General features: G+C 36.7%; 4 protein-coding genes across 10 annotated transcripts; 2 read left to right on the top strand and 2 right to left on the bottom strand.

Annotated features, from left to right (window-relative positions):
• Positions 1 to 24,466: 24,466 nt before the first annotated feature.
• CLEC1A (C-type lectin domain family 1 member A) lies at positions 24,467 to 47,762 on the top strand. The gene is made up of 6 exons (XM_077170014.1): positions 24,467 to 24,632; positions 30,356 to 30,501; positions 33,043 to 33,313; positions 36,701 to 40,248; positions 45,006 to 45,149; positions 47,050 to 47,762. The coding sequence occupies exons 1-3, from the start codon at positions 24,590 to 24,592 to the stop codon at positions 33,157 to 33,159; spliced, it is 306 nt and encodes a 101-aa protein (XP_077026129.1). The 5' UTR covers positions 24,467 to 24,589; the 3' UTR covers positions 33,160 to 33,313; positions 36,701 to 40,248; positions 45,006 to 45,149; positions 47,050 to 47,762.
• On the bottom strand, positions 39,582 to 52,633 carry CLEC9A (C-type lectin domain containing 9A). Its single transcript, XM_077170013.1, has 6 exons — positions 52,453 to 52,633; positions 51,041 to 51,121; positions 44,366 to 44,509; positions 42,371 to 42,522; positions 40,985 to 41,106; positions 39,582 to 40,220 (listed from the first exon to the last, which is right to left on the bottom strand). The coding sequence occupies exons 1-6, from the start codon at positions 52,541 to 52,543 to the stop codon at positions 40,082 to 40,084; spliced, it is 729 nt and encodes a 242-aa protein (XP_077026128.1). The 5' UTR covers positions 52,544 to 52,633; the 3' UTR covers positions 39,582 to 40,081.
• A 3,756-nt stretch (positions 52,634 to 56,389) lies between these two features.
• Positions 56,390 to 63,471, bottom strand: CLEC1B (C-type lectin domain family 1 member B). Of its 2 annotated transcripts, none has more exons than XM_077170005.1 (6): positions 62,634 to 62,751; positions 62,361 to 62,459; positions 61,231 to 61,347; positions 60,921 to 61,072; positions 58,293 to 58,399; positions 56,390 to 56,620 (listed from the first exon to the last, which is right to left on the bottom strand). In XM_077170005.1, exons 2-6 carry the CDS (start codon positions 62,428 to 62,430, stop codon positions 56,476 to 56,478), a joined length of 591 nt encoding a protein of 196 aa, XP_077026120.1. In that variant the 5' UTR covers positions 62,431 to 62,459; positions 62,634 to 62,751; the 3' UTR covers positions 56,390 to 56,475. The 2 variants fall into 2 exon arrangements, with proteins under 2 accessions (XP_077026120.1, XP_077026119.1); XM_077170004.1 differs by lacking the exon at positions 62,634 to 62,751 and adding an exon at positions 63,156 to 63,471 and having other exon boundaries at positions 56,391 to 56,620.
• A 14,146-nt stretch (positions 63,472 to 77,617) lies between these two features.
• CLEC12B (C-type lectin domain family 12 member B) lies at positions 77,618 to 88,512 on the top strand. 6 transcript variants are annotated; one of them, XM_077170001.1, is made up of 7 exons: positions 77,629 to 79,159; positions 80,840 to 80,938; positions 82,227 to 82,445; positions 82,941 to 83,095; positions 83,302 to 83,417; positions 85,855 to 85,941; positions 87,772 to 88,512. In XM_077170001.1, exons 1-6 carry the CDS (start codon positions 79,069 to 79,071, stop codon positions 85,916 to 85,918), a joined length of 744 nt encoding a protein of 247 aa, XP_077026116.1. In that variant the 5' UTR covers positions 77,629 to 79,068; the 3' UTR covers positions 85,919 to 85,941; positions 87,772 to 88,512. The 6 variants fall into 6 exon arrangements, with proteins under 6 accessions (XP_077026117.1, XP_077026116.1, XP_077026114.1 ...); XM_077169999.1 differs by having other exon boundaries at positions 85,768 to 85,941; XM_077170000.1 differs by having other exon boundaries at positions 77,630 to 79,159; positions 85,855 to 88,512.
• Positions 88,513 to 103,088: the final 14,576 nt, after the last annotated feature.

Below are 103,088 nucleotides of genomic sequence, written 5' to 3'. Positions count from 1 at the left end.
TTCATAGTAGTTACTGTAAAAATGTATTACTGGAATGTAATTATGTTTCTTCACGTGATGATTGTCTCACTCTCACCTTTTAAAAACATTTCTCACTGAAGCTATTATTTCCATTGGGGTTTCCATATTTTGGGGAAGCATCCACAGCCCTCACATGTTGGCATATGACTATAAATTGTGTAAAGTTCATTAAAGATGGTTATCAAAGAAAGTTTGATCTACAAATTCTATGTGCCTGTGTGTAATAATCACTATCACAAATTTCCCTTTCCCCAAACATGCTGGGGAGAAGGTAGCTATTGTGGACAATTCTGTGTGAAAATAAATTTGGGATCTTAAACATTTAAAACAATCTAAAAAAAGAAGATAAAGATTTTTGTGAAGTTAACTGTTGTTTTTTATTATATAATTTTTTTTATATGTATAGTTTTTTTTTTTTTTTTTGGCATGGGCAGGCTCCGGGAATTGAACTTGGGTCTCCAGCATGGCAGGTAAGAAGTCTGCCACAGAGCCACTGTTGCACAACTTAAATATTTTTACTGAAAAAATTTAACATACAAATATACAAACATTCTTAACATACAAACATTCCATACATGGTGTACAGTCAGTGGCTCACAATATCATCACATGGTTGTATCTTCATCACCATAGTCATTTTTTTTGAACATTTGCATCTCTCCAGCAAAAGAAATAAAAAAGTAAAAAGAAAAAACTCATACATGCCATACCTTTTACCCCTCCCTCTTATTGACCACTTGTATTTCCATCTACCCAATTTATTTTAACTTTTGTTTCCTCTATTATTTATTTATTTTTAATCCATATTTGTTTACTCATCTGTCCACACCTTAGATAAAAGGAGCATCAGACACAAGGTTTTCAGAATCACACAGTCACATTGTAAAAGTTATATCATTACACAATCATCTTCAGGAAACAAGGCTACTGGGACACTGCTCTAAGGTTTCAGATACTTCCCTCTACCCAATCCAAAACACCATAAACTAAAAAGGGGATATCTATATAATATATAAGAATGATCTCCAGGATAACCTCTCAACTCTGTTTTAAATTTCTTAGCCACTGAAACTTTATTTTGTCTAATTTCTCTCTTCCCCTTTTTGGTTGAGAGGGTTTTCTCAATCCCTTGATGTCAGCTCCTGGCTCATCCTGGGACTTCTGACCCACATTGCCAGGGAGATTTACACCCTTGGGAGTCATGTCCTATGTAGAGGGGGAGGGCAGTGAGTTCACTTACCGCATCAGCTTACAGAGAAGCCATATCTGAGCAAAAAAAGAGATTTCATGTGTCTGTGTGTGTGTGTGTGGGGGGACTCATGCATAACTTTAAGTAAGCTTAGCTTATCCTTTGCAGGGATAAGTTTCATAGAGGTGAACCCCAATATTGAGGACTCAGCCTATTGATTTGGTTGTCCCCACTGCTTGTAAGAATATCAGAAATTCTCCAAATGGGAAAGTTGAATATTTCTCCATTGCCCCAAGGAGACTTTGCAAATAGTTCTTTATTCATGGTCCAAATCACTCTGGGATTTATCGGGGCATCACACTAGCCTGGACAAACCAACAAAACCTCACACCCTTCAAGATTCCATGTACTTATGGTGTTCAACTAAACTGACCATACAAATTAAATTAGGAAATGTGCTACCAAATTTATAAATATTGCCCCAAATAAACATCTGTCCCTTTAGTCTCACACAGAAGGTGAAGTTTTAAAATATGGATGATATTATCCTTTACCCAGGCTTTTGATATACCTTAGTCCTATCCAAATCAACTTCATTAATATCTCTACTTGATATCTGATCACTTTTTCAACTTTTGAAACAGCTCCTGTATGGAGTACTGCTGACTTTCATGGCTTGAGAGCGCTAACTTTGAGTCTCAGGTGTTATATAAATATCCACAGTTTCTGGGAAATACCACGTTCTATACAAACAGCTTTATTTGAGAATTTCGAATTAACAGTTACACCTCCCGAAAATTTGTGACTGCTGTAAGAGCTTACAATCTAAGACACTTTAAAATATGCCCCAACCTGATATCCCATTCTCTTGACTTTAGTTCACCTAATTTTTATATTATAGTTAGTCCATATGATTGTAGCATGATACTATTTGTCATTCTGTTCCTGATATTTCATTCAACATACAGCTCTTAATTCATCTACTTGCATCCCTCACAGCTTCATTCCTTCTTATGGCCACTCAGTAGTCCATTGTATGTATATACCATAGTTCCCCTTTCTATTCCTCCATTGTTGTAACCTTAGGCCACCTCCGATCATTGTAGATCGGGAACATTGTCGCCAGAAACACCAGTGTGCAAAAGTCCATTTGTGTCCCCACACGCAGGTGCTCCAGGCATATACTGAACAAAGGGGTTTCAGGATTATATGGTAAATCCACCCCAGCCTCCTGTGGAACCACTAAAATTCCCTCCAAGGGGTTGCACTCAGTTTTTCCTACCTTCAGTGAATAGATACATCTCTTTCTCCGCATTTTCTCTCGCACTTGTTTCTCTCTGTTCATTTTTAAATAGTTTTATTCATACATCATACAGTCCAGCCTAAGTATATATACATGCTTTTATCACCATACTCTATCTGAAGAAATTTCTTTTTCTTCCACAAATAATCCATACCCTTTTCCCAATTCCCCTACATGTTGGCATTTAGTTTTGACATAATGCTTTTGTTATATTCAGTGGAAGCATATTACCATGTTACTGTTGACTATAGACCCTAGCTTGCATTGATTGTACTTTTCCCATATACCATCTATTTTCAACACCCCATAATACTGACAGTGTGTTTTTCCTTTGTTTTTCCTCATGCAAAAACATTTTAAAATTTGTACATTTAATCACCATCATTGTGCACTCTAGACATTCCTAAATTATACCATCTTGGTCTTTATCTTTCCTTCTTGTTTGATACATGCCCGCAGCTCTTCTCCTTCTATCATACCCATATTCAACTTCATTTAGTGAACTTATATTATTGTGCTATAATCAGGTAGCATTGTGCTGCCATTTCTGAATTATTACAATCAGTCCTGTAGCACAATCTGTATTCCTTCAGCACCAATTACCCAATCTGTACCCTATTTCTATCTCCTGATAACCTGTGTTCTTAACTTCAATTCTTCAAATTCACTCATTAATGTTAGATCATATCAGTGAGACCATACAGCTTTTGTCCTTTTGTTTCTGATTAATTTCACTGAGCATAACGTCCTCAAGATCCATCCATGTTGTTACATGCTTCATGACTTTATTCTGTCTTATAGCTGTGTAATATTCCATCACATGTATATACCACAGCTTGTTTAACCACTCATCTGTTGATGGACATTTGGGCTGTTTCCATCTCTTGGCAATTGTAAATAATACTGCTGTAAACATTGGTGTGCAATGTTTACATTTGTGTCCTTGCCCTCATGTCCTCTGAATAGATACCTAGCAATGGGATTGCTGGATCATGTGGCAATTCTATACTTAGCTTCCTGAAGAACTGCCAAACTGCCTTACACAGCGGTTGTACCATTTTACATTCCTACCAACAATGGGTAAGTGGTGTGCCTCTTTCTGCACATCCTCTCCAGCACTTACTGTATTCTGTTTTTCTTTTTGTTTTTTTTTTTTTGGCATGGGCGGGCACTGGGAATTGAACCCAGGTCTCAGGCATGGCAGGTAAGAACTCTGCCCCTGCACCATCATTGCCCGCCCTCTGTTTTTTTGATAATGGGCATTCTAGTGGATGTGAGATGATATCTCATTGTGGTTTTGATTTGTATTTCCCTGACAGCCAGTGAAATTGAGCATCTTTTCATGTGCCTTTTAGCCATTTGTATTTCCTTTTCTGAAAAGTGTCTGTTCATGTCTTCAACAAAATATTGGGTTGTTTGTCTTTTTACTGTTGAGTTGAAAAATCTCTTTATATATTCTGGATACTAAACCCTTATCTGAAAATTGGTTTCCAAATATTGTCTTCCAATGCATAGGCTACCTTTTTACTTTCTTGAGAGAGTTCTTTGATGCACAAAAGTGTCTAATTTTGAGGCGTTCACTTTAATCCATTTATTTTTTCAATGCTTGTGCTTTGGATGTAAGATCTAGGAAACCACCTTCTATTACAAGGTTTATAGGATATTTCCCTACATTTTCTTCTATAAGTTTCATGGTCTTAGCTCTAATGTTTAGGTCTTTGATCCTTTTGCACAGGTGGCACTGGGAATTGAACCTGGGTCTCTGGCATGGCAGGTGAGAACTCTGCCTGCTGAGCCACTGTAACCCCTTTGATCCATTTTTAAAAATATTTTTATTGTTAAAACTTAACATACAAACATCCTTGACATACAAATATTTCATACATGGTGTACCATCAGTGGCCCACAATTACCATCACATAGCTGTGCATTCATCACCATGATCATCCTTCTGAATGTTTGCATCACTCCAGCAAAAGAATCAAAAAAGAAAACAGAAAAAACTCATACGTATCATTCACCCTTCCCCTCCCTCTCATTGACCTCCAGTATTTCAAACTATTAAATTCACTTTAAGCTTCACTCCCCCTATAATTTGTTTATCTTTTATCCACATTTTTTATTCATCTGTCCACACTCTAGAAAAAAGGAGCATGAGACACAAGGTTTTCACAACCACACAGTCATATTGCAAAAGCTATATCACTATATAATCATTTTCAAGAAACAAGGCTATTGGAACAGAGCTCCATAGTTTCAGGTACTTCCCTCCAGCCACTCCAATACACCATAAACTAAAAAGGAATATCTATATAATACATAAGAATAACCTCCAGGATAACCTCTCAACTCTGAAATCTCTCAGCCACTGAAACTTTATTTTGTCTCATTTCTCTCTTCCCCCTTTTGGTCAAGAAGGTTTTCTCAATCCCTTGATGCCAGGTCCTGGCTCATCTTGGGATTTCTGTCCCACAATTTCTGTCCCACATTGCCAGGGAGATTTACACCCCTGGGAGTCATGTTCCATGTAGTGGAGATGGACAGTGAGTTCACTTGTTATGTTGGCTTAGAGAGAGAGAAAGGCCACACCTGAGCAACAAAAGCAGTTCTCTAGGGGTGAATCTTAGGCCTAATTTTAAGTAGGCTTAGCCTATCCTTTGCTTGGATTAAGTTTCATATGAACAAACCCCAAGATAGAGGGCTTGGTCTATTGATTGGGGTGTCTCCTCTTTGATCCATTTTGGGTTAATTTTTGTATAAGGTGTGAGATATGGAACCTCTTTCAATCTTTTGCATATGGATATCCAGTTCCCTAAGCACCATTTATTGAAGAGGCTGCTCTGTCCCAGGTAAGTTGGCTTGACTGCCTTATCAAAGAGCAATTGTCCATAGATGAGAGGGTTTATATCTGAAAACTTTACTCAATTCTATTGGTCAGTATATCTATCTTTATGCCAGTACCATGCTGTTTTGACCAGTGTAACTTCATAGTAAGCTTTAAAGTCAGGTAGTGTGAGATCTCTCACTTCATTTTTCTTCCTCAAGATATTTTTAGCTATTTGGGGCATACTGCCCCTACAAATAAATTTTGTTATTGGCTTTTCTATATCTGAAAAGTGAGTTTTGGGGATTTTAATTGATATTGCTTTGGATCTATGAATCAATTTGAGTAAAATTAACATTTTAACTATATTTAGTATTCCAATCCATGAACATGGTATACCCCTCCATTTATTTAGGTCTTCCATGATTTTTTTTAGCAATTTCTTACAGTTTTCTGTGTGTACACCTTTTGTTTCCCTAGTTAAACTTATTCCTAAATATTTTATTCTTTTGGTTGCAATTGTAAATAGAACTTTTTTCTTGATTTCCCCCTCAGATTGCTCATTACTAGTGTATAGAAATACTACTGAGTTTTGGGTGTTGATCTTGTACCCTGCCACTTTGCTGTATTCATTTATTAGCTCTAATAGCTTTGCTTTGGATTTTTTTTGGGGGGTGGGGTTTGACATGTAGTATGTACATTTCTACAATTTGAAAGAATTTTGTTGAGGATTTTTGCATCTATATTCATTCGATTGTTCTGTAATTTTCTTTTCTTATAGTATCTTTGAGTCAATGTTGGTTGTTCATGCCTTTCTGGGAAGTTATCCACTTCATCTGTGTTGTCTAGTTTATTAGCAGGTAGTTTCTCATAATATCCTCTTATTATCTCCTTTGTTTCTGTGGGGTCAGTGGTTATGTGTTCTCTTCTATTTCTGATTTTATTTATTTTGCATCCTCTCTCTTTTTCTTTTTGTCAGTCTTGCTAAGGGTCCATTAATTTTGTTGATTTTCTCAAAGAATCAACTTCTGGTTTTGTTGATTTTCTTGATTATTTTCATGTTCTCAATTTCATTTATTTCTACTCTAATCTTTGTTTCCTTTTATTTGCTTTGGGGTTAGGTTGCTGTTCTTTCTCTAGTTTTTCCAAGTGAACACTTAATTCCTAAATTTTTGCTTTTTTTTTTTTTTGACATAGATATTTAAGGCAACACATTGTTCCCTTAGCACTGCCCTTGTTATAGCCCATAAGTTTTGTATGCTGTGTTTTCATTTTTATTTGCCTAGAGATATTTACTGATTTCTCTTATAATTTCTCCCTTGACTCCCTGGTCGTTTAAGAGTGTGTTGTTCAGCCTCCATATATTTGTGAATTTTCTGGCCCTCTGCCTGCTATTGATTTCCAACTTCATTCCTTCATGATCCAAAAAACTATTTTGTATTACTTTATTCTTTTTAAATTTATTGAGACTTGCTTCATGACCCAGCATGTGGTCTATCTTTGATAATGATCTATGAGCACTTGAGAAAAAGGTGTATCCTGCTGCTGTGGGGTGTAATGTACTATAAGTCTATTAAGACTATTAAGTCTAGTCTGTTTATTGTATTATTAAACTTTTCTGTTTCTTTATTGATCCTCTGGCTAGATGTTTTATCTAATCATGAGAGTGAGGAATTGAAGTCTCCAACTATTATTGTAGAGGTGTCTATTTCTCCCTTCATTGTTTTCAGTGTTTGCCTCATGTATTTTGGAGCACTCTGACTCAGTGCATAAATATTTATGATTGTTATGTCTTTTTTTGTTGAATTGTTCCCTTTATTAATACATAGTGTCCTTCTTTGTCTCTCTTTTTTTTGTGGTTCTACTATTTTTATTTGTTCCACTATTTTTCTAATTGGGGCAAGAGAAGAAGTTTAAGTTTAAGAGATTTGTTTAAGAACATTTATTGACTCCATACTGTCTGAATATAAGATTTTTTTTATTAACTCTTCTGCCAAACCCAACATTAATTTCCATCTACAATTAATATTTTTTAATATAGCAAACAGTAAGTCAATTGAAAAAAAAAGCTGTGGCTTTGAGCAGTGAAAAGTTACACTTTAACATGCTGATTGATTGAAAAACCTAGAACATCACTAGAAAAGGTTAATCATTATTGGCCTTCAGCAAAGAATGGATGCAGCTTTACTGTGACTTCTCCAAAAATGTTTTGCAGCACCATGGGTACATAGTCTCAAAATCAGAGTCATTCCCATAATAGAGATCTTCAATAATAAATTGTTTTTGTGGATTGTTGCTCCCAAGTAGTTCAATTTCAGCTTTGCAGTTTTTAACTTTATTACCTTTTTTATTCAAATCTCTCAGACTGCTTTCATCCATACAAAAAATATAACAAAATGTGCAAAGTCTTCCTTGGTAACCCAGACATACAAATACTCCTGCTCTTTACTGATTATTGTTTGCATGAAATATCTTTCCCTAACCTTTCCCTTTCAAGCTTGGGTCTAAAATGAGTCTCCTATAGACAGCAAATAGATGGGTCTTGTTTTTTAATCCATTCTGTCAGTCTGTGCCTTTTGATTGGGGAGTTTAATCCATTAACATTAAGTATTATTACTGTAAAGGCACTACTTTTTTCTACCATGCTACCCTTTAGATTTTATATGTCATATCTAATTTTTTTTCTCTTTTTACCTTTACTGATAGTCTTCACTTCTACACTCTCCTCCACACCTTTCTTTCCTGCTTTTTCCTATCTACTTGTAGTACTCCCTTTAGCATTTCTTGCAGAGCCACTTTCTTGGTCACAAATTCCCTCAATGATTATCTGAAAATGTTTTAATCTCCTCCTCATTTTTGAAGGACAATTTTGCCAGAATTCTTGGTTGGCAGTTCTCTTTCAGAATCTTAAATATGCTATAAATATGCTGCCTTCATGCCTCCATAGTTTCTGCTGAGAAATACATACATATTCTTATTGGGTTTTCTTGCATATAATGACTTGCTTTTCTCTTGCTGCTTTCAAAATTCTTTTTCCCTTTTACTGATTAGTAAGTGTTTTGGAGAATGTCTATTTGGATCTATTCTGTTTGGGGTACACTACACTTCTTGAATCTGTAATTTTATGTCTTTCAGAAGAGATGGAAAATTTTCAGTGCTAATTTCCTCCATTAGTCTTTCTTCTCCTTTTCCCTTCTGTTCTCCTTCTGGGATAACCACAGCATTATATTCATGCACTTTATGTTGTCATTCAATTCCCTGAGACCCTGCTCATATTTTTCCATTCTGTATTTTCTTTCATGTGTTGCTTTTCAGATGTCCAATCCTCTAGTTACCTGTTCCTTTCTTCTCTTCTTCAAATCTATTCTTGTAGGTTTCCATTGTTTTTTTTTTTAATCTATTCTACTGCGCCTTTCATTCCGATAAGTTTTTGTGATTTATTTTTTCAAACTTTTGATTTATTCTTTTTGTTCACCCAATGCCTTCTTTATATCCTCTCTCAACTTGTTGATTTGATTTTTGTTGAGATTTTCCATGTCTATTTGAACACCCTGAATTAGTTGTTTCAACTCCTGTATCTCATATGAATTGTTGGTTTCTTCCTTTGACAGGGACATACCTTTGATTTTCCTAGTGTGACTTGTTATTTTTTGCTGGCATCTAGGTATTTGATTTCCTTAATTAGTTTATTCTGGAAGTTGTTTTCACTCTTTTACCTGGATGGGTTTGTTCTCTATCTGTTCTTTGACATTTAGTTCAGCATATTCTAGACCTGTAGCGTAGGTTCTGTTTAACTGAACTGAATTTTTCTGTTCTTATTTTTTTCTGTTTTTTACCCTACCTATATGGAGACTTTTATTTTTGAGGGGGCTCTATTCAGATATTATAGACCCCAGTCAGATTTTCCCAGAGTGGACTGGCCTCCTCTCAGGAAGAAAGGCTTGCCTGCATCAATTTTCCCTGAGGATGAGACCCTGCAAGTTGACAGGCTTTCCTAGGAAACCTCTAGACTCTGTATTTTTCCTATTCTGTCTAGTATGTGGTCCTTTTCTGCCTACAGCTTCCCATCAGTATAAAGTGATGTGGTGCTTTTAACTTCAGCAGACTCTCCCTGCTGGGGGTGTAGTTGAGATAGATGTGAGTTTATAGATTGTCATTAATTGCTCCGGTTTTCCAATACCCTGGGCCTGAATTACTTGGAGGGAGGGATTCCACTTGAGCTGGGCCTGACCTTTACCTTGGGGAAGGTACAGCCTTAAGGGAATTAACTCCTTTCACCTGACTAGATACTTTGTCTCTCAGACAAGCTTAATTCTGCCCTTGCCTGGGGCAGTGCTGGAGCCTGAGAAGCCTTGCATTTCTATCTAATGAGCTGTTAAGTAGAAGAAACACAGTGAAAAAAATCCTTTTCTGAGCAGGACCCCCATGTTCCTTGGGTTTGTCAATCAAGAGCTTAAGTTGGCATGTGGCTCTATGTATTTCCAGGCTCTATGTATCCCCCCTTTTTAGGGTCCAGCTTAAGTATTTTGTGCTCTCTGACTCAAAGAGCCTCTGTTCCCCACCCCTAGCCCCCCACTCCATCAGCCTCACATCCTCTCTGCTGGAGCAAAATCTCCTAGTGCTTTTAGCTCTTATTCCAGGTTTATCTGACATGGGAGCCTATTTTCAGCAGTCAGACTTTTATTAATTAATTCCTAAATTGGAGCTTTTGTTGAGCTAAGCCCTTGCTGCTAGTAAAGTCTGTTTCCTTTCCCCTGGGGAATGAGCCTGCCATGCTGGTGGGGGAGGGGCCCTGGCCTCCAGGGTTAGGAGGCTTGCAGTTCTGTGTGGGGTCTCAGCCAGTCTAGCTTGTCCAGACTGGTGTAGGCTGTATGTCTGGTCAGCGAGGTGGCCCCAGCAGTTGTTCTGTGCAGTTCCTGGCTATTACTAGCTGCTCTGGAGGACGAACTAAATTCCACACCCCACTAAGCCACCATCTTGCTCCAAAAGCCTGCTATTGTCTTTTAATATATAAACTCGTGTTGTGACTATCTGAAAAAAATGTGAAAGGGGCAGAGATAATTCAGACTAGGAGTAGGCGTATGCTCAACTGATTTAAGTGGTTAATTAAGATTCAATGTGGGGTTTTGAAGAGCTGTGTATTTTAATTTTGTTTTTAGTTTGATAGATTCCTTTTGGGTCCCCAGAATGGTGTGGATGAGCCCAAGAAATGATATCCAAGGAAAATAATTCTGAATGCTGAATGTATCAATGCTGTACTAATCCAGAGTAGACAGCTCTGGAAACAATAATCTACGGGTTAGAGGTAAAGTTATGAGCATGACAAAGGTGATGGGGTAAAACAAAATTGCTCTAGGTTACCCCAGGCATGCTATACCTGAATTGCTGACATAGGTTGATAACACAGTTTACCTGGAAATGTACATGGAATCAAAGAGGAAACATTCACATTTTCCAAGAGACAGAAGAAAAAGATACAGCTGCTAACTTGAACTGCTTATGTCCAAAGGGTGAATTCAAGATGAGTAATGGCATAATAGAATAAACACTTATCTATTCAAGGACAATCATTTTCTTTAGCCTGGGCTATTACAACAATTTTCATAGTAGTCTCCCAGGCTCTACATTTTTTACTTCCAGAGTCCATTTTCAAACATAGCAGTCAGGAAGAGTCTGTTAAAATTGCAATCAAGTCACTCTCTTTCAAGTTTCCAATTATCTTAGAATATATATAGACACACACATACACACATATTATATATATATATATATTTACAGTTGTCTATAAACCCTACATGTCCATGCCTTCTTCACCTCTTTGAGCTCATCTACCTCTTTCCTCCTTGCTCATTCCACTCAGAACCTGGATTTTCTATTATTTCTCAGCCATACCAGGCATTGCACCTCAAAGCCCTTGTGCTTCCTATTTCCAGTATGTGGAAGCTTTTTACCCCAGTTTCTTGCAAGGTCTACTCTCTTACCTCTTATCCTTTTGCAAGTCTTTGCACAAATGTTACCTTTTTAGTTAGGCCTACTTTGATGACCCCACTTTAAGTTACCAGTCCTCCTTCCCAACATTCCCAATTTCTCTGACCCTGCCCAATTTTTGTCATAGAATTCATTATAGTCTAACATATTCTACTATTTACTTTCTTATTTTCTTATTGCATATCACCTGCCTTCCTCCATAGAATGAGTGCTTTAAAAGATCAGAGTTTTGTCTTTTACTAATATGTCCCCCAATCTGAGAACTAGTTGTCACACAGTAGGTGCTCAAAAGACTTTTTGTTGTTGTTATGGAAAGTCAATGTTCTAGTTTGCTAGTTGCTGGAATGCAATATACCAGAATCAGAATGGCTTTTTAAAAGGGGAATTTAATAAGCTGCTAGTTTACAGTTCTAAGGCTGAGAAAATGTCTGATTAAAACAAGTCTATAGAAATGTCCAGTCAAAGGCATCCAGGGAAAGATACCTTGGTTCAAGGAGGCCAGTGAAGTTCAGGGTTTCTCTCTCATGGAAGGGCACATGGTGAACACAGTCAGGGCTTCTCTCTCATCTGGTAAGGCACATGGCAAACACAGCGTCATCTGCTAGCTTTCTCTCCTGGCTTCCTGTTTCATAAAGTTCCCTGGGAGACATTTTCCTTCTTCATCTCCAAAGGCCGCTGGCTGGTGGACTCTGCTTCTCGTGGCTATGTCGTTCTGCTCTGCTCTCTCTGAATCTCCTGTTCTCCAAAACATTTCCTCTTTTATAGGACTCCAATAAACCAATCAAGACCCACCCAAATGTGTGGAGACATGTCATCATCTAATCCGGTTTAACAACCACTCTTGACTAAATCACATCATCCAGGGAGATGATCTGATTACTGTTTCAAATGTACAGTATTGAATAGGGAGTATTCTACCTTTATGAAATGGGATTTTGATTAAAACATGGCTTTTCTAGGGGCCATACTTCCTTTCAAACCAGCACAGTCAGTATTTAAGGAAAAATAATGTAAATCATAATGTAAGTTTTTTTACAAAAATTATCAAGGATCTAATTGAATAACAGGAGTTTGGTAGATCATTCTAATTGCTAACTACTAGAATCATAATTAGTATCACCTCCAAGAGACAGTTCCTTGGGCCCCAGTAGCGCAACTACTAATATTCTCTTTCTGTTTCACTCTCATATATGCTTCCTTTAGTTTCCCCTTCAAAATTGCTACTGCTCTTTTCTCTTCAATAAAATTCTGTTATCTCAGCCCAATTCAAAAGATGAAACAATTTTTGATTTCTTACTTCTACAAGGCACTATGGAAGAGGAATGTCTCTCTATTTTGATTTTATTCAGAATTTGCTGATGAACAACACAGAGTTTATAACACCAAATTAATCCACAATGTAAACTTCTTGATAGATCCCAGTTGGCCTTGGCTGCCCAACCCGTGTCTTCCATGCTCCTTAAAATTTGGCATACTTGCTTTAACCCAGCTGTCATCACACATCTAGAAAAGTGTTGGCAGAGGAATATAATTCTACTGTAACAATTCAGGAAGGATTTTTGGACATTATCTAAAATAAGCTCCTAATTTCCTTTTCATCTTAGGAAATTTAGACGCAAATAATGAACAGATTCCCCAAAGTCACAAGGCAGTTTGTTAATAATAGCTCTAAAAATTCTGAGTCCTAGTAAAATGTATAATTCCTTGTGATCATGATATACCAAGTATGCTATAAAATTTTAAGTCAAGTCCAGATGATGTCAGAAGAAAGATAGTTGAATTGATAACAGGAAAGAAGTTTAAAGTTAATTCTGTTACTAACTGTGACTTTGTCTCAATCATTTCACTTAGCTGGGCATCAATCTCCCTTTTATTTATTTATTTATTTATTTTAGTTAAAATGAGAGTGGAATTGGTTAGATGCCCTCAAAGAACTCTTTAGTGCTGATATTCTTTAGTGCTGATATTCCATGCATATTATGCTTTACACTATGCCTTTGGAGAAAGGAAGAGGCTAGGTCCCGTAGTCTCTCCTCTTTTCACACAGGCACAAAGAGGGTAAGCTTGACCTCAGTGACACCTGGGTGATACATGTCCCTGTGATGGATTTGCACTCCTCAGAGTCTAGAGAAACCACCTTGCTATTGTTAAGTCTTGGCCTCCTTTACACTGTAGTTAGACAGGAAGTACAAACAGATGAATGAATGCGATCTAGAAGGGCAACCCTCAATAACTGCTCAGGCAGAGACCGCCCAAACAGAAAGCCCTTGTTACTTCCCCTCAGCCTGACCAATTTGGCATTCAGAGTCTGTGCTCACAGGACAGGGGCTGGGCCTCTCTAGGCAGGAATTGTAGTCAGAGGCTTCCCTGCTACTTGCTGGGAGAAAAGAACCTTGGGAATGCCTTTCAGTGCCTTGGGTCCTGGAGAATCTCACAGGAGCCAAGTGGCTAGGGGTAATCTGACCACCTCGCTGCCTTGCCCCCCAGGAGTATGGATGCAGGCCAAGTACAGCTATATGGGAGACATGCTGGAAGAAGATGGGGGCACCACCTGAGCCTGCCTTCTTGAGCCTCTACTCAACCTGGCCGTAAGTGCCCCAGCGTGAGGTACTGTGTCCTTGGGGCCCAAATGCATGCTTGAGGAATGCACGGGAGGATGAGCTACCCCTCCCAGGAATGTACACGCTGGAAGGAAGAGAGAAAACATTTTTATGCTTTACAGTCACTGCCTAACTGTGCTCTCCACAACTTGTGGCATATATTCATATTTAAAATATGAATATGTAGCCACGCAGATGTTTGTGTTTTTTGAGATTTTATTGCTGGTTTAGTGATTTGTATTTGAGGGCATGTTGATTTTTCCATGTAAGAACAGCATGCAAAGATGAGAGTGTTTGTGTGCGCAATTAAAGCAAAGTCCAGCCCCTGCCCACCTTACTTTCGAGGCCAGGCTTGTTTATATTTATCATTTACGTCTGGAAATTTAGATTCCAAACACTACCTGAATACTGGTTTTGAACTCAAAGTTTTAGAGGGAAATTTCCAAATAGACGCAATTAGGCTGATACTTTGCAAAGTATTAAGCACTTTGCTGATCTGTGTGTTAAAGGTACGAGATCTTGGATAAGGTTGGAGAGTAGATGGGGAGGTGGAGCGAGATAGAACATGAACTGCAACATCTGGCAACCTCTTTGTAAGAAGAAGGAATTAAAATAGTTGGAGTGGAGATGTCAAAATATCTTAGAGGCAAACATCTGGAAATAGTTACCTTACCCTTTATGGATATCTTGTTTTTTCTTGTGCTGATACAACTATTTAGGGGAATGTCATTATAGAAATCTCATTATTTTTCGTTAGATAGTGCTGATATAATTTTGGCAATGTGAAGAATTCAGTATAAACATTATGGTGTAGTGCAATTATGACAGAACCATTTTGATTTTTTACTTTAGAATTAATAAAGATGTATCATATATATTCATCTGTTTATTTTCTAGATTTCAAATTTTAATGTAATATTTATTCTCATGTTAAAAAATATCAAACAATTCAGATGATAGGAAGTAAAAATGAAGGACAGCACCCTGAAAACTTTAACCACAAATTTGTCTGTTTAGGTTGGTCCATGTTAGGTTATGCTTGTTGCAAGGGCTGAAGTTATAATACCAAATATATGATTCTGTTTATCAAGAAATTTAAGTCTAATCCATTCTCAACTAAGCAATGTCTGATAGGGTGCTATGATAGAAGTATGTGCCTGATACCACTGAGAGCTTGGTAGCTTCTATCTGGTCATGGTGGAGGTGGTTTAGAAGTTTACAGAGGGAATGTTAAATGAATTGAGTTGATTTTAAAGTGTTCCTTATAATATGACAGCAGTAACTGGAGGGGTTGAAGGTGATGGGGCCACTATAGACAGAAAGATACATGAGAAGCAAGCCAGGGAGGGTTTAAGCTACCTTTGTGCTTTCAAAAAATTATGAATGCTTTGTTATGGCTGATGTGTAGATTGGAGGAGGGAAGGCTTGATAAGAGGTATATCTGAAAAGGTAAGGAGGGTTTTCAATACAATACCAAGGTATTTTGAGTCTATCTGGTAGATAAAATAAGGGCACTGAGAGCTTTTCAACAGGGTCTATCAATCCATTTTGTGCTTTTAGAAGACCATCTTGGCTGCAATGAGGAGGATGAATTGAAGGATTGTGAAACTGGCTGTGCTGACCTAGCTTTTTGCGCTCATTAAGGGATGAGATTAGAAGAACCTGGACTAAGGTAGCATGGTGGATATGAGGAGAAGAAACTGACAAGTAAGATATTGAGGTGGTAGAGTCTAAAGTGTTAGTGATTAGTTACATGTGAGAAGGCAAGGGAAGGGAGACTATAGATGGACTAGTTTCTGTCTAATGTTATGTAGATGGTGCTACATGAACTGAGATAGAAATTATAGGCGGAATAGCAAAAATAATAAATTCAAGTTGAGTTTGAGGTGCCTGAGGGAGGAGAGACTTGCAATAGTGTTGTCCAAAGACGCATGTATGATACTACAGGCTGTGAGCAACAGATATGTAGGAATTATCACCATTTAGATAGTAATTAAAACTCACAAAAATGAGTGAGATCACTGAGAGAGAACGTAAAGTGAAAAGACGAAAGAAGAATTTTTTGTCAGAAGAGTCAGAAGGGAAGAGAAACAATCTTGGGAGACCCCAGAGAGGAATGAGAGCAAAACTCATCTCAGAAGCCAGGAAATAATAATTTTGAGAGTAGTGGAAAAGTCAATAAATTGACTAATGCAATTTAAAAATAATAAATAATATTATTTATAAATAGCAGAGAGTTTAAGTAAGAGGAACACTAAAAATCTGTTTGGTAATAAGGAGGAAAATAGATTATTGGTAATTTTTGATAGCAGTTTGAAACGGGAACAGATGCATAAGTAGTAAAATAAGCAATTTAAGTCATTTTATTAATTATTTATTTATCTTTTGAGGAGCTTGGCTTTAAAGAAAAAAGATTAAGAGTTACTGTTAAGGCATTACAGGGTTGTGGGAGATTTTGATTCAGTTGTAGCTTGGAAAAAAAGTACAGGTGAAGCACTTCACATTAACGATAATGGAGAGAAAATGAATGAACTAATGTGACAAAATTTCCGCCAAGACTAATTGTGATCCTATTAAAAGAACATGAGAAACTACTTGGGTTAAAAAAAAAAATCCTCTTATGAATGATTTTCCCTCATTCATTTCAAGTGCCAATATTTTTAAGTTTTTCTATCTGCACTTTTCCAACTAGAACATAAACTCCTCATTCTAGACTCATGGCATGGCACGTCTATTTGATTCAATAAGTCTTTAGAATCCACCTACTAAGTACCAAGCATATGGTAGACACTAAGGAGACCCTGTTTTTGAGGTGCTTATAGGAGTAGAAGGAGTAATCTAAACCAATGGTAATAATAAAATGCTATTTAGTGCTATTGGAGATGTATAAGGGCACAGAAGCAAATAGGAAATAGTTACTGACTGTGGTTAGTCATGTGGAGGGAACATTTGATCTGGATGTTCAAGGCTAAGTCCAAGTTTCCTAGAGAAATATGGGCCACTGTGTTACCTTTCCAGAACAAGGACCACCTGCGCAGAGATAAAAACCGAGGCAAGCAATAGTATTTTGCACATGTAAAGGATGCAGCATTTTAAGAGGGAAAGTTAAGAAAAAGAGTTGAGGGCGGGCCGTGGTGGCTCAGCGGGCAAGAGTGCTTGCCTGCCATGTCGGAGGACCCCGGTTCAATTCCCGGCCCCAGCCCATGTAAAAAAAAAAAAAAAACAAACAAGCAAAATATAATAAAACAAGAAAATGCTTAAAGATGTTTCCCTTTCTTCCTCCCTTCCTTCCTTCCATCCTTCCTTCCTTCTCTGTCTTTCCTTCCCTTCCTCCCTCTCTCTTAAAAAAAAAAAAAAAAGAAAAAGAGTTGAGGGAAAGAATGAAGTACAATTTTGGATTGACTTTTAGATCTGCATGAGATAATTTGGGGCATCATCAGCTGGGAAGGCTGCTGAAGTGAGAAATGTTAAGTCATCAAGGAAAGGATGTGTGAGAGTGATCTGGCCAGATAAGGCTAAAACATAGGATATGCAGGGCCTTACACAGCACACTAAGAAGCTTTGCCTTAAAGCTGACAGGGCTTAGGAAACTCTTTCCTTAAAAAAAAAATGGAGGTATGATTAAATTTATACTTTTGAAAGTGGAACCTGGTGGTAGCGTAGAGAATGATGTAAGGTGGCTGTCTCTGAGCCGTTTCACACCAAGGAAGTGAACATTGGCAGTGCTAAGGCACTAGGGGCTTTCTATAATTTATTTTGGAGGCTTCCAAAAGAGACTATAATATAGGGGTAAATGTTAGTCTGATATTTTTAAGGAAGATAGTCAAATGATTAGAAATTTTAGCTCTAGAATCAGAGGACTTGGGTAACACTTCTGGCTCTATCGCTTAGCATGTGTATAAACCTAAGCAAATGAATTACTACTTTGCGCTTCAGTTTTCTTATCTAAATAAAGATTAAAAATAGTTCCCTGCTTATATGATTGTGGGGAGATTCAAATGGAATATTACAGCATGCGTAACACCCTCAGTAAGTATTATTAGCAGCGGTTGTTTGTCCGTGTTGAAATATCTAAACCCTCTGGGTTTAGTTACCCACCTAGAAAATGGGAATAACAATCATAACTACCTCATAGTGTGTTTGGAGGATGGATGAGAAAATTCTTATAAGGTATTTAGGCCAATAAATTAAAAAGTTAGCAATTATTATAAATAGTAGTTATTTTTTTCAGAAATAAACCCCCTTGATTAGGATATAAAATTGGGACTCACCTAAATTTTACTTGAAAGCAAAAACATAATTGAATTTCTAATTTCTGCAATTTGGAAACTCAATGATAGTCTAGAAAGAGTTAATAAGTTCTTAGATATATGCCCTTTTGAGATAAGCAGGATAATACCCGATTACATTTAGAGAACATCAAAAGAGCAATTATTTGAACTAGACTTTTATGAGAAAGGAAACCTGCATCTTCAAGCTCACAGACAAGCACCCTCAACCCTTTGAATGCTGAGTGGTCTTTCATGAAGAGATAAATAAGTGCTGCAAGGGAAAATTAAGGCAACAAAGGTAAGGTGCTGAAAAGAAAACATTTAACATTTTAAAAATATCCAAAAGCCAGATATGGACCAGGAATATTTCATGATTGAAAAGTGTTAAAAGTACAGTGATCTACAAGAACACTTAAACTTTTTTTTTTTTTTTTTAATATGCCCCTTGCATCCAGAGCACCCTCTGAATCCTGGTACGTAGGAAAGCATACAGCGTGAGATGTGAAATTCAAAAACAGAAGCATGGTAATCTAATGCTGGCTCTAGCTTGTGACAGGGCGTTGTACAAATTCTTTTTCTCTGTGTCTTTTCCAACTTTTAAGACCTTTCTATTTCAGAGGCATAGTGATAGACTGTATTTGGTAATATTTGTTTCATTCGTTGCAGGCCCTGGGCATGGAAAAAGTACAAATACTCCCTCTCTGATTACTGATGTAGCGTTAACTGCTCAACTATGGTAACTTGCTTTATCTACAAAGTTTCATACAACTGCAAAAGAATTTGAATTCAAAATTTGACCCTGGCAATGCAGTGTATTATAGTATGATTACAGAGAGAGGGTTCAGGAAAAGGATGTTTTCCCTCTCTACATATCTTGTTATTCCGCAAGGATGTTTATGTCATTCCTAGGCCTGCCCACACCTCTTTGTTAAACATGCCTCAGGAGACTACATACGGGTTTTCTTCCACAAAACAAAACCGTGATAAAGCCTAGGCAGGCTGAAGCACCTCCCAAGCTGCTTATTTTGTGAAAAATCTGTCTTCTTCTAGGCTGGGAGTAGTCTCTAGAGAAAGACTTCATTGTGACCTGTGGCACTGGGAATAAAATTTAGGAACATTAGACCTACAATTAGGAAAGAAAAAAACAAACAAAAATACAACTAGAGGGAAAAACAGCATCAAAGAAAAGAAGGGAAACTTTTAACGTCATAGACCTTCTCTCATGGATGCCTGCCTTAGAAGCTACTAGAAATACGATTTTTCTGGGTCTTCAGGTGAAACACGGTAGTGAAGAGGTGATTGTGGGGATAGAGTGAGAGAAAGAGACAGGCTAGTGCCAGGGTAGAAAAATCTCTAAATGTAAAAATTTGTTCAGGGAAAAATGATTCCTTGGAAATGAACTTGAAAACCCTTGATCCTTTGGCATTAGACCTACCACACTTCTTTATTTTCTTATACTAGAGGCAACCTCAGAAAAGATCATATGTTGGTTCCTTTTTACAGATATAATTATTATTGAATAATGTTCTAATGCCTCAAAGTTCAGGCCCTCACTTCACAGTAAGGATTTAAATTCATTCTTTTTGGTTTTGGGGCTGAAAATCAGAAGCTTTCCTCCCCCAGAGATTATGCAAGGGAAAGCAGATTTTTTAGGGATAAATAATTCAGTTGAATTTCATGGTTCTTCTTTTTTGCTTTATTATTATTCAAATTTTGTTGAGGAATATATTAATGATAAAAAAGGGCAGAATCCAGGTTATTATGCATTTGAGATGTATATTAATTCAAATAGGCTTGAAGAGAGATAGACAGGCATTTAACAAAGATATAAATGACGAACAGGTTCATTCACTCATTCATTCATTTAACATTTATTGGGCTCCTATCATAATTTAAATCTAGTTCTAGCTGCTGAGCTACACTAATAACTAAACAAACAATCATCTTTTCCACTAAGAAGCTTACATTCTACTAGGGGAAGACAAATACAAACCAAAAGTAATTAGTAAGACTGACAATGTATTTAATGGCAGTAAGAGCTTGGTTAAATTTGGGGGGCTATAAAGAAGTTAACAAAAATTACTTAGGGTTTTGAAGATGTTTATCCAAAGCTACATTCCATCTCTGATCTTAGGAGCCAAGGGTTAAAACAGAATTTGCTGCAGAATTTGTTGGGAGCAGCTGACATCAGGCTGGTGGCGGCAGTAAACTGTGGAGATTATTATCTGCTTTCTGTAGAACAGTCTGAGAGGAAGAGAATGTTTACCCCAAATGGTTACGTTATGTATGAAGGAAGAGAGCACCGAAAGATAAGCACTCTGTTCCCTCAGGAAATGCATGCATGTCTTGTGTCACCCTGCAGTATATAAGCAGGATCTGGTTAAGAATAAAGTTGTCTGTTGTTTGTTATGGCTGATCTTCAGACCCCCTTATCCCGTCTTTCTTTCTTTCTTATCATTCCCTAATATCCTTCGAGCTCCATACCATAGGAAGCAATATCTGATCTTGTTCTTTTTAGTTCTGTTGACTTGTGATACCCTTAGGGCCAATGCTATAAGAAACAATCCATTTCCAGGAAAATTTAGACCAAACCGTAAAACTAACTGAAGGAAACACACAGGGGAAAGCAAATCACTCTCAGATTTGTTCCTGATAGAGAATCTCACACAGGCCAGTGTATAAAAACCAGTGTGGCTAGGAGATGTATTTGGCTGAGTCTGCCATCTGTGACAAATGTTGCTGAAAAGGCAATAGATTTAAAAAATTAAACTGTAAGGTTTTAGATAACCCTCTGTTTATCTTTAAAACTTATGTAATTTAAGTAACCCAAATCTTTCATAATTCCGTGACTCATTCTTTTATGTATTTGAATACTTATTCAGTCTCATGCGTCAGGCACTATTTTCAGTCCTAGAAATACATTGGTAAATACATTTGGTAAAGTTTGGCAAGGCCACTGCTTTAATGGAATGTACATCTCCCACCAAACACACACACAACAAAAAAGACAAAAGCTAAGAAAACGTCTCACCTAGTAACTTTATTTAAAGGCATATTCATGATAAGGTGATGTACTAGAGATGACTCATAAGACTTTTTCAAGGATATCCCATTAAACGAAAAGCTGAGTAACATAAGCAGCCTGCCAATAATCGATCTAAGAATCAGTTAATGGAGAGGTAGAGGTAGAGCCAATACAAAAATGCTAAGACAGACACAATCCTGTTCGGATCGAAGATAAAGCAGAAGACCATGTAAGTAAGGCCTTTGAGTGAGTAAAATTGGTTCAGAAAGGCATAAAAAAAAACTAGTCAAGGTTGGGATTTAAAGAAAGAGTCCTGTAGGATTTTATTCTCAGTGCAATAAGGACAGTGGACATTTTAAAATTGGAAAGTAGCATAATAAGCTTTCCGTTTTTTAAAATGAGAAATTAATGTTTTTGTGAAAGGGGATTTGGATTTTATTCTAAATACAATGGAAGGCACTGGGAGATGATTATGAAGAGAAAATGAGAGCTATATTTTATAATATGTTAATATATCTTTTCGGTGATTTTTATTTATTTCCTTTGTTAAATTAGAAATCTCAGAGCCCAGTGATCATATTTTGCATTTCAATATTGCCTTCTTCTCCATTTAGAAGTAATATTTGCTCAAAAGCTCTGAAACCACTCCCTACTGAGGAGAGGATCTTGTCAGAGAGTTGGTAAATTTACGTCTCTCAGTCTTTGTGCTGGAATCTGACGTTAGGTTATTGAAGGGGAACTCACAGTTCATCCAGAGAACAGAGTTGGTACATGGTAGTTTCATTTTAATCACAATTCTAGAAGTCTCACTGGGTGAGGGGCCCTCCTGACTCCCAGTGGTGTCTCTGCAAGAACCCCGGGCAAATCTGTGGGGGTGTGGGCAAGGAAAGGATACAGGCCACAGCGTTTTTTATTATTTAACTTCTGCAAAAAGTGGGATAGCTTAAATGCGTCCATGAGAAATTGATGACCATGTTTCTTTGGAGATACATACATCAAATGATTGAAGAAACAAAAGCCTCACAAAAGAAGGATTTCCAACAACAAAACCTCAAAGAGAAATGGTAAAATGATCTTTCCCCATTACTCATGGGCAGTTTGCTTTTTAAAAGAAGCATATATGAAATTTGGGGAGCTTTTCACAAAAGCAACAGCAAATTTATTCTCTCTCTTCTTTGGTAATGTGAAAAATTGTTTCTTGATAAAGGTCAGGGAGTCTCAGGGCCAGTCTCAGGCACTTTGGTGGGAGCCTTTTGTACTCTAATTTCGACAGAAGGCAATTTACATGAAATTTCTGACCTTTTTGAAAAATATCAGTGATTAAAGACTTGGTCTTATTCTCTTTATATTGAATGGGTAAGATATAAACCAAGTATCTTCCCTCTGCACAACCCTTCCAAGCCATCCATACCAAAAGCAAAAGCAGCTGTAAAGTTCATGATAATGCATAAGTTGATTCACTGCAAAGCTGGGTTTGGGGGATATGCAGTAAGGACGGGGCTTGAGAAAGAATCCAGCTGTGATAAGCGACATTCGGCCTTGGATGGAAGGAAAGTCCGCTACCCCTTGCTCACCATTGTCCTGCATAATTTATTCCTGGCCAGAACCAACTCCTCTGACTTGTTTGCTGCTGACTTAAACCCAAGAGGAAGAAAAAGCCAAACGTTAATTTCTCTGTCGTTCCCCGCAGACCACCGGGATCCACCTCCATCACAGCGTCCAGCGGCCCTGGCCCTGCTGACCTCGTGCTCCGGGTGCTGCTGATTGGCGTGGCGGCCCTGGGGCTGGTATGTAAGTCTGCGCCCTGACCTGGGGAGGGAGCCTGGTTCCAAGGTTTGTCTAGGATGAGAGATATTTGCTGTGGATTGTTCTTAATTTAATTCTGGGGCCTGAGGGTAATTCAATGCACCTTATCCTAACGATATCTCTTTAAAGGATTAGTAGTGGATGATGCATTAAATACCGCAGTTCTTTGCCACCTGGAATTATGCATTGTGTTTTGAGATAAGAAGGGTTTTGCTCGTTTAAAATAATGCTGATATTTAAAATCCACAATTTTTAAAAAATGAATTCATGTTTTAGCCTGTTCACATTCCACAAAAGAGCAGAGCAATAGCTGCTTTTGCTTTTGGTATGGATGGCTTGGAAGGGTTGTGCAGAGGGAAGATACTTGATTTATATCTTACCCATTCAATATAAAGGGAATAAGACCAAGTCTTTAATCACTGATATTTTTCAAAAAGGTCAGAAAGTTAAACAAGTATTTGCAGAAATTTGTGAAAATCAAATAAGAAAGAATATGTGTTAAAGTATTTATTTTGTTTTTTTTTAAAATTCAAACTATTAAGGACAAGTTCAAAATTTAAAATGGTTGCAAGTGACTGTGTTTCATCAGATTGAGACCCTACAGAAAATTTTCCTGCTGATGAAGGTGATTCAAGGATAAAAATCACAATGAAAGAGCAGGTTTTAATGTCAAAAATGGATTTTTATAGGTAATTTTAGAGCTTTTGTTGATGATCTTAAATTTTAAAATTAAAAACATACATATACATACATATGCAACTACATTATGTATATGTGGTACATGTATATATTTCCTGTTATTTCTTCCTGACCCCAAATTTTTAAATTAATTTTGATATATCTACTGTTTTGCAACCACATCCTTTTTAAGGATATAAAGAAGCTCTCATGATTCAAGAAGGATTTCTTTACTTAGATTTAGATATCTGAGGTTCAAAACCAAGTGTTGAAATTTTCTAGTCAAGTGATATTAAGAAAGTTACTTGTTCTCACTGAACCCAGTTGCAAACTTGTAATAGAGAAATGACAATAATGGCTAATTAAGGACTCAATGAGACAACATCTGGTACATTGTCAATACTCAATGTAATGATCAATGAATACATGTATTATTTATTTTAGATTGAATAATGGTTTGAGAACATACACAAAAACATTTATTGAGCACTAAATATGGTTGAGGAATTTATTTCTATAGGTAAGAACTGTTGTTACGACTCCACATTTTCAGATGAAGAAACAGATTTAGAGAAATTAATTTGTCTAAGGTCATGCAATTTAATATGTGCTGGAGACCAAATGTGAATATAAGTGTCAGCAGACCTCAGAGTCTGAGATCTTAAACAATGCAGTGTTCCATATTCTCTTTATGTGGAAAGTAGAAATTAAGAAATAGTCTGTCTGCTCTGACGTGGTGACTTGCTTTAGTTTTTCAGTAGTTCCAGCTCTCCAATGCTCAACAAGGCAGCATCTCTCAAAAGGAAGAAAGATTGGGGAATCTCTCCAGACAGCTGCAGTCTTTTCAAGAACAGAACAGGAAGCTTACAGAAACTCTGCAGCACATGGCTGAAAAACTCTGTCGTGAGCTCTACAATAAAACTGGAGGTAAGCAAATCCTGATATTGAACTTCCCTCTGTCTTCAGGATATTGGTCTGTGGAACAATTAGCTGAAATTGCCACAGCTGGAAACCACATATTCTTAAACTAATTACCTGGCAAAATCAATAAAGAATTTTTTGATTCTTACTCTTGTGAAGCTTATGTAGGTAGCAGAGAAGCTTAACCTACCTATAGGTATGCTTAAGAGTTACTTCTGGAGGACCTCTTTTGTTACTCAGATGTGGCCTCACTCTCTTTAAGCCCAACTCTGTTAGCAAATTCATTGCTCTCCCCCACTATGTGGAACTTGATGTCCAGGGGTGAAAGTTCCTCTGATAGCATGGGAGGTGGCTCCCAGGAATGAGTCCAGTCCTGGAACCATGAGATCAACAATTCCATCCTGACGAAATGGGAAAAAAGAAGTGTACCTAAAAAGTATCAGTGGCTGAGAGAGTTCAAATAGAGTCGAGAGGCTACTCAGGAGGTCACTCTTACACAAGCTTCAGTTAGACATTGCTACCTATCATAACTAGCCAAACCCCAACCAAAACCATTCCAACCTATTCTAAAGAACACTTAAGGCAATATATAAGATACTACAAAGGTTCCATGCACTAGGGGAACTTTCCAAAAACCTACAACCAGATGGGTCCCTAGACCAGATAAGTCCTGAAACCTAGAGGGCCCAGCCTCTCCAGAACATCAGCTAGTTCCATTTCGCTTTCCTGTATTATTGACAGCCCTTTCCAACATGAAAAAGTTATGATGGCCATAGCCCAAAAGAGTGGGATGGAAAGATCAAAGGTGATGGTAGAGTTATACAGAGAAGATAGAGTTTAACAAACCGAATTGATTGCTGAATCATTAAATCGATATTTCTTTTAGTCTCCAATATCTTAGAGCAGCCAGGAATAAAAACCTAAAATTGTTGAGTTGTAACCCATACCAAACTCTGAAATCTGTTCTACAACTGATTGTTGTGTTGTGCTTTGAAATTTATTGCTTTTTTGTATATATGTTGTTTTTCACAAAAAAGAAAAAAAAAGTCAATTGTGATGACAAAAAAATTATTTATTCCTTCTAGTCTCCTATATCCTGGGGCAGCTAGAAGGAAAAATCTGAGAGGCTGGATTCCAGACTCTGGAATCTATCTACTTGTTAATAGAGTGTTACTACTTGTTGAAGAGTGTTCTGAAGATAATCATTTTTTTCTTTCCTTGCTTTATATATATGTAATATTGTACAATAAAAAAAGTTAAAAAAAAGGAATTTGGATATCACAATCATTATCAGTTATAGGGATCATGTAGTCAAGATATATCTGTGTTATAAAGCCTGAAGAGATTCTTCAAATCTAGGCATTTAAAACCATAAAAACAATGAAGAAGAACCAAAATAACAGTACAAGTAAATAAAATACAGGATTACTTTTCAATTTACCTTATCACACAGAGATCTAAATATAGTGTACATTTCATGATATGGTTATAGATCCTTCCCAATGGAGAAGTTAAGAAACTCATAACAATCATTCTCAAATTTTGTGAATCGATTGTAACAAATGTGCTGTACTAATGTGTGGTATTAATAATAGGTGGGAACATACGTGAACTCTGTATTTTCTGCAGGATTCTTCTGTAAACCTATAATACCTCTAATAAAAAAAATAGCAATCATATAGGGATCAGGTAAAAAATGCAGTAAACCTGAATCAAATCCCAGTTATTTAAATTCGGTGTGATGGCTGGATGCCAAACATCTGCATTTGAATACAGCCCATCCCGGATGACAATGCCAGTGGAGGGTGGCCCATGCTTTCATAAACATTACTGGAGAAGGCTGGAGCCTCACCTCAGTCCTTATGTCATCAATTTTTGGGTTTTCTGATGATCTTCTCTATTCAAGTCAGCCTACCCCTCTGCTCTCTGTCATGCATAGAGTGGGAAGCTATCCATATTTTCAGGTTTCCACATTTTATTTATCAATTTGGAGCTCTGAGATAGGACCAAGTCTCCTACTCTTTTATGCACTTAGCACTCTCCAGCCTAACCAGACACCCTGGTTTCATGGCTACCCAATAAATGATATCCATAGTCATACTGCCATTTCTCTGAGTGACTGTATTAATTCCCATGTGTCTAATGACTTCACTGGCCACAATTTTCTTTCTTCCTTTTGTTTTCTGACTGCATAGCATACATTTTGTGCTTTTTTGGGTGCAATATCATCACAAAGATGCTCTGGAAACACCATCTAGCTGTGTAAAAACAAATAAAAAATAAAACATAATTGGTTTAGGTATAAAGTCTGTATGCAAATATATTAATGATGTTGCTTGAATCATATAAATTTTAACATATTTTGGGTTAGTTGTCAGCTTTTTTTTGCTGCTTTCCATTTCTTACATTCCACTTACCTACTAATCTGTCTATCCATCCACCCACCATCCACTCAGCAAGTAATTATAGAGTGCCTACTCTGCAGACCATATAAAACACACAAGGATTTCTTCCATCGTGGACTTCGTTTTGAAGTGTGTGTGAAGTAAATAAATGTTTACAAACATAAAATAAGGTGACTGATTTTCCCAGTTTGCTCAAGACTTTCTCAGTTTTAGCACTGAAATCAGATGTTCTGGGAAACTCTAGGTCCCAGGCATACAGTAATGCTTGGACAACCTAAATATTGTACATGAGAAAAAAATTAATACTATAAGAAATAAAGGTAGACAGGGCAAATGTGATCAGGAATTCAGGAGTGGTGGGTTGATATTTAAATAGGGATGTCATGAATCCCTAATTAAAAATATAACATGGAAGCAAAACCTTGAAGAATTAGAAGTGTTAGTCATGTAGATATATGGAGGAAGAACAGGGCAGGTAGAGGAAACAGGACATGCAGGGGTTCTAAAATGTGAGTGGTGTCTGATATTCAAGGAATAACAAAGAGCCGGTGTGCCAAGTGCATGGAAGATTAATGGGAATTTAAGTAGAGATTAGGTAAATCTCTGAGGGACATTTTAAGGGATTGGGTTTCTTTTGAGCAAAATGAGGATTCATTACACCATCTTTAGCAGAGGAAGTATAAGATCTAACATGAGTTTCATAATTCTGTAACTATGTTGAAGACACAGCAGTCAGTGAGGGATTAAAACAGAAAAATCAGTTAAGGGAAGCTGTTGCAGTAATTCAGGAGAAAGATGAGTGCCCCAAACTAGAATAATGACAGTGGAGATGAAATATGCAGTGGAATAAAAAACATAAGCATCAAGTATCCCTCTAGAGTTTTTGAGCAAAGCAACGGAAAACACAGAGATATAGTCAGATTAAATAAGAAAGAATTCTGTGGCTATGAGTGGAAAGATTAGGAACCAGGAATGTTGTTTTTGACATGTTTAATTTGAGATGTAATTGAGATAAAATATAGATACAATTAGGCAGCTGGATATATAGCTCTAGAGTTTAGAAATAAGGTATCAGCCAGAAATATAAACTAATTTATATAAATATAAATATAAAGTGATTTATACTTCTTGTTTCCAAAGCACAGGGGAAAAAGGAGAAACAGAAACAGAAAGAACTGAAGAGAGAAAGAAGGGGAATTATCCGGACATTTTTGGGTGACCTCTTTTCATAGAGTTAGGAAACTGAGGGCCTTCCCTGAAGGTGTCAGCCTTGAAAGTGTGACCCTTCTTGCTTTCTTGATCCTAAACTCCCATCTAAGAATAATATATCCTGAAAAAAAAAACTTTTGCACACTATATCATTTGCATAAGTAGGTGAAGAGAGTTGCTAGAAAGTGGCCTATGTTCAGTTCAGGGATTCAGTAGTAAATTTCTGTAATTATCTGCAGCTACAGAATGAACAAAACATCTTAGGGCGGCCCATGCATAAGATCTTTTATGTCTAAAATATGCATTTTTCTCTTAATTCTCTTTTGCTTCTATAAGATTGTTTTTGTCCATAGGGAAACTAATTTCTTTTGACATTTATTCCATTGTTTCCCAATTGTTTAATAACATTATACCAAAAGTCTCTTTAGTTAGGTAAAAAGGTCTCTCTCTCTCTAGTTCTTTACTGAAATGGTATTTTTATATAAGGCCCTTCCCTCAGACTTTAGTCTCTCTCCTTTCAATCTATTTGTTCTTTTGCTTCCCCTATACACTCACTGAAAATTTCAGTTTCCATCAATCCCTTTATAAATCTGGAACTTTATTTTTACATGAGCATCCAGATAATCACTTGTTCGTTGTGAAAATTACGGGTATTTAAGAAAACATTATAATTGGAAATGAAAGTAAGGTATTCATCAATGTACTGCACTAAGAGTTCAGTGGCAAGGTTCATATCTATCTACTGAAATCATAGCAGACATTACTAAAGAAGAAAGATTCCTCTTCCTGCTCAGTTTAGAAGCAGCACTATAATCCTTTTCAGTAAAGAACTCCAAGCAGGTATTGCCAGTCCATCTAAGTTAACAGCATCAATCAAATCAGAAGCTAGCATTTATTGAATGCTTTATATATGTGTACGTCACCATGCTAATTATACTCTTTATACTTTACCTTATTTATTCCTTACAGCAGTCCTCTTAGGTTTATAAACATTGTTCCCACTCTTGATCAGGAAGTTGCAGGAAGTCTAAAACTTCTTTCATTAGTCCGTAAATCTATCCAGGTTCATTGTTTTACTTGTGGCAGAATTCTGGGGCAAGCTCTGGTGCAATGTCTGAGAGAATTCAAAAGCTAGTGAACCCCATAGCAATGTGGGAGTCTCATGTCATGACAAAGATGAATCTCCTAAATTATTCACTCATTTAAACTTTTTTGGCATTATTAAATATTTCCAATATATCAAAATATAAGCATCAGTATAACACTCATCTGTGCATTGATCACTCAGATTTTAACGCTAGTTTTTTAACACTTCTATTTTTAAAATAAAGAAATCATTATGAATTTCATTACCATTAAAGTTTCCACCCACATAGTCACAAGGGACTCAGTTATAGTTTTCTAACTCTGAAAGGTCTAAGGCCATGTCCCCACAGGGGTGTTAAAACTGTGGTTCTCAGGACTTAATTCCTGCATTTGAAACCACAACATATGTGGTCTATCTCATTCTCAGTCTGCGAATTTATTTCTTTGGCCTTAATGTTCATTTCAGCTTGTGACACAGAGATATTTATCATTATAATTTCAAGCTTTGCTCAGTATTTAATTTTTTTCTAAAATTTTATTTTGTGCTTAGAGTAGGAAAAGGGCCCATACCATGTTGGTCCATATTGTATCTTTTAAAACCCTTTTTACTATTCTATAAGAAGGTTTTACAAAAAAATAAAATATAGAGACTTCACTTGTTCTTAAATGCAGTGCATGGTGAGCACATGAATATATAAAAATCTGTTTGTGGAACGGAATATCCTGTAGGCTAAATTACCTAAGCAAGGGTCAAGTAAATTCCTATCATTCATTATTGGAACTCAAACCCCATGTAAGCAGCTGGCAAATCAGTTTTACCTTCTACTTTTACATTCACCACCAATTACATTTCTTGGCATATAGTAGAAAGTATTTGTAGTTGTCATTGACTGGGCAATTAAATAGTAAAGAGAAAGGGTATCAATTATTTCTTCAGTCATCAAAGTACTATCTAATTTCAAGAAAAACAAAGCTGCAGATTCAGGTAATGAAGAACTTATTAAATGTGGTTTCTTTCTAATAACACAGATGCAGCCTTTTGCCCAGAAAAATGGAAGTGGCATGGGAACAAATGCTATCAATTCTATAAAGAGAGCAAAAGTTGGCAGGGTTGTGAGTATTTCTGCATTGCTGAGAACTCTACCATGCTGAAGATAAATACACTAGAAGTGCTGGTAAGATTCTGAGGCTTTGCCATTATTTGAGGATTCTCATTTATAAGCCTTTAGAAGAGCTAGGTAAGAAGATTCTAAGAATTCAAGGATATTAGTCCTCAGATTCCCCCACTTATTTCAGTTAAGGCCTAAATCTTATTCTCATTATTTTGAATGATCCCCTGAAGCATCTTGAAAGGAATTCTCTTTTCCACAGATACTCTTAAATATATGAGAAATATCTCTTCAAACTCCCCATCAGTCAGGGATCATACAAAAGGTGTCTTAATTTCTTACCTTTTAGTTTGAGTAAGAAGGCACCTATATGGATACCAGGTCAGAAAGAAGAAAACAGTACTTCAGGCTTTTCTATTGTAGAAATGACCAAGTCTTTAAGTGAAAATATTATATTTAATTGAGCTATACCATAAGTTCCAAACATATACCTAGACGTTTAGCCAAGATGGGTCAAGGCAAATACATGAAAGAAACTATAAATTGACAAATATTGAGTAAGTTAATGCATATGTATATATGTGAGAAATATTTATCTTATACTGAATTTTATAACTATTAAAATCATACTGATTATTGCGTTTGTATTTAATTCCTCAAGCAGTACAACAATTACTTATCATTGTATCCCTAAACTTAACAGAGGGCCTGACACAGAATAGGTCATCAATGATAAGTTATTTAATTGAATTTAATGCCTATCTCATTATGCAGACTCTAATCCCTTTTATGTACAGCTTAATTTCTATCCACTGTGATGAATGAACTTCTGCACCGTCTCTCATCTACTAAAATCATCTATTTCCCCCTCTCCTGATGGCTTCATTTAACAATGAAAGGAGGCAATTTCTCTGCCTAAGACAATATGCCCTGTTACAAATCCTCTTAATTTTTCTTATTCTCTTTGTTTCCTCTGCCTCCATCACATGCTGAGGACTCAGCTGTATAAATTAACTTTACTACATACAGAGGTAAGAAATTTGATTGTGAAGGCCATAGGGTTATTTTTACTCATGCACTTCATATCTTTGTATATATTTGAATAATCATTTTCATGCTTTATTTTTATGCTTTTAATTTGAAGAGCCCTTGAATTGGAAACAGTTTCAACTACAGTTCTTTGGACATGCCCATTCTATTACTATTGTTTAGTAAGAATTTCATTTATATTCCCAATTATCTCATTGAGTTAATGTGTCATTCATTATTTGAGGGACTGAGGACACAAAAATGAATACAACTAAATGCATGTCCTTAAACAGCACATAGTATGGTGGAAAGAAAAGATGCACAAATGGTTACTTATAATAACGTTAGATAATTTTATGTTAAAGATTTTAGGTGGTTGAAGTGAGATTACATGGAAGGGAATACTAACAGCTTCAAATCTGCAATATGGGTATTAGAAAAGGAATTATGTATATGACTATACAATACATGTAAATAAATATATATATACACACATACAAATATAGGTAGAGATAGATATATGTATATATATGTACATATATATGAAATATTTTTAGATTTTTCTGAGATATTAATCATCCTCCCCAATTTTTCCTTTTTCTCTTTTCTCAGATAAAGTCACCTCCTTATTCCTACATTTTCCCTGCCATATTCTTCAACTTTCACTCCACATCTCCTTGTAAATCTACCTCCCTCATTTTTAAAATCATTCTTAGGGTTTAATCTTGTGCCTTGAAAATAAGAGATCATCTATAAATATTGGTTTCTGTGATTTTTGGTTTCAGAATATCAGTATATATTCCGTGCTTACTACGACAAAATAAGTACTTTAACTTGGACACATTTCTAACTGACCTCAGCACGGACACATTTTCTTTTAAGTGTATATAAGTGAATTTGACATTGGTGGCAGGGTCCATGCGTTTATTCTCATAGACAAAGAGCTGGCCAGCCCTACACATTTTTGTATAGTTAAGTTTTAACATCTCTAAAGCTAAAGGTTTTCTTGCATGCCTTTCACAGGAGTTTGCCATGCCTGAGAGTTACTCTGAGTTTTTCTACTCTTATTGGACAGGGCTATTCCGCAGTGGTAGTAGCATGACTTGGCTGTGGATAAATGGAGCCCCCTAATCCTCTGACCTGTAAACCTTCAGAACATTTTATGAGAAAATGTTTAGTAGGAGATGTATAAAATATGGTGTTTGTTCTTGGTGTCTTATAAACCAGTGAGGGAGACAGATACACAGAAAATTAGTAAATATCAGGAATGATGCTCTGGCTGTTTTCAGAACTGTGTATTTTTGGACCTGAAGTCAGTAAGAACATAATGAGGGGTCTGGGATTCACCTTGAATGGGAGATATCTCATTAATAGAAGGAGAGGGGAAAGAGAAGAGAGGGAGAAAGGAAGGGAGGGAAGAAGGGGGGTGCTGAAAAGAAATCATTTTGAGATCCTATTTTGCAGTAAAATCCTTCTGGGTATCTATTCTGTAATAATATTACCCTTGGTAGACTCCTTTTTACTTCTGGGTATTTTAAAAAATACTTTGTGATTAAATGAACTGTTCTCCTTTTTAAGATTTGGGATTGTGGTAGACTTCACCAGCCAAAGGACCAGGGACTGTGTGATCATCCTCAATGGGAAGCCTTTCTCAAAGGACTGCAGAGAGCTAAGGCGGTGTATGTGAAAAGGTGACAGCGATGGTGAGCCCGGGATGGTTCCATTAGCACCCTGCAGCCAATACGTGGAGGCAATCAAAGCTACAACTGCCAACAAAAGGGTTGAGCCAAGAGATATTGAGACATTGAGAAGTGGAAAACAAACAGAAAAGTTGATCTCTCTGACTAAGGTTGGTTGCCCTGTTTCCTGTTCAAGATTACCAACTGCCTGAGCCTGGGTTCATGCACGTATTTACCAGTTTTGAAGAAGCTCTTCTTCTGTGCCTCCAAGCAAGCCCCAGAAACCCATAAAGTTGCAATATACCACCATGACAAAGCAAACTTCCTTAATGTCTTCTTCCTCAGCATCTAAATCATCTCCCTGTTTCATATCTTCCTTAATATATGGAGAAATGAGGACTTTCCTGAAGTAAACAAATGTGAAGTAACATCATTTTCCCCAATAGTCAAGTAGTCTATGAGTCTATTAAGTACACAACTAATTCTTTTCATTTTTTTGTTTCAGTCCATACTTTTCCCTTCACATTCACTCTATGCGACGTTCACGGCTTGCTTCCCAGTTGGGATATCTCCCTTTATTAGAATCTTAACATACCTCCTCAAGTTCATTTAAGACTCCAACACTTACCTCCTTTCTCTAGGAAGTTGCCCCAGGAAATAAATATTCTCAATTTAGTTCTATATCAGAACAACTCACCTATGTTCCCTTCAGAGAGATTGAAGACCAGAATAAAAGGCATCTGTTACCTACACCTGTAGTAGTTCGTTTCAAGTTCCTCCTTTCTTCTATTTGATTCATGTTTATGCCTTTCAGGTACTAAATATTTGATAATAATAAATAAATATAATGCAAAGCATGTGTGATTTGAGAATGGTTTGCAATTTGGTAGAAACGTCAGTGTAGACATAGTCTTCAGAATTTGGTAGCAATTAATATTTTGCTTCTTTGCACCTTTCTGAGAGTTTGTGGGGACTCTACAAGAGTTCTGATTTATTTGATTATTTGGGGAAAATAAGAACTTCTCTGACATGAAGATGTGTTGTCTTCAAGAGAATGGTCTTAACACTGTACTTAAATGAGATCTTTTGAGGCAAGCTAATGACCTCAACACATGACTAAGATGAAAAAATTGAGCTGCAAGGGGGAAAATTACTTCCAGTCTCAGGGATTGTGACAGAGAGACTTTGCCATCTGGATAGCCAGCTTCTTGACTAGGCACTTCTTCCTCAGGAAGATGATATGCATGAACATGACAGGTCATTGCAAATGGCACTATCAGAACCACTGTGCTCAGGGATGCATAGATAAATCAATTTTAGGAGTATAGCACTAGAAAGGATCGTCTCTCAGAAGTCTTTATTTTTCAGCAGTGGAAATTGGGGAGCTTAAGATTTATTTTCAGTAAACATCTATCTCATGGTGCAATGACAGCATAAATAGGATAAAGAGAATACGTTTGTGTTCATTTTCATAGACCTGGATCATACATCAATAGCTATCTACAGGTTTCTCCCTTGAGAACTTTCCTTACAATTTTCTATTGGTTACCTTGAAAATTTCTTCAGGTTGAACAAATCTTTTGTTGATTTGTTGTGCAGTGCAAAGAGAACTGCATTTGTTGTCAGTAAATGGGAATTTAAACCTCTCTGATTTACTTACTGGTCAAATCATTTTACCCAACTGAGCTAATTTCATTTAGCATAAAGTGGAAATATTTATAATTTCTTCAAAGTGTTTCCATTAGTGGAAATGAGATAAATGTAGAATCATTTTCATAGTTTATAATGCAAAATGAGATATAAGAAATATTAAGACAGTGATTCATTTTCAAATGTAGGGGAGCACAAACATACATAAGCCACCTTCTTTAGAGACCTGTGCTCATGAGCAAATTGTATAGTGGCACCTGTATTGGGGAACTATAATATTACAAGATATTTTCTAAGATGAGTGAAGCTATTCAATGAATGTGGTTAATATAATAGGCATGTGACAAGAAATGAGGCTTAAACCTTTTATAAGAAATTGTTACTTAAGCCTCGCTGCATGCAGAAAGAAAATATGATTAATATGGGAAAGTCAAATGGCTTGGGGACTATGTTGTAAAATAAGAATTTAGCACTCATTTAAGTTTGGCCTCTGGCATGCTATGTAATAGCAGGCTAATTCAGGGGTGGATGACAAGTATCCCTTCAAATGTCAACTGCTTGGAAGAATTCAGCTGCCTGGAGAGTAAGCGCTGAATAGCATTCTCTCTTCAGATCTAGGGAAGGTCTTTAAATGGTGAAGAAGGAAAAAGTAGCATTTATTTGACACATTTGTCATTCTTGAGTTATTTCCCCCCATCTTTGCCTTCCATTTCCTCATCTGTATAACCACAATATCGATCACAATATAAGCAAATATTTCAAAGGAACATAAAAGGAGTATCATCCCACAAATATTTCATTGTTGTTGTTATAAGAGTACTAAATAATCATAAAATGAACTTAGAAATTCAATTTACTGAGAGCAATTCTCAGTTGAGACTCAGGGCAGCACCACATGAGTTAGTGTGATAGGATGAGAAATTTTTCTCTTCTAGGCTTATATGTTTAGCAGGTAATTCTGAAGAAATAACAGTCCTCCAGTCGAGGAGCTTGGCCTTTCTTGGTACAGCTGAGTTCCCCAGGGGACACAACGAGCTATTTCTTTTCCTGAGGATATTGAACCAACTCTCAGGATTTATCATCAGGAAACAGATCTTGAACCCTGTAATAGCAGGAAGTGTGAGAAGGGTGTTTGAGAACTTTTACTTTGGGAATATGAGCATATTATGAACTGAGGACAAGAGTCAAGTTGGTTATTTGAGGGCTGGCCTGATGTTTGAGAGTTAAATGCTCTTTAAAGGAATTCTTGTAAGTTTTGTTGAACACAAAAGGAATGCAATATGACTTAAGGTGTCCTTGACTTCTTTTTACAAAGTTCGTTATGTGAATGGATTTATAGAAGCTGAAAATATTTACTATTCATATTCTCTCATTATTCTGATACATTTTTTTCTTTTACACGTTTAAAATACTTCAACCACATCAGATAACAAAATTTACCACTACCTTGAAAAAAGGTTTTGGTATGCAAGGCCAAAAGCAATATGCAGTTAAAAATCTCCCACCCATAACATCTGTTTGAAAAGCAGTATTTCCACTGAGGAAATTTGTAGAAGCTTAAGCCAGCTGGGCTGCAGATAAAATTCTGACTTGTAAATACTGCATCATATACTGAGGGGCACGACATCAGCTGAAGGATGTTTGCCTTTTGCTTCATTGTGCTTTTACTAGGAAGAATTATAAATGCTCCCTATCTTTCTTCTAAACATAGTTCAAATACAGTGCTATGAAGAATCTTGAAGACAAGCGTTCTTTACTACCAAAATGGCTACTGTTTCTCGTCTAGTCCAGGTTTACTATATTCAAAAGCTAGCTCAGGTTATTACATTCAAGTGCCACCTGCCAGCTGTGGAAACCAAGCACAGAAGACAATTTATACTGTCTTCTTTGCTGTTTTCTTTTTCCAGTTTCAGCAAAAACTTGTGGCTCCGACCATTTAAACTCCAGGAGAAGATTAAATACAAATCAAACATAAAACCATGCTTTCCCGGTCCTTAAAGGATACCTCTCAGAGGTAGGTGGCCTTTTACAACCCCCCCTCTAGATTCTTTTAAATGATTTACACTGTCTTTGTGAATTAGCTTTTATTTTGCTTGATTTATTTAAGCGGCGACTTTATTGCAAGGATGGAAAACAAGGCTCTAATATCTCAGCTACTACCTGTGCGACATAGGGATTAAATACAATTATATTCAGTTAGCAACTGTTCATTGAAGTCCTCCTCTGTGGTAAGAAGTCATTCTAGGGATGGTAAGTGTTAGAAAAGTGACCTATAATAACGGGGATATTTTCCTTCCTGAAGATGAGAAAGTACTTTTTTTTATACAGCACTTCTTGGAAACAAGAGAGTCTATGCTTCAAGGAGCCTACAGACATAGGACAGAAATTGTCTGTAGATTACAAATTTATTTAAAGAGAATTCCTTAACTTCAAAACAGATATTCTCTCCAAAGAGTTACACAGATTTTCCATTTAAATGTTGTCGTCTCAATATCCCTGTAACATGAGCAGGAAAAGGGGTCATTTTCACCTGGAGTGCACACATGAGATTGATACCTAGTGAGCACTGGTGCCTTACTCCAGACAAAAGCAGCAAGCACTGGTATAGTGCTCGGTCCGTGCAAGACACTGCTCTCAGCAGTTTATATATAATAATTGACTTAATTCTCAAACAGTGTTTTAAGTTTTTAACCTGTTTTTATTTTACAATGATGAAACTGAGGTAGAGGGGGATTAACCCACCAAACTCACGGTGCACGTAGCTGAGATTTGGACCCCGTACTACTACCATGATGACCCCCCAAGGAATGAGGAAAAAGAATCAGTGTTTGATTAGGTTTCCCAAATGGACTTTCTGTTGGTGATCAAGCATCAGTCAGAGTCAGAGCATGTATATGCAGGGTCTCCTCAGGGTTAGCTGCTCTGCCTGGAACTTCCAGCTCTTTTCAGCCTATGAAATTTCACATTTCTATGATTTACCTTTTAAATGGACTTAGGCGGAAGCTTCATTTTGGTGAAAATATTCAAAGGATATTTTACAATTTTGCAAACCATTGATCTGGGCCAGCTAATTGACCTTAATTGTGTCTAAGAAACTCCTATTATGCTCCTTAAAAATTTAGTGTCCTCGTTAGCATTCCAAAAGCTTCTGGAATGGGGCCCACAAAGTCACCTTTTGTAACATGAATCTTAAATGAACTCATGTATTTTGAGAAAAACTGATGAAGAAAAGTTGGAAAATAATATGGATTTCTGGAAAGAAGAAAATCCTTGCTGTGCTTATTCAATGCCTCACTGCATCTTTTTTGCCATGAAATGATTGTAATTGGCATAATTATGATGATTGGGGCCGTTATTCCAAAATGCCTCTCCCAACAAAGAAGTATCTGGTTCTACTTTAAAACGAGTCTTTCCAGATCATTCAAATTTCTTCTCCCAATGGAACAAAATAAATATGGGAGGATGATATGAAATACTGTTTTTCTGGCTCTTTGGGTAAAGGCCAACATGACTATGTCAGGGGGACTTCAGAATTAACAGCTTTCTCCTCAGTCAATCACTAAGGAACATTTTGCTATTGAACAAACTCCGTGAAATCAGCCAGGCTACAGTTAAGGATTTGATTCTCTTAGTACTAGATTAATCATTGTGGAGTAGCTTTTCATTTCAGTTCACCTGCTGGTTACATTGAATGGCCAGAGTTCCTCCTAAATTTTCCTTTTAGTTTAATTTTCTTGCAGTGAACAGGAATTAGGCATATCATTTAATGCATTAAATGAACGGTTATTTGTTGTATTTCATTACAGCAATAAACTCTTACACTGATCTATAATCATTGATGTATTGATGATGGAAAGAGTAGTCATCTGGCTATATTAGAGGATACTTCTTTGAATTCTCATAGTTTCTTGTGCATACCTCAATTGTAGCATTTCACATTCTTCTACCTTTGATTATATGGTGCTAACAAGGGAAGATATGGTAATTTATCTCTGCTCTCTAGGACCAATAGAGTGCTTGGCACAGAGAGGGTGTGTAGTAAATGTCCATTGGATGACAACTACTCACAATTAAGTCTACTCATAGTGAAAACTTCTGGAGTGGTAAGCCTATGCTTAACTTTGTAAAAAACTGCCAAACTGTCTTTCAAAGTGGCTGTACCATTTTGCATTCTCACCAACAACAAAGGAGAATTCCTGTTGTTCTACATCCTCATCAGCATTTGGCATTGTTGGGGTCATGGATTTTAGCCATTCCTATCGGGATGTAATCTCAATGTTGTTTTAATTTGCAAATCTTTAATGATATATGATGTTAAACATCTTGTAATATGCTTGTCTGCCATTTGTATATCTTTTTTGGTAAGTTATGTGATCAACTCTTGTTTCCGCTTTTTTTAAAACTGAGTTTTTTGTTTTCTTCTTATTGGATTTTAAGAGTTCTTGGTGTATATGTATGTTCAAATACAAGTCCTTTGCTAGATATGTATTTTGCAAATGTTTTCTCCCAGTCTGTAACTTGTCAATTCATTCTCCTAAGAGTGTTCCTCACAGAACCGATGTTTTTAATTTTAATTATGTCCAATTTGCTGAATTTTTCTATCAAGGGGCAGGCTTTTGGGGTTATATCTAAGAAGTCATTGTCAAACCTAAGGTAACTTTGATTTTCTCCTGTGCTATCTTCTAGAAGATTTATATAGTTTTGCATTTTACATTTAGCACTATGTTCCACTTTGGGATCAAATTTTTTGAAAAGTGCAAAGTCTAAGATGGAAGGTATGGGATCCAGCAATTGCACTCCTGATTATTTACATAAGGGAATTGAAATGTTATGTTCAGAAAAAAATTGTACACGAATGTTTATAACATCTTTATTCATAATTGCCTCAAACTGGAAGCAACCAAGATGCCCTTTCACAGGTAAATGAATAAACAAACTGTGATACACCTATAAAGTGAAATATTATTCTGTGTTACAAAGAAATGCGCTATCTTGCTACAAAGAGACATGGAGGAAACTTAAATGTATATTGCTAAATGAAAGAAGCCAGCTTGAAAGGGCCATGTTCTGTCTGATTCCAACTATATGATCTTGTGTAAAAAGCAAAACTGTAGAGATAGTAAAAATATCAGGGGTTGCTAGGGGGAAGGAAAAGGTTTTCAGTTACAGGTAGCTAATTTTATAGTCTGCACAGTTTACTTCTGCATTTGTTCTTTGGCTTTTTTTGTGGCAGGTTTTCCAATGACCTCTTCCAAATACTGGAACAGAGAGATCATTTTGAGGACAATTTATTTTTGGACAGGGGATCTTAAAGTATACTTCTCACAGATAAAGTATTTCCAACTACTGCAATTAGCTGGAAAAAGCAACTTGTTTTTGAGGTATCTGCAAACTTTGTCAGTTGACGGGGACTTCTGAGTTGACCACCTGTAGAAGAAGCCAGTATTTGTCAGAGGTTAGTTAAGGGGGTTCCATGATGTAACTGGGCAACTCATAAGAGGTGTTTAGCATTTTGTTTTGTCTTGTTTTAATTTGGCACCCTCCGGTGATGTTCTCATCCTCTTTCTTGAACAATAGAGTTTTTTGTTTGTACATTTGTTTTATACAAAACACAGACACACAATGATAGGCTTTAAATTAAAGTCCCTTTCCTGACTGTTAATTCTTGAAATAATGAGGCAACTAATTCTGTTCACCAATCTCTGTGTTTCTAATAGAAAAGCCTTATATGGCAATTGCTTAAGAGTTACTATAATCTCTTTCCCTAGCACTCCCTAGGGAAAGAGACTGATATAAAGGACTGATATAAAGGAAATCTACTTTATTTCATTAATTCAGTGTTCAGTCACATTCACATTTTGATGTGAATTTTCTAGAAGATGATGGTTAGATGTGGGGCAAAGAAGGAGCATCCATGAAGCTATTCTTCCTTGTCTTTCTTTTCCTGTTTTGCACGGGCAGGCACTGGGAATCGAACCCGGCTCTCTGGCATGGCCGGTGTGAATTCTGCCACTGAGCCCCCCTGTCACACCACCCCATGAAGCTATTCTTGATTACCCTGATTTTGATTCATTTAGTAGCCTTTGGAATTATCATAGACTATCTTGGAGGAATTCTGGGTATGCAATAACATAAGCCTTTTGAATTCCCTCATTTCCAGTTTTTCTTGTAACATTTCAGCTGAGACTTACAGGTCAGGAGAAGAGGAAGAGCCATCTTGCCAGAGCCTCTGTCCACTGAGTCCATTCTGAGACAGTTCCACCCAATAATCGTTGTCCCTTTTGGTCTTCTTCAATGTGTCAGTGATAAAATCCTACAAGCAACAAGACCAGAACCATATACTGAGATAATAAAAAGAAAAAAGCACCAAAAATTCTACCGTGAATTACAAAAAGTGACATTTTGCCTAGACATAAATTTTGGGGGGACTTAGAGCCCAGGAAAGAGGTTTGAGGACTTCTGGCATGAAAACTCAACTCCTTATGAAGGCATGCATTTTGCAGACTCTTGTCTGCAGATGGCAGTAAGGAGTAGGAAAAAAATAGGCATCATGTATTAAAATAGTTTTACAGATACACAGGCTGGCAGACAGCATATGTGGATAAAGATAAATGTTATAATGAACCCTCATTCTGAGGAGAAATAAAAATGTCTTTGACACCATAAACCACATGGATTATTCTTTCCCAGCATGCTTCAATATGGAAAATAGTTCAGGAGATTCCATGAGCAACTTAACAATAAGCATGTTTTGTTAAAAGAAACATTTCTGACACCCAGGTGTATTTATAGTCAATACCACTGTGTCAGCAAATTTGAACAGAAAAATGAGTGAGAACGCATGATTGTATTAAGTTTATTCAAGCTGCCTTGGTTTATTATATATTTTTAACAAACTTTTCCCTTGTTCTTTCAGAAATTGACTTCATCAAATTACTGTTTATAGCAGTTACACAGTTGTACATTTCTTATAAGGTCATAAATGTGTAGCTAAGCTTTCTATTTCACACATATTTATAAGTAGAAAATGGTTTCAGGGACACATGTATTGATCTTTTGTTAAATGGTAGTAAATAAAGTAGATTTAATGTCAATTGAACATTTTTATTTAACAATCCTTATTTTTATAGACATCCATTTCATGACAACATCTCACTTTTTGTGCCCCAGTTTTTTCTTGATAATTACACAATTATTATAGATTATTATACTTCCCTAAAGTGTCAAAAGAAATAATTTAAAAATATATACAAAGTAGAATGCATGTAGATCTCGGAGGGAATTAGCATAGCACAAGATGCTATTCTATCCTCCCCACCCTCTTTTTCTTTAATTAAAAAAAGGACGTAGAAATAATATTTTCTCCTTTGTTTCTATATAAGCATCCTGGTTTGTTTCTCCAATTAAAAGGAAACGTAATGCAAATTAATACTGCTATGAATTGAATCCTTTAACAATTATAATATTGATAAAGAATATTAAAGATTTTTTTCTTATGAGAATCAGTGCTTTTTTTAAAAAAAAAACTTTTAACATGTTATTTTCAGAATGATGAGAGGCCAAGAAACAGAGTTTACCATTTCTTCTTTGCTGTCTATTTGTAGAAGCTTGGAACCCTCCTTCCAACACTCCTCTTTACTGGTGTACCAAGTTTTCCAGTTGTCAAAGACATGGTAACAACTTTCTCCATTCTGAATCCAGTTTTCTGGACAAGGGCTGCAGTTATGGGCTATGAATATAAACATTTTACTTTATTCTGTCACTATGAAAATATCTCCTCAAAACGACCCCTTGCATCACTCCAATGAAGCTGCACACTCCAAATTGTTCACTTGATGCAACATTTATCAATTACAACTTCTCTGAAGCTGAACATGGTCAGATTTACATAATCGTTCTCAACTGCAGCAAGGATTAGTTTATGATAAAATTAAGTAATTCAAAGTGGGGTTGGTTACTGGAGTCCTTTAAGAGGGAAACATTTTGGAAAGACCTTCGGTACCAACAGAGCCCACACAGCCAGAGACCTTTTGAGATGCAGAAGGAAAACACCCCTGGGGAAGAGAGAAAGCTAGCAGATGTCTGTAAATCCTTTCTCTTCTATAAAATTGATCTGCTTATCTTAGTTTTAGCCATCATTCCTTTCTTTGAGTTTATATCATTTATAGTCTTCATTTGCTCACTCATTATTTCGAGTGTGTTAACCTTACTGTGCTATCTAGCTGGAAATGTACTGGACCAATAAATGAGTTGTGTTGGAAGCCTCAAGTTGATGTTCAAATTCTGAGAATTAAACAGGAAAACACTTCATATGTAATAGAGAACACAAACAATGTGAATTAAGAAGTGATTTGAAAATATGAGGGTGAGGAATAGGATATAATTAAGAAATAAGCAATAATGTTTAACCAGTTTTTGGAGCCTATCTTAAGAAAGAATTTATTCACGAAAGAAGCTTGTTCAAAGTGTGTGAAAGAGGGACAAAAGAGCAAGAATATCACCTAATGTTTCTGGTACATTCTGATAGAGGGAAAGATGCTGAAACTTCTGGAAATTTGGTTTCTAGAGATAAGCTTACTTTAAGGTCAGAAATAATTCATTAGCCATTTCCATGGCCCAGATGTCAAGTTCTCTAATATTACTCTTCAGTGCCCCCTGTATAGAATCTATGCTGACTATTCAGTATCCTGAAAATTGTAAGGTCATAGCATATATAGAGTTAGCAATGGTAGTTGACTGGTTGGATTTGCCAATCTATAAAATGGATAGTGTGACTCTATTCACTAATGACTTATTGTTGTGCTTAACTCATCTTGCAATAGCCCTCTCTCTATATATATATATTGCTGTGCACCCAGAGATTCTTTAAACAATTACTTGACTAAATTTCAAACAGAAGGAGCTATGGTAGTTGTTGAGCTCTATAATTAGAGATAACTTAAATGGAATACACTACAGGGAAGTTAATTCTGTAAATTTTATCTATAAGAATAATTAGATTCTAAATAAGCAATCATACCATACTTGGCAAACTATACAATAGGTAGAAATAAATTATTTCAGGTTTAAAATGCTTGCAAGAGATTAAAGTGATAAAACTGAAATAATTTTAAATCATTTTTAAAAATATCTGAATCCTGTGTTACATTACAACTTCATGCTAACTGCTCTAATTCTCAAAATGAATTTTCTGTCTAAAGATTTATCTAAACTTGAATCTATATAAACTAGACATACCAAGAAATTTGGAGCCAGAATTAAAGATACTGGAGCGATTCCATTAAAACATAGAATGTTACTGTTCTTTCAAAATTCTGATTTACCAAACACACTCATTTCAGTTTGGCATTTGATGGTATGCTTTCTTCCTCCATTTCTGACACCTCAGTATTTTCCACATGTTTATTGGGAAATATGAAAAAGGTCAAACTGAAGAGTTGATCCACATTATCTCTCTTTTGTTACAAAATCTTGACTTTACAAAGAACAAAAGGCGTATGCCACTGTTTCTTATGAGGAATTGTTGCATTCATTTGCTTCTGTTCAGTGGAAACTGATTTTACATCAATTACCTGAAAACAAATTTTGCATAAAGATTTGAAGACATTTCTCCTGAAGGTCATGGCTTGTCTTCCATTGTGTAAAGTTTAATAGTGCTCGCTCTTGTTGGATGAGTTTTTCTTGCTGCTGCATTGTAATAGTGGATACCTGGAACACTTCCAAGAGTAATGATCATTTCTAATAAAATAGTAGCATATTATTCAAAAAAACACCTTTCAACACAGACTGAAGACAACTACAAATTACTGATTAGTTTTGTGACTTGAATTTGCATTATTTTAGGTCTTTCTGTTTAAAATTTACATTTTTCAAAATCAAAAGCTACGAAGAATACATAGCAAAAAGCCTCCTGGGTGCCCAATCCTCGGTTTCCTTATCTACCAAGTTCCACTCCCTGGAAACCAGCCAGGCTTCCCAATTTCTTTTCCAGAGATATTCTGAATTTTACAAACAAGCTAATACAAAATGCCCTCCATCCCACTTACACAAATGGTAATAATAACCTCTATTCACATTTCTATCTTATTTTATCACTAAAATGTATTTTGCTTATAGTTCCATATCAGTGCATAAAGTTTTCTTGCTCTTACATTACGAATCTATTTCCAATCTTTTCTCTCTCTCTCTCTTTTTTTTTTTTTGCATGGGCAGGGACTGAGAATTGAACCCGGGTCTCGGGCATGGCAGGCAAGAATTTTGCCACTGAGCCACCATCACACCGCCCTCCAATCTTCTAATATTACCAAAATAAATGCTCTAATAAAGAACTTTGGTCACACATAATTTCTCACACGTGTAAGTATATTTGTAAGACAAGTGACTAGGTCAAAGTTTATGTGTATTTAAATTGTGTTAGATATTCCAAAATTACCTTCCATATATTCTGTTGCAAAGCTATGTCATTGTAATTTTAATTTGCATTTCTCTTTCTGCCATTGAGGTTGAACATCTTCATGTACATATAAGTAAGAGACAGTTATACACTTTTCTAGGAAATAAATTATTATATTATTTGTAATTTTTTTAAGCTAGGCTTCTATTTATCCTTATTGATTTAAATGAGTTCCTTATTGTGCTATGACTGTCAAATCCTGCGGGTTTGGAATTAGCCTGCTAACGTTCCTCCATGGTACTGACCCCTGGATGAGGCTTGAAACACAAATTTATTTATTTATTTATTTGCATGGGCAGGCACCGGGAATCGAGCCCAGGTCTCTGGCATGGCAGGCAAGAACTGCCTGATGAGCCACTGTGGCCCACCCAAAACATACAACTTTTGAAAGCAGCTTTGTAATCATGGATCTGAGCACTTTCAGGACAGACTGTACCAATTTGTCAGCATTGCTAATTGATACCAATGAGACTGATGATTTGCCCCTAGCTGGGATATGCCTATGTGACCAGTAAAATTATAAACCTCAGCTGAGACTCCAATTTTTTGGCTCCTTGTTACCAAGCTATTCTGTATACGTGTCAGGGGTTTCCGATCCAAGAAAAAAATTTGTCCTGGTGGGGCACTTACCCCATCTTTCCTTTCCAGAGAAGGAAAAAGTGCCTTCACGCTGTCTTTCCAGTCCCTTTACTATGTGACAGCCTTTCAGCTATGATGCGATTTTCACTTAACACTGTAGTTAAATGTATCCCTTTTCTGGAATACACTATGGTTTTGTAAGCACTGCCATTTGATTCCTCTGAGAGTCTTTAGCTACCATCTCAGTTTATCTGACACTGACATGTACTCGCAAAGTAAGCTTTTAGTATCCTGTGAGTTACGGTTGCTATTTCTCAGTTCGCCTTTTGATTGTTTATGGTGATTTATTCCACTCAGAACAGATCTTTGTTTTGCATCACTTTTAGTAAAAGAGTTTGTGCTGGTTTGAAACTGTCCCGTACCCCAGAAAAGCTATGTTATTTAATCCTCATTCAATATTGCTGGATGGGATCTTTTTTATTGTTTCCATGGAGATATGACCCACCCTTGTGGATGGTAACTTTTGATTAGATGGTTTGCATGGAGGTGTGTCTCTGCCCATTCAAGCAGGTTGCTTACTGGAGTTCTTTAAGAGGGAAACATTTTGGAAAATGCTTTGGTGCCTATGGAGCCCACACAGCCAGAGACCTTTGGAGATGCAGAAGGAAAACACCCCTGGGGAAGCCTTATGAAATGAAGAGAGAAAGCTAGCAGATGTCTCTATGTGCTTTCCCAGCTGAGAGATGTGTCCACAAGCTGAGACCCCAGCAGATGCTAGCCACAGCCTTCCTGACAGAGGTGTTCTCGATGGTATCAGACTTTCATGAGTGATGATAACCTCTTGTTAGTGCCTTAATCTGGACATTTTCATGACCTTAGAACTGTAAACTTGCAAGTTAATAAATTCCCCTTTTAAAAGCCATCCCATCACTGGTATATGGCATTCTGACAACTTTAACAAACCAAAACAGAGTTTTACACTTGAGATTATAGAAATCCACCTTGAATTAAGTGGGTCACATCTCAATTGAAATAACCAAATCACGAAGTCCCACCCAGTGGAGTATACACTCATAAGAATGGATTAAAAGAACATGACCTTTTCTGGGGTACCTACAGCTTTCAAACCATCACACCATTGTATGTAGAACATTTTGATGAGGCTACTTCAGTTAAGGTGTGAGCCACCTCAGTCATGATGGGTCTTAATCTTACTCTTAACAGAGTCCTATAGAAGTGGAATAAAACTCAGACAGAAGGAGAAAAGCCACAAAAGCAGGAAGCTCAAAGGGGAACTGAAAGAGAAGTAAGAGACCAGGAGACTCTTCCATGTGGCAGGAGGAACCAAGGATTCCAGCAGTCAGCCCTAGAACACTGCAGTTTTATAGATTTACATCTTACATCTAAGTCTGCAATCTCTTTTGGTTAATTTTTGAATAAGGTATTAGATTTAGGTCTTTTAGTCTATGAATGATCAATTTCTCAAGCACTGTATGATTGTTGAAAACACTATCCTCCTCCATTGAATTGATTATGCACCTATGTCAAAAATTAATTGGTCTGTTTGTGTGGGTCTTCTGAATTTTCTATTCTGTTTTATTGACATATGTGTCTATCCTTTCACCAATACCACCCAGTCTTGTTTAATGTAGCCATTTAATAAGTTTTGAAATCATGTATATTTGATTAATTTTCCCATGAGAAATAATTTTTTCTAAGCTTTTACTTTCAACTTGACTATATTATTTTATCTTAAGTAATTTTCTTGTATAAAGCATATAGTTTGGTCATGTTTTTCTAATCTACTCTGCCACTCTGTTTTTAAGTTCCTGTACTTAGTTCATTTATATTTCATGTCACTATTGATATGTTAGACCTTAAGTCTGCTTCTTTATTTTTTTGTTTTCTGTTCATTCCATTTCCCACATCTGTTTTCTTTTTCCTGACTTCTAGTAGGTTACTTAAACATTAAAAAAAAAATTCTTTTTGATTTAATGATAGTGTTTTTGAGTGTATCTCTTTAAAATCCTTTTCTAGTGGTTGCCAAAATAACATTAACATAATTGGAACTTGGATATAGATGCTAATTTATAAATAAGAACTTTAAAAAATGGTCATAAGATTTTTATCTTACTGCATAGTTTGAATAGGAGAAACATGTTATTTTAAATCTAAAAGGGACAAGGAATGCTCCAAGTTAATGCTTAGTTTTCTATTTCTTGTTTTGAGCAAGAAGAGAGCTATATGAATTATATTATTGGAAAATAATAAGGGCTAATGGGCTATGCCAGCTGCATTTACATGTAGAAGTGGTTTAATAGAATTCAAACTCAAATACTGGGTTCAAATCAAGCGGTAATGATATATTGATAATTGTTAGGTTGCAGTTATTAAGTAAATATGTTGTCATATAAGAAGAGAGAAAGGCATCAGGATTTCAATTACGATTCAAAAAGAAAATAAAACTGTATGTCAGCCAGACTTTAAGGAGTGAACATCAGACCTTTTAGAGAGAAATAGAAATTTAAAGAATAAATAGGCAGGACTGTAAAATGATATGCTTTTTTTTAACCACAAGAGGGCAGTATCCAAGATCACAAAAGAAAACTGTTCAAGAAGTGTTGACTTTGTAATTGCACTAGTCGAAGTCCACTACTTTCACGTTATCACTTTAAAAAGATTATTTTAAAAGTGTAAATGCAATGCATATTAACTAAGGTTGTTCCCAGGACACTAAATTAGCTCTGACTCAAAGGGAAAATTGGATACAATTTGGCTTTTCTCCCAGTAGAGAAAACTGCCATGAAGAGAAAGAACATATTTTGTATGGAAGAAGAACAATTTGCATCTACAGATTTACATAATGAAACATTTAACTTAACTACATAATTTTGATCTGTTTCATTCATCAACATGACTTGTTACTAAGAAGGAAAAGTCAAAAGTCAAGAATCATGACTGCAAAAAGCAGGTGCTAATGGCCTGTTCCTCTATGGTTTAAGCACCCTACACTGCTAGCTATTTGAGTTACTTACCCTTTGTTTAGTAAGTGATTGAGGCGACCCAGAGTGGAGATGTTCTTTGACTTTATCCTATTAAGAATCTGAGATGTTTAGACATTGAAAAATAATATTCTTACTTCATTTGAGCCATAATACTGAAATGTTGATGAACTTTTCTTAGATTAGATACATTTTAGAGGTCACTTATCTACTAGCCAAAGAAATTATACTACATAATAGTGCAATAAAACCAGAGTAAGGGAAATGAGGTTGTCTGTTAAGAGTTTCTCCCTAAATAAGAAGCAAAGCACTGCACCTTTATTGACACTAGAATGTAATCAGCTTGTAACAGTGAGAGAATACAGATTAAGGAATGTAATTACCTGGAGACTTTAAGGCAAAATATTTTAAAGCCCAGGAAAATAAAAGTATTTGGTATAGGTGTTATGTCTAATGGGTGAATTTGCAGGATTAAAAAGAACAATAACTATAAATGAAGTAAATCTGATTTTGTAAAAAGATGTTGCAACTTAAAGTTGATTTTAATAGAAAAGCAGTTAGTGAAAGTAATATGGTTAAAAAAAACACAATAAATTACTTCTACTTACATTTAAAACGCATCACTCAATTAACCTCTTTGGTCCATATCTATTGCTACTTTATGTTGATAAACAAATATACATTTGTATATTTTACAAATTTTTATGAAACAAAAATTTTATAAAACTGGATTTTTCTATTAATGACTGATTTTAATTTGCTTCTTTCATGGAAACTCTGTATAATCGTATTTTGGTCGATAATAATGGTTCTAAAAAGATTTCTTTTTATCAATTGTACTGTTTTATATCCACTTAGCATGATTAATTTTATCAGTCCTTCTGTTGTCAAATTTGCTTACTATTGTATTATTTTATATCAACGTGCATTATTGATATTATCAGTCCTTCTATTGTCAGACACATTAAACTTACTTTTAGTGATATATAAAAATAATTTATAATTATAGAAAGGTACTGTTTTCATTAGTTTCTTTTGTTCAGACATGGATCACTGTTCTTAAAAAAGAGCATTTGAAATGTAAGCATTGATATTTTCCACACTAAGCAAGTTCTTATGAAGAGAACTGGATTTTCATTATTTATTAAAATGGATCATTATTAAAAGGGAACATTCATTAAAAATTAAACAGGATTTTTATAACGTTGATCCTATTGGCTATTAGGCAATCTAGAACTAGCAGTTAGTTATTTGGTGTAGTATTTAAAATGAAGCTGCTTGCTGTTCAAAACTTTTGGATTTGTTAAAAAAGCAGTGTGATAAGAATGTATATCTTGAACTCCAAGTATTTCCTCAAGACATTTCTCTTAGAACCATCAGAAATAAAACTCAGCATTACGTGATCAATATATAGCATGCTGTACTTGGCAGAAGCAAGTTTGAACCATTCTTTTATTCATTCTCAGAGCTCATAAATCTCGCCATCTTCTTAAATAGAAAAATGATTTTCTAAGGTATAAAAAAAGAATCATCCAGATGATAACCTTCCTTTCAGTTTTTCTTGGCATGTTTCTTTGTTCTAGCAGATATAATAGAGTTCTTAGTCCTTTCCCTGAAACCTGTAGCTCTGTAATTATTATTTTCATATAAAATTTTCATTTGTCAGATATGAAAACATCTCTCCAGTTTGAATTGAAAGCAATAAAGAAATTCAGTTAAATATGACCCAGTAAAGCTCTCAGGTTTCCATTAAGTTTTTTAAATTGCGTCTTGCCTAATGTTGAGAGAATCAATCTTTAAATAATTTAAGTCGAATAATTTCTAAATCAAATTAGGAATAGATATGCATTAAAATAAAAAAGCATATTCTGCAATTTTCCAAATGCATAGTTTGGCATGCTAACATGACTCAGGAATTGAAAAAAGAATGTGAGTTATTATTTTCATCATTTCTCCCAAAAGAACTTATGGCATTGGATTTGATTTGTGCGGCATGCATTATCAGCAACATTGTCATTTATATCAAATAAATGTCCTATAATTTAAGTCAGAAGACCATTATTTTATGTTGTTTATAGGCATTCAGGTATTTCTTGATTGATTTATCCATCCATTTATAAATTAAAAACCTAATATATAATAATATACACATATATTCAATTATATATGTGTATATATATATATTGTTTTCACAATATTTTTTCTGTACTTACATTTGATGCCCAAAAAAATGGAGGTTGCAAATGAGCCCATGCAGAAAATACATGAAATCACCATCATAAGACACCATGTTCCTACACATGGAACAGGAATAGTGAAACTGAGTTATAGAATGTAGATGGAAGGGATGAGAAGGGTAAAACAAAACCCAGTAAAAGAAGAAATGTAACATTAAGTATTTCTAACTGGAGAATTGTTGAGGCCTGAAAGTTGTAATGAAAGAGGAAAAAAGACTTAGACTTTAGCATTCAAATTATATCTTGTAACACATTTGATTTAGAAAAATGCCAACTTAAACATTTAATACTATACTTTACTTATCTTTATGTATGATGTCACAATCTTACTAACTAGTTATATATGTTCTTTTCCAAAAATTCTTTTAGGTGTTATCACAGGCCAGGTAGCAAGCTTTAGTTTTTGAGAGTAAGAAAGTTCTCCCACTCAAAAAATAAAGATGTGTGATTAATTATATTTTTAACACTAATCAGAGAAAAATAAATCAGATTTATCTTTGGATATTGTAGTAAGATAAATAATGGCTGTCCATCATTCCCGGAACCTGTGACTACTATCTTACATGTCAGAGACTTTGCAGATTTAATTGAATTAAGGATTTTGGGATGGGATTATCTGGCCCTTATAAAAGGGACTCAAAGGAAAGAAGGTGATGTGAGGATAGAAGCAAAACGAGATTTGAAGATGCTTTTCTGCCGGCTTTGAAAATGGAGAAAGGGACATGAGCCAAGGGAATCAAGGAACACAGCTCTGAAAGGTAGAAAAGACAAGGAAATGGAGTCTCCACTGGAGCTGCCTGGGGGAATGCACCTCTGCCGGTATTTTATTTTGGGCCCAGTGAAATCCATTTCGGACTTCTGACTCCAGAATTGTAAAATAATAAATTTCTGTTATTTTTTAAGCCTCTAAGCTTATCATAATTGTTAAGCAGCTATAGGAAACTAATATAGATTTAAATAACAAAGACAGAATTGATCACTATAGCTGACAGCTCCAGGCCAATGAGATTTTACCGCTTTTTCAGCCTTTTTCTCTTTTTATTTATTAATATTTATCAGATGTATTTAGGGTGTTTTATAAAAGCATTGGATTTGATTTAAATAATTTTAAAATAGTGAAAATATATGATTTATTTAACTTATTGTGCAAATCCAGGAATCCATCATCCTTTCTAGAAAGAAAAAAAGGTAGTATCAAGTATTTTTCAAGTCCTTTCTTTATATACTTCTCCTCCCATTCTTCCTTTTTCTTTTATATCTTAGACTATCATATAATAATACTCTTAAACGGATTATCTCACTTTAGAAAAAACACCTTGAACTCATAATAAAATTGGAAAACAGAATATAACTGCAATGTCTTGGATTAAATAATCAGAATTGATTACCTGAACATTTGGTGGATGACAGGTGTTTCTGGCAAGGATTTGGTGTTGGGTTATCCCACTGAAGAGAGGTATATATGTCTTCCTCCTGCATGTTGGAGATGCTTTGATAAGGAAGGCAGTTGACAGTGGAGACTAGAGCAAATAAGTCCTCTTGAGGTCAGCAGCAAGCTGGTAGAAGAACTGAAATTAGCTACTTGTTCACACTAGTGGGAAAATATGTTTTGGCTTAAGGAGTATAGATGCATCTTCATCCAGAAAGTGGAAGTTTAAGGCAAATCACAATTTGTTAAAGGAGAAATGAGAAAAGAACTGAAATCAAAATGGCCAATGATAGAACAAGCAATAGCTCTGTTTTCCAAAATGTAGCAGACCCGGGTTCAATGACCAGTGCCTGCCCATGAAAAAAAAAACAAAAAAGAAAAGGGAGAAGCACAAATAATGCCCTTGCATTTGGTATAGGACATGCTACATGGTGTTACACTAGGTAATGAAGGTATGGGAATAGGTTCCACTGGGCAACCAGGGTGTAATGAGTTGAGATCACAGTGGAGCCTTAAACAGGAAAGCAAGGAGGGGGTTTTATTCTTTAAATAAATTTATACAATGTTTATCAGTTAGGGCAATGGTAGTTCCTGTGACAAGTTAACTTCAAAATACCAGGCATGTGGCACAATAAAAGTTTATTTCTTGTTTACATAGCATTTAAATGTAAATGCTACACCTGGTCAGTGTGTAGATTTCCTCCAAGCAGGGCCCAGACTCCTTCCATCTTGTGAGACATTAGTTCTGCTTCTAGCCATGGGGAAGGAAAACAGAAGATGGAGAATCCACACTTGCTTCCTGAAGGCCATCGCTGGGAAGTGACACACATCACATCCAGGTCCACACCAACGGCACGCCTACATTTAGATGTAAGGATTGGGCCAGAAAAATGTAATCTCTGGCTGGGTAGCAAATGCTCAATGACAATTTTACTCTAGAAAGGAAATTAGTGGACAGATGGCCAGGACTGCCCCACCCTGTGACTACAACATAAGTATGGAGAAATCTGATATTTTAATCACATTCATGTTTTGCCACATATCCTTATAGCCAAAGGTTATGCTTCAGTAATTTATGTTTTCAAGTCCCAATAATCGGCAAAACTGCAACATTCTCTTTGCAATAGCATTTAAATTCTACTAGTTATCATTGTTGTCTTTATCATTCATGGTCCCAGAAGGAAGCAGATGGCACACTCAAGGGGTAATCTAAAGGCATTTAAGAAAGAGCTTTTAAATTTGTGGGAAGGGTTAAGGGAACCAATAATGGATAGTGAAATGTGCAATGGGAAGCTGTTATCACCCCCAGGCCTGAAGGATCAAGGGGAGTGTGGTTATTGGGGCATCATGATATTTGTAGCCATGATGGAGGAACTACCTGACTTGTTGTAACCTAAAATATTGAAAATGTAGCTTTGGCCAAACAGAGGCATGGTGAGGGAAAGAACTAGGGAATAAAAATGCTGACATCTCTCTCCTACTTGCTGATCTCCTGCCAGAGCCTCCCATCAGAGGGTTAACCGGAATCTGTAGGCCAAGTTTGCCCAGGTAATAGCATCCATTTGTGTTTATCTGTCAAAGGCACAAGGTAGAACTGGGAGGGTCTAGAGGAGCAAATGGAGACTATCCAGCACAGTCTCCAAGTAATTCTTGTGATTTTCATGTTATCTGAGATTCTAATCTAAATAATAATATAACTTAACCCTCTCGAACTTTTTAAATGGGAGAATTAAGACCAGAATGTAAGAATGATGGTTCTATATGTTTTTATTAGTTTGAATTGCTTTTAGATTTTATCAGCACTAAAAATCAGATTCTGAAACATCAGATTTTCCTAAATACAAAATATTCTATGATAGATTTCTTTGGGGCAACCATTAGGGTTTTCCCAATAAAAGTGAATATGTTCTTTCGTGTATAACTTCTAGTATATACTGTTCATTATATGCCAGATAAGATTTCAAAAGACCTTTATATGAATTATTTTAATTCTTACACCAACTTTATGAAGTAGATAATACTATTATTTTAGTGTGACTCAATTGTAAATTAAAGAAAGGAGAAGTCAAAATATTTACTGAGGTTTTCATAGATTGTAAGTTGCAGAATTATGCAGTCTGATTCTAGAACCTGTGCTTATAACTTCTATATCATACTAATTTCATGTAGAAGATATTTTAGATGTAAGTATCAGAAAAGAGTTTTTTACAGGCATAGTTTGATTGGTTTATATTTTTGTTTTTTTTTAATTGAATGTGATATCATAAGGGATCTATAAAGATATACTTTTCCATTTTGGAGAGATGACACGCTAAAGTCCAGAGATATGACTGATTTTTTTTACAGTTTTCTGGATTATTAGTTCCTATTTGATTTCACTAAATGAACAATTAAAAAGAAGGAAGTAAACAGTATCCCCCAAAGGAAAGATTTTTAGTCATTTGAAGTGGCAAGAGGAATCTGAACCTTTTTTAAAAAATTTTTTTCAACTGCTTCCTATATCTGATTGTTTACTGATCATCTAAAATAAGATATTCTTTCAAGTGTCTTTGGTATTAGTGTACAAAGCTATAAAAAGAAGATATATTTGTTAATTATTCAACATGTTTGGTAACCTGCTCAGTGCTTTATGTAATAACTTAAATGAGCTTTACAATAACCTTATGAGTAGAGTAATTTTATTAAGGTCATTTTATAGATAAGGAATTTAAGTTTTAAACTTGCTAAATTACTTACCCAAAGCCATATAGGGAACAATTTCGAAAGTAGGTTTTCTCAAAATATATTCAAGACTATTTGTATCAGAATCATGGGGAGTGCTTATTAAAAACATAGGTATCTGGGTTTCCTCAGTCTTTACATCAAGTACAATCAGTATTCGCATTTGAAGATATGCATGTTTTAACAAACACCTCAGTTGAGATATTTGAAAATCATTCAAGTGAAATGATTACCCAGTAGAGTAGAAGAGAAAGAGCTCCTTCAGGGAAGCTGTGGGTGAGAAATGCAAATGTTTGTCTGTCATCTTCATAAAGGGTGCGTCTCCATATTGTATAACTACAATGAGATAATGAAGCAAAAACTGAGCATGGGACTGTTAGGAAAATGATTAGATGAATTTTTACTTGCTGTTCAACTAGCTCAAAAGCTCTTGTTAAGAAGCATTTTCTCATTTTATAAACCTCATTAGGTTTCTTGCATACTTTATTTGCCTTTTTTGCACAGAAAATTACTGCTATGGAGTCTGACCGGAGGTGGATTTGGAATAGTAGTTATTTGTGCAGTGTTTTATTGAGTCAGGCATCTTCTAAAGAATTATATCATTCAATGAGAAGCAAGTGTTTTTCTGTTTCCTGTGAGCCCAGAACTGTGTTTGCTACTGGACATAAAATAGCAAATAGGATAATCATGGAATCTCTGGTATGATTAGCACTTTGAAGTTTTATTCTAGGCTGTAGTACTATGAGGTATATAATATCACCATTATCATCCTATTTTAAATATGGAAAAAAATGGAAGTTAAGGAGGCTTCATGACCAGTCCATAGTCATGCTTTATCATCTAAATTATTCCACTGTCTCCAAGTGTAGGTTTCTTTCCACTACCTTATACCGTCTTTCAAACTCACTATTTTTCACAGATTAAGTCAGTTAATCCCTAGACTTTATTGTCCCTATTTTAACTGTAGAGGTTTATATCTGAAGATGGACTTAATCATACTGTATTCAGATAATCAGAAAAGGAAGACAAGAAGAAAAGGATTAATGGAAAGCAGAACAAATGGGAAAGAAACGATCAATTCAGAGCTGGCTTTTGGGTATGTAAGGAAAGAACAAAGTGATATTGGTAGTGAAAATTTCATAAAGATGACTCCAGGGAGCAGAAAGGGAGTAATACAAATTTTACGACTGGTAATCCCTTCGTCCATATCTTTTATTGTACATTCCAGCACTTGTTTGTGATATCCTGTCCACCATCTGCATTAAAGTAGTTTCTCTGTATTTGCCATGTTAGCTTTCTGCTCACACATTAAAAAACGTTTGCTATTGCAGAAAGAAGCATAGACTTTCCCATTTTCAAAATAGGCACAATTCATATTTTCTCTTCCATCTCCAGAAAGATCAAACCTGTGGATCAAAAAGGTAATATAAATTCTTTGGAAAGCTAAATAAACAATCAACAATCACACTCTTTGCGTAGTATTTTGTTTCCCCCAAGGGAGGAAAAGTATAAAACAAAGTTCAGGACCTTGAGAAACTTCTAATCTGCTTTGGAGTACAAGGTCTGTACATTTGAAAAGCTCAATAGCGATTCAATATAGCGTAAGATTATATAGCAAATGAACAGTAGGAGCCCAGAGGAAGAGATGGACGGGGGTCTGAAATGATGGAGAAGGACTTTATTTGGAAGATCATACATAAATTTTGTCTTGAAGGGAGGGTAGGATTTCGATATGAAGAAAGGGGACAGAAGAACCTTGCTGGGCAAACAACTGCATAAAGTGGGAATAAGACCAAGGAAAAGAGAGTTGATTGAATTTTTTGAACTGAAGATTTAGTTTTAGAATTGTGTATATGAGGCAGTATATTTATTGTATTGTAATTTCCCATTAATTGTCTATGTTTCCAACTAGACAGCTTATGGTAATAAGACAATGGACATTTATTTATTCATTTACATGATAATATCTGTGAAACAACTACTTTGTGCTAAAGACTATGTCCTTTCCATTGGGAAACTTGATAGAAGCCAACAAGGAAATGGTCAAGATGACTTCAGAGATTTGTAAAAGTTATGAAGAAGCAAAGCAGTGACATGAGAGACTTTGGATGAAGCTACAGGTAGGAGTGAGGTCAACTTATTTTGATGAGTAAAGTTAGTCTCAATGAGAAAGTGATGTTTAAACAGAAACCTGAGTCACAAGGGGAAGCCAGTCATGGAGTTCTGGAATCAGGGCATTCTAGATAGAAGAATTCTCAACTAAAAACGTCCCAAGACAAGAAAACAAGCTTGATTTGTTGAAAGTACAGTGGGAAGACCAGTTTTTCTAGAATACTGTGAATGCAGCAGTAAATAATATGAGATAAAGTCCCAAATCTGTGAAGAGGCCTGCTTGTAATCATACTATCCTAGCTTAGTAATTGTCAGATTGTATGGGTTTTGGAAACCAGTTTAAATTTGAACTGGGGAGGCATTACAGTTTGAGATACAGGATGAACAGAAAGTGTTGAGACTGGGGATTGGAAAGTGATATCAAGCAACTCAATGCAATTGGCTTGGTTGGTGGGGTCCTCTGAGGCAGGATTGAGCCTCATGAAGTGAACATTAAACCCTCCTTGTGGACCACAACATACCTGATTCTTGGAGACCTCAGGATAGAAGACTAGGCAAAATGATACTGAAAAGTTAAAGGGATCCTCAAGAGAATAACTTTCAACCATAAGATAATGAAGATGATAATTTTAATTAAAAAATAGTGGAGAGAATCAGAGCAAGGGTCAAAAAAAGCAAACTGTTCCAATGGTAAATTTCAGGGAAAAATGAATGGGGAAAAACATGGGGGTAAAGGTGGATTGTGCCTTAGGTAATGAAAAGAATGGATGACAGGGAAAAGTAGAATTGCCTTATTATCAGTGCTCTTCTGTTAGGAGTAGGGAGTGACTCAGCTGCTGCTTACATAACCCACTGTAGGATATAGGCCTCTCCCAACTTGTAAGTAACTAGCTCTCAGGTGGGAACAGGATTACAGGAATAAAAGAAACTAATAGTGCTTTGTATTCTTAATATTCAGTTACATACATGTCCTTGGAGAGAACTGAGCCATCTTCCCACATCCAGATCCCATTAGAGTTCTGGCGGGATAATCCAATCCAGCGAATTATAGTAGTCCTGCTTTTAATATAATTCTATTGTAAACACAAATAAATACAATGGTAAGAATGTTTCCGCAGCCTTTGGTAATGACAGAAAGACAAAGCTTCATGTAAGACCTTTGACAAAAAATAAAACTGTTGGATTATGTGTCTATTTTAATATTGATGGATTATCCTTTACATTTAGAATTGTACCAAGTTGACTTTAGAATGAAAAAGAAAAGCATATTTGTTGGACACAGGAAAAATTATAATAAAATATCTGGCACTTTAATGATCCTGTGTGTTTATAATATACAAGTATATCTTCTATCAATTGAAGATTTAAACTTCTACCAATTGACTACCAAACAGAATACCAAATATGATTTTTTTTCAATTTAATATAGGGAATTTATTTTTCCTGAAGGTTACTTTCATAGAAATTATGATGCAAAGAAAAAGAAATCTTTGATCACTCATTGGCTGGGGAAAAATGGAAAAATGGAACATACCTTGATTTTTAAATATATTTGAAAATTAAACTCAGCAAAAGTTTAGTAGTTATTTTTGTGAAAGAGACAGAATTCATTTTGAATTGCTTCAGACTATGTCTGAAGGTTTTACTGAAATTATGGCCTGGTCTTAGGAGTAATTAAAATATGACTTTTAAATGAGATAAACAGGAAAATAGCCTGAGAAAGAAAATGAAAAGAAATACATTGTTGTAAATACTTTACATTGCCCAAAATTCAGCTCTACATGCATTTGGTTTTATTACTTAGCTAGCCTATAAAATATTGAATAAAAAATTATTAATTTGTTTCGTTTGATGGGCAAAAATAGAATTATATTAAGCCTTTCTCAAAGGAATTTATAAATAACTTCATATATCTACATTTCGTAATTTACTTTTGTCTCCTCAGCAATTATCACTATTATACTATATTCTATAGCTATTTGTTTTGTTTACTGTCTGTTGCTCCAACTAAAATATAAACTCCATGATGTTAAGGATTTTTGCCTGTTCTGTTTACTGAATAGCTGCAGGTTCTGGAAGAGTTTTAGCACAAGTTTTTGAATTAATGGTGGGTGAATTGATTAATCTATGTGAAACAAAACCAAAAGGAATGCAAATGTTCATATTTTCTCATACCTTTCCAGCTAATAACTCGATGAGAATACATTCTTGGCAACTAAAAATATAACACAGATTTCTTGACGTTTTGTGAAACACAGACTGACACTCCACAAGAAGTATGGTATGAGAATCATTTTAAAATACATTTGAAGTTTAGGGCAGTGCGATGGTGGCTCAGTGGCAGAATTCTAGCCTGTCATGCCAGAGACCTGGGTTCTGGGTGCCTGCCCATGCAGGAAAAAAAAAAAAATGCATTCTATACTTCGCTATTAGACCAGACAGGAAAATGCTACCTACCTGAAATTCAATTATTCCTTATTTCTAAAAAATTATTTCACTCTCCATTTTCATTATACATTTCCAAACAGGAATCAGACTGCAATAATAAGACTCAAGAAATGCTTATATGTCTCCATTGCATCTTTTTGTGCTGGAGTTGAGATTTTAGGGCATTCTCCCATTTCATCTAATCTGAAAGAATTGATTTATTTAGCTATCTTCTTTATGAGTCTGAGCACACAGAAAGAGTAGGTTGATGATACAATAATTTAGAATGATAGAGTACCAAAAATCATAGAATCCGAATGGTCTACACTTATGAGTTCTGTTTAATCTTTGCATATAGATCAAATCCCATCTATTCCAATTACATTTGTGTTCTTTTTTTAATGTAGAAAACTGTGAAAAATTACTTTCTTAGAAACTGTAGGATAAAGAAAATTCCTACCTTTATTTAAAAAAATGCTTTGATAAATTTATTAGATAGAAGGGAAACAACAGGGCTTAGTTTCTGGCTTGTTCCAGGTTTAATGAAGAGAGAAGCTACATTTCATAACAAAGGGAGAGCTTAGATGGATCAGAATACATTTTGCTTCATCAGAGAAAAGAGAAAAACATTACAAAATTGTCAAAAAGAGAAATGTAGAAGAGGAGATAGGTTTAATAGAAAGTTTTCAACTGAAATCCTGTATGCTTTGCATATGAGATTACTCCCAAAATATATGTTTAGGAATGCTTATGAAAAGAAAAGTTTTGCTGAAGTTGTCAGCAATTTAGCAGGAACTGAGAAGGAATTTAATATTGGGATAACACTGTTATTTATAGTTTACAATCATATCGGGTGTTTTTTTCGCACTTCCCAATTCTTTTGTAAATAAGTTAATAGAATTGAGGTAGCTAACAGAGGTGAAATGACTTGTGGCAAGATAACACCAAAACTCAAGGTCTCTTGAGTCCTAGTTCAGCACTCTCTACTCTCGAATGTTGCACTTTTTACTGAGCTTGATAAGGTTCTTAGGCCAGTGCAAACTGTAAGACATAAGAGAAATGTAAAAAAGTCAAAAGTTACATTTAGAGAAATGTAAAAAAGTCAAAAGTTACACTTAAGATTGTTTCCTTATGACTCCAAAACATTTGCCATAGGAAGCTCCTTACCAGAATGTTCTGGCTGGCAATCTTCAGAAGACTAGCATTCCTGACAATACAGTATTGCTTACTCTCTTCCCACGTCAGGTTGTGCTTGAAGAATCCATAGCAACGATCTCCATAATATCTCCAGTTTTTGTCACAGGGGCTGCTTTGTTGGTCTTAAGGAGAAACCAAGCACAGGAACCCTTTCATTGTAAATCTACCTTATATTTTCCCCACATTCAATGTTTCCCAAGATCTCAAGATTCCATTCAGATGTCAGTGCAGAAATACTCTGGAGGCAAGGGAGATCCAGAGGCTATCAAATAATACTTACTGAAACTGTCCTGATCTGCTTCTTTTCTTAAATCTTGACAGAAGTGCTTTGCTAATTGTTGCAAAGTTTCTGAGAGATTTTCATTTTGGGCTCGTAGGTAATTTTGCTGCGTGACAGCTAGATGTAAAATGTAGACAATTTACAATCAGGACCATAACGGTGATGCAAAGACCTTCGCACTGGCTTTCATTTCAGTATAACTACTAGTCTATGGGAGTTTACTAGAAACAGATGAGTAAATGAGTTCTGAAAAGGGGTAAGGAAAAGTGGGACATAAGGCACAAATTAATAAATATGCAAAACTAGGGGTTATCCAATGAAACAGTGAATTATATTTGAAGGAGACAATCACTGATAAGAAAATCTCTTGGTCAAATAACATGCCCAAGAAGGTTATTTTGACATCTCCTAAGCAGAGTTAATAAAAGGTCAATGGCCTCTGATATTTTCTACTCTTCATGTAAGATCAGAATATTTATTCATTTAAAAAAATGCATACTTCTTTCTTGTTATGCTCAAAATACAAAGAGATTCAAATAAATAAAAATGGTGAATTAAATATTCTTGAATATTTTATGAAAAAAATAAACAAGAATGCACATAAGCAACAGCTATACAGATTATAATGTGACATTGGAGCGCTATTAAGATTATAGGAAGAAAAAATAATATTTATGAATTAGGTGCACTATAAATGATCTCTTAGGGTAAGTAAATAAATTCAGTGAACAAAACAAGATGGAGAACATTTTTGGAAGATGGGATAAAACGAGCAAAACTTCAGGTGGGGGTTGTAGGTTTTATTTTTGAAATTGAGAAGACTGACTTGGCTAGATCTTAGGTAGGGAGAAAAAATGTGTTTTAAAAGATAGTTTGAATTCATACTAAGGAGAGTTTTTGAAAGCCAGGTTAAAATTCTTGAAAATAAGTTTTAATAATGAATAAATTAATTAGTTAAAAAGTGATTTTGATCAGGAGAAGAGATAGTCAGGGCTCTCTTTTATTGAGAATTTCTTGATAGATATGTATAGGATGGCCAAAGTAGTGACACATAGGACACTTAAGAGCTCAATGTGAAACAACAAGACCCTTAAGAATTGCCTATCTCAGATCAATGAGTTAATACTTACACATAATCCCCAGAACCACCAGCCCAACAACCATTCCCACGCACAAGATCAGCAGAGTCAAAGCCATCATACGCCACAAAGGTGAGGAAGCAGGGTCAACTGTTGGCAGATGATAAATATGTCAGCGAGCAGGCAATATGGCACAGCTATGGGACACCATCATCCCTGCCACTGACCTCTCAGAATTTTCCAATAATAAAAATAGCTTCATGAGCAGATCTTTCCTGTGTTCCCTTGGTGACCATCAATACTAAGCATAATCTTCTCCCTCACCTTACATCCATCCCCATCTCCAATGGACCACTCTTCTCTGAGCCAAAATATTACCAGCAGTTAAAGTTTTGCAGGTTTGTCTTTCTTTTGGGTTCACTTCTTTAAATAATTGCTTTAATAAGCTGTAAATAGAGAATCACATCCATTTGCTGACATTTTTAAAAATAGTGGTTTCCAGACATCCCCTCCCTGACCTCCCAGTTAAACTTTACAAGTCTTTTTTTTTTTTTTTTACATGGGCAGGCACCAGGAAATGAACCTAGGTCCTCGGGCATGGCAGGCAGGCATTCTTACCTGCTGAGCCACCATGGCCTCCCCCTTTACAAGTCTTAATGTAGTGTTCACTGCCTGCCTTTTGTTTTATTTGAAATGCCTATGTAGATACCACACAAATGCTCTAGAGAAAGAATGCCATTCAGGAAAAACAAGCAAATAGTATGCTATCACTAGAGGATAAAGGGAAAATAGGGTTGACCTATTTCACTAATTAATTTCCAAATTGCTGGATATGGGCATTCTTACCTGTAAGTCCTGAGTTAAGAGTTGGTTTCCGAGATTTAATGTTTAAGGTGATGTATCCGTCTTCATCCTGCATGGCTTCACTTGAAGGGTGAGTGAGTTCAGGGCACAATGACTTTGCAAAATGTAGTGTCTACTCTCAGAATTTCAATGTCTGTTCATCTGTGACCCTCCTCTACTAGAAGGGTAGAGCTCTATGATTTGGAATACATGTGGTTGTGCTTTTTTTTTTTTTTTCCCAGGAAGTTCTTCCGTAGCTACTTAGAGATCCATGGACACAAGGATAGTGAAAAATAAAAATGTAATAATAATAACTTGTGGTTAAGGAGTAGATAGGGCATTTGTTTCCTGTTTCCTTATCTTCAGCTCCAAATGAAGGGATATTCCATCATGCATATCCTTTCAAAGAACAAAAGTTTGTTTGTTTTTTTTTGAAGTCACTGTTCATCTAAACCCTAGTGTAGTCTAAATCAGGTTATTTTAAACGAACTGATGGCTAACGAAAATTCATGAACTTAAACACTAGCAAATAGAGTACCTCCTATCCTGAGGACTCGGTCTGCTATAATTTGACCTAATATTGACCAAATTATTGTGTCATTGGCTTGTGGCATAGGGAATCATTCTCATTTAAGATCTAGAATTTACCAAATTCTTGCATTTTTCTTAAATTAATGTAATATACATCACAATATACGTATCCACATGTTCAACTTTATGACATGGGGATTTAAATTTTTAGTTCAGTTTATATTGAAGTTAGTTATAATAAACAGCCATGCAAAGTTAGCTGCTGTGCTCATTGTGGGGATGTTTGCTGAGGATATTGTCTATTTTGCCATTAGGGTAGCTAATCATTTTATAGTGGATGTTTTATGGAACTTCCATAGTCAGAAAAGCTGAACAACTAGCAGACATTTATTCTTTAACATGCTATTTAGGGAGCATACTCCTTCCTTTTCCCCATTATCTCCTTCACTCTGAATTCTTTTTATAATTTAAAAGTAATTTTAGAATAATTTAAATAACTTTATTTTTAAATTTCCTCCCCTATACACCTCAAATTATTTTGAGAATGAGGGGAATAAATAAAACAAGTCAAAATAGACAATGAAAGGCATTGCCTGAATTTGAAATCCCAAATTTCTGTGTGATTCAAGTATTTTCACAAAAATTAATCCTTAATCAAAATTCCCACTTGGCATCAAATAAATGCCCAGTTTAATAAAAGGAGAAAAATCATACAATCAAATTTCTTAAATTTCGAAAACTAGTATGCCACAGAGTTTATCTCAGTTAAAATATTCAGTGGTTCCCGATCATAAACTAGAGTAAACTCAGACTATTTATTACTCCACTGCGCATCTACCAATGCTTCTGAACGTGTAATCTGTCTCAGCTGAAGTGCAGAACAAACCTAATCTTCCAGTTTTAGGAGTATTTCTCAAAACTGGAAATAATTCTGGAGAAATTATTTCTCCAAAACTGGAGAAATAATTCCACCCTCCCTCCCTTCTTTCTCTTTCACCCTAACTCTCTCTTTTTTAATAGTTTTTTTCTAAAATATACAGGAATACTGATAGATAATTGTGACTAAGTGATCAACAGAAGAGAAAATAGGTGTGGAGTGTATGATTCAAATGGCACGTTTTGAATAAACCTTTACTCTGTCCTAGTAATCAAACAGTTAACTTCGAATATGTAATTATTTAAATTGAATCTCATATGCAAACGCAAGAACCATGGATATTTGGAAATCTCCATTATTATTCTAAAATTTTTCTTATTTAATTAGTAGAAACTATAACATGGTATTAAATGTGATAATTAGCTTACTTTGATGAGTTTTCTATATTCTCTAGGCCTTGGGCAATTGGTTTAATTATTTAAAAAGTCTCATTTCTTATTATTATTCCCTAGGAATATGCCAAGATTACCTATTGATTCATTAGTGCTTAAATCCCTACATTTGTCACCAGAATTAGGTAAGCTGAAACGAGTAACGTCAAACTCAGATGATATTCATTTGTCAGGATCTGGACTTTCTTTTGGTCTTCTCCTCCTCCTGATTGTATCTACAGATGTAGCCCAAGCCATGGACTGAGGAATTTATGTCCAGATCTACATTCCATAAAACATGCATTTGACCTTTATTTATATTCTCTCCAAACATGGTGGTGGTGTTTTAGATACATATTTTGTTAGTTGTGAGAATGACTGGGTCAAAACATCTCCTGATAATGTGCTCTTTCCCTCCGCATATTCTATAAATATATGCGGAGTTACTCAGAAAAATGAAGCAGAGAACAGAGTGAAAGAGAGAGATGTAGAAACTCTTCTCTTTCCCTAAAATTCAGAAGCTTCTAGATGTCTTATAACCATCTTATAGAGCTCAAATTATTATTGACATATTTTCTTTCCCTTGTATATTTCATCCCTTCCTTTTTTTTTTTTGGCTCAAGAAACAATAGCTGAACGATGCCCTTTACTCCAAATTTCCTGGTGAGTCTGGACTTGCAATAAAAATCTTTATTTGTTTAATATTTTAAAGATTGAGGGACTTTTACATAAATTATCTACTTTGTTTTAAAACAGAAATTTAATGGATGTTAATTATGTTTCAGATCCTTTCATTTTTGCTGAGCATTCATGGAAAAACTCATGGAGAACAGATTATTCATTTTTAGCTTTCTAAGCTTTAGTTTTTTAGTATTTAGAAAAATTCCTCCTACCACCCCCACCACATAATGACCGCATTTCTGCCCCTCTTCTTTGCTTTACTTTTTTCCATAGATTTTATTAAATTCTTGCACTTATGAACCTAAGAATGTATCCACAGATCTAAAATAGTGACTGACATACAGTTACCATCTAATAAAATATTTTTTGAATGAATGAATAAATAAATATACAATGGAGGTTATTATTCTAATGTTATACACATAGGAAGAGAAGATGAAGGTAATTGTGAGACTTTTCTATGATCATAGTACTTGTAAGTAGAGGTACCATTTATCCAGTTTCCCAGTTCAGTGTTCTTTCCTTTGCCTCTTTTTTAAAATAAGTAATTAAAAATAGTAACAGTTTTTAAATATAACATAAAATTAGACATTTTAACCATTTTTGAATGTATAATTCAGTGGCATTGATTACATTGCAATGTTGTGCCACTGTCACCACCATCTATTACCAGCACTTTTAATCTCTCCTAAAAGAAACTCTTTACCCAGATACCTAACTTCCCATTTCCTGATCTCCCCAGCCCCTAATCTGTAATTTACAAACACGTCTATTAGTTTGCTTATTCTAGATATTTCATATGTGTGGAATCGTACAATATTTGTCCTATGGATCTGGCTTATTTCATTCAGCAAAATGCTTTCAATGTTCATCTGTGTTGTAAGTGTACATCAGAACTTCATTCCTTTTCATGCAGAATAATATTTCATTGTATGGATATACCACATCTTGTTTATCCATCCATGTGTAGATGGACACTTTGGTTCTTTCCACCTTTTGCTGTTGTGAATAATGCAGCTATGAATATTGGTATAAAAATATCTGAGTCCTTATTTTCAGTTTCTTTGTATACATACCTCAAAGGGGTATTGTTGAGTCATATGACAATTCTATGTTTAACTTTCTCTAGAATGACCAAACTGTTTTCCATGGTGGCTGCACCATTCTATCAACAATGAACAAGGGTTCCAGTTTCTTCACTTCCTTATCAACACTTGTTATTTCCTGTTTTTATTTTCATAATAGCCATCCTTTGTGGGTATGAAGTGATGTCTAATTGTGGTTTTTGATCAACATTTCCCTAATAACTAATGATGTTGAGCATTTATTCGTGTGCCTATAGACCACTGTTGAAGAGATTATTATCTTGAATAGATTTACCATTCATCAAATATCAATTGTTTATATTTATGTGGGTTTATTTTTGGACTCTGAATTCTATTTCAGTGTCTAAATATCCATCTTTTTGCCAGTGCTACACTGTTTTGATTACCTTATTTTTATAGTGACTTTTGAAATTGGGAAGTCTGAGTCCTCTAACTTTGTTCTTATTCAAATCCTTTTTGCACTTCAGGACCCCTTATAATTCCATATGAATTTGAGGACTGTTTTTTTCCATTTCTTTAAAGCAGGATGTTGTAATTTTGAAAGGATTGCATTGAGCTGTAAATTACTTTGGGTAATATTACTACCTTAACAATATTTAGTCTTCTCATCAAGGAAGTGAAAGGCTTTCACACTGAAAATTACAAAATGCAATGGAAAGAAATAAAGACCTGCATAAATAGAAATTCAACCCCTTTTCCATGGATTTGAAGACTTAAACACATGTCAGCTTTACTAATGAGAAAAATAAAGTAATGTGAGGTTAGGTAACTTGCCAAAAGCCACAGGACAAGTAAGTGTTGATATTGGGTTTAAAACAATTAGTCTGTCTTCACAGACTTTCACTTTTTTCATGTTCCAATAAAACTTTATTTACAAAAAAAGGGAGACAGATCAAGCCATAGTTTGCCAAACTATGTTTGATGTAATCTTGGAGAGTCCTTACAATTAAAATATAAAAGATGAGGACCTGCACTGTGGTTGTCAGTGCACCTTCACATCATTCTAGAACATTGTCTCTATCAGTAATACAGTGATAAGAATCACTACCACTACTTGAGAACCTATGGGTGAAGCATTTTTTGTACTTTGTTCACCTCCCAACAATCCTATGGGTGGATATTATTGTAACACTCATTTTACATACGAAAGAACTGAAGGTCAGAAAGTTTCCCTAACATGTCCATTGACAAAGAGTTGGTAAGAACCCAAAGCAAACACTGTGACTCTTAAACCTTTGTTATGTTTTTGCCACTTCATGGCTTTAGATTAAAGGATTAAGATGGTAGAGAATCCAATTTCCTTGACAGGGAAAACAAAACAAAACAAAACTTAAATATACTAAATTAAATGTTAAACCACAATAATTTCAGAGACTATTTTAAATTATAAAATATCTTAAAATTGTAAAATAATTGGCATCTTAAAATGCTATCTTTCAAGACACAAAACCAGCAATGGAACATGCCAATGCCCTCAAAGAACTTGTCATCTGTCTGGCAAGACACAGGAAATAATGAACAAAAATAAAGCTCCAGCTTAATTAGTTACAGTAGAAGTGCTTTTAATTGCCCTTTACTCACCATACTTGACAAATAAAATAACACATTGCTAACACTCAGCCTGATGCCCCCAGGACCCTGTGAGCATCAACAGTAGACCTCTTGGGTGCTCTATTAATTTTCTATTGCTGTTATAGCAAATTATCACAAATAAAGTGACTAACACAAACACACATGCACACACACACACACACACACACACACACGGATTTATTATCTTATTTTCTGGAGGCTAGAAATCCAAAATCAATCTAAAGTAAAGGAATTGGCAGGGCTGGTTCCTTCTGAAGGGCCTGAGGGGCAAATGCTTTCCCCTTACCTTTATCCACTTCTACAGGCTGTCTACATTCCTTGGCTTGTGGTCTCTTCTTGGCATCACTCCAACCTCTTGTTTCTGTCATCATATCTCTTACTACTGACTCTGATCCTCCTGTCTCTCTCTCTCTTTTTAACTTTTTTTATTATATAGTATAACATACACAAAGCAAAGCAATAAAAAAGCCATAATTTTCAAAGTACTCTTCAACAATAGTTACAGGGCAGATCCCAGAGTTTCTCATGGGCTGCCATATGATTGTCTCATATTTTTCCTTCTAGCTGTTCCAGAACATAGAAGGTAGAGGGCTTAAATATTTTTTTATCATCACAATTGACTTTTTTTTCCTTTCTTTAGTTGTGAAAAATGACAAATATACAAAAAAGCTATAAATTTCAAAGCACAGCACCACAATTAGTTGTAGAACTTATTTCAGAGTTTGACATGGGCTACAATTCCACAATTTTAGGTTTTACTTCTAGCTGTTCTAAAATACTGGAGATTAAAAGAGATATCAATTTAATGATTCAGCATTCATATTCATTTGTTTAACCCTATCTTCTCTGTAGAACTCCACCATTACCTTTGATCTTTCCATCTCTCTCTTTAAGGATGTTTGGGCTATGGCAATTCTAAATTTTTCATACTGGAAGGGCCTGTCACTAATACAGGTATGGAGATGGAACTATCTGATGTTCTGCAGAGGCTGGGCTAGGTTTCAGGACTTAACTGGACCAGGGACCCATCTGAAGGTTGTAGGTTTCTGGAAAGGTATTCCAGTGCATGGAACCCTTGTGGAATTTTATATATTGTCCTCGGTGTTCTTTAGGATTGGCTGTAATGGTCCTTGTTGGGGTTGGCAGATTATGATTGGCAGCAAGATCTAACTGAAGCTTGTGTAAAAGCAACCTCCAGAGTAGCCTCTTGACTCTATTTGAAGTCTGTCACTGATACTTTATTAATTACAATTCTTTTCCACCTTTTGGTCAGGATGGAATAATTGATCTTATGATGCCAGGTCTGGATTCATCCCTGGAAGTCATCTCCCTTGTCACCAGGGAGACTTTCACCCATGGATGTCATGTCCACGTAGGGGGAGGGCAATGATTTCACTTGAAGAGTTGGGCTTAGAGAAAGTGAGGCCACATCTGAGCAACAAAAGAGGTCATCCAGAAGTAACTCTTAGGCATGCGTATAGGTAGTCTAAGCTTCTCTGTTACTTACATAAGCTTCACAAGAGTAAGCCTCATGATTGAAGGCATGGCCTATTGATTTGGGCATCTCTAAAGTTTGACACAGTATCAGGGGATTCCCTGATGGTAAGGTTTAATAGTTCCATATTCTTTCTCCCATCCCTCAGGAGACTTTGCCAATACTTTTTGATTATCTTGTTAATTTACTCTAGGATGTATCTAGGCATTACAATAATCTATACAGGATTAAAGGACCTCTTTCGTATTCTGTGCTCCCTGTGTTTCAAATGTTCAAATGAGCCATACAGATAGGTTGAATTAGATTATGTACTACAGAAAATTTCAGTTCCAGACCAAATAAACATTTCTTCCATTGGTCTCAAAGAGTATGTGAGGCTGTAAAATACAGGCACTGTCTTCCTTACCCCTATGTTTTGAATTACTTTAACTTTAACCTGTTCAGGTTATATATATATATAACAGCCTGTCAAAATCCAGAAATAATAATCACCACTCTGGATTTAAAGTGCCTGCTCTAAAAGCTTACAGTCTAGGCCCCTGTTTTCTTATAAGCATTTTCTAAAGGTGACCATACCATTCTTGTTCTTTTGTTTCTGGCTTATTTTGTCTCACCAAATGCCCCACATGTTCATTCACATCGTTGCATGCCTCATGACTCTGTTTCTTTTTGTAGCTTCGTTCATAAGTAAGTACCAATCTACTTCTTCGTCAGTGCATCCTTCAGCCACCTGCATTCATGGGCATCATGTATAGTGCCCAAAGTCCACAGTCCATCAACATTCTCAATTTTAGATCATTTCATTGTTCCCAAGAGAAAGAAAACCAATAAACATACTCTCACCAAATAAGAAATCTAAAACTCCTCTTAACTCTTGTCCCTCCCCCCATTATTTAATTCTGCTATTGCTGTGGTAGTGCTGATGGTTTCTTTTTGAACATAGCTCATAATGTGCAATAGCAGCTTTCTCCCTGTACCCTGGGCTTAAACACTTTTCATACCTTTGAAGTGATTCTTGTGAGAACTAATTCATATTTCTAGTGTTAATCAGTGGAACACATAAGTCTATATAACCCATTCAATTTTGTTCATCTTCAACGTGGTAATATTATTTATAGACCCACTAGAGAGACAGCTTCCCTTCTATCCCCTTACATTGGAGTTCAATCTCATTCACAGCCTTTGATTTTAATCAGGACAATTTATTATCTTTATTAAGTGAATCTACATTTCAAAATAAATTCTATCCCATATCTCATCCTCTGGCTCCTCTTTGTGGCCATTTTTTTCTTTCTGGTTGTAATTTATCTTTGCTTTTTGTTTTTGGTATTGTGGGGAATCTTGTTTGCATTGCTTTTAATAAACAACTCTGAATTAACTCCTGTTCTGGCATGCTCTGGGTACTATCCAATATAGGATCTCTTTAAAAATGTTCTCTGAAGTAGACCTACCATGTGGGGATGGAATGATCATCGAGGAACACAGAATGTGACTTCCAGTAGTTTAATATTGGCAGTATTTTAATGTCTCTGAAATCATCAATACTTCCATCTTTAATACCTGTATTCCTCCATTTCTACAGTGAACGGGATTTGCAGAAGGATTTAATTCATGTGACAGCAGGAAGACCAGTCAAAGATGATTCCAACTTTCTGACTCTGCTATTTGGAGTTGCCATTTACTGAGATAGGGAATCCTAGAATGGAACATGTTGATAAGAGTTGTTTATTTTTGGATATGTTAAGTTTGAAACTCCTGTAACTTATTTAAGTAAATATGGCAAGTCAGCAGTCAAATGTATGGGCCTGGACATCAAGCCCCGTAATAGATAAATTTGCAGCTGTGCATTACATGCTGGTTATTTTAAGCCATGAAGCTAAAGGAGCTCATACAGAGATGGGTATAAACAGAAGAAAGAGAGCCAAGGACTGAACTCGGGTACACCAACATTTGAAATCAAGAAGATAAAGAAGAATCAACAAAACTTATGGAGAGTGGGACAATAAAGTAATAGGAAAATCAATGAGAATGGTGTTGTGGGGAACAAAGTATTTTGGAAGATTAAATATTTTAAGAAGAAGGGATGAATCAGCTACATCGAATGCTGCTTATGGGTTGAATAGGACCAAGCTTGAGAAATAGCCACCGGATATGTTAATGTGAAGGCTAATGGTGACTTCAACAGAGGAATTTTTGTTGCAATACTGTGGGCAAAAGCCTTATTAGAATGGATTCATAAAAAGCAGAAATAGTAGGTAAAAACAACTTTTTTTTGGCACTTCTACTATTAATAGAACTAGAGAAATTGGTGATAGTGTGTGGGAGGCATATAAGATAGTTTTTGTTTTTAAGTCACAGATACTATATCATGTTTGTAGGTTAATATGAGTGGACCAGTAGAGCTGGGGAGGGGGGTGGAATTGATGATGTCAGTGACAGAGAAACAGAAAATTGCAAAGTCAAAATTTTTGAGTGGATAGATGGGATGGATTTCAGTGTATGGATGGATATTGGCCATGTATAAGAGTTCATATGACTTAATGGTTGTTGGGAATGATTATCACATTAGATACAGAAGGAGACGTTTTATGTATTTGGTGAATGGAACAGAGGAAATTTTCTTCTGATTGTTTTTGTCTTCTCATGATAATAGGAAGCCAGGTCATCAGTTTGAAGAGGAGAAAAGAGATATTTGTGAAGGGTCAGGCAGATTATGTAAATGATGAAGTAGGCTCTGTACAAATTTAAGAAACTATGCCATCATGATAATAATGAAAATTGGTACTTAATTTGTGCTAGAAAGCAAACAGGGAGCAGTGAGGTCTTAGACAATGAGGAAAACTCTTACCCTGTGTAAAGAATGAAGAGCCAACAGTTTTCTGGTAGTAAAGAAGTTGTGATTCACTTGTGCTATTCTTAAATTGTCTAGTAGATGTGCTGGCTCTTAATTTCAGCTCTCTTTTATAATTAGATTTAGAAATTAAAAGAGTATGCTTCTGCAAGATCAGAGGTAACTGCAAAGGCAGGGGAGAGATTATGGAGGTGGACAGTTGGACTGTGGACAAAGTGGGGGCAGTGCTTTAATTAGAAAGATGTAAAACTCAGCAAAGTCATGGGGATAGCTTCTGGGAAATTTTCTTGATTATAGTCTAAATGAAATTTCCTCAGAGATTAAATATTTAATTTGTATAGTAAAGTAAAAAGTTGGCTCCAAAGTCTGAAAACTTGGAATCACTTATTTTGCATATGTTAGAAGGGAACAAATAAAAGCAAGTCTCAATTATTTTGCTATTCATTCTAATCACCCCTCCCACCAACCTTTCCCTATTACTTCCTGCCTTGCTCCTATAGAATAAAGGCATTTGTTAAGTATAAAGCCAGATGTTAAATGCAAATATGATAAGTGAGTTTAACTGGCATTACCATGCTGACTGCTCTGTGATTCTAGCTAATGAGAGTATATCAATTTATTTGGCTTTGGTGCCTGTGATGGTTAGGTTCTGGTGTCAACTTGGCCAAATGGTTATGCCCAGTTGTCTGGTCAGGCAAGCATCGGCCTGACCGTTGTTGCAAGGATATTTTGTGGCTGGTTGATAAACCGGAAGGCTGGTGTGTTAAATCATCAGTCAGTTGATTGCATCTGTGGCTGATTACATCTTCCTTCAATTAAGGCATGTCTCCTACAATGAGATAATTCAATTCGTTGAAGGCTTTTAAGGAAAAAGAGAAACTCTTTCACTGCTTATTAGCCAGTGAGCCTCTCCTGTGGAGTTTGTCCAGACCCTTCACTGAAGCTACCAGTTTCACAGCCTGCCTTATGAATTTTAGACTCTTCCAGGCCCATGGGTGCGTGAGAAGCCTTTATAAATCTCATATTTACACATCTCTCTTGCTGGTTCTGTTTCTCTAGAAAACCCTGACTAACATAATGCCCCAAAATCTGAAAGGAAAAATAGTAATCAAGGAATTTTAAAAGCACAGGTTTAGCTACCTGCAAAAAGTATCAATTGCATGTTACTCCTGGTTATAAAATGCTAACATTCCTATGCTTAATCTAAAGTCTTCTAAAAATAGAAGGTGTTGTTATTGTTTTACAAAGTCTTTGTTATTTAATGTTAAGGAAAAGATGCATTTTGTAATAGTCCATTTCTTTTAAAATGATGTAATTAAAATATCTCATCAACATCTTGCAATTGAAGATACAAAATATTAGCAATTTCACCATATTTGTAAGACCCTGGATCAAATGAAGTGGGTGACATAAGAGACATGAATGAGGCCAAATTAGGATGATATTGTTAAAGGATATCTTTGTTTGCCTTTTAATTTTGAAGTTACTGAATTGTCAATCATAAAATAACAATAGGTAATAATAGGAAATATGATTCTTTCTTACAGAAGTAAGAACTACCAAGTGAAGTTTTTTGTCATTGCCTTAGCCAAGTATTATTTCATAGAAGATAGTAGCTTACAGAAAACCTACATAAAGACAGGATAAATACTTTTTTAGGAGACTTTAAGATACATCAAAGAACCAGGGAAATAAGAATGAGAACTCTGCCTTTATAAAATTTGGTGAAAATGAAAGATCAGAGCAAAAATAGTAAAATGGCCTTGATTTCTTATTTTTGTAATCACCTATTTGATGTAACTTTTTCTCAAGTCAGTGGTTTCTTCCTTGATCTAATTTACCTGGATAGTGAACATATGCATAGATTTATTATCTATGCACATAACAGATAATTATCTATGCACATCTTTTGTCTTTCAAAGAACAAAATACCTTAATTTTTGTTAACTTTTTTTAAATTGTAAAATATAACATATACACAAAAAGCAATAAATTTCCAAGATTCTACTTAGTTATAGAACAGATTTTAAAGTTTGGTATGGGTTACAGTTCCATGATTTTTTGTTTTTTCCAAGACACTGGAGACCAACAGAAATATCAATATAATGATTCAGAAGTCATACAATAAATCCTATCTTCTCTTTTGTACTCCTCCTTCTCTTTAAATAATATATATATGAAAGGCAATAAATTTCAAAGTACATCACAACAATTAGTTGTAGAACAGATTTCAGAGCATGACGTGGATTACAGTTCCACAATTTTAGGTTTTTATTTCTAGCTGCTCTAAGGTACTGGAAGCTAAAAGAATTATCAGTATAATGATTCAGCACTCATACTCATTTGTTAAACCTGACCTTCTCTGTATAACTCCACCATCACCTTTCATCTTTCTTCAACACTTTAGGGGTATTTGGGCTTTGCCCATTCTAACTTCTTCATGTTGGAAGGGGCTGTTGATAATATGGATAGGGGTAATGAAACTACTTGATGTTCTAGAAGGGCTGGTCCCTCTAGGTTTGGGACTTATCTGGTCCAGGGACCCATCTGTTGGTTGTAGGTTTTGGAGAGTTACTCTAATGCATGGAACTTTTGTTGAATCTTATACAATGCCCTAAGTATTCTTTAGGATTGGCAGAAATGGTTTTGGTTGGGGTTTGGCAAGTTATGATAGGTAGCAATATCTAACTAAAGCACATGTAAGAGTGACCTCCAGTGTAGCATCTCAACTGTATTCAAACTCTTTCAGCTACTGATACTTTATTTGTTACATTTCTTTCCCCCCTTTTGGTCAAGATGGCATTGTTGATCCCACAGTGTCATGCCTAGGCTCATCCCTGGGGGTCATCTCCCCCATCTCCAGGGAGACTTTCATCCCTGGATGTCATGTCCTATGTAGTGGGGGAAGGCATGATTTCACTTGCAGTATTGGGGTTAGAGAGAAAGGCCATATCTGAGCAACAAAAGAGATCCTCTGGAGGTGACTCTTAGGCATACCTGTAGTTAAGCTAAGGTTCTCCAATACAGACATAAGCTTCACAAGAGCAAGTCTCAAGATCAAGGGGTTGACTTATTGATTTGGATGTTCTAATGTTTGGAAAAATATCTGGGTTTCCCCAGTGGTAAAATTTAACAGTTCCATAATTTTTCTCCCATCCCTCAAGGGATTTTTTTTCAATACTTTTCGATTATCTGCTTAATATACTCTGGGATGTATCCAGGCATTATATTAAGATATACAGGATTAAAGGTCCTCATTCTTATTCTGGGCTCCCTGTTTAAATGATATGTTCTGATAAATTGAGTTAGATTATGTACTACATAAAATCTAGGTTCTGGACATAATAACGTATTTTTCCTTTGGTCTCAAAGAGAGGTGAAGCTCTAACATACAGGCAATGTCTTCCTTATACCTGTATTCTGGATTACATTAATCCCAACCCAATTGGCTTCATTTTAATCTCAAAATACCAGGCTACACATATATAAAACATCCCCTCAAAATGCAGAAATAAAAATTACCATCTGGACTAAATGTGACTGCTATAAGATCTTAAAATCCAGGCCCCAGTTTTCTTATATGTATTTTCTAAATGAGATTATACAATATTTGCTCTGTTGTTTCTGTTTTATTTTGCCTCACCAAATGTCCCACAAGTTCATTCATATCGCTGCATGCCTCACAATTTCATTCCTTTTTGTAGCAGCACCATGTTCAACCATATGTATATGCCATCGTTTGACAATCTACTTCTCAATCAGTACATCTTTCTGCCACCTCTAGATACTGGCCCTCACGTATAACATCCAAACAGTCCATCAACACTCTCAGTTTTAGATAATTTCATTGCTCCCAAGAGAATGATAGCCAATAAGCACATCCTCACCAAATACAAAATCCAAACTTTCCCGTAACTCTTGTCTCTACCCCCATTGTGTACTCCTGGTATTACTGGGGAGCTGTTGATGTTTTCCTATTAAACATAGGCCAGAGCATGCAATATCATTTTTCTCCCTATGCCCCAAATTATACACTCTGTACAAGATTCATACCTTTGCAGTAGTTCAAGCAAGAACTTATTTTATCATAGTGTTAATTGGTGGGACACATGAGTCTGTACAACCTCTTTCAATCATGTTCACCTTCAATATAGTAATATTACTTACAGAACCACGTGAACTGCCTTCGCTTCTATCTCTTTCCTTACAATTAAGTTCAACATCATTAGCAAACTATTCACCCATCTCAAGCTTTTATGTACCTCTAGGTCCCCTATATTCTGTATTATAAACCTCTGATTTTACCTTTACCAAGGTCACAAAAGTAGAATCATACAGTATTTGTCCTTTTGTGGCTGGCTTATTTCACTCAGAATTATGTCCTCAAGGCTCATCCATCTTGCCATGTGGTTCAGGACATAATTTTGTCTTACTGCTGCATAGTATTCCATTGTATGTATATACCACATTTTGTCAAGCCACTCGCCTGTTGATGGGCACTTGGATTGTTTCCATCTTTTAGTGACTGTGAATAGTGCTGCTATGAACATCAGTATGAACATACCTTAATTTTGATAAATGCACTTTTTTGCTTTAATTTACAGATCATCTTTTGTGCCATATCTAAAAACATTCTGCCTAGCCCAAGGTCATCAAATTTTCTCCTATACATTTCTTCTAGAAATACTTTTTCCCATTTTATGTTTAAGTATATGATCAATTTTGAGGTAAGCTTTGTGCATGGTACAAAGTATGGATTTAAACTTATTTTTTTCACACTAGAAATTCAATTATCACAATATAACTTATTAAAAAGACTATCATATATCCATTGAATTGTTTTTGCAATTTTGTTGAAAATCAGTTCACATATGAACTACTCTATTTCTAAATACTTTATACCTTCTGTTGATTTATACAATCATGGTTTAATCAAATCAAATTGTCTTAATTACCATTAGCACATTTTTGATGACAGAGTTTATGTATGATATATGACCCAGCGCCTTCAAACTTTTTTCTGTTGTAATGAAATACTCCGTCAGCTTGGAAAAAAATGAGCATGAACAACCAATATATATCTATTTATGTATATGGAGATCAGGCACACATGTTACTGAAGAATATGTTACTACATTGCCTTTCTGCAGTCTATGACCTTGGGTGAGTACAGCTCATTCTGGAGACCTTGAATTAATTGAATCTTAAAACAGATGTGAATTTTGAGAGATTTGAGGTGATTCTCTAAGCTTTTGGAAAAATCATCTACAACAAATCCACCCCTCAAGTACAGTTATCTACCTCCCCCACATCCTCACCCCCCAAAAAAGGAAAACTTTTGAGGAGATTTCTTAATTCCCCTGCACATCTAGAGCCCTCCAATATTTTCTTGCATTCTGTGTTAGTGCCCTATTGCTGCTCTAATATATGTGGCTATGGTTGCCCCCAAATTCTGCCTAAAATTCCAAAGTGTTTAAGGTTGAAAGTCAACCACATTTTGAACTGGAGTTTTTCAGCCCTGCAAAGAACTGTGACTATAAGCTGCCCTCAGGCTAAAAACCAAGCCAACAAACACCTTACCAGGTGCTAGTCTTATTCTTTCCAGAAAATGCCTGCTGTTTATTTCTCTTTCTCCAGAAACTTCAGATAATTTGTTTTAAAATCTTGTCCTGAGCATTTTAGCTGTCATCTTCAGGAGGAATACTCTGTTAGGAACTTGCTCAGCCAAGCCAGAAGGGAAATCCTGCTCACACAGTTTTAATATCTATTCATTTCTCCTCCATACCTCATTGCCAACACCATCTCATGCATGCATGCACACACATTGACATATGCAAGTTAGAATTTCTTACGGCAGTGTCAGGTATGTTTGGCCTTTAATTACACAGCTCTTCCTGTCTTAAAATGTGTGTCTCTTCTCAATAACTGATATGGGTGAGCATAAACCAAATGCAATGTCTCTGTGCAGGATTAGTTTGGTAAAGAAGATAACCTGACTGTATTGAAATACTCAGAGCAGACTTTACCTTGAGAATCATGGGAACTACTTATGAAACCAAAGTGGCTGCTCTTCCTCCAGGCACATTTTCTTTACTTCATAGCAAGAAACAAGGCTGAAACAGCAGACAGTCTGAGATCTCTATATCCTAATATTTAAGGAGAATATGTGCTTCTCTCACTTTCTCTGCAGTGAAACTGATAGCCATTCTGTTCCTACAGAAGGCTAGCTGCCTGTGCCTTAGGTCAGTTGAGTGTCTACATAAAAGCTCTCAGCCTTGAACAGAACATCCTGTTCCTGGGTCAGATATTGAAACATTAATTGCATAAATCATAGTAGTGCTTTCTTCTACAATGTCTGAAGAAGTGACCTACGCTACACTCACATTTCAGGATTCTGCTGTAGCAGGAAATAACCGGGATGGAAATAACTTAAGAAAAAGAGGTAGGAATTAAGAGAAAGCAGGATGTGACCTTGGGGAATGGACAGGTGTTAAATTCATGGAGGTGCTGACTCTGATGCTAATGCTGAAGAGAAGTGTGCTGTGGAATCTCCAAAATGGAGACAAATATTTGAGGAATATATATGTAGAATAATTGTCCCCAGTAGTGAGGAGAAAATGTTGGCTTTCAGAACCTCTTTAAACTGTGTCAGTTTGCTATGTTGTATGAAGCTTTGAGTTGTAGTTAAAACTTGTGACTGGGCATGCCAGCGATTCAGTTTGGTAACTATATTTAGAGATTTTTTTTTAAAGAAATGTAAATCTCTTTTATTTTTCTTTAATGAGAGATGCCAGGGGACTTTTCTTTTATAAGCTAAATAAAATTGAGAAGGTAGAAGAAATTTTTCTTTTAGATGGAAAAAAAGGACAAATCAGAAATGGACAAAAAATTAGTTTCTCTTTTATAAATATGTTTAACCTTTTTTCTAGTATCATTGAAATACTCAGTATAATTTGCAATGTGGAATCAATTACAATGACTGAGATAATTGTGTTCTGCATTAGTTTCCTATTGTTATTGTTATATGTATGTCATTTCACATTTTTATCAAAATAAAATATTTTATTCATTGCATAGATTAGAAAACTGAGGCTGAAAGAGATTAAATGATTTGCCCAAGTTCATAAACTAATATATCATGGAGCCCAGACTAAGTTCTAAACTTAGGCTTATTCACTTAGACCCAATTGGAAGAGTTAGCAGTCTCCATGGACAGGAATTTGATTTAATATAGCAGACAACAAATATCCTTACCTGCAGGAGATCTGTTGGAAGTTCAGATTCTTTCCTCAATCATGTTAAATACATGAACTATGTTATCCTTCTGTTATGTTTATTTTTAGTTTAAATACTTGTGTGTGTGTGTGTGTGTGTGTGTGTGTGTTTTATCTATGTGGTTTTGGAGGGAGAGTATACTAAAATAAAGATGGGAATATATACATGTGCCTGTTTGTGGTTGCATGCCTATTTTTCTTAACTCTAACTCCTGAGGAAAAGGGAGACAGGGATGTGGTGAATGTTAGTGCACCTGAAGACTGTATTAATGTATCTGAAACACTGGGCTGCATGCTACTAGGACCTGAATCCAAGGGTAAGGAAGGGGCAAAAATGTAAGAGCCGGTTGTACATGAAAGGTAGGATGCTAAATTTTGAAGAGTCATCCACTGGGTTTCTGGTCTTTTCTGCTGTTTTTATATTAGACTATATATTCAATTATTCCTTACTTCAGTATTCATTCATTATCTACCCAGTATTAAATAATATAGATAATACCTAAAAGTAGAATCTGCATCAACCCCATGACTTAACGGAAGTACATAATCTCAAAAAATTGTCAGAGTTGAGGAAAATTGAAGAAGGAAGGTGGGAGATGATGTATAACAAAATCTTAAAAATTAGGGGAAACTTATTCTTGAAACAGAGAGTGGTAGATGAATGGAGGAGAAGGGATGAATACAGGTCTTTATTATGCATCATTTTAAATATTTTCTAAAATGGGGCATTGAAGAGACAAGAGAGAAGTTCTAATACCCAGAACTTCTTTAGAGGGAGAAATAACCACCCAAATTGTAACAACCTTAAGGCAGTTCTGGTTGCTAATTCCTCTGTTGACTTAATTCAGGATATCCAGCTCCATCCCCTATATGGCGCCAGGCTGCTCTGAGTCTCCTAACTCTTTGCTTGATGCTGCTGATTGGACTGGTGACCTTGGGGATTATGTGTAAGTATATTTGCATCAAACCAAAGAGAGATGATTGAGAAGCATACTAGAAAGCTATGTCAATTCAGGTTAGAATATATGATAGGTGCTAGCGTCCTGAATTCTCTAATACTTTCTTCCATCTCACATTCTTCCTATTTTTCAAGTCTCTGGAAGAAATGTAGGACAAAACCTGTGAAGAACACACTTTCTTATGAATATTTTGCCCCAGATCAGTGAGGATTTTGCCCTTTTGATAAACAGGGCTGAATTGGGAAGACTCTTATTTTTCTAGCTATTGATTGGAATAAGACTCTTTTTTGACTAAATACACATGCATTTATAATTCCAATTTGAGAAAAAGAGAGACATGTTCAAGAGAGAACATGCTATTGCATAAATGAAGTTACAATTCTAAAGCACAAGATTGACTTAATCTGCTCACTTAAGACCTTACTAGTGTAGAAAAACTTCCTCAGCAGGAGCAACAGTCGAATGCAATGGGAGGGAAAGGAAGGCAAATGTAGAAATATGATTAGCATTAAGAATAAAAATCCCATAGCCAGCTATGAGAATTAGCAGTTGCTGTTCTATAATGATGTATTTTTTTAAAAAATTAATAAACATGCAATGATTTATGTTCATTAGTCCACCTTCTAAAGGTAATTCTCAAACTTTCTTTTTCTACAGTGTAGTGTTTTCTTTTCTTTTTTTTTTTTTCGCATGGGAATCAAACCCAGGTCTCCGGCATGGCAGGTGAGAACTCTGCCACTGCGCCCTCATTGCCCACCCTAGCTTTCAATGCAATGGTTCTTAAATGTGTTGTGCTAATGAATCTCCTTAAGTTCTTACTAAAAATGAAAGTTTTATGGATCCAAGTTCCCAAATGGTCTGGTGTGGTATTAAGATCTAGCAATTTTAATCTAGATGTCTGCAAACCATAATTTGAGAGACTCAGTGTCCCAAAGGATTCTGTTCTATTAAAGTGACAAAAGTTGCATCAATCCTTTCCAAACAGAAAAAAACATTTCACCAAAATGAATAATAATAATAGCACTGACTTAAATGAATTGTCAGATATATAATTATTAATTAACTAATAATTATTAACTAAAATGTGAATAAAATTTAAAAGGTAAGCTCTAAACAACTTGGAATAGAAAAGTATCTAGTGTGTTTCCTCCATGATACCTCAATTATTAAGCATTTCTAAAAATATTAAATGAAATGTTTCTATGTCAAAGTAATCATCTGTGTTTATCATGAGAATGAACAGATATATGAACTTATCCCCTATTATATCTTGGAGTTTTGCAGACACCTAATGAAAGTAATTCAGACTCAGAGAAATTGAGTCAACTTCAGAAGATCATCCATCAGCAACAGGATAACTTATCCCAGCAGCTGGACAAAGGCAGGACTTTTCCTGTAGAGGAAGAATTTCTCAAATCACAGATATCTGATCTATTGAAGAGGCAGGAGCAAATGGCCATCAAACTCTGCCAAGAGCTAGTCATTCACAATTCAGGTAATCACACTTGCCAAGTAGTCAGACCTTATCTCTTGGTGCTAGTTTGAGGCAACCTGGGAGTATGAACAAGTTATGCTAGCCAAAGGCCCTTAATGGTGTTGCACTAAATTTAAGGAAGAGAAGGGAAAGAGTCAAATCTATTTAATAACTTTGAAAAACACAAGAGGGCATTTGGGAAGCATCTTTGAATGATACCGATTTAGATTCTTCAGTCCTCATTTTATGAACTATTTCTAGGTGATTATAAGAAGTTAAAATGATCACTAATATTTCTAGGGCTAGAAGACTGAGCCCTCAGAACAGAATTTGGATCCTCATCACCTCAATCCAGAGCATAACCAGAGGTGTCTTACTTTTCATTGGCTCCTAAAGCAGATATTTTCAGTGTTGTCTCTAAGCCCCCATTGCCTAGTTAAAATTATTAGTTTCCAAAACCTTGTCTAGAGTTCTAGAGTTACTGAGTTTGACTATTGGGTGTAATTATTTTTTCAGACCACAAATGTAATCCTTGTCCTAGGATGTGGCAATGGTACCAAAACAGCTGCTATTATTTTACAACTAATGTGGAAAAAAACTGGATTAATAGTAAGGAGGATTGCACGGACAAGAACTCTACCCTGATAAAGATAGACACCTTGGAAGAAAAGGTATGGTTGAATCTCATTCCATGATTGCAGAAATTATCCACATACTGAAAGGTAAACAATGGAATTTTTGATTTACATGGTAAGGATCCATTTGTAATTTGGATTAACTAATAATGAATATAATGGGTGTTCTGATTTGTCTTGCTTATACAAACTGGTATTCAATGGAGCTTTCAAATAAATTTTTTCCTGTTTTTCTCCCTCAGGATTTTCTTATATCACAGCCATTACCCAAGTTTTCTTTCTTCTGGCTGGGATTATCATGGGACCCATCTGCTGGATATTGGTCATGGGAAGATGGTTCAATTCCCTCTCCAACTTTGTAAGTCTCTAAATATTGGGAAATATCAAGTTTTTCATGGGATTCCAAGAAAATGAATGATAATTATAAGAATTATAAATATAGGTATAAAAAGTGTGAATGTACAGAGAAAGAGAGCTTCTGCAATAAATACTGAAAGGAAGGAAACTTAAAGTCATCTGTGTGTCAAACTCATGGCAAGGTATTGAACTTTATCTATTAGATTTAATTTTATTTCTTTGTTTAATAAATACATATAATGCTTGCTCCATTGAAAGTCCTTTACAGATTTTAACCCTTTGAGCTAAGCACTGTTACAGCTTCATTTCACAGGTGAGAAAATTGAGTCAGAGAGAGAATAAATAACTTGCCCAAAGTCCCTCTACTAAGTGGCAAAATCATGCTGTGTGGTTCAGGGACCCTGTTCTCAGTCATTTAGCTATTCTGGATCTCCAGCACTTAGAATCCAGAAGAAAGTTGTCATAGGAACATACATTAATGGATTTATTTAAACTGAAAAGTTAAATCAGTCATTTTCTAAGAGAAAGTAAGTCTGAATTGATCTATTAATTTCAAGATGAGGACTTGTCAATTCAGTTATATGGAAGACATTCTTCATGGATTAAAATGAGCTAAGTCTGCCACTTCCAGGTTTTGATGAAATTAATGAAAGCTCATATAGAATATATAATATTCTGAAGATAACACTTTTTGCAACAAGTCAAATAAATGGAAAAAAATAGATAATAGCTGTCAACTTAAAAGTATGTATTTGGATACATAGCTTTGAAAAGTTATTCTAGGGAGTAAAAGTCAACAAAGTTGGGGAACACTGCTCTATACACTATACTCCCCTTCTCACAACCATATTAAAATAATACAACTATATGAATCTATTTTATTATTGTAACATATGATACTTGTGTATTAAATGTAATTTAAGAATACAGGCATTTTGGGGTGTAGTAGCTTTTTCTCTGCTCCTTCCCCCCCATAAAAAATGGTTTCATCCATCAAGATCACTCCTGTTTCACTCTTTGATACTTGCTGCCAAAATTTTATTAAACAACATTTATTAAAAAAATTCTATTTAAAGATACAGGGCTCCAGCTGTGACCCTCCAAATTCTTTGAATAACAAACATTGCTATATTTATACTTCTCTCCCTACATACACTTTCTGTTCATCCATTCCCAAAGTTTTGCATTGGTTATTTCTATTCAGATGCACACCAACCTCTTCATTCTCAAATCATCTACTACTAATCACATTATATAGACCAGTCTGGTTTTACACACATAATAATAGCAGAAGGCACATTCAGTGAAATAAATAACAACTAAAAAGACAGTCAATCCTTTGCAACTAGTGTAATATTGGGTCTAAAATGATTAAAAATGAACTGGAGGTAGTGCTACTAGACCATGTAAATTTACATGACACCAGGTAAATGCACTATGTTTTCATTTGGAATCTAAAAAGATGTGACTCTGTCCCACAAGGGGATTTTAATTGATCCTGCCCTTCCAGCCACTCCTAATCAAAGTATGCAGGAGGTGGCCTCTAGAGCAGGGTTGGGCCCTGGCAGATACTGAGCCCCAAGACAGTGCAGCTGCCAGATAGGCCAGCATAGCCTGCTCAGGTTAGCAAGATGGGGCTTCAGGATTAGATAGCCACTTCCTTGGCTACAGAATCAAAGCTATTTTAGCAAGCTCATACACAAAGAGGCAAGAAAAATATTTGTACTATAGTGCAGATAGTTTGAAGAAAAGCAATACCCGGCCAAGAAGAGGATTTAGACCTGATTAGCATAAGATTCTAATGGAATTGTTTAAGGGTTGTCACCAATTCCATAGTAGGGGAACTGGGGACTGATATTTAGAAACACCTCTAAGTATGTAGTCATTCATTTCTCACTCTTCTTAATGTCTTATTCTGTATTTGGCCCCTACATGTGAATAAATACATGCAAAATTACATTTCCGCATAGTAAAATGCAATAATTTTTTATAAGAATATAATTTAACATTTGTGTTTTTGTTCAGAAAGTTCCAAAGTAAAGAAATTGTAGAAATTCTAAAATAATCTGGATTAGGTAGAGTCTACCATATTAACAGAGGGAATACAAATCCTGATTTAATTATCCTTAAAGATTTAAATATCCTTAAAGAATTCTACCTGGTATCATGATTAACTTTAAATAAATAACTAAGGTATGCCAACTTTAGGAATTTTGGTGCATTATGGCAGTTGAAATCTGTTAATGTTCAGGTATTTGATTTTTGACTCATGGGGTCACTGGAAACACTGAATGCTGACTGAATGTAAAACATAAAATTTGTATTTTTAATTTTAATTGATTAATTTTCAGATTTAATACTAAAGAACATGCCCAGATCAATGGATCCAAAGAATGTGCTTATTTTCAAAAAGGAAATATTTATATTTCTCGCTGCAGTGCTGAAATTTTTTGGATTTGTGAGAAGTCAGCTGCATTGGTGAAGATTGAAGATTTGGATTAATTTGCTCCCAAATTTACCAAGAAGTAAGACACTTGTAATTAGGCTTATGTGAGAAATGAGAAAGCTGCAGTACTAGAGTCCAAAAACAGATTTAAAAGTGATTGTGTGAAAACCAAGGTCCAAACAAAAACCTGCACACTTATGTTTATGGCAGCTTTATTCATAACTGCCAAAAATTGGAAGTAACCGGGATGTCCTACCATAGGTGAATGGATAAACAAAGTGTGGTACATGTATACAATGGTATTTTATTCAGCAATAAAAAGAAATAAGCTATCAAATCATGAAAAGACATGGAGGAATCTTAAATGCACATTACTAAGTGATAAAAGTCAGTTGAAAGGACCATGTTCTGTATAATTCCAACTTTATGGCATTCTGGAAAATGCAAAACTATAGAGATAATAAAAAGATAGTGGCTTCCAGGAATTCAGGGGGAAGAGGGAGGGATGAATACTTGGAGCATCGTATTTTTAAGACAATGAATTATTCTATATGATGTTCAAATGGCAGATACACAGCATCAAGCATTTGTCAAAACTCATAGAACTCTGCGCTACATGATGAGTGAATCTTAATATAAACTATGGACTTGAGTTAGTAATAATGTATCAATATTAGTGTATTAATCATGACAAACATACCACTAATAAAAGATATTAATAATAGGGAAAACTACAGGGGAGGGAGGTATGTGGGAACTCTGTACTCTCTATACAACTTTTCTGTAAACTTAAAAATCCAAAATGAAGTTGAAAAAAAGACCATTTTTAAAAAGTAGCTGCATATTGAAACTATCAGGCAAATGAACTTGTTTCACAGAACATTCTCTATTTCAGCATTTGCTGCCTTCTGATCTGATATTTATCAGATATATCACAGGGGAACTGGGGGACACCTGTAATATGGTCCCTTCAGAATCATTTCACTGAATTTCTTCTCTCTGAAATAAGACTCCTTTCTGGATTTTATTATGTATGCACATGTACATAGGAGGGATATTTAAATGTTTATCAACCCAAACTGACACAGGCTAAAATGCTGGACTGAGGTCCAGAAGATGCTTGTTGTGATAGTTGCTGGGTCATGCGGAGGTTTGGAGGATGCTGGGGTAGGTGTGGTAGCTGGGCCAGTAGGGCTGGGGCTGCAGCATTTTACTTACTGATTTGGAAATATTTTATTATTAGAGTAAATGATTTGGCTGTTCCACGGATACCAGCTAAGTATTTGCCATATGTAGAAAATAACGTTTCCTCATCTACCTTCCTGTGAAAATACATTTTAAAAATTTGGATAATTTGTAATCTGGTTGAAGTAGAGCTAGCATCTAGTATTGATATTTTAATCATTCATTTGAATTAGTCTTGTAGATTTTGCTTTGGTTGTTATTATTAGACAAGTTTATTCTCTTACAAATGATATTTTATTTCCTTCAGAAAAGTCCTAATAAATTTTTTGAAGATACTAAGACAGCAGAACAATTATCTTTAATTTTTTAAAACTTTCTTTAAACATAATTTGTCAGTATCCCTGCACAGTAGGTACAAGTTGTTGTGGATCAAGAGTCCAGCAGTTTTTCTAGGCAAAATTGCTGATTTCAGAATATCAATAAAAGCTATACTTTGCATTTTCTCCTCACATAATGGTAGAGAAATTGATGGGGATTGAACCATGTGCACCACAAAAGACATATTCAAATCTTAATCTGTATTCCTGTGGGTTTGAACCCATTTATAAATAGGACTTTTGAAGACATTATTAGTTAAGGTGCAGACTCATTTGTGAATAGGATCTTCAAAGATTCTATTTAGATGAGGCCAGTTTGAATCAGGGAGTCCTTTTTCCATGTGCAGAGTCCTTATAAGCAAAGGAAGTTCAGAAAAACTCAGTCAGAAGAGTCCAGAAGCCGGCAGAAATCAGAGCAGCAGACATAAGGAAAGAGATGACCATGAGCCAGAGGCATAGACGCCAGCCAAGGAACTCTAAAGATTACTGCAAGCCAGCACCAGGGCACTATGGATTCCAGGAGAAAGTGTGGCCTGTTGAGACCTTGACTTTCGACTTCTAGATTTCAAAATCATGAGTCAATAAATTCTTGTTGATTAAGCCCTCCAGTTTTGTTTTGTAGTATTTGTTATAGCAACCCAGGCTAAATAAAACAGAAATTAATGGCTGAAAGAACACGTTAAACAAAACAAACAAAAACAAAAATAAGAAAGTTGTGATCCTTGTTTTGCCAGAACTAAGGATTTAAAATTTCTTTGATAAACTCATATGATCTGAGTTTAAGAGCAGTTATATTACAGAATACTTTGACACCCTCATACATACCATACAACCTAGCAGCCTGATAGTTTCTAAAGATTTAAAATTGTGAACTAATTAATATTTAATATATATTACAATAGAAATGTGAGAGCAAATGAATATAGTCCAGTGTGAAAATTTAGTAAGAATTACAAACAAAATACATTTAAACACATTTTAAAATATGGATAATTATTTTATCATAGATCAAGTGAACAGGGGTTACCAGTTCTCATAGAAAGATTGAAAAAAAGTAATGGACATGGATTATAAAAGCAGTTTTGTTCTTTCATGATTTACCACCATTGTCATTTTCACAAAGATACAGTTATTTACTAAAGGTCAAAACTCTGTACCTCTCTCCCACACAGTTAGACTTCTTTTTATTTCCTTGGGAAAGATAATTTTTTTCTTTTATTCCTCTGTTTTAACCAAAGAATGATCTGCTATTAATAATTCCAATGTCTTGTTGGTTATTTTGTTCCTATGAAGAGGTCATAGTCTCCCCTTGCCCTGTTAGCTTGCATCTTTTAATTCTTATTTCATATGTACTCTGCCACACCTAATAAAAGACAAACTTTCTGTTTCTGAACTTGAATGATTCCAGATTTTGATCAGCTCCTGTTAATCCTGTTAATTCTAGTTTGCTAGCTGCTGGAATGCAGTATACCAGAACGGAATGGCTTTTAAAAGGGGGAATTTATTAAGTCGCAAGCTAAGTTTTTAGGCATGGAAATGTCCCAATTAAAGCAAGGTGATAGACATATCCAATCTAAGGCATCCAGAGAAAGATACCTTGATTCAACAAGGCCAGTGAAGTTCAGGGTTTCTTTCTCAAGTGAGAAGGCACACTGCAAGCACCATCAAGGTTTCTCTCTGATCTGGAAAGGCATGTGGCGAACATAGAGTCATCTGTTAGCTTTCTCTTCTGGCTTTCGGTTTGATGAAGCTCCTGGGGAGGCATTTTCCATCTTCATCTCCGAAGGTCGCCGGCTGGTGGACTCTGCTTTTTGTGGCTGTCATTCTGCTGTGTTCCCTCTGAATCTCCTTTCTCCAAAGTGTTTCTACTTTTTTATAGGATTCTTGTAAATGAATAGAGACCCCCACGTAGAATGGCTGGAGACATGGTTCTATCTAATCAAGTTTGATACTCATTTATTGTATCACATCTCCATGGACTTTTTAAGTCCTTTAACATAGGGACTTAACACCCAATCCCAGTGATCCTTCCTTGTCCTTCACAGCATTTAATCTCTCCTAACTAGCTGGGTCTGGGGTTTAATCTCCATAGGATCTCATCGGCCATATCTCACAAATCTATTATCCAGCACTTTCCCCAGAGATTTTGGAGCTTCCATACTCTAGCTTCATCTCTATTTTTTCTCTCCGTCAGCTAGGAAACATCTGCCGCCGGCCTGTCACCAGCCTTTGAGGTAAGATCGCCTCCTGCAGTTCACTGCTAGGAAGTTCCCGCCCACTGAACATGCGACCTTTGCCGGGGGACTCCTTCCGGTTCCGCCCCGGCGGGCCCCACCCCTCGGGCCGCCGGACTCCTGCGCGTGGAGAAGGCGCGGGTGTTCCCGGGTTAAGGACTTTTCACACCCTGGGACAGAATATGATGGTGGCCAGAAGCCAGAAGGAGCTGAGTGTGAAGGGTTGAGTAGACCTGACAAAGGAGTCTGGAGGTTTTTGGCAGGGTGGCTCCCGTGTTATTAGCTAGTCCCGTGAAAACGTGACACACGGGCAGAGGGAGGGCAAGGGCAGAAGCGTTCCAGAGGTAAAGTTGAGAGGGATTAACAACCAAAGGGATGGAGGAAAGGGGAAAGCAAGAGGGAAGAAACAAACAAGAATCAAGTGTCTAACTAGGTGTTGTCCCTGCCTTAAAAGGAGGAGAATTTTGGAAGAGGGGTGTGAAGATAATGAGTGTGAATTGGGATATAGGATTTTATGTCTTGACTCACAGCCAACCTCTCAGACACCTCATTGAGGAATCACTGGGCCTTCTGATGAGGAAGTACTGTGATTGTCTCTGTATTTCTTAACTCCTGCCTTCATTTCCATAACATGGCTTGGTATTAAACTCAGGAGGTTATAAGAAGTAACCGCACACTTAATTCATTTTACTAAGGTGGGTGTTGTGTGTGTGTGTTATGTCTTTCAAATATAAATAATAATTATTAATGAAATACTAATTGTAAAAGTCCAGTGGATAAGCCACATTATTTTCTTAAGTTAACATCTGTGGTGGTTAGGAGGTGTGTATCCCAGATAAACATGTTCTTTTGAGGAGGTTACTTCACATAAGGTGTGGCCCAAGATGGGTCTTAGTGCTATTACTGAAGGCCTTATGTAGGGAAGGTTACAGAGAGGAAAGAGGGCCACATACAGAAGGAGTCAGAAGCTGAAAGTCAGCAGAACTGGGAAGAGAAGGGACAGGCCAGAGTGATAGAGGAGCCTAGGACCAAGGATCATGGGCGACCATTCCCAGAACTGCCAGTATTTGAAAAGAAAGCAAAACCTTGATGATGCCTTGATTTGGACTTCGCCTAGCATCAAAACCATAAGCTAATAAATGGGTTGTGGAAGCCAACCCATTGCCTGGTATTTGCTTTAGCCACCAAGGAACTAAAATACCATCTTCCTATTTTGTACAGGTTTGTGCAGTTTGCGTCAGTGACTGCATTTAATGTTTGGCAATAGTCAATTTTAAAGATTTTTATCTGGCACTAAGATACATTAATTATGCTGTATTAATAGCTTTTATTAAACCAATTTTAATTTAAAAGTTTTGTAATGATTTTATAAGTAGGACATACTTACACTCATGCTTCCATTAAAACAATCCAAGAATGTATCCATAAAAATAATATTGGGTGGTGCGACAGTAGCTAATGGCAGAATTCTCGCCTGTCATGCCAGAGACCTGGGTTCAATTCCTTGTGCCTGCCCATGCCAAAAAAAAAAAAAAAAAACAAAATAGAAATGTATTACCACTCTACCACCCAGTAACCAGTAATAGCATCTGGGGTGTATCTTTTCACACCTTCCTCCATGTTCTTCTTGTTAGGAGAGGTCTAGGCTGGGAAATCTTTATTTAAAAAGCATCAGCTTTAGAGTTGGCATTTAAAGCTGTAAGACTGGATGAGGTTACCTAGAGAGAAAAGGCAAATGGGGAAGAGAAAAGAGCCAAGGACTGAACTGTGCTGCACTCTGACCATTAGAGGTCTGCTGTAGATGAAGAACCAGGAGAATATGGGGTGACCGCTGAGATAGGGTGGAATATTGTAGAAGTGTGGTGTCACAATAACATAGAGAAGAAAGCTTTTTGAGTCAATGGGAGTAGTCAATTGTGTTATATGGTCTTGTGAGTTCTGGAAGAATGACTACAGAGAACTTGACTATGGCAAGGTGTAGATCTTGCCATCTGTGTATCAATGGTTTCTTCAGTGCAGTGATTGGGGTAAAATTTTACTGGAGTGAGATGAAAGTCTGGAAGGTTATGAAGTAGAGACAACAAGTATATCAAAGTTTATGAGGAATTTTTGTGTCAGTGTAGCAAGGAAATGGATATAGGGTGGGACAGGAGATCAAAAGGAGAGTTTTCTTTAGATGAATGCTATTAAGGCAATTTTGTATGCCCGTGGGAATGATCTAGTAGAAGGGTAGAAATCAGTTGAGAAGGCAGTTGGGGATGCAATCCCATGCACAAGTGAAGAACCTGACTCTAGCTGAGAGAAAGGACATGTCTTTAATTTTAACAGAAAGAAAGGCAGATTATAGAGTTTTGGAAAGAGGATGGTGAAATTGGTGGTGACAAGGCAAGCTAATTCTTATCTATTTGCAAATGTTTTCTCTTTGACGCATAAGGCAAATTCATCAGCCAAGAGTGGGTAAAGAGTAGATTTGGGGGATTTCAGGAAAGTTGAGAAAAGTTGAAATAATAATCTTGGAAAGAAGAAAGATGAATTTCCTAGGGAAAAGTAGGAGGATTGCTTGTGGTATTGAGGGCCCATTTAAGATACACCTTATAAATATGAAGTAAATACTGTCTGGAAAATTGTTTGATTTTTTATCATGCAATGTTCAGCTACAAAGGTGCAGAGAAGGGTCTAACCAAGGTAGGTGTTTTTCTAGGTGAGTACAATGAAATACACGTGGAACAAGGAAATTAAAGTTGTTTTCAAGAAAGTGTATATGGTGGTAGAAAAATGAATCCAAACAGTGAGGCTTTGTGGGGGATAGAGGATTGTGAAAAAAATAAAGGATGCCATCACTGAATGGGTGATAATTTGGTGGCTGAGATTGGGTGTGGAAGAAAAGATTTCCAGAGTTCAGAAAGTGAGGGGACAGAAATCCTGGAATGAGCTGAGACTTAGCATCAAGGGATTGAGAAAACCTTCTCAACCAAAAGGGGGAAGAGTGAAATGAGACAAAATAAGTGTCAATGGCTGAGAGATTCCAAACAGAGTCGAGAGGTTATCCTGGCAGTTATTCTTACACATTAAATAGATATCACCTTGTTAGTCAAGATGCAGTGGAGAGGCTGGAGGGAACTGTCTGAAAATGTGGAGCTGTGTTCTGGTAGCCATGTTTCTTGAAGATGATTGTATAATGATAAAGCTTTCATAACGTGACTGTGGGATTGTGAAAATCTTTTGTCTGATGCTCCTTTTATCTACCTTATTAACAGATGAGTAAAACATATGGAATAAAGATGAATAATAGGGGGAAAAATGTTAAAATAAATTTAGAGTGAAATACTAGTGATTGGTGAGTAGGAGGGGTGGGGGGTATTGTATGTATGATTTTTTTTCTGTTTTCTTTTTATTTCTTTTTCTGAATAGATGCAAATGTTCCAAGAAATGATCGTGATGATGAATGTGCAACTATGTGATGATATTGTGAATTACTGATTATGTATGTAGAACGGAATGATCAAAAATTACAAGTGTTTGAGTTTGTTTGGTGTTTTTTGGTATTTAAAAAAAATAAAAAAGTAAATAAAAGGAGACAATAAAAAAAAGAGAAGGGACAAGGTGTTAAATGGCTCTTCTGTTTGGATGTAGAGCTTGCATAGAACAATGACAGGAGCTGTGGTGAAGAGAAAGCTGGTGCTCAAGTTTTCAATGAATAAGGCAGAGTAACTGCAGAAAAATTAATGTAGTAGGCTTGAGACAGCTGTCCTTAGAAAGGCTGGCTTGCAAGGGTGCTCTCTAGGAATTTAGATTTCTAGATGATTCCCTCCATTCTCAGAACTGATAAGAGTGGCTCGCTGTACAATAATGTGGTTTATGTTGAATGCCTATAATCCTTCTGGGAGTCTGGAGTTTCTGTCCAAGCTAGACTGAATGTACTTTTGTGATCAGCCCCCAGAAAAACCTTGGGCTCTGAGTGTCTAAGGAGCTTCACACATGTTGTCACAAGTTGTTGCTGCAGGAATTAAGTGCATCCTATGTGACTCCACTAAGAGAGGACTCTTGGATGCTTGTGCCTACTTTCCTCTACACATTGTCCCTGATAACTTTACTCTTGGCTGATTTTGCTTTGTACCTTTACTCAATAGTAAATTATGTATAGTATATAGTGAATCCTGTGAGTCCATCTCATGAATCCTCAGACCTGGTAGTGGTCTTGGGACCCCTAACACAATGATCAAAAAGTTGGTCAATTATACCAACAATGAGGGCTAATGGATTAAAATCTTTTGACCCTCTAAACAAGCTGGGTTTTTGAGGGAGGAAGAAGAAATGGTTGAAAGTATCATTGAACTCATCTTCTGACCTTAAGGTATAAAAGTCATGTGGGTTGAGGGGAGTGGGGAAGACAAGTAACTTCCATTTGAGAGGACGGCAAGGAAGAAGAATTCTCAGGACACAGATTTCAATTAAAGTCAGTTGGTGCAAGGAACCATTGACAAGAGTGAGGGTGCATTAGAGTTGTTGTTGGTGATTACAGTTTTTGTAAAGGCCACTCCTTGGTAGTCCTGTTGGTGTCAATTCGCTGTTACTGACACCAACAGAGGATTGATAGGAGAGGGCTTCTGAATCACATGAGAGATAGAGATTGATATGTTCTGTGAGTATCAATTTTCGAGGAACATGTGGAAAGATATGTCTGGAGTGTCTGTGGAGGCAAGCAATTAGGGAGCTCATTTTCTGCTAGTGATTGAAAGGTGTGTTGGGGTCAGGCATTTAGAATTATGGGACTCTGGGATTAGAGGAGCCTGTATTGGCTAAGGGATTGGGAGGCTAGTAACAGGCGTCAATGGAGGTCCATTGGCATTCAGGGACTGGAGGTCTATGGGATGAGAGATGGTGACAAATGCAGGTGTTCTGTGGGGGTAAGGGGTTATTGTTAAATATTAAACAAATATATTCCTATGTATATTGTTTAATATAAAAATTCTTCAACAGCTATCTCATCATTCTTTCATCTGCCTAATAAGAAGAGAATTTTAAGATGCTTTAATTTCACTCTTTTCCCCAACACTTCATTGCTGTTTATTTTTTCTGATTAGTAAAATGAAGTGTCTCAATTTTTCTACCTCAGAACTATAAACACTGCTCCAAAGCCTGTAACATCCAAGTTATAAAGGGAGAGACAAAGATGGTTTCTGTTTCTTGGTAAATTGTTCTTCTTTTTGATATTAATATAATCTTTTTCATTATCCACTTATATAAAAAATTCACAGTGGGGTATTTTTAAACATGATTTTTTTTCTCAACCAAAGAAATCCATATGAAGTAGAAATAGATACCTTACTTAACATCATGGTCAAGGTGGAATGATCAAAGAAAGAACAAATTACAATCTACTCCAAATCACTCGGTGAACATGGATAACATTAGAGTGAATAGAAACGTGCTATTACATTCAGAGATGTGACTATTCAATTAAGTGACTGACCTTTACCCAGAAGGAATGGGAGAACTGGATCTGCTCAGAGGAATCTTTCCAATGATGTGCTTTTGGAGAAGTACAGCCACCCAACCTCAGTGGATAAGGAAGATTACTTTTTCATTCAAAATGTGGCCACTGTGATAAACATTCTCTCTGAAGTCCTTGATAGCTTGGTCTTCATTTTGGGGGGAGTGAAAGACTTCCTTTGGGTGCTATAGGATATTGTGACCCCACTACCAAAATGGAAAGTCTGCTGAGTTGAAATACATGGACATCCTCATTGTGAAACTTTAGAAGCCATGTTATCATTATCCTTTAAAGCTCTTGAAGCTCAAATCTCAGGGTTTGAGTCCTGGGATGGTTGTTGCTCTAGCAGTCAGGTTCTGCCATTTCCCATGACCGGATATCAAGCTCCCAAACCAGACATGATCTCAAAGTTGTAGAAAGGAAAAGAGTCATGTCTAGGAAATGGGAAAAGACCCAGTCAAGCACATCTGGGTGAAGTATCGAGACCCAAAAAAGTTGAATACAATGAATATAAATTCACAGAATTGGTGGTGAACTTTGGAATTCTTCAAGGAATAATTTATTCTTAAATTCTTCTTGAAGACCCAGACCCTTCTTCCTGCCAACTCTTAGCAATGGAAAAATATCAGAGTCTCCTGGAGCAGAGAGAGTTCAAAGTACAAAGGCTCTGTAAGCTTAGACCTGCTGATTGCTCTTTCTTCTATGAAACACTCCACATGAGAGGGTCTCTTGGGAGGTTTACTGGGGTAGTGAGTCACTGTTAACTTATGAGAGTTTGATTATGCCACTGGTATTGGCCCACTTAGGCTATGTTGTGCTCTATTAAGAAATAACCCCAATATCTTAATGGCTTATGGCAAGAATGATTTATTTCTTGCTCAAGCTGCTGCCCTGTGCCACAGTATCTTCATTTGGAATCTAAACTTAGGAACAGTCTCTCTTGGGTACATGTGGGTCTCATGAAGAGGGAAAAAGTTGAGTGGAACCACATAATGACTCCTAAAATCACTGATTGGAAGTAGTTCTATTTATTTTTCACGTGTAGCAAAGGTTAGACTTGAATATTGTATTAAATCCTGTATCAGCTCCAGTCTTGGAGTTGAGATTTGGTTCTTTCATGTTCTGTGTTGATTTCAATGAGATACTGGCTCCCAAGAAAGATGTCATGCAGGTGCATCATTTTATTGTATAGGGGAAGCAAGAAGGACCAGTGAAGCTTCCCTGGCTCACTGAAGGAAACAGATAAGCCCATTTTCCCAGAGCAAATGTGCATTTCAGTATCAGTCAGCTGGCCAACATCTGCATCTGACCACCTGACCTCCTCAGCATTAGAGGTTGGACTTTCCTCAAGCCATAGCAACCAGCTCAGATATTTGATTGTCTTTCAGAAAAACTCTTTGAATAACTATTTCTTGTCCCAGGACAGTGGTTAAATTTATTCAGGTTTGCAGAAAGAGGAAACATTTTCTGATTATCTTGCTGTGGTGTGTTTTGACCACCAATTAGGAACCTATGTTTTTAAGGTCAAAGTAAGGAATTCCATCAGCCTGAGGTAGAGATGACAAATATATAAAACTCAAAACTTAAAATGTTGAAAGGAAAAGGCTAGAATTCATAGCCTAATGACTCATTCATTATTGCTTCATTCCATAATTCCTACTAGGGGCTTTCCATTCATCCCAACTGCATGACCCTTGGGAAAAAAGCAAAACTACAGAGACAGTGAAAAGATCTACGGTTTTCACCCACTGATTTATGAGTAGACAGGATGAATAGGTGCAGCTGAGGGCGTTTTAGAGGAGTGAAAATGTTCTGTATGCTACTATATTGCTGAGTTCATGACATCAAGCATCTGTCAGAAATCCACAGAACAATGTACAGGAAGAGTGAACCCTAAACTGAATTATAGACCTTACTCAATATTATCAAGACGGATTTGCTAATAGTGATATGCTAATAAAAGGAGAAACTGTATTTGGGTAGGTTTGTATATGGGAACTCTGTATTTTTTCTAAAATATTTTTTTGATAAAATTTGACAAACTTTTTGCTTCCCAGACCATGCACCCTCCAAACATTTTTTTTCAAAGAGCTATATAAAGAAGTGTATCATGTAAAACATACCCAGATAGATTCCTAGAGATTGTGTTCTAATCCTTCTGTTTTATGTGGAACTTGAAACTCACAGGAGTTTGGCCCTACTGTAGTGTATATAGAGAATGAATGAATGAGTGAAAGAATAGATGGAGGTTAGAAGTAGAACAGTCACTAACTTTACTTTCTCAGAAATGGCTTTGAATATACAGTACTTCAATGAAGAGGTCACTGTCTTAGCTAAGCTTTCAACTAACACCACTTGTAAATATGAAATGTGTCAGTTCCCCAAATTATCAACTGGTATGTTTATGAATTTACTTCTAACTATTTGCATGGCATTTGATTATCTCAGTTGCACCTGAGTTTTCTGTCAGATATGCAGGAACTTTCTGCACAGTAGCCTTGAACACAAACTTGTCCATTGAACTGCCTTTGTTTTGGCTACTCAGCTTCTAACCACTCATTCGAGGTGAGCTCTGAGTGTCAGTGGAGGATGTGAACTCAGACCTTCTGTGCTGGTCTTCCTAGGTAGTGCCACAAGAGGGGCAGGACCAGTGCTCACCAGAAGGTGGGGCCAGACAAGATTGGTGTCCTACCTACATCTGCTGGCCCGTAGCTATTCTGATGAATGGTCCTGTCAGTATGCACAATTGGCCGGGAGCCCAGGATGCAAGTGATGAACAGCCTAGAGAGGCTCACCCCAGACTCAGCAGCTCATTGTAGAAAGTGGTAGATGTTACAGAATGCTTTCCTGCAAGCAGCATTCAGCCAAGGGCAGTACTCTTTCAGCATGACAAGGAAGAGGCTAGAGCTAGTTTTGTGATTATTGCAGAAGGTGGGTCTTGCACAGTGCCTGTTGGCTGCAGTGACCAGAAGATGAAAAAGCTCAGTCTTACAAAAGAGGTAATGTTCTAAGACCACATGCTCAGGTCTTCTGGCTATAGGTCACAGCCCATCACTTGAGGGTTTGACTGATGTTCTCTTTGGCCTCAGAGTGACAGCTAGATGTGGATTAACATGTTGGGCCTCAAAATGAGGGATATGATTTTAGAAATGTCTGAAAGGCAGGAGTGACTGGGCAGGATCTCAGCCTAAAATACACAGGTGGCTTCAGACAAGTATGAAAGCAGAATAGCTCAGAGCAGGGTGTGGCCCAGAGGTCCCTGCATTCTGGTTTTGCTTCTTCTGGAGGCAGTGGAGGGTGGTTGTGAAGACACAGCACTGGTATTTCTTGCCCCATTTCAAATCCCAGCTTGCCTCTTCCTTGGACAAATTCTATAGCTGTCCTCTACCCCTAATTCCTCATCTGTAAAATGGAAGCTAATATAAGTGCCAGCCTCCTTCAGTGGCTAAGGAATAGGCATTTAGCAAATGCATGGTGTCCCTGGTATTCACTTTTTCTTCCAAGCCTGCTGGCTTCCAGCTGTTCCTCCTCCCTGGTATGTAGGCTTGGACTAGATGTTTGTTCTGAGTCATTCATACTACTATCCTGTGGAGCCTGTTCAGTAGGGAAAATCTTGAGGGGCGGGTGGCAGGGGCAAAAGGATGCCCATGATGTGGTGGGAGGAGCTGGCAGAGACTGGCACAATATGTCCACATCCTTCTCCAACACTGTCTTGCATTGTGGCCTCTGTCCACATATGCTTTCAACACTCTCCTCCATGGTGGCCTCTGTCCCTGGGGCCTTTGACAACTATAGGAGCTGAGCAGACTGAGGGCCCAGAAGGAAAGAACTCTGTCCTCAGGGGAAGGAGCTGTAAGGCAGACATGCAGTTCTTGTAAGAGATAAAGAAGGAAAGATTGGAAAAGACCCCCTTCATTCCATGGAGGTCTCTCAGGGAGCAGAAGAGGGCAAGGAGACCTCTATACACCCAGACATTACTGGAAGCTCAGAATCCTGCTCCCTGCTGAGAACCACCAGTGGGACCCCAGCCTATGCCCTTGAGGGAGCTTGTTTCAAGGCCCATGCCCGGAAGTCCTATTCTCCAACAGCCCCCAGCTGACCTGCTAAGATAGGGTTGCATGTGTAATCCACAAGGCCATGGAGAAGCACAATTTTCAGGAGGATGAACCAGAGGACAAAAGCTATAGAAAATTATTTCAGAAGGTTGAAGTAAGTCAGGGGTCTAGTGGCAGAATTCCTCAGTGAAGGGCATGGCCTTAGCACCTTAATCCTAGCACTCAGGTCTGACCATCTGCCCCAGAAAATCTTTGAAAACTGTAGTTGTCAGCATTTTACAAACTTTCCCACCTGCCATGAGGAAGCCCTCGATGCCTGAGTGACTGCCCCCTGCCGCCTCCATCTCCTAGTCGTGTGTCTTCCCTGGGTGAGGCCTAGGCAATAGGTGACTAGTGGAAAGCCAACATCAGTGAGATCCAACAGAAAGACTTCTCTGTGTGATCCATTGGGCATGAAGCTACACAATGGTCTCCACAAGCAGAGCACCCTTTAGCCAGGATGGGATGAACTGTGCACCCCAAACAATCATGAGACTGTGGACACCAATATCAAATATTAGAATCCACGTTTTATGTGAAAGCAAAACAAAATCCCCTTAATCCCCTTTGCAGGCTCCAGGGAGCCAACTTAGTATTCACAGCAGTGACTTGGACCCAGGGATGCCTATGGTCATATAGCAGTTACTCAAGCCGTCTGTGCCTGTTTCTCATACGCAGTCAGAGAGGAAACCATTCCATGTGAGAGCCCATAGCCTCTTCATGCACCATAAAGGGTAATTTTATTTTCTTTTTGGTAAGCTGATCACACTTGTGCTAGTTTGAAAATACTGTGTACCCCAGAAAAGCCATGTTTTAATCCTGATCCAATCTTGTGGAGGCAGCCCTGTCTCTTAATCCTGATTCAATATTCTAGTGTGGAACTTTTGATTAGATTTCTACACAGGGTGTGGAATGTCCATTTGTGGGTGTGATGTTTTGATTAGTTGGAGATGTGACTCTATTCATCCCAGATGGGTCTTGCTTAGTTTACTGGAATCCTTTAAAAGAGGAAACATTTTTTAGAGAGTTAGAAATGACAGAGTCAACAGAAACTTCAGAGGAAAGCTGTCAGGCAGACAGCAGTGATACAGATGTTTGGAGATGCTTGGAGTCCAGCAAGCATCACAATGAGATGTTAAACAAGCCAGAATCTGGGGAGAGCCAAGGGAAGCCAAGAGATGAAGGCCAGCACTGGAAAAGCAAAGTGAGGAACCCCCACAGAAACAGAGGCTGAAAGCAATGGAGCCTAGGAGCAAGGGACCAGCAATTGTCTGCAATATGACTTCCAAGCTGACAGAGGGGTTCTAGACCCATTGGCCTTTCTTATGTGATGGTAACCTCTTGTTGCCTTAATTTGGACACTTTTACTTCTTTAGAACTGTAACCTTGTAACTTATCAAATTCCCCTTTTGAAGGCTGTTGCAGTTCTGGTATAGCACCTTCCGGTAGCTTGCAAGCTAACACTGCCCGCTGCTCTCTCCATCTGCTGTTCCTGTGTCTTCCTGGGCATGGCCCAGGCAGTGGAGGATCTAGTGGAACAGCTGATATCAGTGAGACCCAACAGGAGGGACTCTCAACTTGGCCCAGTAGACAGAAAGCCAAGTCAATTGTCTCTATGAGCAGAGCATGCTGTAGCCAGGATTGGATGAGTTATGCATCCAAAATAATCCTGAGACTGTGGTCTCCAATATCAAGTGCTAAAATCCATGTCTTATTATGGGAAAGCAAAACAAAATCCCCTTGACCCACTTTTCAGGCTCCACAGAGCCACTCCATATTCACCGCAGTGACTTGGAGCCAGGCAGCCTGGGGCTGGGTCCATGGAACAGTTATTCACGTCCTCTGGGCCTGTTTCTCATCCCAGTAGGAGAGGAAAACACTCCACATGAGAGCATAGAGCCTGTCCGTGCACCATAAAGGGTAGCTTTATTTTCTTTTTTATGAGCTGATCATGCCTTCTCAACCATTAACTCAGGGAAACAGTTCTAACTATATGGATGTTTTCTAAATCCTCCCTTATCTTCCAGCACCATTTTGGTGTGATGGGCAGGATATATGGGGCCCATCTTACAGATATTAAGACAGAGACTTAGAGAGGGTATTGACTTAGAAAATGAGCCACACAGTTGAGGCAGGAACAGGAAGTCTGCCAGCATTGTGGTACAGCAGGCTCTTGGCCAGAGCAGACAAGTGGGAAAGAGGAAGTCAGTGTTTGTGTGAGGGACCCCAGGATGTGGGGACCCCTCTGTCCCTGCTCAGAGGCCTCTGCTTGTCCTCCCCTGCCCTGGGCCTCACAGTCACGTTGTCCTGAGAAGTACAAGATTCAAGGGAGATGTCTACATTCTAGAAGACTTCTTCTAGCTCCAAGATACCCATCAATGATGGCATCTAGAACTTGGCAGTGGGGTGTACAGATGATAAGACCCTCTGACGGTTCTAGGCTGAGGTTGCCAGGGGTATGGTCAGATTACTGGCTAACAAGACTTGTTGGGTTTAGTTCTTCTTGAGTTTTGCCTTTGGGCAGGTGTTATTCAGAGAGAACCTTGATGTTCCGTTGTTGGTCCTGAACCTAGATTGTGGGTCTCAAATTTCTGGCCCAGACTGGCATGAGTGGTGTGGTCTGGGGCACTCAGAACCACTGCTCCTCTGCTCTTCCCTGCAGAGCTGAAGATCCCTGACAATGCCAATGTTTTCTGCATAGTGGATTCTTCAGGCAGTTGTTTTATGCTCACCAGGCAGATGGGGACCAAGGACAAGAATGGAGTCTTCTCAACCTTTCTGCAGAGGGTGGGCAAAGGAATCAAGTTCCCATAGGGCAGCTTCTAACTGGCCCTGAAGTCCTTGCCTCAGAGTTACCCTTCCTGGGTCCAGCTGCACGTCCACTGCTTAGTGGAGATTCGTCAATGTTGATGATAGGAAGATGGTGAGCAGCAGTGGCACTCACAGTGGGAGGTGAGGGAAGTCAGCTACCCACCTTAGCAGAACACTCGCTGGTACCATACCCCCTCCTCCTAATATAAGCCTTCAATTCAGTCACTATACCCCTAATGCAGGACAAGCTGTCACACCCCTGGCCAGCTCAAGTGTGGCTGATTGAGGGTATATCTGACAAGCTAGGTGCAGTTGACCAGTTCCTCCAGCTGCCATGGGAAAGATATCAACATGAGCCTCATCTCAGAGCATCCTAAGTTCAGGAAAAGGAGCTGACTTTCCCTCCCTTTACCCTGACATCCCTCCATTCCAGGGGCCACTATTCTAATGCTGCTCCTATGATTGCCAATAGGCCCTTTTGCCAGTATATAGCTTCTAGAAGCCCCGCTCTGCTAACCTAAATCCTAAGCTCCTGTGATTTAGCTATTCCTCACAGTTTAGGGAGTTGCCTTCCCTATAATCCCTGAGGACATCAGGATTCAGCTCAGTTCTTTAATTGCACATTCTCCTCTTGGGTCCTCTCTACCTTACCCATTACAGTCCAGTCCACCCACAGGTGCTCCTACTTATGATGCTGTACCTTCACTCCCACTACAGCTCTAATACAGTAGGAAGCCACTGCAGTCTCTGTACCATCCACATGGACATGAAAAAACAGCAACAAGCAGAAGATCATCAGGGGAGCCAGGTGGGTGCAGCATCTCCTTAGCACCCACTCTGTCCTCTCTGGTTACTAGCCCTTCCAGGAAGAGTACATTTACATATAGCCAGGACCTAGCTTCCAGTCAGAATTCCACCCATCCTCCCCCAGAATGAAGCAGGCAGCTGCCAAAGCACCCACTATACAAAGGAGAATTAGGGAGGCCTCTTCATGGCTGGCCTATTTGACTTGGGGAGGCCCTGTGCCATTA

Source organism: Tamandua tetradactyla, chromosome 7, assembly GCF_023851605.1.
Source record: "Tamandua tetradactyla isolate mTamTet1 chromosome 7, mTamTet1.pri, whole genome shotgun sequence".
Classification (NCBI taxonomy): Eukaryota; Metazoa; Chordata; class Mammalia; order Pilosa; family Myrmecophagidae; genus Tamandua; species Tamandua tetradactyla.
This window is presented reverse-complemented; position numbering and strand designations above follow the sequence as displayed.

Excerpts from the sequence above, each read along its gene's own strand:
- CLEC1B (XM_077170004.1), bottom strand. The coding sequence starts at position 63,228 with ATGCAGGATGAAGACGGATACATCACCTTAAACATTAAATCTCGGAAA. Across the intron at positions 61,348-62,360 it reads GGTGGTTCTGGGGATTATGT|CTGTCACGCAGCAAAATTAC; the intron begins GTAAGTATTAAC and ends TTTTACATCTAG. Across the intron at positions 58,400-60,920 it reads TTGCCAGCCAGAACATTCTG|AATTATATTAAAAGCAGGAC; the intron begins GTAAGGAGCTTC and ends TGTTTACAATAG.
- CLEC12B (XM_077169999.1), top strand. The coding sequence starts at position 79,069 with ATGTCTGAAGAAGTGACCTACGCTACACTCACATTTCAGGATTCTGCT. Across the intron at positions 82,446-82,940 it reads GCTAGTCATTCACAATTCAG|ACCACAAATGTAATCCTTGT; the intron begins GTAATCACACTT and ends TTATTTTTTCAG. Across the intron at positions 83,418-85,767 it reads TCAATTCCCTCTCCAACTTT|ATTTAATACTAAAGAACATG; the intron begins GTAAGTCTCTAA and ends ATTAATTTTCAG.
- CLEC1A (XM_077170014.1), top strand. The coding sequence starts at position 24,590 with ATGGCTGAAAAACTCTGTCGTGAGCTCTACAATAAAACTGGAG. Across the intron at positions 24,633-30,355 it reads GCTCTACAATAAAACTGGAG|ATGCAGCCTTTTGCCCAGAA; the intron begins GTAAGCAAATCC and ends CTAATAACACAG. Across the intron at positions 30,502-33,042 it reads TAAATACACTAGAAGTGCTG|ATTTGGGATTGTGGTAGACT; the intron begins GTAAGATTCTGA and ends CTCCTTTTTAAG.
- CLEC9A (XM_077170013.1), bottom strand. The coding sequence starts at position 52,543 with ATGCAGGAGGAAGACATATATACCTCTCTTCAGTGGGATAACCCAACA. Across the intron at positions 41,107-42,370 it reads TAGACAGCAAAGAAGAAATG|GATTTTATCACTGACACATT; the intron begins GTAAACTCTGTT and ends TGTTGCTTGTAG. Across the intron at positions 40,221-40,984 it reads TCTTCCTCTTCTCCTGACCT|GTGGTCAACTCAGAAGTCCC; the intron begins GTAAGTCTCAGC and ends CTTCTTCTACAG.